Below are 104,327 nucleotides of genomic sequence, written 5' to 3'. Positions count from 1 at the left end.
GAAATCCTGGAGGAATGGAGGCTTTGATTATTCAGTTTTGTGTTTAATCTTATTAGACTTTCGTTTTAAACCTGAACAAAAAGGTTTTGTCAGCACCAGTTTTAAACCTGAACAAAAAGGTTTTGTCAGCACCTGTGAACAAAGCTGTCTGGACCCTGAACAGCATGATTTCCTCAGTATCCTCGTCAGTAGGTATGTACACATGTCTTAGTCTCATTATCTCTCTTTACTCCAATATATTCAGCTCTACTTGAGTATCTTACAAGGCTGAGAATTTGTGTCAGTAGGCTACAAATCAAACGTGCATGTTATATGAAGGACTATGCTCTGTCACTTCCCTGCTACAACTCATAAGCCATTCATAAGCCAGACCTTTTGTTTTTTTAGCAATGTTTTCTGTTTTTTTTTTTTTGGTTATTTAAAAATTGTTTTTACAGAAAATATGATGAATGTTTAATATTGCACTTTAATATAGTATCATTAGTATAAAACATTTTAAAACTTTATAATATGGCCACTGAGATTCAAATTTAACTCAATACTTTATACATACGCCACTCACACGTCCGCTGAAAGTTTGAAAGCAGACATGCATTACAACAGTATTTGAATCACTATACACTGGAGTTTTTAAACATCTTTAAATGTTTACTTCTCCGAGTGAACTACTAACTCATTAAGAACAAGCTTTGTTATTATGACTAACGTGGATGTGTTGGGAACAGGTCTGTTCCTTCTACCTCTAGTACCATGAATTATTGAATAACAAAAATAATAATCAAAGTTATGAAGCTGTAAGGAAGAATTCTGGTACATTTCTCAACATTGGTTAAGGCTTGAATGACCGGACATAGAACACAACAGTATTTTCATGTGACTGAGGTCAGAAAATGTGACTTTGCCATTACACAGGATGGAATGTCTTCTGTTGTTGGTTTGGTGCTTTCAATCAATCATTTTTAAATTGGTCCCTTGAAGATTGCTAGGCCCTAAGGCAGCAAATACGGTCCCAAGTTACATTTATCAAAAAACCCAGTTTCTCTTTGATCTGTCAAACTTTTGGGGTATTGCCATGAAACATCCAGGTGGTCTTTAGCAAACGTGAAGGTATTATTTATACACACCTGTAGAAGAGCTAACACTTCTGAAAACATCAAAGCCAATCGGTAGGAGCCAGGTGAGCTCAGCCTCACGTAAAAGTCTCCGTACACACATCAAACACACTCTAAGAACGCTGAAGCTGGATTTGATGAACAATGTGAGTGAAAGAGATGTTCAGAACAGCAGGGTGCACAGCTTTGCTTATTTTAAAACCCTTTTCTGTAGCACTGCCAGGTTCGTTAAACAAAAAAATTATTTCCTGTACCACTGCCAGATTCCTCAGGTGCTATATCATTACAAACCAAGTGCCAGGAGAATATGACAAGAGCTAAGTATATAATATTGTACAAATAAATTTGTCTGCATGGGTTCCCATGGTAACAAGTGGAGAACACTCTTGGAAGGTCTTAAAAATTGAAGAAGAAAATAACTCAGGCTACTCTGCAAGCACTGTTCAAAATCTGATCTGTTAAATCATGGAGAAGCATAAAAACTTGACAATTCTTTATGGTACATTTAGTCCTCAAAGATTGCAAACCCATATATCCAGTGAAAACAATAACAGGAATCTTACTGAATTCAACATATCTTCATTGTGGGGAAGTGAGTGGCCTCACGTATCCTTATTTCATATCCTTGTTTTTATTGACAGATTTAGACTGCTTTCAATAACTTGCCAATTTGCATTACATTCAGTAAACTGCTTAGGTTGACTAGAAGAACACAGAACTTTCATGAAGTAATAGTACTGGAACAGAGAGCTATTGTACTGCTTATACACACCTTAAACTGACAGACAGGGGTGAGTTTCCCGAAACGTTCTTAGCGATAAGTACTTCTTAACCTTGTACATTTCATACGAGGTTACGAAGTACTTAGCGCTACGAACGTTTCGGGAAACCTACCCCAGAACATTAATGGCTGGAAGTAAGAAGTGACTAAATCAAACAATAAATCTCAAAATGTATTTTAAGTCAAAATAAGACATTTTCCATCTGAAATTTGGTTTTATGTAGTTAAAGTAAATGCACCAAGTACTGGCAAAAATCTGCTCGAGTTTCACTTCACTGAGAGACTTTAGCGTGGAACCATTTTTATGCATGGCTTTCTTTTTCTCATGTTTCTTGTTCTGCTATAACAGGAAGTTTGAAACTTGTGCATTTATTTAAAGCATCATGATTCTCTATTTGTATGTTACTTCAGTACCCCAGGTTAGTAACAGATAAAACACCTATAAACTGCATAATAAATTCAGTTAGATTTTAGAAACTATGATAGAATGCATTTTTAAAAATCATTTCTATGCTCTTCCTCGGCCAGGAGAAAGCACATTCTGCATGGATTGTCAGTAGCATATATTCTTCACTTTTAGCTTAGACTTGAAAAACATTAATGCAGTTTTCTTACAGTAACTGCTCCAAGGAAGGTCATTATTTGTCTTATTAATTTGAATACTGCTGTGATCTGTCTCTGATGATTTAATTGGCTGATGGAAAGGTCAGAAGAAGCTCCCCAGATCTAGTGGCATATGGCTTGTAATCTGCTGTGAAATAAGCATCTTTGCTTTAATCGCAATTTAAAAAATGCACTTGTCTTTAAAACCAACATCAGACTCAGTTTCAGACCATCAGGCTTTGAAAATGCATAAAATCAGTACCTTGCACAATGCTTGATTTTGTTAACTTGGTACATAAATAACGTCCGCCCATTGGTGCAAAACATTCAGTAAAATAAAAGCATAGTAGCTATACAGTATAAGCAGAATGTTGGCTGGCTAATTCCAATTCCAGTAGAATGAAAACTAAGAACATGGGAGATGTTCATCTTTGTCTGACTGAAAGGCTTGACGAAAAAGGAGAACAGCACTACACCTTTAAGTGTGACATGCAGCCAACAACTAAATCTTTCAGTCAAGTTAGCTGAAACTAGGTAGAATTTTCACAGAGAACAAAAATCAATAGGATACTGTGTGTGGACTGAGGGTGAAAGAAGAGAGACAGAAAGCAGAGTTGGATTGACGTTGTTGACTTGTTGAGATCCAGTTAGTGGAACTGGATAACCAGCTGAATATTAGGTGTGTAGTTTGTGTGGCTTGAAAACTATAGAAATAAGATGCTACAGAACATATCTAACACATCATCCCTGTTCTTTTCTTTTACAATGAATGAGACATATTACAAATAAGAGGGTTCACATATGTGTGTGTGTGTGTGTTAATATGGCAAATGAGATATAGCATGGAAGATGCAGGATGTGTTCATGTGTTCTGTAGATGAATTAAGATTCAATGAAAAAAAACGAATCTAAAAGATAAATTAGGGTCTGTCCTGACCGCAGATCTATTTTTTAGTAGCAGGTGAGGTGAGAAAGAAGCCCACTTACTAGAGATCCACCGGCATTATAGCAGGTTTTTGCAGTTATGTAAAAGACTTCCGGAAGCTGAATGAGGTCTCGGTGTTAAATGACCAAATGGCTTTGAGCAGCCCCCAGGCTTCACCCACTTAATTTCCATACTTAACCACACAAAAGATTTCCAGTATCTGAGACAGAGGCTCTGCTTAAGACAGACTTCAGCTGGTAAATTGTGGCAGCACCATGCTCTGTCATTCTGTGCATATAAATATCCTACAATATTCTGATGTTTCATGGACATCATCCCCAGGCTGCACTAACGGTATCGAGCTGTGTACCCGGATGATGTCATAACGCATTGAAGAGAGTTGGGCTGAACACCTGGGAGTGAGGATCCTCGGGCACCGTCTGGGCAGCCGAAGGTCTATATTACCTAACCGGACGTTCCTTCACATTGATCAGGTACGTTCCGTGACTGGCCAGAGCAAAGGACACCAGTGCCACAATGAACATGAAGTTCATGCCACTTCAGGACTTACCAATACCAAGAAAAAAAAAAGATTGCTTGAGAGTTTTATGTGGTATCTAGCTCGCATTTCCTGTAGACAGGCTGACAGAGAAGTAGACAGAGGAGTTCTCAAACATGTAAGAGCTGCCATCAGATATGCTGCCTTACCTCCCTCTCTCTTCACCACTGTTTTCAGATTCTCCACATGACAGCGAAAGAGGACCCTGGCCAATCCTTCCCTCCGAACCGCCTTCCAGGTGCACTGTGGACTTCCCTTTCACATTTTCCCACTTGACTTCTATAAATAAAGAACCCCTCACTGTCGGCTGTGTGTTGTGTTCATGCTGTGTCTATAGTGGTGTCCCATCACATTGTGTACTGAGAACCTCCAGAGCAAATTTGATGGGTTTAGCTTGAAAGCTGTCAAAATAGGAGTGGTGTGAGAAATGCCCCATGTAAGTCTATGGGAAATGTTCAAAACAAACAATCTCTTTAAAAAGCATGAGCAGGTAGGATGGGAATCACAGGAGGAAGAAAAAGCTAAACGAGTGAGTTAGCTCCATCAAACCAAATGAAAAAAAATTATAAACAGCAAGATGGAGGATTCAACTTCACATTAATATTGATGAGATGAAGGTGAAATAAAAGACAAGCAAGCTGGTTTTGGCATGTCAACTTAATTAACACTTTGCTCTAATGAGGAAGGCTCTCCTCGAGCTGAACCATCACTCTGTGCAGGAGATATGACACATTTTCACCACTGAACTTTGGCTTTGTGATTTCTCACTTTTGCCGTGTATTTTTAGGCTTTTGGTTTTCACTTCAAAATGCTGTCCAAACAAACAATTCTGCAGAGTTACGTCATATTAGTGGGAGTTTGCAGTATGATACTGCAAACTACTTGCTTGTTTAATGTGTGGCCTTTGCCTAGACATAGGAATGTCTACAAATTTTAATCCCATTGTTGGTTCAGATGCTTGGAATGCATTGGGTAGATACGACTGAGCTAAATGAAGATCTAATATGTAAACCCCAAAAATTAGGTCACTATAAAGACATAGTAAGACCTTAATAATCATAACTTTTGACTGATTTTGTACATTATGGTCAGTGACAGAATATCTTCTTTGAACAGTGCATTGCAATAATCTTGTGAATTTCATGGTATAGAACGGTATGTTAAGGTTTAACACTTTCCTTTTTGGTTTGATTAAAAGGTAGTTGTTTATGTATGTTAATGAAAAAACATACAAATTGTGCTTGTTTTCAAAAAACCAAATTATTAGGGCAATGTATGGCAAATCTAATGACTGTACATCTACCAAGAATGCAATATATTCATCTTTACTAAGCATGCTTTCTGCCAGGGCTGTCACATTCCTCCTCAGAGACAGGCAAACAAGCTATTTATTAATTCACATATGGCGCATGGTACATCTAATCACTAGAAACCCTTTGGGGGAAAAGAGGTGATTTCCTTCTGCTGTTTGCTTTGATGGTGAAAATTTGGTGCGAGAGCATTGAAAATATAAAGTTGTATTGGTTGCAGTCTGGCAATGAGATTGATTTTTTTCACCACCCAAAAGCCCCCTCTGCCACTAGAGGTTTATCTTGATGTATTCATTTAGGGGAGCCACTTCATCAACACAGAGCACACACATCTTGCTTCACACCAATCCCCCACCCCACACCCCCACACACACACACACACACACACACACCCTTCCCTCCTTTTTTTAATCTGTCAATGTCATAGGGCCTTCTGAGCGATTACTCCTAACTGGGTCTCCAAATGTCTTCCTGGTGGTTCTTATCTCTGCTCCACTTTGGGAGCAGTTTGGCAGGCACAGGCTGGACCGCTCTGGACCACCACGCCCCACCCTCAACCCTCCAACCCCCATGACCACCCATCACCCCAACAATGGCTGAGGACAGTGCAAGAGAATGATGGAGCTGCCTGATTGTCGGGGCCATTATGACCCTGTAGCACTCGTCAAGGACTCCGCTGCACTCACGATTCACTTTATTAACAAGGACTTTTTTGGTTTTGGCTTTGGCCCTATTAGCCTATTAGCTGATATATGTGGGATTCTGCTGACGGTCAGAGTAGGGCCAGACATGCCAAACCATCACCTGCGTGTCCATTGGCAGTGAGATGGCTTTAAAGCCAGGTGGCCACCAGTGTGGGTATAATTGAAGCATGTGTGTGTCTCACACGGGTGAGAACTCAGGGAAGACAGTGGCTCACACGCTGCCCTGCTATTTCTGTCAGCTTGTGTCACTTCATGTTGCAATGAAAATTATTTACATGCCCATTAGTGAGGCAAAGGGGGGTGGTGTGGTGTGGGGTGGGGGGGGGGTGCATTTTTATATCCTCTGAAACGACCTCTTTTTTTCTTAATCCAAAGCAATGTCATGCAGTAGATCTTCCCTCACTACAGTGTACTGATGCCTGCTCACTCTCCCACAAAAAAAAACAAACAAAATTGACACTCATGATAAGCAGATACACAATCTGTATAAATCTATTATTGACATGGATATAGTAAAATTGTATCGCGGCCCGCAAATCAAAGACCTTGCTTCAGACCGAATGCTATTAGAAATCCGAGCCTGTTTCTGTCTTTGGCTGTAATGGGTGGTGACATTGAAGGTGCAGCAGGTGGGGCTTGGTGAGAGGAATTATGGAGGGAAGTTAATCAAACGTACCGCGGAAGTCACGTGGTGCAGAGGTTAACGACAAGAGCCCTAACAGAATAATGAGTAGTTTACACCCAGCCTCGGGCTGCTGAGCACCCTCTCCCCACCAGCAGGGCTTCTCATGTCCCAGTTAAGACTCTGATGCTAAATAGCTCTCCATTCAGCCTGAATATAGCAATGGAGTGTTTAACCTTTACATCATGCAAATCAATGAATGTTCCCTGAGCTCTCTCAGGACAGGTTATGAACAAACACAAGTGTTAAGAACCACTGCCTTGTCAGTTTTTCCTTTTGTTTCTTCCTACCTCTATGAATACAATCTACCTCTTATGTCTCCCAGTGCATGTTTAATAACTGAATATCTACAATATTTGTTTGATATATGATCCTTTTATCCTGTACTTTATCACTTTTTAGCTCCTGGTACATAATGTAATCATTCCAATTTTCATTCCAAATTACAAAAACCTTAGAAAAGTAAGTGTCCTATTAGCCACAGGCTAGAGGACAAAGAACTCTCTGGTGTTCTGTATGAATTCCCACATGTTTAGGATGACCTTTCTCGTGTTCAGGATGACCTTTCTCATGTTCTGCATGAACTCTCTGGTGTTCTGTATGTTCTTTTGCAATAACCGAAGAACTTCAAATACAGTACGTGTGGCCAGATATTCCTGAGCAAGCTTGAACATCAAACAACCGACAATGTCACTCTTTTCCCTTTTATCTTAAACCATGGTGTTCTATTTCCCTACAGCCCAAATTGATGTTTGAGCAGGGACACAGAAGAGCAGACATGTGGAACTTCTTTGTAAATTGCATGGTGAACAGGTCTGGAGCAGGAGCAGAAATCATATATAGAAGTCATAGAAAGAGATTGCAGTCTGGGTAATATCTAATAATTATCAGACCTTTCTATGCAAACACATACCTGAGACATTAGAATGTGTTGAGAAAGGTACTCCTGGAATTTCCTTACTTGCATTTAAATGTGTACTGATGCACCACTTCCGGAGTAAAAACAAGGAGGTAAAAAATCTCAAGTTAAAAAATTATTTTGGTAAATGAAACTAAATTGAGGCAGCAATGTTAATGAACAAGACACAGAAATAAAAAGAAAGTTTCAAAGGCTGAAGACTGAAGACTAAGTAAACCACACATCAATGCCAAACCAGAGACGTGCACAACATTGCTATGAAAATGACTAATGTGTTTTAAGAGCTACTTACAGCTTGACTACTTTAACTTCTCTAATGAGAGCCAGAATGACGGGGATCAGAAGCCACCGTCCTGCCCAAGGCAACCGGCCGTGTCTAAAACACATGAACACAGGCGGCGCCGAGAGCACATGAAGTTAACCTCTTACAGTGAGGGAAAGGTGAAGAGCATCTGATAAAAATAAAATGCATTTCTATTTTCATTTCAGCAGCTGCTCTCATGAGTATGCCCTTCCAAGGCCCACTCCATCCCCAGCCCGGCTGGCCTGCACTGGGGCACATGGGCATTGTGTGATGTTCGTTACCCCAGCACTTTAGAATAAATCAATGAATAAATGCCTGTATTGGTCTTTTTTGATTTCTACATCTGTACATGTTTTTTTTTTTTTTTTTTTTTTTTTTTGACTAGGGACCCAAGAAATATCCAATATCCTTTCTTGGCGCTCTGATGAATTAAGGTTTAACAGTCCCAGGAGAGAAGAACGAGTGACTGGGCGCGAAAAGACAGAGAGACGCAGAAAGAGAGCGAGACGGACAGAGAGAAAGAGAGAGAGAGAATAGTCCTGATGAATGAGGAAGCGTGGAGTGGCTCATTTGTTTTCCTGTTCCCTGCAGCCTCAGCGGGTCATGGCGAGGGGGACCGAGCTGCCTGGCAGCCGTCCTGTCCTCCCACTGCGTGCTCACCCAGTGACACGCCACATCCAACACAAATGTATCACAGTTATTTGAGCCATATAGACCTGGAATAAAAGATGCTGGCCTGCAAATCTGGGCCTGTAGAACAGCATCAATAAAAGGAGCTCAGGAGAGCACGGAGCTCACAAGCCGCCAGACGCACCGTGGGATTCTGGAGGTTGGAGTGAAACGAGAGATGCTTGGGTATTTGTCCTTTTGAGTACGAATACACCACGTGTGCTCTCAGCAGATGCTGTTTACAGACCAGCCCAGGTCAGTCTGCGAAGAGCTATAGAAAAAAAACTATTCTTGCTGTTGAAATCTTATGGCCATATTGTTTCCAAAGACCAACGTATTGTTTCTACCTGGCCTGCACTTCTGCAGATAAGGGTTTGTTTGGAATGGTTTTGAATTACTGCAAATTGAAATCACACGACAAAGGGATTTCTGGTGCCTGAGGATGACCAATGGATGCACACTAGAGGTAGGAAACTCATTGAAAAGAAGTTTGACATAATTGTCATTATTAAACGAATAACTACTTGTAATCAGCATTTTAAATGGCTATTTAATATCCCATGTGAACAGCCAATTTATAAAATTACTGAATTATTTATAGTCTAGACAATATTGCACTATAACCCAAAATGGCATATGATACAGTGATGCCCATATTCTGTTTGACTCATAAAATGTTGACTTAATCATTTCAGCCCTCCAGGATGCTGTGGAAAATTTGAATGGTGGGTACTTTTGCAATAGAACGATTAAGAATGCCCTGGATTGTGTGACATGTAAATATGAATCTATAATGTACTAAACTTTCAGCCAATAACATGCAGTTCTACTCCAGATAGAGTTGGGGAGTAAGACCTCGCCATTCACCTCACTGAGTACAGGAATGTGTTCTTCATAGTAATCGTTGCTCACCACAATGGTCTGTAATGTCACAGGTCCTCGCAGCTGCAACGTATCAGAGGCGTTCTACTCAAAATCAGAGGCTGGGGCACTTCTACAATGGAGACTTTCCATAATTTTAAAAGCATATTTTCACCTCTCTCAGTGTACTTTTTTCCTGAGTCACACTGAACCAGTGTAATTGGTTTGTTGATGCTACAGGCCACCTGTTCCTGTTTCACCTTAAGATATTAATTGGATCAGTCTGTTCATAGCAGATGCAGTTGGAGTGCTAGATTATTTTCCTTTTTGTTGGAGTAATGTTTTTTTCCTTCTTCTTTTTTGAGATGATATGGATGGATGAGTCAACACTGCAAAATAGAATATATCTAGTAAAGATAAATGAAGCAACCTACAGGATGGATCGCAATTATACTAGAATGATCACAATTATGGTTCGCTCTCAGTTGAGATTCTATTAACTAAACTCAGTTTTCTGCCATCTGCTTCTAATCTGTTTTAGCACCAGTAACACAGCCTTAAGGCCGATTACACAATTTCAAATCCTTCTTTCAATGAACACACAAAAGATGCAGTACATACAAACTGAATAACATCTCCATATTTGATATTACATGCCAAACATTCTCTGTATGTCATCGTTCAATATTCAATATTACTAGCCAGTTGCAAAATATATCTTGCAAATCAGTTGTCCTCAATGAAAAATACCATCCAACCCTTCTGTTCAACACCCTTACATTTTCACTCCTTTGTCATCAGTCAAGAGTGCCAAAAGTCTTAGGTGATAGGTGATATTGTGGAAATGTCCCATTTAAAAGTGATGAACCCGTTGTCCCAGATGTCATGAAAAATTGAGTGCGTTACTCCTGACTGCCATGTGGGATTGGAGTGAGACCGTAGCTCAGAGCTCTCCCATCAGACATTTAGGTGAGTCATTTACAGCAATGCAGGTAACCGGCACTCTCCTGTCCAAACCCCTACATTTATGTCCTCACAGGAAAAGGAGGGGATGGAGGATACAGACCGTTAATAACTTCCCAGTGTCCCAGTCCTCTCAAATTCATTTGCATTTCTGAGGAGAGTAAGAAACTTGTGATCTGACAGGACTCCGAAGTGCTATCGGGGGTCTCAACTCCCACTGGTGTTCTATTGTCAGGAAAATACGCTGGCCGCCATAATGCCCTACTTCCTCATCGCCAATCCAGCGGCTCCGGCAGCTCCAGAGCAGATGTGTGGTCGCCAGGCAAGAAATTCACTCTCCACTCGAACGGCAAAACATCTTTTCTGTATTTTTGCGTGAACCTCTAGCGTACTGGTCTTGTACGTCTGCTAGCTGGGCTTTGATCAGCCTGAAGCTCTACAAGGAGAGAAAAAACAATTACAGATGTGCTCAGTGCTCATAAACGCACTCAAGCGGAAATTTTAGGAGGAAGTGTGTGCTCATTTCTGTGACACTTCTGCCCAATTATTTATTTTTTTTCCTTCAATTCTCAAAGCAAAGACTTTGCGTCCATTTAATCTGCATGTAAATTACGTGTTTCTGAGTTACTTGGGTTGTAGATTGTGCTGGTGCTGTGGGGCCGTAGTGAATGGTTTGCAAAGCGTGAATGTAAAGTCAGATAGCGATGAGGCAGAGCGCAAACTTTATTAGCGTGTCGTTTTGCCCTTCTAAACAAACACGTAGCCCCCTTTCCTGGCAGCTGCTACAATAATCCATCAGTCCAGGCCTAGATTAAAAACGAAACCAGATGACAAGGTCAAAAACTAATTTTCAGACACAGTTGGGATCTAAATAGAGACCTAAGTCTGTGTGTAGCACAACTTCAGCTGCTGTTTGCTCGCAAAGCTCGAGTGGGATCTAGCAGGAGCAGGTCACGACGGCACAATTAATAAATTGGGCCGACCATAAAAGTCGAGCTCCTAACTCTTCAGGGATTTTGAACAGTCCATCCTGTGGGACCTAGCTACATTAGCACAGGCTAGCATGATTTATGGTGGAGGGCAGCCAATACTCTGTGGTTTTGAAAGACAGGCCCTCGAAAATGCACGGTTGTTGGGGGTGGGGGGGTGGGGATGGACGACGACTCACTTTAAACACATGACCTGCATTTCTCTACTTAATGGAATTTTGGAATGGGATCAAACATAACACTCACTGAAATGCAATATTCAAAAGGTGATAATGGAAAAACATGTCTGAGAGCAATCTGGCACAGCGAGGGCCGCAGTCCCTAAGCTCTTCCCGCATAAATTAAATTTATGAACAGTGTATTTCATTTCCTGCGTGCTACGCGATATGCAACACCTCCAGATCAAGAAAAGTGGACAGTCTCCGACCTGCAGGGAATCCTCTGCCATCAGTAACTGGTTAATAATTGTGATGCACTCCATATAATTTAGGATGTAGGGCTAGGATGTGTGGGGGAAAAACTTGCAGTATAGAGTTGTTCTATGGGCCAATGTATTGTAATCTCCTAAGAGGTCATTAAGAAAGCTCTTTTCAATTATGGGGAAGTTCATTGCACCTTCGTGATGAAGAAAGTCCTGTTTCTCCCACCAAGGACACTACCATCCTGAGGCTTGAGCTTACAGCGACAGTTCTCAGTCAAGGTGAGCAATTTGTTTAAGAAGAAATGGGTTGAGGTTGATGCTAAATATTTCTGTATTGATTCAAAGGTTATCCTTGGGTACACTGGTAATGAGGCTCGCTGGCTTCACACCTTTGTAACCAATCGTCTTCAAAGAATAGACCTCCGTACAACAGCTCAACAACGGCATTATGTTCCAACTAAAATTCACCCTGGAGATTATGCATCTCGAGGCCTTGGAGTTAATGACCTTTTAAAAACTAAGTGGTTTAGCGGCTCTGAAGATTGTTTTTGGAAGTGTTGTAGAGCTACCTTTAGGAGATCCTTTATGAAATTCTGAAGTGAAAGTTCAGGTATTTTACTCAAGGAACGTGGAGACGAGTTTAGCAGATCATTTGATCCATTTCTCATCCTGGGCCCGAACCCCTCGACGTGCTGCTCACTTTCTACATCCCTAAGAAGGGCAAATCAAGTCATACTATATTGATATAAAGGGAAATGGCAGTACTTGCTGCAATTACGGATTTGCAAGGACAAATGTGCATGTCAGTCTTTGTGTGAAAGAGGAATAAAGGATGCATAGATCATCAGTCGCCATCTATGATTCAACAGGAATGCTACATTCAGTGTGTCAGTGCCTGTGGGCAGTCGCCGTCAGCTGGATCACTGCGCTTTGGCCAATGCACTCAACCTCTTGCTTTTTGTTCACCAGTACCACCTGTGATCTACACACACGTGGGTGCACATTTTGTGCTTGAACGTTCTTTCTGTAATGCATCACATTTCTTTAGCTGTACTTTCCAAATAAATGGGCAGCTTTTCCTAAGCTGCATCATAATTCACACAAATAAGTAAGACTTGTAGAACACCTTCCACATACCTACGGTTTTACACAGACAAGACAAAAAAAACCCCCAAACATATAAATGCAAACACACACTGAGATACCAAACCAAAAACAAAGGACATTCTGGTTAAGCCTTAGCATACCTCATAAAACATCACCATATCTCATCTGTAGTTCCATCACCTCAGATGGAGAGCTTCCTCCTCCCAGGATACAACAGCAGCTGCTGCTAAGAGACAGGAAGAGGCTGACTGATTACCCCGAGAGGAAACAGCAGATTAGAGTAAAGCATGTAACACAGAACCCAGAGCGTGAAAGCTAAATTACTTCCTTGTCAGTCAAATGGGTTTAGAAGCATTTGGTGTTGTGAATTTCAGTGTAAAAAAAATAAATAAATAAAATAAAATTCACCTAAATACCAGTCCTGTCCAATCTGAAGCTGCTGTCTGGCTAGCCTGATGACCTCTCCCACAAACAAAAGTGTCATTGCCATTTACTTCCTTCTGTTGCTTAAGTTGACAGTTGGAGTATCAAATGATATAGATTTCCAGTCATGAATTTGCAGCTTGGTTTATAAGGAGTTCAAACAGTGTTTTTAATGAATTAGCAATGAGTAGGCCTTAGATTTAAGCACCTAAAAGACAGGCCTGAAATCCAATCCTGCTTGACTCTTTTACGTTAGCTGTTACTTGTGTGGGTGATGTGAGACAGCTGGTGACTCTCTCCAGCATTAGATTCATACGATCGGATTGACGAAGGAAGTGTGACACCAGCAGAACCTCCAGAGAAGCAGTGTCCTCCTCAGCCACGCACAGATCAAGCCCCCAGCTCTCCTGCTGAAGTGAGCAGGACCACTGGTGGGCTCTCCTGTCACATGCCCCTTCCCACCTAACAGTAGGATCGCTATACTGGCTGCTATTGCCACACAGCGCATGATCAACTGCACCCACGCACACGCGAACACACACTGGCTACCTGCCCCCAACTTTGACACGCAGAGGAACAAACTGTCAAAGAACCAAAGATTAGTCGATGTAGCTACTCAACTTTACTTGCATATTGTTACACATGGATTCAGAGCAAGAAAAAAGGGTGGAACGAGAACCTGAGAAAACCTGAAGGAAGAATAAGTGGGAGCAGGTGAGAGAATGACAGGTAGAGATGAGTGCAATCCTCTGCAGCCCAGCGAGTGCACGAGAGGCCCCGGCTAATTAGTCAATGTCTGGACAGATTAGGAGCAAGTTAGAGTGCAGAGGCAGAAGGAGATCGCAGTGTCTGCTGTGTCATTAAGTGCCAGGGAAGGCAAAGCCTATAGAGGAAGTGGAGACCTCCTAAGTGAGCGGACTGGCTGTGGCAAGAGACCTCACGCCCTGGGGCCTTCAGGGCAAAGACAACGTGGGAATAACAAAGACTTCTCAGAGCCATAAAAGGAAAGAGACAAGGAAAGGCAATACAGATTAACTGCAGAACCTGCATACAAACACCAAGCCAAATGCCTTCCAAGCTTCCTACCGCCAAATTCATGCTGTTTATTATCCATAGATGATTGTTTTTCTTCCAAGTAAAAACACACACATGGAGGTTACCACTGCACACTACTATTTGAGCTGATGAAACCCATGACAAGATCTATAAACAAATTAGCAAAGAAATGAACGCTAACAAAATACATCAATGCAGAACAATTTATATGTAAAGCCAGAGATGCTCAGATTAGAAGAGACAAGCATGACTCTCTTCAGAGGCATCTTCAACACCATTACAAGTTTAGAACACTGGGGATTCAACACTGTCCAGCGTTTTCCTAACACAATAAGATCTAGTAACTACTAAAGGTTACATTTTAAAAAAGCATTAAAACCTCAGCATTCCAGAGCATAGCCTTACAAACATTAGACCGAGCAAGAGGATTTCCGGATGCCCAAAAGCCCGAAAAAAAAGAAAGAAACAACCATTTAAGATTCAGGTTGAAGAGGAGACAAAAAAGTAGTTTTAACAAAAGCGTTGAGCAGAGTATCCAGAAGACATGGAGTGTCTCGGCGAGTCCAGCACCAGCACGGCCCTTCTCGCCCCGCCCCACCTGCTCACTAATAGCACCCTTATGAAAGAGGGTCAAATGGAACTAATTATCACACGGAGGTTTGACAGCACGCTGCGGCCGCAAGGGAGAACCGCAGAGCTCTAAGTGTGCTCTCACCAAGCCCCCATTTCATCTGCAGCGTGAGGTACACGCTGCTTTAAAGTGAATGTTCGCACGACTAGCAATTTCCAAGCTCCCCCCTGTCCACCTGAAGAGTGGAGTGAGCAGTAACAGGTCTGACGATGGACCCATGCGGTGTGTGGTACCTGAACCGTGATGAGAACCGGCAGCTTGTGTGTGCCGCAAACAGAACAACCCTACAGCACGGTATTCTATATTGTATAGCAAACACCAGTAAATAACGGACACCTATCTATCTCGCTTTCAGAAGATGAATGGAATGAAATTACCCACTCCGGCAGGTGGGAGAAAAGGCGTTACCAGTTCAAGACATGTTTGGATCAACTGACCACTCCCACCACCTTGACCACTCCTCCAAGAGGCCTCTGGTCTGCATAGTAATGAAAGAAATGACAAATCATAACAAGAGTCACCGTACTCTAGAATATTGGCAGCAAATCCATTCGTTAAGGTGAACACAGTACTGATTCAAAGATGCCAGCAGCCCGAGATAAAAGGAACAGCTTTGTCGGTTACAGTGAAGCACTAAAAAGTATTAAATATCAAATACCCTTTCTGACAACATCCGTGCTGTGCAGTTAATATTCAACTACCTTATTATTTAGTGCAAATCCCTCGTAAAGCTCCACACTCAGATTCAGAAAGCAAACGGCGTCTGAGCGGATCCGAGCGGAGCCAGCTGTTCTTGGTGCACTGCGTAACGGGTCCCGCTGCCGAGGCGTCCCGAGCACACCTGCTCCCATGTGGCCAGCATGCAAAGCTAACGAAAAACAGGGCTGAATCCTGGTACTCCCTGCCGATACAGCACCTCACTTAAGTTTAATGAAAAGAAATTCTTTCACTTCTTCAAGGAGAGAATTAACTATTTGGGTGAGGCTTGCAATCTCCAAAGAAGCTTTTTTTGTAGTTTTTTAAGTATATGATTGTTTGAAAATGATAAATGCTTCATATTCGGTTCTCTGACAAATAATGATTCCAGTGTACATGATTCCAAATGGAACGAATGACTACACTGAAATCTGGCTCTTTAAAAGAGGTAAATTCTTTTGAAAGCTAAGCAAAAGGCTCGAGTTTGGAGGCCAGTCAACATACGTGGACAATGAAACAGTAGGATCTTTTTGTTTTAACCAGAGAGAAAGCAATAGAGAAAACATGACCATGAACACGAATGTTTGCAAAAATACTAGCCACATTACATAAAACTGGGCTGAAAGCATATGCATATTCAAAGCTAGAAGCATTCATTAAATTTGTCCCTTAATGGCACCATTACTTGTCTTTTCCCTACTGGGGGGTCCCATTTGCATTCACAATGCAGGTCCAACACCGCAGTGCCTCTAATTGCCTCTAAATTTAGCAAGCCAAGCTTGTCCTGGGTGCGCAGTGAGAGGCGAACAAGACCATTAGAGGCGAGGGAAGGGGGGGGGGGGTGCTGCAGGGTTTGATCATGCTAAGGGCACATTTAAATGCACAGGGACGTGTTTTCAGCTGGAACACCTGAAATGTCACATTCACTCCACAACGGTGGGAAATCACGATAAGCACAAATGGCAACGAAAGAAAAAGTTTAAATACTTGGCATTCCTTTAAAAAAAAGCAAAAAGAAAACTGTCTATTACAAGCCCATTTATACACAGTGATCCTTCCCCTTTCTGTTTAGTCACAACAGATAACAGAGAAAGATTTAAAGGCTTAGATGTAAAAGCTTTAGAGGATTTAGCCACGAGACGTGCTTGCTGGAAGGAAGATGTGGCACAGCGGAGACCAAAATCAACACCATTTTCTACAGAATGTCCTTGAGCCGCATCACAAAGCAGAACTCACATGGCAAATATATTCTGCCACTATTTTGGGTAGGTTAGGACTTAGGAACTTACTTCCAGTCTGCATAATACTCTATTCTGAGAACATCTAGACCAGTTTTTTTCCCATTTCAAACCAAGTTTGGTAAACTGCTTACTTTAAATGATTCTGAGAAATATGGGGTATCAATACAAACACTAACTACTATAGTAATTGTATTGCCTATATAAACTTTCATGCTCAAATCAACTTAAAATGTTTCCAAAATACAAATCAATGTATTGCATGTCTCACATGCAATTCTATTTTAAAAATGTGACATTAACAAGAATAGACCAAACAAACAAGATCTGCTGAACAAAAATGCAGCAAAGGTTTGGGGAGATGAAACACGGCACAACGCTGGCACCACTCCATAACGAGCATGTACGAGAACCTCTCTAGGGACTCTGGGGAAACATTTCCGCTCAATGCTCAAGCCATCATCATTACCCCAGAGCCACGCCAATAGTCTTCCTCACTTCCAACAGGCAGAAGACCCGAACCTACAAAACGCTGCCCGACAGGGGGTTTGTGGAGGTGCATTAGAAAAACATGCTGTTGGGTCACTACGGAAACACGAAACAGGACAAGTCTTTGTTTTCCATGAAATTTTATTTGTTTTTTTTTTGTTGCCACAATATCAAGTGAACAAACTCAGTTCAGAAGTACTAGATCACCATTTCATGTAAATATTTATATTAAAAATATTTTTGTATTCAAAAATGACAAATTGGTAACAAACAAACTGTAATAAACAAGAGATGACCAAGAGATGACAAAATGACCAAAACATTGGTCATTTTGTCAGTACATCTATTCGTCAAGGAAGAAGGAATCCAAGTCTCCCATATCCTCCAGGGTCTGGGCACTGCTGGGCTGGGCTGTGCTCGGAGCACTACGGCCTGTGTTCTCCTGCGCTTTTTGGAAAAGCTCCACCTCTTTCTTAACCTCCTTACCTCCGCCAAGCAGTTTCTGACTCTCCGTGAAGTACTGGTTTGGGTGGTTCAGAGAAAATCCAGCATCTTCAACCTGTTCGGAGGCATCAGAAAGTTTAGACTGTTCCACAACCTTCGAGCACAGTGAGCCATTAAATGGACAGCTCAGAGCTGTGGGCTTGTTTATGGAAATGAAATTCCTTCGCAAGGCAAGAACAGGCAACCTCGTCTTCCTCACCTCGTCTTCCTCACTGTGCATGAGGCTGAACGTGGATGCGCTTTGAAGCTGCACCTGTGGTGTCTCCAGACCACAGTTGCGACCATTGTTTAAAGCAAATGGAAGCAGACTGTTCAACTGTACTTGAACCACCGGGACACCACCAGGGTCCTGCCCACCCCACAGCCCTCCAGAAATAAATCAAAGATCTGAGCCCTTCCTTATCTCCAAGGAGGGGGGGGCTTGGGCTTGGGTCACCAGCAGTGTTTAAGTGGCAAACTGAGCGATCCATTACACAGAGATCCATTTCAGGGTGTTACCGCATTACAGCAAACCCGCACTGAAGTGGCCGCTTGGTGACAAATGAAAAATGCATAAACATGAAAGCGTCTAAGCCGGGCCTCGGAAATGAATCAATCCAGAGGGGTTTTGGAGAGAGCTCATTTCTGAAAGCCTCTGCTTGCGAGCGAGGGACAGTGTCTGTCAGAACGCCTCCCGGCTGCCTTTTCATTACAGTCTCTAGCGCTTGATTTATTGCCCTTGTGTAAATATTTCATTGGTGAAGTATTACATTTGGACCTTTAATAAATGTTGCCAGGGAGGAAGAAACCAGGGCCGATCTGTCTGTTCTCACTCCTGGATGCGCAAGCGGGTGGGACACATGGCGGTGATTAAAATCCTGACTCTTAACCCATCCGCCATGCGCTCATGCCCATGATGACTCCTGCATTCCACATCACACAATGGGGCGGGGACACAGAACCCACTGATGCATCAAAAAGTATTTACTGTGTGCTTTAATGTCAGAGATGCCACTTCATACAACTGACTTAATATACGACTCATGAATTTCTGATATGTGGTTTTCATTGGAGCTGGAATTTAGGGGCAGTTCATCTTTCGAGTCTTGTTATCGTGGACCGTTCATCTGAATGGCCATCGCATTCGTTCTGGGGGGCTATAAGTTACTCACGTTGTCTTGCTTGTAGCTATTCGTTATCGGCAATATCCTCTGGCACTTTCTGCCCCAAGGCTAACTGCTAAATAGTGCCCATGGAGCACAGATACACTGCCATTTCCACCAATAGCCATTAATAGCTATTATATGCTGTCAATGCTAGTTTGAGAACACTAAGGGAAGGGTGGCCGGACACAAACCTGCACATAAAACATCGTTTTAATGGGGAGCAATTTGGCGCCAGGCATTTATGAACTCACTCAGAAATACTGGGCCTGTGTCTTTATAGACATTAAAATGTGAAACACAGCAGCAGTAACCTACAGGACAGAGACCAACGGTTCTGCCTTTAAATATTCCACTGATACCCATCCACATGTGACCACGCCCCACAACCCACTCGCCCCGCCCCCATCCATTACACTGACCAATTATATTACACATGGATAAAACTGTTTTTCCTATCTACTGGTATAGTATGGAGTGCAACTCGAATGTCCATATATAATTCATCCATCAAGTGGGTTTTTTAAAGCTTATATTGAAGTGCCTGGTGCTGACAAGTGGTTTAACTTTCCAGCACCATATATAGGGTTTTTCACTCCTTCATCTCTGAGCCTCAGACGCATCTTGAATCACTCTGATGACAAACATTTGAAAGGTTTACCTCTCACTTTCATATCAAAGACTCGCTCCTTTTCACTTTTCAAATTAACCTGTCAGCAAGCAGATAGTGGCTGTCTGCTCTGCACAGGTGTGCTCACACATTTTTAGCCCTAACCTGTCAACAGGGCCCGTCTCGTAGTCGAGGGACGGGACACGTGCCATAAAGCTAATCCGGACTGACACAGTTTGACAACATTAGTGCCCGTGCTTGCGCATGTGAGTTTGGGCGGATCGTGCAGCTCCAATGGCGTGTCCACAGCCTCCTGACTAAATACCAAACGCACAGCAGGGGCAGAAAACGCCAAACCAAACCAGCACACTCACCAACATGTGCACTCACTCTTCTGCTTTCCCACTGGCTCTGACCCACAAATCCAGAGCTTTTATGGCCTGGTTTATAGAACACAGCACTGAACTTAGGAATTCATGCTGGAGCAAACCAAACGTTTGGTTCCAACAGAACCTGGGAACTTATCTCCTGGTTCTAGCACACAACTCTGGACTGCTTGTTCCACACTTCTGCCTTTCCAAACATCTACGGAACAACAACGACCTTGAATGTGACCAAAACTGCTGATGCAAGGGTCTCCAAATAAAAAAAAAAAATCAAATATATTAAAAATTCATACAGGGGAAAATTAATCTTAAGTGCTATAATAAACCCATAAAAATTAAGCATGCCTGACAGGTAATGATGGATGTGATTACAGTGGCAGATCTGTGTGGAGCCTTTTGGGCTGAGCAGTGGAGCTGCCACAAACAGGCCCGATTAAACGATGGCAGAGCGAATAGCATGCCTTACATTGTGTGTCAGCTCAAAGTACTTCTGGCAGGCGAGCTGGTAGTGCATTCCCTTGACAAGGTCCAAAATCTGTAAAACAAACAGAGGAGAGAGAGAGGGAGAGAGAGAGAGAGAGAGAGGGAGAGAGAGAGAGAGAGAGAGAGAGAGAGAGGAGAGAGGGAGAGTGAGAGAGAGAGAGAGAGAGAGAGAGAGAGAGAGGGAGAGAGGGAGAGAGAGAGTGGATGAGAGAGAGAGAGAGAGAGAGGGGAGAGAGAGAGAGAGGGAGAGTGAGAGAGAGAGAGGGAGAGAGAGAGAGTGAGGGAGAGGGAGAGGGAGAGTGAGGGAGAGAGAGAGAGAGAGAGGAGCTGTTAGGTGATATACCGGCTGACCACTGCTCGTGGTGCTCTCTTGCCCTTTAGGGTTAGGGTCTTCCTTCTCCCTCTCCTTATATCATACGGTATCTTTACACATGCAAAGATGCTGTCAGCTGTTAAGATTGAACCCGTCTGTAAATGTGACTATCATGTTTCTCCTGACACATCAGATACATTTGCAAACAAAATACAGAATCGCTGGTTAATTCATTCTAAGCTCAAGTTCTGGTAGAGCTATGATTCCCAGAGGAGCTGTAATTTGGCCATAGAAACGTAGTTCATAAGCATAAGCTAAGGCTGGTCAACTTGCAAACCTTAACTCAAAATGTGTCTAGTGGGCCCTGTGCCCGCCTTGGATAACTGACAGTGGAAAAACAGAGTGGCTGGAAAAGCGAGACAGTTCAGCATGGAGGAGGACAGCTGGGTTCAGCCACGGTGCAGCAAGTCTGCAGAACCTTCTCCACCTGCTGCCTGCACACACACAGCTGTACGACACCGCAGATGTTTAGGCTTGAGAAATGATGATCGCCATCAAAGGGGGGTTACTTTTAGATTTATATTTAATGACTTCAAATTACAGAAACAGCACTAAAAGTGCACTAAAAAGACAAAAGTAATAATAATTATAAATTATTCATATTAGCAGTGATTAGCACACGCAAATTGATTTTTAGAGGGAATTAGCATATGAATGCCAGTAATTTGCCTGATTATCTCTAGGATATTTAGCATGAACATAAAGCATCATTACATTCTACATTCAACTTTGTGATTTCAGGGAGCTCATGGTTGTGTGGATAACTAGAAATCACCGCCTGCAACGAGGCGCAAGGTGAACAAACTGTAAAACGACACGAGAAGCCTCGTGCGTGTTCTCTTAACTTCTAGATGAAACTACTGCGCCGTAGTTTTAGCTTGCTGTCTTTTAAAGTAAGCTTCAGCTGGTTTAGAATATAGCAGCTCAAGTCCTAAACGGGAAAAGGAAGTCAGACGCTATTACTTCAGTCTTGTTCAATTTATGCTGACTCCTTTTAAGTTCTGCATTGACTACAAAGCCTTGCTTATGAAATGTAAAGCCCTTAATAGTCTGGCTGCAGCATATCTGGCTGATCTGCAGTATTGCAGCGTATCCCAACCACTTTGCTTAGTTGAGGGAGGCTTACTGCTAATTCCTAAGCCCACTCATGACTCAGCTGGTTGAAGACTTTCTTCTGTGTAGCTCCTGCACATTTTAAAATTAACAACTGTCTGTATTTTCTTGTATGCTTGTATCCTGTTGTATTTTAATGGGGCTACTGTTTTATTATACTATATTATACTATACTGTTTAATCTCTTATGTAAAATGTGTTGAAACTAAAAGAAACAATATATGAGTAAAGATTACTGCGGTTGTTGTAACGAATCAATTAACTGCAGCCTTCTGCCAATAATCAGCACGGGCCAAAAAACGATGGTGAGTGGAATGTGCAGCGGTGAGAGCAGACGACAGCTGTCTGTGGCCATGGTGGTTACACACAATCCTGCATTATCCTGCTCTCCCCTCCGCCGATGAACCGCACGCAGCACATGGGGTTCTCCGCTGCTCCAGCACCTCCAGAAGTGAAGGTCACGCAGCGCTGGGTGCACACCGGAGTGAGCGGACACTCCCGTCTCCTACGGAAGGTCCTAGCAGCCTCTCCCGCCTGCCCCTCCCGCCCGCGCCTCCCCACCTCCCGCCCGCGCCCTCCCTCCCGCGCCGCCCTCCGCCGTCACCCTGTCACCAGACGGCGTGGCTGAGGAGTCTGATGTTCTGCATTTTAATTGCACTCCCACGTGTGGATCCCACTCCTCTCGCGTTCGCTGGGTTTGTGAGATGACCTGGCGCACTAGTCCTGCTCTGTGGGGAGAGGAGGCGGTGTGTGTGTGTGTGTGTGTGTGTGTGTGTGTGTGTGTGTGTGTGTGTGTGTGCACGCGCGCGCCACTGCTCTGCGCCCAGCTGTCCAGGGCCCTCTGCGCAGCCCCACACTGTAAGGGCCCGCCTGGGGTCACAGTAGGAATTGGGAGTTTGACAGGAAACGCACAGGCCCTGGGCTGACACGTCAGGCTGTGTTAGCGAGCTGTCTGCCATTTCCCTCGTGCCGGACATGCCGGCCACCTCAGCACCCAGAGCAAAGCAAACAGATGGCAGGTCCTTAGTCAAGAACACCGCCAGCAGGTTTTTTAACATCACAGCAAGCTGCTCGGATCGCACTGGTCCAAGGGGATCGCGCTGTTTGGACCGCACTGGTCCAAGGGGACCGAGTTGCTCAGACCGGATTGGTCTGAGGGAACAGCGCTGCTTGGACCACACTGGTTGGAAGAGTCAGAGCTGCTCAGACCACAAAGGTCCAAGGGTCGTTCCAAGCAAACAGCTCTTCCCCACTTCTCTAAAGCATCTGCAGCCCAATCTCTACACGTAGTTACATTGACGGACATCCTGTGTCATGAGCTGGAGTCAGACACAGAACGCAGGACAAATATATTCACAATGCACAATCAAGCCGGTTTCTCCTAAGTCCACTAACAAAATGAAACAGATTGCAGGCCAGCGCTCACGTCTGGTCGAGAGCCTTGGAACAGGCCACTTTTAATTTTTTTTTTGGCTGTTAGGAAGACGGAATGAACGTCTCTGAAAAATAAATCAGAAAAAAAACCCTTCCAATCTAATACCCATCAAACTCCTAGACTATGACACAGTGAGCGTGTCAAAATGGACTGAAACTGAATACTTTTTAAGGTATTATGAATAAATATATTTAAGACTTAACTTTACAGTCTAATTACAAGTAGTCCATTATTCACATTGGCGTCTGAGGCTAATAACTCCATGAGCACATTACTGCAGTCCATGGCAATTTCACTTTATTGCCAGTTCTACTGAACATTATTTAACATCTTAAAAAGTATGTTTTAAAGGATTGGTTGTCAAATCCGAGGTCACAGACTTCACGTGGGTTACACAGAAAAAAAGACTGGTGGGTGAAATTTGTAGATGTGCTGTCATCTTCAATAAGGGGGGGTAGGGGAGGAGGGGGGGGGGGGGGGGGGGGGTTTACTGGGAGCCAAGGGAAGGGGTCCAGTTCCCTCCCAGTCCAACAGGACATTGGTGTTAACCTTTGGACTGGGCTGCACTGCAGTCATCTGTTATTCCTAGACGCTGTACAGTATTTATTTTTTGCATATTTGTTTCACGTTCGGCGAGTGCATGTATATGAAAGGTGCTAATGAATTGAACATGAAATATTATATTGTATTTTGGAAGCAGGCCCCACAGTCATGGCGGACTCTGACCGGATCATATCGGACAGATTTATTTGCTCTGCAACGTCGCTCTACACCGCCACACAGGCCGTTATCCAACAGAACGCCACATGAACGTCTGCTACACTACATTTACACTACACAGCCCAAAACTAATGGGTTCACCATCGTACCATCGATGTGGGAGGGATAACATTACTGTTGGCTGTCAGAGCGACACTAGCTAATCCTGTGTGTGTGTGTTCTGCTGTCCATATATCACAGAGTGCTAGTTAGCTAGAAGAAGCTGGGAGACTCTCACCCTAGAGTCCGAAAAACCTCGCTAGCAAACGAAAGTGGGGAAGCAAAAAAAAAAAAAAAAACTTAAAAGGCACCATGAATCAGAAACCACACTGTATTTTACTTCTAAAGAGATACATTTTAGAATCGAAACATGGAAAAATACATTTTATACATTGGTAAAAGGACTGCATCGTGACATTTTGGCAAGACTAAAATGGAATCACATTTGCATCCTAGGCTGAACTCTATGTACTACAGAGCATTCTGACTACAGAATACTTTTATCTGTAACTGTATTCTTGAAACAGTGTTGGGTAAAATGTCTCAATCAATCTGGTATTCTCCAATATTCCACCATCTTCAAAATGTAAAAATTCAAGCCACCGGGCACTAACCCTGGGATTCTAGGTAAAGGGAGCAACTGTATTTAAAGCAAATCACCAAATATACACCTAATAGTGTTGCTGCTGTCAGGCGAACTAGCTGGAAAAACAGCGCCAAGACACTGCATAATATTTATTGCCCATGATGACAAACCAAAAGAAGTAAGCAATAGTCACGGGACACTAACTAAACCAGAATTTGTTCCAGTTAATAAATAATTTAGCAATTAGGAAATAGTGCTCAATATGAAAAAGGAGTTAACCTTCAGGTTGCCTCTAAGTAAAAAGACTGTTCAGGACCAACACAGTGTCGAGACTGACAGAGTAACAGACTCCACACAGTACTTTTTCAGTGAGGTCTATGTAGTTTTACACGATCACCAAAAGTCAGGTGACATTCGTATCGCATGAAGCCCCGCGAGTGAGGCTTATCTGGTGTCTGAACGTCAGTGTGGTCATCAGAATGACCCTCGGTATTGTTGACAGACAATTGGTATGTGTACGGTCGTATTATTCTCATTCACTCTTGCAACATTTTATTCAGTTCTGTCCGAGTAATGTAACAGGCTGTGAATCTGACAGCGGGCTGTCAATCAAAGCACTCACTGGAACATTAGGACCAGGCCCAGACTTCTCTCAGCTAAAACTGATCAGCCAGTTGGGTGGGTTTTTGCAGCAGTGTTTTTTCATATTTCTGTTACTGTTTTCTGGTTTGTTTGTGTTCTTCAGTAAACTTGTTGAATGTTTATACAAGACTATTTAAAATCCACTAACACCTAAGATCAAGCAAATAGATTCAGATTTTTATTTAATTAAAATTTTTTTTTTTTTTTTTTTGGGGGGGGGGGGGGGGGGGGGGTAGTAGGGGGAACACACACTGGGATCAAGAAAAGGCAGATTTTGAGCCATTTGCCAGGATATTTAATCATTCTGACCACATAATCAAATGTCTTGAATACACTGGAACCTGAGGTTTGGAACGAAATAGCTACATGATCTATAAAAACAGGTCAGGGCCAGTATAAGTGGAACAGTATAATCAGGTCACATAAGCTTACATCTCAGTATAGATCAAATATTTGACTTGTGGTTTGGAAAGAAATGGATTAATACGTTCATTTAACACTATGAAGGTCAACTGAACAATCTATAGGACATAAGTGAGAACTGGAACTATATATAAACCTTGAGGTGCTTGTCCATCCCTGTTCACAAATACTTTTATTCAGATGCAAATCCATTGGCTTATTTTCAGGTAAACATACTCAATCTGGCTACAGCACACAACACTGAGCTCAGATTCAGGGCTCCTAAGTGCCCCTTTTAATCCTGCCTGGAAAGATGCGGAGTGTGAGAAGCCACCCCACGGTGTGTGTGTGTGCGTGTGCGTGTGTGTGTGTGAGACTCACCTCAACAATCCCACCGGGACCGACCTTGTATGCCTGCAGCTTCTGTTTCAGGAGCTCGGGGTCACTGTGTCGGAACGGACACCCTGGGAGGACGAGAGGGTGCGAGGAAGGAGGAGGGGGCGGATAAGAGTGCGCGAGTACTCGTAGCGTAATTAGCCCAGTAATTATTACCCCAGCCACCTCATTTAGAATATCTGCCACGATTAATTGTTAGTTTGTTTTGTGGTCATAACGTAAAAGACATGTTTGTTCATGAGTCATTATGTGCAATGATCCCGAGTCCTCGTTACAGAAGGACAAAGTGGACAGGTGACGTTGGCCGTGACTCACCGTGGTAGTCGCCTTGGCTGGGTGGGTTGGACAGCACCACCTTCATGCAGCTGTAGGGGGTGTAGTCTGTTCGCTTGCCTTCCTTCCCAAACATGTGGCGGATGCTGTAGGCATATGCTTTGTCAAACTGGGGAGTGAGACAGAGAGAGTGAGTGGGTGGAGGAGTGGGACGGCGAGAGAGAGAGGTGTGTGGTGTGTTGTGTGTGTGTCAAATCAAGGAACAGAACATAACAGAACAGCGAGAGCGATGAGGGGTAGGGGGAGTGGGTTGAGAGTGTTGCGGTTGTAGGCTGAAAAAGATGTTGTCATTCATCAAGAGGACCGTGGCAGCCCCCCCCCCCCCCAACCCCCCACCCCCCCAAATGAAATATAGAGCTATTAGTGCGGCCCTGCTGCAGAGGTGCTGCCAAACTACACATAGCTGTGCCTGGATTAGAGATAATGGGTCTACTCCCTGGATCTGTCTGCTTCCTCTGAACACACTCGTACCCTGTTAGACTACTGCATACTCTGGAAAATCATTAAAACAAAAAAAAAAGAGAGAAAACAAAGTAACCTATATACCCACAGAAGTCTCTAGACATTCAGATTACAGTCATCAGCATTAATTATGACAGTAATAATAATCTCCATGAATGGATAAACACAATTTTCATCATAAAAATGTCAAATATTCTACATTAAAAAGTATCTAAAAAAATATATATTTTCTTCAAGATGAGAAACTGGATTGCTAAAAGGAGATGGAAGAGATTACATCGACAGATTATTATCATACAAATCAAAACCCTGATGTGAATTCTACATCTAATCACTCTTAAAATCTTACTTTTGCTTTGCACAGCAATTTCCGGGTTGGGAAAGAACAACCCCAAAAACCTACTGCATGTACTCTCTGACTTGAGAAATATTGCATATGCTTAGGAAACCATTATAGTGTTAGCATTCGATGAGGGTCACTGCATTCAATCTCGGTGGTGAACTCAATACAACAATCATATACATTCTGGTATCCATTCGGAGTGAGTGCAGCCTCCCCTTAGCTGTTCGTCAGGCCCAGGAATAAGGAGGCGTTCATTATGCACTGCACTCTGAGGCCATTACTACTCTAATAAAAACTCCGAACTTGCCAAGGTGACTGCACACAATGTTGTCGTTAAAGAGGCAATAAAATTAACTTATCCACACTGATATCATGAGAATGGTGGATGGATTTAGTCAAAACGCACAAGGTCAGGCATATAGACGGGGGGGGGGGGGGGGGGCTCCTACTATGTTCTAACTGAACTTCAGTCAAAATCCTTCTCCTTTATAAATTTCATTTGAGTTGGGAAAAACAAGCTGAAAGCATGCGGCATCGTTGAGGTGACATTGCTGTGGTGTCAAGACACCGACAGAACGCAGAACGAAACCCCAGTGTCCACGCGGGCAGACCTTCTCCAGCCTAACGGGGAGACCTTCTCCAGCCTAGGGGCAGACCTTCTCCAGCCTAGCGGGCAGACCTTCTCCAGCCTCGTGGGCAGACCTTCTCCAGCCTAGCGGGCAGACCAACGCTGCCTCTGCCTCACGTACCGCATGCGCAGCTCATTCAAATGAAACTAATTACTGCACTAATGTCAACAGCCGCATGTTTAATGTATGCAAATAGCACATCATAGGCCTTTCAAACCTGCTCTGAGGGGAAGCTTGGGGGAGAAGTTCAGGACTGAAATAAACTGGCAGCAGTGTGTAAAAAGGCTTCCACCACCAGCTGCAACGAGGCAGTAGGGACACTACTGAACACACCGCACATTCAGGAGAAGATGAACACAGCCCGACTTCTGTTCTGAAAGCTGTTTACAAATGTCGGACACCTAAAAATGCACAACACAAATACGGACAACTGCGGCATGCACACCTGAAATCACTATTCATGGGATCAGCAGCGCGTTTAAAGCAATTGGTCTAGAAAAATAGATCACTAAAGCAGATGAGTGGATTCATGCCTTGCCCTGTGGGAACGCAGCTAACATTTTAACCACTGCAGGAAATCGCATTTGAGCACAACTCACGAGTCACATCAGGATTCCAGCAATTACTGCCTATAGCCAGCAGTGATGTCAATGATGGCACCAGCCATGGTGCATCTGAAATTGAACACTATTAAAATCTGCTCTGTTTAAACACCGTTGCAAGACCCTGTACAGAATAACTGAAGGAGGATACTTGACATACTGAGCGATACACCAGATTATCCAGACAACCCCCACCCCTCCCAAAAAAAATATTAACCTGCAAAACATGTAGCACTGAAACTAACACCAACCTCGTTCATTCAGGCATTTATTTCTCATAATAAATATTACAAAAGAAAAAAAAGAACGCATTCTCAGAGTGGGGACGAGCGCATTATGCATTAAGATCAATGGTAGTCTGTGCTATTGCAGTGCTGTGGAATAACTCCCAGAATCAGCCAGGTCCAGTGTCCCATTGGTAAGACAAGTGGCAATCCTGCTGTAAAATAAAGAATGAGGTGCTCACTGCTGTGTTAATTAAAGGGGAAGAAAATGGTTTCCCCTCATTCAAATTAAAAGAAACTGGTGGTAGATCCTCCATAACGTTAAGAGTTATATGTGCCGAAGGTCCTACAAGCTTTTAAAGGGGAAGAGCATATTTTCACTGATTGACTTCTGCTGGTGCTACCTGTCCATGCGGTCCTCCTGAAGGTGCTGACAGATAGGACGCCCCACCATAGTCTCTCCAACAGGTAGGACGCCCCACCATAGTCTCTCCAACAGGTAGGACGCCCCACCATAGTCTCTCCAACAGGTAGGACGCCCCACCATAGTCTCTCCAACAGGTAGGACGCCCCACCATAGTCTCTCCAACAGGTAGGACGCCCCATCATAGTCTCTCCAACAGGTAGGACACCTCACCATAGTCTCTCCAACAGGTAGGACGCCCCACCATAGTCTCTCCAACAGGTAGGACGCCCCATCATAGTCTCTCCAACATGTAGGACGCCCCACCATAGTCTCTCCAACAGGTAGGACGCCCCACCATAGTCTCTCCAACATGTAGGACGCCCCACCATAGTCTCTCCAACAGGTAGGACACCCCACCATAGTCTCTCCAACAGGTAGGACGCCCCACCATAGTCTCTCCAACAGGTAGGACGCCCCACCATAGTCTCTCCAACAGGTAGGACGCCCCACCATAGTCTCTCCAACAGGTAGGACGCCCCACCATAGTCTCTCCAACAGGTAGGACACCTCACCATAGTCTCTCCAACAGGTAGGACGCCCCACCATAGTCTCTCCAACAGGTAGGACGCCCCACCATAGTCTCTCCAACAGGTAGGACGCCCCACCATAGTCTCTCCAACAGGTAGGACACCTCACCATAGTCTCTCCAACAGGTAGGACGCCCCACCATAGTCTCTCCAACAGGTAGGACGCCCCACCATAGTCTCTCCAACAGGTAGGACGCCCCACCATAGTCTCTCCAACAGGTAGGACGCCCCACCATAGTCTCTCCAACAGGTAGGACATGCTGGAGCCTTCAGCATCCATTATTTAGTATCTCTGCCTTGTTTGCCATCTTGCCAAACTAACCTTAGTTGAGCATCTCACTATAAAATGTTAAAGCCACCAAAACAGGAGCGTGTGAAAGTGATAATGTTCTGGTTTCGTTCACTGTATCAAACATGGCTACAACAAAGACCCCCGCAAAACACACACAACCACTACAAAACCACCGGAAACCACCTCCGCTTCGTTATCTCTGGTTTAGACGCGTCTCCTGTGCGGTGTCACTTAGCGGCGGGATGTCACGGCGCCGCCTGTGGACCTGGCTGGGTAAACAGAGAGCAGGTAGAGCCCGAGTGATGGAGGAGTGCAGATTTACTCCTCACGGTGAGCGGGAGAAGCCACCAGTCCCCAGGGTGGGGGGGGTGTTCAGTGCTCTAATTAAACAGGCAGCTGGTGAGGGGGGTGGGGAGGAAGGAGCACAGGAGGCATCAGACACAGCGCCGCCTCCACGGTCACAGCCACAGCTCCTTGTACCCCACTTACCTCCCTGACACGGGGGAGAAGGGGCTAAGTTTTTGCCATAAATTACACCCACCGCTGTCTCACAGCGACAAGCAAGAGTCGCAGCTCCACAAGTTCTGCCGTACGAAGCCACAGCAAACAATCAAGCACAACTTCATCATCAGATTTTAAAACAAACAAAAAAAACAACATATCTCTAGAGGCTTAGGTTAGAGTTTCCAATACACATTAATCACATTACATGGCAAGCTTTCGTTTGCATTATTCAGAGAAGCTTGCTGGCTTCGTGCTGGATGCCTGGCAGACAACCATAAACAGACTGCATTTTATCGGACAAGAGTTGGAAAGAGTTGGAAAGTTGATGCCCTCTATGGTCTACAGGCCTGATTTACCCAGCTATGTTTTAAGGCCTGTTCCCTGCATGGGTGGAGAAGGCGACAGTAATGCATTCTTAAAGGTTACTGCTGGAACACTAAATTGCACTGTAATTGCTTTTGCCTTTCCATCCAATATTTTTCATGCAAATGTTCTTTGAGTTACAAAATTCCACCCCACCCCCGCAACCATGAATTGTGCATGATGACAATGGATATAGACAGAAATCCTCAAAGCCAATAGAATCATTAAAAAATGATCAAGATAAATTTCTCCTTTTCAATTCAGCATGCCAATCAGAACATTAATCCACCCATCATCCTTCCCCATATGTTTCCAAATGGGCTCTGAATCATCGAGGTCTGGACTCCACAAGAGCTCTGAAGGTGTCCGGTGGTATGAGGTACTTCAGCAGACCCTGGGGCCCCCCATGGATCACACCTGTTTTTGGTGCACATCTCTGGAGTTTGGAGGCCAAATCAACATCTTCAACTCTGTCATGTTCCTTTGAAACGTTCCATTTTCGTCTTCCGCAGGCAAGCGCTGCATGATGTAAAAGAAAATGTGATTCATCAGACCAGGCCATCTTCTTCCAGTGTTCCATGGTGCAGTTCTGATGGGTCAGCACAGCCACTCGGAGCAGTACGTGGCTACACAGCCCGATATCCAGCAGGGTGCGATGAACTGTGCTCCAATATCTATACGACGGTAGCTCTTCGGTGGAATCTGCCTGTGGCCTCTCATCAACAGGGCATGGGCACCTGTAACCCTGTCACCGGTTGGTTGCTAGTCACTTAGATACATATGCTTGTCCAAGTTTCCTGCTTCCAACACATCGACTTCAAGAACAACTCATGTTACCCAATATAACCCACCGATTGACAGGCACTGGTTTAACTAGATAATTAAATGTTATTAACTTCACCTGTGAGTGATTTTAGTGTTGTGGCTGATCTGTGTATATAAAATCCAATTTTTTTTTTAACACACACAATATAAATATATAACTCTCTCTCTCTCTCTCTCTCTCTCTCACACACACACACACACACACACACAATATGTGGGTTAAAAGAGCACTAGTACTCAAAAGAGCCAGTATTCAGAGAATAAGGACAGGGGCCTCTAAGATACAATAAACCTCATTGAAAATCTCATCAACTTTTCCTCTACATTTCCCTTCACATTCATTTATTTAATTTTGTTTCCACATAATCTATTTTTTATTGAATGAGAATGGGCTTCTGATTAAAATTCTCAGAAAATTAAAGATAAACATTTCATGCAAACTTACACAGTAGGTTTTAAATTAGGATAAAAGAAAAAAGAATTTTGGCAACATCTGAATGTCAACTATTTAATAACAGCCTTGGAGTGCCAAAAAGGTCTAAAGGTTGGTTTCTCAATCACAGACTATGCCTGAATGCTTCCAGTATGGTATATAAACTGTTTAGATATTATATCCCACAGCCCCAGCTGTCTATTTCTTGTAATTTTCATAAAAGTAAAAGTGTTGAATGAATCAATGCCTTTCTTTGAGTAGTTATAGCATGTACAGCGTTTTGAAAATACCCTCATGATAGCATCATAAACACTGAATGCATTTTCTGTTTCAATCTTTCCTTGTTTAACTGTGTGTTAAACAAATGACCTTCTCCCATTATTTCTTATATTTCACCTTTGACAACTGTGTTACAGGATGTGACATGAAGAAAACGGTACCGTGGCACTGAACATTTTAACCTAGAGGACTGATTCAGTGGTCAGCATATTCTTCTTGTGAAGCATCGGACAGTCACCCTTGCATTTTATCATACAACCAGGTAAACACAAAGCCTTTGAGAAATAATTCCAGAGCGGTTAGGTCTAGTGTCTTAAATGAACAACCTTCACCGGAATAAAGCCCAGTTTCATTTGCCATGTTTCCTCCTCATTCAATGTTAATAACTATATAACTGAGATACATCATTCAGGACAGAGTTCTTAATGACATCTTCCCATGGTTGTGTTACTGAAGTTCAGAAACAGAAAGTGGTTGTGCAGAGCAGCTCTCGTAAGTTATTGATCTTTCATTCTGCTATATTTTAGCCCTCACTAGTGGTCACTCCACAGAGCTTCAAAAGACCTGCCATTTTATGCTAAAAGGGATAAGACACCAGATACTCGGTGCCTTCTGCCTTCATCCACTGAAAGGCACGAATGAGAAACGCTAACCACACACACCACGGCACAAGATGATTCATCTCTGGGCAGCGGAGAGTGGCTCTCTGCAGCAAGTGTGAGCAGGTCTAATGAGTTTCACCCCGATGCACCTCACATTGTCTGCACTCAGTCCAAACGAGTGTTAACACTAGCCTTTTAGCAAGAGAGGAGTCCAGAGAGTCTCAGATCCCTGGCCTTTAGCACATATCGGGAGCCAACGAGGTACAGGTCATTGATATGGAACCCGGGAGTTCTGGGACCTCAGCTCAGTGCAGTATTTATGAGATGTCATAACCCTGTAGCTGAATAGGAGTCACTGAGCAGGTCATTATTCTTTCACACCAAATCAACTTCACGGTGAACCAGTAATGAAACACACATGGTAGGTTTATATTATAGCTCAATAGAAGCCAAACGTGCAAAAAAGGGAGATGTTTTCTTTGCGGAAATGACAAACCAGACAAACAACTTTGGTCTTCGGGGTGAATAAATCCTGCAGTCAACAAAGAGAAAAGAAAGCCTTAAGTGAACTGTTAGATTTCAATGGCATCTACACCAAGTCTTGAACATGTTAAGGAAGAACTCCAGGTAAAACGGGCAGAAGAAGAACCTCCTCACCCACCCCAAAAAAACAATTCGTGGAGACGAAGCGCGCAGCACCCAGTAAGGAGGGCACGCCCTCAAGCTCCACCCAGACCCCCACCACTTCTGCTACGGATGGGACCGGTGCCGTTGGGGCTGCTCCTCACCGGCGATGGAGGAATGCTAACGGGGCTCTTTGCGCGCTCGGCCGTCCCCGACACCCCGCATCCATCACTCACGGAGTCGCGGCCCACGCCCTGCCGCACATCGCTCCAACCGCTGGCACGGAACACGGGGGCCGTCTGGTGAGCAGGAGCTGGGCGAGCTACACCTGAGAGGGCACACTGAGGAGAGGCAGCCAGCCTGGAAATGGGGCACTTTTGAGAGTGGCGGTGCATGACCACCGGTGAATGTGTGTGTCTGGGGCTTTTCTCTCCACCCCCCCCCCCCCCCCAACCTCCCCCTCCACCTCTTTCTTTCTCCACCTCCTCCTGACTTGTGGAATGGGTGGGGGCTGAGAGAGGAAGTGGGGTAAACAGATATCCTCCGACTGCTCTCCAGTCTGTGAAAGTGGCTTAGCAGCAGTAAGAGGCAGAACAGCTCTTTGAACTCCAGCTCGGCTCTTGCCAACTGCAGAGCACGGCGAACATTTGGCGATTAAAGAGCCCAGAAAAGGCGAGATCATACAACTCCAGGACGCCCATATAAAAACAGGAAGATTTCACAAACGTATCGCTTTTAAAGTACCACTATTATAAACCAAGAGAAACAGACGAGTTCTCAACATATCAAAATATGATTTTGAATCGATCCATCAAATGGCTTCCATTTTTGTATTTTCAGCATCTTCAACCAGTTCAGACCTGCTAGAATTTAATGCAGACTGATTTTGCAACAGGGCATATAAGACATTAAAATCAGGAGGACCACAAAGCATCAGATCAGTGTAACCAAGGATTACATTTGATTTTTCCAGGCTGTTAGATCAGATGCTCTTACAGTGCAGGAGCTAACCATGAGAGATGATCCTGATGGACCCCTTTAGCCTCGCTCTGATATTCATATGTACACTCGGCACAACCATTTTTCAGACATGGCCTCTTCTTTAAGCATTACTGGGGTCTACATTGTGGTGGGGCAGAAAATCATTGACATGGGGTACTTAGCAAGCTTAAATCCTGACACGGCTCAAGGACGCCATTTCAAGAGAATCCGTGATTAGATTTCCACTTCACGGAAGCATGGACTTCATGTGGGAAGGCATAATTCCCCTCTCTCTCTCTCTGTACGGTCACTAATTTTAGCTTTGAACTAAATTCTATACTTAAGACATTTCATGATTTGCTAGCACATTAGCATTAATTTGTTTCTTTATGAACATTAGAACATCTCTTTATTTTTGAATGATCTGAATCGCTTTATTAAGCTACCAGGTACTCTATTCTATTCTATTGCCCATCCATCCATTAACATCAGCTTATCCGGGTCCGGGTCACGGGGGCAGTAGCCCAAACAAGACTTCATTGTCTGTGTTTTAATAGTTTTTCAATTTTATTTTATATAACATTTTAAAAATATTTTATTTTATTATATTTAATAACATATAATCTCATCATAAATGTTCAAGGCAAACAAACAGTTTTGATTTGGTGTTACAAAAGCAGTGGTCGTAGTTCTACAAAAACAACCCTAATTTCCACTATGTTACAAATGGAACACAAAGATTATTTTATTTATATTTTAAAAATTGCTACCATTCAGCTAAACATGGCGATGTGGTAGTCTTCCTGTTTGTGTCACTCCAAATTAGGAGGGAGAGGTTAAATCAGCCTTTGTTATTGTTGTTCTTTATTTTTGAATGAGGCATGGAAAAACATTTCCAAACTCGCCGTCCTCTTGATCCTCATTCATTGCTTTTGTCACACCAAGTGACATCTTATTTGCGCCAAAATGGAAATGCACTATTCTGTTGAAAATGAGCTTAATTTGTCTCCTTTTTGCCTTTACAATGTTGTCACACAAAATTGCATGCCATTTCATAGATGGGACCAGAAAGTGCAGCATGTGCAGAAATAGACAGATCTATTGTGCGCTTTATTGGTTTTAGATTACTTCAGGTGCAGACACTCACCTCCATTCACAGTGGAAAGCAACAACCCATCACAGCTTTACTAGCTCCGTATTGTTCTGCACACATGCAGCAGCGAGTGAGCTCTAAACCATGAATCTAGCTGAATATTACACTCGTTTATAAGATAAAACAGCTCAGGAGGAATAAAAGGCAAAAGGGAAAAAGAAGAAAAAAAACTGCGACTTGTTCCCGTTTTGTTTGATTTCTGCTATTAAAACCAGATCAAGATTCCTTAATCCACAAATTATACAAAATCAATAAAACTTTCAATTTCTCAGTTTCAAAACAGATTTGGCTTCTTATTTTATTTTTTTTAACATCAGTCTTAGCAGGTTTAGTACTTAAAGACCGTTTACTCCTCAGGCTTAAACGCTTAGCAGTGCTGTTATAGGTCAATCTGCCACTACTTCAACAATCTCTCAAACGTATCAAAGCTTTGTCAATGTATTTGTCCAATTCACAACTCAAAGGTACATTACGAATCTCTCACACATTGAAAGGGATGATGAATTTCAAGAGGGGAAAAAAATCCCTCATCAGCAGTTTTCTATTTTCCTCCAAAACTACAGAAAAAGGAAAACAGTGATTACATACTATGATTTATCATCACAGGGATAGTCGGCAAATAAGTGAATAAATAAATAACTACAATATAAAAAATAAAACAGCCACACGAGTCAGGAGGGAACAGGAAAAATAGGAACAGACAGGAAAAACCAACAGTTCAGTCAGCGGGCAGCTGGAGGCGGCAGTGAGGAGCAGTAGCCCAACAACGCTTCACTTCTGCACACACTGTGCACACACGCCTCTCGTGAGACACCGGGCCTCTGATTCTATTCTAATGTGTGCCCAACAGGACAGCCATTCTCAGGTAGGGATGTGAATTTCATTAGCGCCTCCCTGATTGAGAATCAATTGCGAATAAACATTGGTTGGCAGGGTGAGGGGAGGAGAGAGATGGAGGGCTGTGCTCAGGAGCGCAATTTTCTTGTTAAATGTACCATGGACACACACCCCACATTCCTCTGAATTTCATAATTAAAGACACACAAAAAAAGGTGGCAAATTATTCTGCGGCGTCGCCCCCGAGTATGAGAGCGCACGGCTGAGTGAGCCGCACTACTTGAGAATTACTGAAGGACAAAGGGAGGAGAGCCCGTCCGCACCACGGCAGAACGCCGCATACGTGAACTCATCGGAGCGGCGGGTCCGAGGGCGGGTAGGGGCCGCGCGCTCGGCGCCGGGCTGAAGTTACCTTCTCTGCGTCCACTTTGCCCTTGACGAACTCGGCCCTCCAGAACTGAAGCGCCTGTTCCAGCGTGAGGCCGACGCCCTTGAGGAAGAGGCCGTACTGCATACGCCCGCCGTGCCGCAGGTGGTGATGCTCCCGCAGGGCCCTGTGGAGCTGCCGCATGCACAGGGGGAAGGACGTGGCCGACAGCTGACGGAGGGAGGGAGGGAGAGAGAGAGGGAGCATCCTTAGAGCACGCGCGAGGAAGGACGGACCCCGGCACAGCGCACGCGGCTGCTGGGCACTGCTCACTAGCTCTGATTTCAAAAGGAGCAGCCAAACAGCAAGAAACATAACAAACCTCTACACGTGTGTAGAAGAGTAAAGAAATTATATACTTGTGTGTGTGTGCGCGTGTCTGCTTGAGATAAAATTACATAGCAGAGCTTAGCAGGCAGAGGCGTATCTATGCTAAATGTTGGAACTTTGCTTATAAAGATGCTACTTTCAAGAGATCTTGAAACTGGAGTAAAAACCGAAGGATAATAATATAATGGCTGACACACTTAACTGAAGCAGCACTGGCCCCACAAATTAGAGAATTATTACACACCATACCCCTCACCTCTGGATATTCTGTTACTTTGCAGGAAAGACATTAATTATACACATAATAATAATAACATATATAAATCACGCACACACATACATAATACATTTATATATATATATATATATATATATATATATATATATATATATATATATATATATATATATATATATATATATATATATATATAACACATTAATCTCTTGCTGAGATTACATTATATGGTGTACTCACTGGATCAATCTGTTCCAAGGAAACTTTCCCAATGTTCTTCTGGAAGCTGTAGTCCTGGCCCACATAGGCATGGCTGCAACACAGAGCAAACAAAGCAACCACTGGCAATCAGAGCAAATCACTGGGCACCAGTTTCAGAATTTCAGTTCCAGGATTAACGCATACACCCTAAATTCAGTGCCAGTAATAAAAACAGTACTTTTATAGCAGAACAGTAACTAATTTTTAACAGACTTAATACATGGTATCGTTTGTGTTCAGATGGATGGGCAGATGGACAGACAGACATGTCCCTCCAGAACTGCCAGCCAGCTAGCTAGGTAGCTGTAACAGGCATGCCAAAAACACAGTTGTCTCAGCAGAGATTCATTTAACATTTTGTGTTTCAACAGGCAATGCAGATTAGTCAATTACTACTCTATGTTATTTGGCACCGTAGTCATCTGATTATGAATAACACTGGCAGACTTTGGATCTCGTCAGGTGTGACCAAGCCTGGGTTACTGGCTCAAGTTTTCTTAATGTTTGCAAATTATAAAAAGTATGGTGTACATTTTGTGTGCGTATGGTGTAACAAATGTTCTAACACGTTTCAGTGGTCAGTAGTTCAGATGTGATTCAGTCTTTGGCTTAGAAGAAACTGAATTTCAAGAATAAAGGTTTAAGGCATATAAGCCTATAACTGTTGACCCATGAATGCGATGACCAGACCTGAGATCATTTAGGTCATAGTAAACCAACAGGGTTCTCTAACATAATACATTTTTTCTAAAAATTACATTGCTTTTAAATATTTGATCCAAATGTCACAGACATCTTGGAAGAAAATGCTTTTTGAACACTCACATAAACCCATGTTTAGACTCACTACATTTCAACAAGTCTTGCAATTTAAATAAACATTCCCTATTGTGATAAACAGTGTAGTTTAGAACACTATCTCCCTCTAAGATATTTCAGTGATGGTCAATCAATCCAAAAATGAAAATGTGGGATTTGGGGGCCCATTTGCTCTTAAACTGAACTGAAAATAATAAAAACAGAAAATAAATACATGTATTACATAAAGAAGTCCTCCCAAGCCCACACAAACCCAACTCAACAGTTGAATAAGAGACTATATCCTTAACCTTTGTCTTAGACAACTGTTAACAGCTTTCTGTAAACATTTCTGCTATCCAGGAGTGTGAAGCAAACTCCATCACTGTCTCACTAAAATCCCAATGTTCTGTAATGCTACGATCCAGACCTATTTTGCCTTCATGTGGAACAGGATTTTCCTCCTGAGTGACACAGCTCTTAAGCAATTGACCCCCTCAGACGATAACGTGAACGAGTGTGTCCTCGCCAGCCGCTGTTCTCAGAACAGCTGGGGTTGTCTCCATACTGCTCAGGGTTACAGAAGCGTCTTATCTAGCCCAGCCAGTGATGACACACGGCAAAACGACATTACAGAGGGAAATCACCGCCATGACCAATGTTTCTGTGCTACCTCAGACCTATCCAATTAAAGTGAGAGCTTTCAGGTCCCGTCTGAAGGCACGCGAAACAGCTGCTGGCTGCATCGCCGCTCAGGCACCCTGCCACGGTCTCTCTCATCAACGGAAAAGTCAGGTTTATATGAGGAGGTCCCAGGATAGATCACTGACACAGCACTCAGTGATTTTTTTTAACAGCATAAGAATGAACAAAAAAAAAACTAGCAAAAGCTCAAAGAAAACGATACGGAGACAAGACTGCAGCATGCGTGATGCACACCGAACAGTTTCCACACCAGCAGTCTCCAGGGCAGGAACCCTCAGAGAACACTCCCAATATAAACATAACACATACAGAAGGGCATCTGCATTCCCACTGGTTTAGAAACGGTACAAACTTGTTTTCCGCGAGCAAAGACTCGCATCTGTGGTGTCCACCATTCCACACCGATCAACGTTCTCCCCTTAGCATTCCGTACTTAAGGTTCTCCCCTTAGCTTTCCGTGCTTAAGGTTCTCCTCTTAGCTTTCCGTGCTTAAGGTTCTCCCCTTAGCATTCTGTGCTTAAGGTTCTCCCCTATGCGTTCCATACTCAAGGTTCTCCCCTTAGCGTTACGTACTCAAGGTTCTCCCCTATGCGTTCCATACTCAAGGTTCTCCCCTATGCGTTCCGTACTCAAGGTTCTCCCCTATGCGTTCCGTACTCAAGGTTCTCCCCTATGCGTTCCGTACTCAAGGTTCTCCCCTATGCGTTCTGTACTCAAGGTTCTCCCCTTAGCGTTCCGTACTTAAGGTTCTCCCCTTAGCGTTCCGTACTTAAGGTTCTCCCCTTAGCGTTCCGTACTTAAGGTTCTCCCCTTAACATTCCGTACTCAAGGTTCTTCCCTTAACATTCCGTACTCAAGGTTCTTCCCTTAACATTCCGTACTCAAGGTTCTCCCCTTAGCGTTCTGTACTTAAAGTTCTCCCCATAGCATTACGTAGTTAAGTTTCTCCCCTTAGCGTTCCGTGCTCAAGGTTCTCCCCTTAGCGTTCCGTACTTAAGGTTCTCCCCTTAGCGTTCCGTGCTTAAGGTTCTCCCCTTAGCATTCCGTGCTTAAGGTTCTCCCCTTAGCATTCCGTGCTTAAGGTTCTCCCCTTAGCGTTCCATGCTTAAGGTTCTCCCCTTAGCGTTCCGTGCTTAAGGTTCTCCCCTTAGCATTCCGTACTCAAGGTTCTCCCCTTAGCGTTGCGTACTCAAGGTTCTCCCCTTAGCGTTGCGTACTCAAGGTTCTCCCCTTAGCGTTCCGTACTCAAGGTTCTCCCCTTAGCGTTGCGTACTCAAGGTTCTCCCCTTAGCGTTACGTACTTAAGGTTCTCCCCTTAGCGTTACGTACTTAAGGTTCTCCCCTATGCGTTCCGTACTCAAGGTTCTCCCCTATGCGTTCAGTACTCAAGGTTCTCCCCTTAGCGTTCCGTACTCAAGGTTCTCCCCTTAACATTCCGTACTCAAGGTTCTCCCCTTAACATTCCGTACTCAAGGTTCTCCCCTTAACATTCCGTACTCAAGGTTCTCCCCTTAACATTCCGTAGTTAAGTTTCTCCCCTTAGCGTTCCGTACTTAAGGTTCTCCCCTTAGCATTCCGTGCTCAAGGTTCTCCCCTTAGCGTTCCGTGCTTAAGGTTCTCCCCTTAGCGTTCCATACTCAAGGTTCTCCCCTTAACATTCCGTACTCAAGGTTCTCCCCTTAACATTCCGTACTCAAGGTTCTCCCCTTAACATTCCGTACTCAAGGTTCTCCCCTTAGCATTCCGTACTTAAGGTTCTCCCCATAGCATTACGTAGTTAAGTTTCTCCCCTTAGCGTTCCGTACTTAAGGTTCTCCCCTTGGCATTATGTACTTAAGTTTCTCCCCTTAGCGTTCTGTACTTAAGGTTCTCCCCATAGCATTCTGTACTTAAGGTTCTTCTCCTCTCCTAACGTTCTGCTCCAAGCACACAGAACTGCTCAATGGGACAACGTGGCCCAGTGCACAAGAGATGCAACAACTAGGTTCAGCTGCTTTTCTAAAGGCCAAGAGTTATAATACTCCGTCAATATAATACAACACTCAGCCATCTGGGAGCAGGCTACAACCCACACTGAGAAAACCAGGAGGAAATTGAAAATGACAATAACCCAAGAGAAGCTGCCAAATGATTATGACGATAGTCACCATCCTCCCCCCCAATCCCCGAATTGTTCTTTGTCACATAATTCATCTCAAAATGAAAACACCTTGCGTAACCTTTTTTCTGGGTTGCTGATGAACCGTGACACCAGTGACCACACTGGGCTGGTAACCAGTGGAGGCCCCAGGAGCAGGCAGAGGAGGCTGGGAAGAAGCAGATTACCTGAGGTGGTTCAGCAGAGGCTGCAGGCGCTCGTCAGACTGCACGGCTGGCAGAGATCGCGCCGTCAGCTGCCAAGACAAAGAATCATGGGAGAGTGTCAAAGGTTAAGTACGTTTTTTTTTTTTTAAACAACATTCTGATACCAAATAAACATGGAGCTGTGCACACATCAATAATATGACACACAAAATAATAAGAAACAAACAAGAATGTCAGGGAGGAATGTTAAATCTTTTCTTTAATCTGTCATACCAAGCTGTGATTATATGTAAATAAATGCCGCTGGTTGTTTAGTTTTCGTTTTTTTGTTTATATTCCACAAACTCACAAAATATTTTATGTATAGTATAATATCAGGCAATGTCACAAATGTCAAAAAAGAGTGTTATGGTAGATGTGCTACACTGGCACCCAAACCATGCGAGTCACCCCAACTACCAAACACCAAAACCACATGAATCACCCCAGCTACCAAAGACCCAAACCACCTGAGTCACCCCAGCTACCAAAGACCCAAACCACCTGAGTCACCCCAGCTACCAAAGACCCAAACCACCTGAGTCACCCCAGCTACCAAACACCCAAACCACCCGAGCTACTTCAGCTACCCAAGACATCTCATCTACCCAAAGCACCCCAGTTACCCGAGACATCCCAGCAACCAAATACCGAAAGCAGCTGAGACACCCCAGACACTCAAGCTACCCGAGCCACCCTAGCTACCCGAGCCACACGAGCTACCCCAGCATCTGTGATGAACGGCGGGTGCTGATGTCCGTATTACACACAAAACAAATTCTAATGCATGAATATAGAGTCTGTCTTGTTTATGAGATCCAATTTTCCTCAGGTGTGGGGGTGGCACTATGATAGCATAACAGGGAGGAAGAGTAGTCACATCTCTGTTAACTGAAGCAAAACGAGGCCTGTAATGAAGAAAAGTGGTGGGTTGGACATGATCAAACTACTGAGGCGGTAACTGATTGCAACACATGCAGCAATGTTTCTAGTGCGAGACTATTTCATTCAAGTTCAGGAGTGGCCCAAGCACATTGAAAACGCCCACTGCAACAAAACATGCATTAAACATGAGCTACCAGCACAATTCTGACAGAATTGTTTGACAGAAAAACAAAGTAAGTATAAACCGGAACCTTGGGCCAATAAAGTAGACTATTGAATATTGTGATAATTTACATGTGTAATGATATTGTCACGGTGAGGCGGCCCCCTACCGGCCGCCTCCGTCCACAGCGGCTGTTGTTGTTGTTTTGTGACGTCATGTGCGTCCCTCAGGTGGGCGGAGCCTGTGATCAGTCTCACCTGAGGGTCGCTTGTTTGCCTATATATGTCTTGTCTTTGTACCAGTTGACCGCTGGGTCATTATATCCTTAATTTGGATCTTTTGCACGGGTTTTGGTTTGCACACTTTCTATTAAACCATCCTTTTTCCCTGAGACTTGGCGTGATCGCTTCCTTTTAGTTGCTCACCCCTGCCCGTCACAGATATATCAAGCAAAAATACTGATCAGTTGCTGTTTACACACTGTTACAACATCGCATTTGACTGTTTTTGCCTTTATTTAAGTAATCTAATATTTAGTTAGTGACAACACCCTGTTAAATTTTTGGCCATACAATAACATTTTTGGCCAACTAAAACTCTGAAACTTTAAAAATGAAAAAAATAAAATCACTTGAAAAGAACATATTTTTTAATGTCTGGTAAATGAAACAAAGACAACTGGTACCTCGTCTGCCCTCAAGTAGAAAGTGTTCAAAAAAAAGCTGTGCTTTAGTTTGGCAACATTTTGGATTCAAGCCAACCAAACAAGAAGAACTTGCTTAGATATTGCTCAAATATGTTGCAAATATAAAATATATAAAATATTGTATTGATATGTATGGCTGAAAAGTTTAATATACACACTAATCAAAAATAGTTTCCAACATAAATTAGAATTAATATTGCCTGTCTAATTCTCAGCCGGATACTTACTTGATGATGAAAAGCCCTGTAATGATCACATGGGGTGCATCTTCATTGAATTAGAGGGAAAAATTATTTGTAAATTGAGCAAAGTCTCAATTTATTTTACCCCCATTCTGTTAGTTTGATGGCACACTGAACAAAGATAGGAATAGGCTAGCGATCACGACCATGACAACAGCACAAGTGCGACACAAGACGCATGGTGACGTGAGGCCGTTAGAGCCACACCGACCGCTCACGACGGCTCAGTGAGGCAGAATGAGGACTTCACTCTTACCGTGCTGGTGATCAAGATAACGGTCGTGCCACAGAAGACAGATACAGCAAGCGCCACAGCGGATCAGCGCCGTGGGGGCGAGGAAGCAGCGGCGTATAGAGAGACAGGGAGCGGCAGTGCGGACAGATGTGGGGAGATACAGCGGACCCGGACGGGCTTCCTCAATTCATAACGCCAGTGGCCTTTCATTCCATACCCAGCCTTTTATTTGCAATGTATACTAGATGGATGAACCTGTATCCCACCTTCCACTTCACACCTGCAACCAGTGCATTACTTATGGGTGACTACATATCCCACACAGCAACAGCACAGCAAATACTTCCAAATGAACAATGAGCATGACGGTGGTCAGCCGGCTCCGAGTCTAGACCACGCCCAAGCGGTCAGCGTTCCTGAGTGAAGAGAAAGCACCCCGTAGCACGTATTATACAGACACAGCACTAGATCGTTGAGCAGAAGAATAAGCCATCGACCAAATATGGCATTACCATTTAGCAAACTAGTGCCAATATTTAAAAGAAGTCGGAAGGCCATCTGGCAGCAATAACATGATGCAAAGTACAGCAGACAAACACGGAACGTGAGCCTGTGGTCATTTTGTATTAAACCATATCAGGACTGGACAATAATTAAATCTGTTGAGAACATTATTTCTAAAAACATTTTCAGTGAATTATGAAAGTTTGGGCAAATTCCTGTTTTTGTTGTGCAAAGAGAGTTCCATCAATATTCATCATATTTCAAGGGCAGCCCAATTAAAACTGCCCCCTTGTGATGTGCCAGCAACTGAAGTCCTGGCACGGAACTAGTGGAGACAGTTAGTCATTGTTCCGGGTCATTCTGCTGACAGTTGTGCCACCCCCCCCCCCCCCCCCAAAAAAAAAACACGCGCCCATGCTATCTACAGCTACATGACATCTTAACAGTCACAGCAATACAGAAGAGCAAAACGTACAAACAAACAGAATAACAGTCTTTCATTTCAATCTACCGATTTCAGCAGGGAATGAGAGGGAATGTCTACAACCCCTAATATACAAGAACAAGAAACAAAATGCAGCCATTACACCAACTCACAGCACACACGCTGACACTTGCACACACCCATTATTTTATCTTCTTGCACTGTGTTTCTGGAGAGGTTAAAACACATTCAGTGACAAAGGAGTGCTTCAGCAGAAATGGGTCCTATTAGACAATGTGGTTTATTGATGAACAGATTGTCATCAATCCGCTTTTTAGATCATGAACAACTTTGGCTCTTTAGAGTCACTGGAAGGTAAAGAGCAAACACAGATGCTTCTGTTTCTGGGTAGAAACTAATCAATACTGAAAGGAAACATGGCAGTTTCCCTTCAGCTCTCCGTCTCTTCCTGATAATTAAACACTCTCCATTCCCAATGGACAATTACCACAGAATTGAAAAAGCATCTTAATACTTTAACAATGTCAGTGTCAAGAACCTAAAATATCAGCTGCATTATGACATTTGTAATTTTCTAAGTTGGAAATTTTATCCAGAAATATGCAAAAATAAAAACTTGCTTTGAACAAGGTTTTCATAATATTCAGTTTTTCAACTAATAATCATATTTTCCTGTGCCTAAAAATAAATAAATGAAAAGGGGTCTCGGTGCAAGTCACTCTCAGAAAAAACAAGCTTCAGTATGAAGAGACAGCTCCCCCATCAGGCTACAATAAGTACTACAAATCAAACCACCACAAAAGTAGGGGTTATAAAAAAGGAGTTACTTTAAAGATAAATATGCTATGAAAATATATCTATATGACCACTTCGCATCATTGAAAATTACATAAAAGTAAAGAATGCCCAACCCCCCCCCCCCCAATATAAATAAAATATATACAAAACTGATAAATGGAAGAAAAAAAAACCCTCAACCCCCTTCATATGTATTTTATCTTACACTGCCAATGGAAAGCAGGAAAAGAAGCCCAAAGAGGAAAAACTAATGAGTTCAGCCAACAGTGTTGTTGCTACATATGTGCTGCTACAACACAAAGTTCAACTTGTCAGGAACCTAAACATCTATGTTAGTCTTCACATCCAAAACACTAGTTTTTACCATGGGCTACACACGTCAGCACACGTGAGCTTTTACCATGGGCTATACATGTCAGCACACATGAGCTTTTACCATGGGCTATACATTTGCACTGGTTGGGCCCATATGTTGTAGCCATTAACATTGCATAGATCTTGAATATAAAACTTTGCATTTTGTAGTTAACAACGTTAAGCCATTTTACAAACATTGAGCATGAACTAACCAAAAATAACCGTAACAACTAAACAGAAGACAATTAAAAGGTGCCGTGTTTTTTGATCATATTTGCAAACCAGTATTACAATTTGTTTCTCCATTTGGGGTTAAGAATTGTTGGATAACTGCCATGTTGTGTAAAGTTATAAGTAGCTTACATTACTGTAGACTGAAGTTCTTTCAATATCAAAATAAAGGCTAAAATTATCCACTGAAATGAAACTTTTTTTTTCTTCCTCTTAATTTGCAGCTGCAAAGCCTCCAAATATTTCTCCAATGTAAAACACTAAGAAAAATGAATATGGGAATTTGACAATGATGGGTACAGACAGTATGTTTCACCAGAATACATTAATTTGAAAAGAGAGATTCTAAAATGTGTATATTTATATTTGGTATTGGTAACTTATGCTAAACCTAAATCTGATCACCTGCATTGAAGCGCAAGGTAAGTAACAAACTACATCAAACTAAGAAGAAAAAACAAGAGAAAGAACAAGCGCCCCACAAACATGATCTACTGTACCAAATCCTTAACTGCCCTTCTACATTTCCTGATAGCTTGAACAAAACCTTCTTCATGTCCAAAGATGGATACACAGATACAGATAAGAAGAACGACTGCTGTTCCTCTTCTCAATCCCGCGATAGGCGATGTTGAGTATTGGATTACCATGGTCTGAAAATAAGCAGCAATGTGACCTCGCGTTGTTGACAGACACACCGGTGTCTCGATAGGCAATCAGTAATACCAAAAATGACTTGACAAGATGAACTGTTTCAATCTATGAAGGGTATATGTACTAAGATATGGAAATGCAGGACCACAAGGCACACAGAGATGCTAAGGCCACCAGAATAATTAGCCAGAGCTTACATTAGCAATGACACATATTGATATGCACAGCATGACTGTTGTTGGACAATTCTGTAGAATGCACGGAAGTGGAATCCATTTTGTAGCTGTCTGTCCATAAATGCATGGAAATTGTATCACTGGTCTGTAACCCTGTAATTGAATCATTCTGTGTTATGATTTCTCAGCCTAGAGAAATATCAACCAAAATGCATTATGATCAGCCATTCAAGTGTTGGGACTTTTATTATAAGAAGGATTCTGGTTCTGCTCTGGTTTGTCACCACTGAACTAAAACTATTCGGACTCTCTACTTACTAAAAAAACCAAACATCTTTGCAAATTCAGCATGCAAAAAAAAATGTAACAAGTAAGCCAACAAGCTGATGGGATTACTGGGGAGGTTTGCTGGAACCTGCAGAGTGTCTCCTGTGGGATAAAAGTCCATTTGTGCACAATGCACACTGAGGCCTATAAATGTGGTAATAATATGGAGCTACATGAAGGTGCAATAACCACCAAGTGGATGTCCTCTTATAAGCCAAATTAAGCAAACCTAAGATAGTCTTTCAAAATATGATTTTCTAATATTTTTGGTAGGATAGTGTATTTTAGAAATGAGTTGGTGCATGGTCTCATTTTACTAAAACTAAAGGTGACTAAATCCATGACCTCCATGGAACAAAAAGTATCTCAAGTCCTAAAGTCAGAAAATTCCAGTTTTTTGAAAATTCCAGTTATAAAATCCAGTTATTGGTAAAGTAGATTTCTTGGCAAGTAATATGTGCGCTTTCAAAACCTCAAAAAAGTCTAACAAGGAGAAATATTCATAAAGTAATGAAGTGGAAATGAAAAAAAGAATCTCTTCACCAGAACATGACAATAATTAGGTGGAATAAGAACATCCCCAGATAACTCTTCTGAATGTTGTCACAACACTAAAAGTGGAAGCCTTCAATATTAACACCTTTACATTGAATAATTACAGCTCTAAAATACTCAAGAGGTTTATTCATTCAGGGTTTGTAAGGGGAACAAGAGGGGAAAATCTAAGGATATTGAATTGATTAACTGAGTTTCATTACTGGATGGATGATGGACAAAAATTCACAGAATTAGTCTCCTTGAAAACATTCAACCCCCACAAATAGTAGAAACATCCTCATTCAAGTATCATTACCACATTCTTGGCAGTTAATGAACCATCACTTCACATTCTGATCATCTACAGACACAAACATGCTACTAGGTTCAAAATATAAAAGAGGGAATTATCTGAGGCTAAAATGCATTAACATACTCTCTTGTTTCTCAAGTATACTGTGCAATAGCATGTGATAAGATTTGCTGTAGAAACCAATTTGATTGTATTTGTTAGGTTTGACTAATTGACATGCACAAACATTACACGGAAGTTTTAATTCTTCTGTTTTAATAGTCTAAGCATGTTTGCCTGTGTGTACCTGATTTACTTTAAATGCTTTATTCTAGGTGGCGATGCATTTCTCCCTGTAGTATACTGCAGAATGTGTATAATTCAAGCACTCCACTTAAGATCTAAGGCTACTATGCACAGATTACTTACAAACACTTTATTTCATTTTAAAGGTTACTAGTTTTTAAAGCAAACAAATATCAGATCTAGATCACTTAACACTCAAGGTTTCAGTATCTAACAAGCAAAATTAGTATGGTGCCAGTGATAATGTAGCATCTACGTATCCTAATGGGTATTACTGTAGCATCTACATATTTTAATGGGTATTATTGTAGTGTCTACACATCTTGAAAACCCTTTAGTCAATCTACATTCCTAAAGAACACTTTGTTCTGAATTTAGATGAGACAGGAGACACCACTGATAAAGCTTGAAAAATGAACCTTGTCTTCCAAATGCCAGTCAAGAGTTAAAAGGCATGGGATTCAAATCAACACTGTTATCTACAGCTCACAAGGAAGGTATATCCCTCCTGCACCATTCGTCAGACACGACAAAGCCAAGAGTGAAAACCTCCTACACCAGTAAGGCTCTATCAGAACAGTAAAGCCACTGGATGTGTTGAAAGGTTTGCTTGATTTATGGAACATTACAAACCAACAAATAGCTAGTAGAAGTGTGATTAGGCATATTCCTTCCGTCAATGGAGTAATAACTGTTCAGAATGGTTTTGTGATTCAATGTTTGGATTTTTGTCTTGTTTAAACACGTTCTTTCAGATGATGCCAACATCAAGTCCACCTTTAATGTCACCCCCCCCCCCCCCTCTCTGAATATGGCCTCTGCCAATCACAGGAACCTTAGCAATCTTGGAGGAAGAGCACTAATGCGTGCTTCCTCTGAGAGGCCTGACACAAGCTGCTACTCTTTCAAGGTTATGCTTCCCCTCAGAAACCAACATTTATGCTACTTTTGGTGAGCATAATTTTTTATTGACGTGTCACCATGTTTACTTATGTAAATATGGATTTCCTTTTAGTGTGGTGATGCTGAAAATGAGCATCTTGTGGGATGCTCTTTTGTTTGAAACGAAGGACCCATGTGAACAAAGCTTCTCACTGTCTACAGTGGGAGATGCAATTTTAGCCAAAGCCAAGCACCTAAAACTGAACCTTGACCTAACGACTGCTGGACCAACCGGCCAACACATGAGTGCTTGTGTGTTCCTTCACATTATGTTATGTTAGCTTTTGAAACTTTTTGAAACGTGTTATGCCAGGTAAGAGAAATACAGCCAGAAGTAAGAATATCTAAGGAAAAGGGGACAAAAAAAAACATTCTAGCACATTTTCTAGATGTTATTTCAACAAGATGACATATATATGAGAGAATAATGACAATATAAGCCAAACAGCCCCCATGATTCATCACTGGCTGGCAGCACTAACGAGCACATGCAACATTTAACAGGAAATGACAGCACAGCCCTGCTAGACATCAAGAGATGTGCGTATTAAAGGAAGGCTTATAGGTAACACTACACAAGCACATGCTTCGTAAGGGGAAAAAAGTGTACCTTACACCTTATGCAACTGACCTAAATGTGTTGATTCTCTATTAGATAAATAGAACCAAAATAATTAACTATTGCGATTCCAACAGTTAAAGCAAGAAGCACTATGGAGAAACGCTACTCCAGTGCAGATGCCATTAAAACAAAGATTAAATGCACAATGAAATCTACAAAAATAGGCTACGTGTTCACAATATATTAACATGAGAAGTGGGACAATGTTTCTCCAGATTATCAATCTGCTGAAATCTGCTGGTCAATACAGACACTGGCTCATCAACACATATAATGTGCTCACATTCCTTTTTAATATCAAATCCAAAATCCATCCAGACTATTTAGTAATGTATTAGCATGGTCGTGTTCAACACCAATGTAACCATGGCAATGTTAGTTTAGTGCACCACGATTCATTTACATGCAGTCTTGCCACTGCACCATTATAACTCTATAGCAACAGACTCATACTAATTGTCTCACCCATGTCAGGATCTTTTCCTGGAGCACTGAAAACTGAAATCTTTTAGGCAATCTTTAAAAAGAAAAACTTATAAGCAACTGCGGCTGTTTTTAACCCACTACCAACCCATTAGAAATCCACCCTTCAATGGATTGAAAAGTACTTTTACAATGGCTTTCCAAACAACTAATTTCCTGTCCCTGCCCCTTGTTTTCAAGCCTCTCCAAGCCCCATGGAATGAAATTAAATGGGACAACCCTTCAAGAACCTGATGGGTCCTCAGACATCCTCCACAGCTTTTATGTAAACAGACTTGAGGTTTTTGCCAGACATTTCCCATATGCCATCCTTGGCTGTGACGGTCTCTGCTGCATGGGCTATAGTCGTTCTTCTGTGCTTGTCTGCAGTTGTCATTCAAAACTTCAATTTCACGCATCAATTGGTAACCAAAAAAAAAAGGAACACTGCTTCATTACAAGGCTACGAGTGTTGCACTGCAGGCCAACCCTCCCAGGCTGCATTGATCTTAGAGGAACAGCAAAGTTCAGCAACCTCGAGCAGCAACCTCGCTGCAGGACTTCAGTTCAATTTTGGCGTCACGTGCCTTCAAAACGGGATGTGGAATACGGTAGTGTCATGCACAAAGCAGCAATAACAGGGTAACATTAGCTAGCTAGGTAACAAAACACAGGCATACTACGAGCAAATATCATATGCCTGCTATGAGGAAAAGGACCATAATACATCAAAACAACATTAAAATATAACAGAGGTTATCACAAATTTTATGTCTATATTAATGGAGTAAGCAGGTTTGTTTCTTTGCTTCCGCATCCACTTTCGCATGATTCGCAAGGCATTCTGAGAAATTTCTCACAAAACTACATTTGTATTGTGGCTCTGATAAGCCAATTTGGAGGATCATGTAACGCTAACACTATGCCCCCTGTAAACCAGGAACTGGGACACCCATCCCTTAGGTGCAAACACGCAAAAGCGGAGCAACTGGAAGTGTTGGGAGCAACGGGTGAAATGAAACCAGGATTTAATGTTTATATGGAAAAACCATCTTTGACACATCACATCATAAAAATGCTTACAAAATATTACCAACTGGAAAAGCCAAAAAAGTTTGGCTAATGTGAAAATAACCACCAGAGCAGAGTTCTCACTAAGGGATTAAATGACCAGAGACAGAGCTTGCTTTTTCAAGATGTGTGTGAGAAAGCCTATTAACCTACACAACACAAATACATAGAACTGGAAATGTAATCACAGGACAACTAAAAAATAAATAAGTGATAGTAAATATCTCAGCAGTAAGCAGTAATTGTTGATGCACTGCAAAAGGCAATAACGAAGGTATAGGACTGATGTGTTTAAAACAATTACAAGCAGTACCTTTTTAAAGTGTAAGATATATACTAACTGACTCTGAAAATGGCACCATGTAAATGTTTAGCCTAATAAGAGTGGAGGAATCTTACAATATCAACAATACAATATCTTTGGGTACAATTACTGCTTTATGGAGGTTCTGCATGGTTGGCCATGAGTGCATGCAACCCACTGAAGCTCCACTACAGCATGACACACCCAATCTTCTACCCTTACATAGACTAACAGTATATTACAAAATCATATAAAATACAAAACCACTAAAAGGCTAAAAGCCAATGTGTCTGTCTAACATGTTCAAGCAATCGCTAGGAACCCCTTAGCTAATCAAACTTGAGGTAAAAAGCAAGGATCTTGTGCTGGCTACTCAAGTGAATAAGAGATGTTCTGCACAGAGGGGTGGTCACCACTTCAACGTCATCAAAAGAACTTCATGGGGGAAGCAGCAAGCAGATATAAGGCTGGAATATGAACTATTTAGCCACAATAGACATTTTAAAATCAGGACTCAAATTTATGTTTAATCTAGCCGTTACTTCAGTTTTGTAACAAACAAGAACTGGAGTACCAGACTTGCTTTGCTTTTTAAATTGTGTAATTATTTGTGTTTTTTAAGCTGCAGAACTCACCGATGACTGATCATATAACTGATCGTGAGTACAAACGCTCATTCTTATCTAACTGTATCCAAACCAGCTAGGACTGGAGTTACTCATCTCTCACTGGGTTTTAATTAAAATGACTGGCAAATGCCAAGTGCATTTCCAAACAGTTCTCAGATACATGTCTGTGTGTTATCGCTTATTTGAGAAAAACCATTCCAATCAAACATTTTTTGCATTTGTCTTCATCAATAATCAACTTTATCAACACCTTCATCAACAATGTTTCCACCTCATCCAAACATAAAAACCTTTGACATTTTCTGGCTTTTCCATTCAAAATGTGAACAGGCATTTTTAAAAGAATGTCCATATCTCCTGACTTAATGAACAGTGCACCTATAAGAACATCCAGCTCTACAGCCCGTACGTCAGAAACGTGAGGAGAGGCTGCGATTGGGCTGGACACTGAGGGCTTGACCAGAAAACCATCGTTGAGGTTCCTGCCTTCTCCATCCATCCTCTGAGCAAGGAAAAAGACATCCAACAACCACAAACATTTACTCCACTTAAAGATCCTGATGTTTCTATATATGACCAGTTTTATTTCAACTATATTGCTTTCTAAGAACATTGTTTAAACCAGCTGTCCTTAATTCCTTCATTTGTAAAGTAACTTGAATTGCCTTGCGCATGAAATGGGCAATGTAATTAACCTTGCCAATGACATGTGATCATACCTATTAGAATAAAAAAATGTTGACAGTATTCATTATGCAATCCTTCCTATCACCTTTCTGACAAATACCTTAACATAATAGTGTATATGCCTTACGCAAACACATACAGTAACACTTTCAAAACCATATTTTTTTTTCCAAAGACTAAGTGTCAATACCATTTCTGCTTGCAGCTTTCTCCACTGAAGATCTATTTTAGTCTTTGCCAAGGTTTAAGTGGTGACCACCCCTTTGTGCAATACAAATCTCTCATTCACTCGAGTATACAGCACAAGATCCCTGCTTCCTCAGACTGTTTCTCCTGAATGACCACTCCATTAAAGCTCCCCTTCTTATGTGAGGGAATCAGGTTACCGTTGCGTCAAGCTGCGTGAATGTATAGGATACACCTAAACTTAGTTTGACGCCGTTAGCCACCGACGCCATGGCACTCTACCCAGCTACAGTCAGTCAGTTGCTGTAGACAGCCTATTAATCTACACTGTTCATGTTAGTTCCCCCTCACCTCTTTCAGTGTGTCGTTTCTGACCACAGGCCTGTTGAAGGTCTTTTGTGTGGTGAGCTATTTTAAAATACACAAAGGATGATGCTGAGCTTGAGAAATCCAGCAGGTTTTTACTGCACTGAACTCAGCATGCCAGGGTCAATCATCCCATATTCACAAGCACAAAGAGGCATATTGGTTTGAAGGCATTCTGCCTCACATAAGCCAGATCTGATTTGTTGGCGTTCTTCAAAGGTTTTCCTTGACCTGCTTAATTCCTTCCTTCTCTACTAACTGGAGTGGATTTAAGATCAATTAGGAAACACTTATTTCTCCTGGTCAGTCTGTTTTAAAACGCATGCATGCTCTTCGGGTTCTGTCTGAGTGTCAATTATTTTGATACAACAGAAAGTCTCCTTACATCAGGTCTTATTTTCACGAGACATGCAATACTGGCTGAGTGAATCTTTTCACACTAGGAGTAGCTAGAGCCAATAGAATCAGATTCTAGAGACCTGCACAACAAGAAAAATGAAGCGAAATAATCTACTCAACAAAAACTGAAATCAGTGTGAAATCAATGACATTCAAAGCAACAAGGGCTTGCTTCAATCAGGTAAAGGTTAAATGGAATGGTGATTAATATTTGCATATTACCCAAAATGCAAGATTGGGATTCTTGCTTTTGCTGTGTCAGACAGCCTCATTTCTGGTGTCCGTTTGTCAAAGCTGACATCTCACACCGTATGCCCACAACCTGCCAAATTATCACGCAATATGGTTTTGTTTCCATTCAGCAAACAAAGCAAACCCTGGAGTTGGATACCTCATGTCAAATGTCAGAATGGATTTGAAACCTGGCAACTGATGTCAGCTTTACTTGAAAACGTTTCAGAGCACCATAAATGTCTCATTCCAGGCCCGATTTATGACGGCATCTGACATATGAAGACTGACATATTTCATTTTTTATTCAGTGCCTATTATTCCAAACACCACAGACAAGAAACCCTGAAGGTGGCACGTGTTCTCATTTGCCAAGATACAATAATATATGTCTTCACACTGAGTGAGGTGCAATGTCTTTTCTACATCAGACAGAGGAAAGTTCACTGCGTCAAAGAAGCTGAACCAAACATATCCACCAGCAGCTGTCTAAAGGGGTCTACGGGCAGATGTGTGGTCAGAACACGAGTCATCTGCCCACTGAGATCTTCAAAACTGAAGAACATTTTCATTTGTCCTTCACGTGCCCGTTTCATGCAGCTGTAAAACTCTCCTGCCTTACAGCCAGAACCGCTGCTGAGCCTCAGCACATGTAAGCAAAAGTCAAAATGCAGGTCCAACTGCCAGGTACTTGGAAAACATGGCACAAGTCATGAATTCTGAAATTACAGACAGATAATACATGTAGGCAGAAATTATGTTGTAATTATGACACAATTAATGAGCAAGGGTTGCAGGGCAGGCATCACAAATCTAGGGTGGAAAAGACAGCCGTTCTGCAGTGTGTCTGTCTCAAAGCTGATCTTAGTCACTTCACTGAAACACTATGATTTGTCACTCGAGGCACTCAACATCCGGCCCACAAAGAACACCAATTCACCACTTTCAAGCATCGAAGGGAACAAATAGTTGCATAGAGGAAAACAGACTTGCTATTATTTATCTATCAAGACTAGAGAGCATCACAAGTGCCTTTGGTCGAGAGAGCGGAGGCAGACTGAGACGAGCACACATCACTCACCTGGCTGACCACAATGTCCAGAACTTTCTATCGCTTCCAGACCACCACTCTTATAACGACCTCATTTCCAAAGAAACATAATTCTAATGAGGGTGAAAGTGACCCATAAGCTGGAGTGTTCACCACTACCCGTTCCCAGCTAAACATGCCTAGCTAAGCACTCCCAGTTAAGCATGCCCAGTTAAGCCCCCTGAAACCAGTAGCCTTATTACCAATTATTAACAACACAAAAGGAAAATCTGCTCCATCTCAAACATCCAGTCCATCACTGGTCTCAAAGCTGTTGCAAGACCTCCCATGCAACTCCAAAAACACACACACACAGACACAGACAGACACACAGACAGACACAGACAGACACAGACAGACACAGACAGACACAGACAGACACAGACAGACACAGACAGACACAGACAGACACAGACAGACACACACACAGCATTTGTACCAAGCAGGGAATTGGTCCCCAACACTTGGAGAAGTTTTGAAGCTTTAAAAAATAAATATCAGTGTAGGGATGGCCACATTAAAAGGCCCTGAAAGAACTGTGTTCCTTAGACAACATGTTCCCTGTACAGTGCACTACGCTTCCTGCTGCCTTACCAAACGATGGCGTTCTACAGTAAATGTTGGTAGAACGAACATGGCCCTGTCTGGGCCCAGGAAGACATCACAGCAGTGGGGTTGCCTCTGGTTTATTTACAGCAGTTTGATCAACAAGAAAACTAAAAGGCCAGAGAAGGACTTTGAATAAGTTGCTTGATGGCTGGAATTCTCATCCACTGTGTTGATCCCCCCCCCAAACAGCCATTTAAAAATACTGTATAGCATCAACACTCTTTTTCTAGAATACATTTCCTGTAACCTGCAGATAATCAGAGCCGTGATTTGCACACATTCGTCTAGACTTCCTTCGGTTCAACTACCCAGCTGGGAAAAAGACATCGGAACAGGTTAATAAGCAACGAAGAAGCATTAGTGACAGAGAACCACAAAGTGAAGCAAATTCCATCCACTTAGATTAGTAGTCTGGCATCACACTGCAGTTAACACGGAACCTATAATGGAGACGGATCCCCATAATGCACACTTCACACACTTACATTTACTTTACACCGCCAGTTTCTATTTCACCTAATACCAACCCACAAATGGTTCCAAATGGAGTAACAATACAGTTGTTGTAAAAAAATAAAGAAGCAGATTAAAAAGGCTGAAACCATTGTGTGTGTGTGTGTGTGTGTGTGTGTGTGTGTGTGTTTGGGCTGAATCCTTTCTCTTCTACCACCAATAATTCTGCATTATATCTAGCTGGGGTGATTTGCATCTGGAATCAAATTGCAATTCACAGTATCATCAGTTAAAATAAAGAGTTAACACCATACAATTTTTCATGTCACATATCCAATGAATAAATGACAGGACGAAGAACAACAAATGCATCATTTCTGAAGCATATGCTGATTTGGCTAAACTTGAGGCACCTTCTTTACATTAAGATAAATGTCAGCCAAAGCTTTCTGTAGTTCCACATAAAAGAAAAATGTCTTTTCAAAATCAGATTTTTTTTTTTTTTTTGGGGGGGGGGGCACATTAAACAGATAAAAACAGGACTTACTGCAAGTGCCTTTGAGAGTGTTGTACGGAATTCATTCAGAACAATGGTGACAATATCCTGGTGGGGAATGTATGCATAGCCAGCCTGCAGAAAGACTTTCCTCAGCCGAACCAAATCCAGGGCATCTTGGAACGGGACCTGTGCCAAAATAAAAGTCTTAATACAGCTCCAAGTCAGGGTTTCCCCCTATCGCTGGAAGTTCTGTTTTATTTAATCTGATAACGCATGCCTTTTCTGCTAAACTCAGCCAGTAGCAGACATCTTAAGTCCTTAAATATACTGCTCCATTTAAAACAAAACCTACAGGCAATTTTGCCATTAAAAGCTAATCAAAACTGAGTGCAGTTTAATTTCAAAGAGATACATGCAAGTTGTGGCATTTAAATACACCATGGGAGGCTTTTCTGAATAAAACATTACTCTGAACACAAATGTAAAGCACGCCTCCGTAAGAACTCACAAATCAACAACATCTCTCGATTTTGTTAAGATGGTTGTCATCTTACTTTGTAGAAGTCTTGCTCTGATATAGTGGCTCCACTGAAACCGTAAGTGGAGTTAATGAGTCTGTCTTTTAGCAGCTTCTTCTCATCAGCGCTTATCTGCCCACAGGAGGAGAAACGGACACAGTCAGGGCTACTTTCAGCCAGCAGCAGGCTTCAGAAACTAGCAACGTCGAAAATGAAGTCAAGAACACTACAGTTTCAGTTTGGACGTAAAATCACTATTTAAAAATCAGGATACTGGTTTTTGGTATTTAAAGGTTTTTTTAATCCCATTTTTTACTAAAATTCCTAGATATTGGAAATGACATAAAAACAATATTGCTAGTTCACTCAAACAATACTCCATTTATTTCCATAAATGATTCTAATACAAATACAAAACACCTTCACAGTTCTCAATGCTCCTTCATCACCATCATTCCATGATGGGTACGCAATAGACACTTTAACTGATATTGTCTTATGTTTGTGTCCTGGATCACCACTGTAAATATATTATGATTTGTTCCCAATAGATATTACTGACTAAAACTTACAATATGCTCTTATTTCAATTAGAGTAACCAAGGTCTGTCAGCACTGACATGGACTCTGAAACGCAATAGTCTTTCTTTTTAGAGATTTTAGAAATGCATACGTATAATGACACTAAGCTTTTAGTGAGTCTATGAAACTGTACTGAACCAATACCTTTACAAGCAGTGTATCAAAGCATAGGCTAGTTCAAGCATCAGTCTGACAATTCAACGACAGACACACCCTTCATGACTAAATTTAGCTTGCAGAGGATGATTTTGAAAAACAAAACACACTACAAAACCATCATGAGGATCGACTGCTTATCCTGCTAATAACATGTACTCTTAAAAAAATGTCTGTGTTTTAGTACCAAAGTTGACATCACACATGTGGTATTGCAAAAAAAGTGCACCAGAGCACAATGAGAAACAGTGGCTCGGTGTAATCAGTCACTCTGCCTCAAACAGTCCATCGAGATCAGCCCGAAGCACATTTTAATGGGGCTGTCGTCATGGGCGCTCAGCCCTTACATCGAATAAGACGGTCAGGCTGCAGTGTTTACATGAGCAGAGCTTCATTTCACTAGCAGTCTTAGACCAATATCACACCACCGGTGGCCATGTCAATATGGTGACTGTTGTGTTGATTCACTGTATCTGTAGGGCACATTCTCAACGCTGGGACACTTACATTAACATGAAGATACATTTTTTAAATACTGAATCTATTGAAAAGTCTAATGTATTACTCAGACCTACAGGCCATAGATGAGAACTGCTTTTATCACAAAATCCTCAAGAGACCAGGGGGTGGTTGGGTTTAGACGGTTTCTTAGAAGTGCTCTCTTGAAAATGTGATAAACGTATTGGTCGTCCATAAATTAGCATGCAGCACCACCTGCTGTTCAAAATACATCCAGTGCACTTACAGTACTGGTCAGGACTGGTTACATTCAAACAGAGAAAACTTTTTTTTTTGTTTGTTTCTTCTTTAATGTAAATGTGCCATATTTTGTCAACTGTCCAATTTGTCCTCCACTTTTAAGCCATCTGTGCAGTTAGAACACACACACACACACACACACACACACACACACACACACACACACACACACAACTAGTGATTACTAGGGGGCTGTGGATCACACGTGCCCAGAGCGGTGGGCAGCCCTAGCCCGGCGCCCGGGGAGCAGTTGGGGTTAGGTGCCTTGCTCAAGGGCACCTCAGTCATGGCCTCAGGTCTGGGAATCGAACCCACAACCCTCCGGTCACAAGACCAGTTCCCTACCACCAGGCCATGACTGCCCTTTACTGATATAGCAAAATTTGTATTAATGACAGCACTAAAATGATGACTGACTATTCCCATAAATGTATATGATAAATGATTTATATGCCCATAAATAAGTTAATTTAATGTGTATGGGTTAAAATGGAAAGGTAACACCACTTTGTGATTTGACACATCAGTTAGTTATTCTGCAGGAGGAATAATAAATGCAGCGTGCTTTTGTTCTCTGTAAGGCAGTTTCATCTATACTTCCAACAGAAAGGTATTACTGTTGACCATCTCAAAGGAAACGCTCGCCCTCTCACTCAATCTTGGCTAACAGCCAAAAAACTACAACCTAGTGGTTCGAAAATTGCCACTGAATACCCACATGTAAAGGCATTATCTCTAGAGAAAAATTATATTTACTAGACACCTCAAGAATGTCTCAGGTTTAGCATTCCACTCCTCCTTGGTGAGAAAACACTTCTGGAAACCACACAGCACGAGGCGGTCTAGGACATGTTCTGGTTTCTATTGATGCTTTTCTTTCTTTCTTTTTTCAGTCCAAAGTAGTACAATAAAGCTCAAGACAAATAGCCTTACCGGGTCATATCTTAGATTATTTCTATGCAGGAATTCGGTCTTGTACGTTGAGATGAGGTCATCAAAGCGGTAGCGGAACAGATCCATCTCCTGCTGGATAAACCAGCGCCTCAGATCCTCCCTGAAATAAGATTTAAGCCACCTTATTCTCCATCTCAATAACAACAAAACCTGTTGTATCACAGCCAACACCAATGAGAAAATGTCAAATGATACATTTAAAATAAAACATTGGTAAGAATAACAATTTCTCCATTACCAAGCCATTAAAGTGTGGATCTCTACAGCTAGAAAATCTCAGATCTCGCACAACCTGTCTCAAAAACATCTTTCCCCCATAAACATCTAAACCTCCCCAAGTGTCCTGAGCCACCTTAAGATTTGTTTTTGTGGTACATTTCTCTCTTGGATTTTGTACACAATAGTTGCACAGCTGAAATTCTCTCATACACGTACTACTACGAAGAACAATTTTTTTTGACTCACTGTATATTGCACAAAAATTTCGACACCAACGTAAAATAAATTGTTTTGCATATATTCCAGAGCCGATTCATTTGCACAGTTTACAATGCATAATATTTCAATATAAACCTGTGTTGTCTTAGCACTGTTGTTACCATTTTATATTTCCTTCATTTCGTTTTCTGTGTAAATTGTAGACCACATGTGTCTTAGTCACACCCTCTTTATGACAATAAATTAAACTGAATGCAGACACAAGTGCACATTAGCCATATAAAAACCCAAACTAGATTAACTTGAGGATTAAAAACAGCTTACACTTACGTTTGGCAATAGGCGAGCCGTAGAATAAAATGGGAGATGTGGTCTTTCCTTCGCTTCTCATATTCAGTTGGTCCAGATTGATTTTTGTCATCCTTATTCAGCACAGTAGAATGTAATAAACACCATCACTAAACCACTGGTACAATGTGAGTTACATCAGTGTTCCTCGACCTAGTCCTTGGGACCCACTAGAGGATGGACACATTTAGCTGCTCCAATCCTAACTTCCAAAATGTTTAATCCAAATCATTAAGAACCCTGAATTGGCCACCTAGTACAGGTGTATTGGGAATTTGTTAGACTTGACTACCTGGTACAGATGTACAAAAAATGTGTGATCTGGTAGATCCCAAAGCGTAAATTGAGAAGAAGAGGTTTACATGTATCTAAAAATGATTGTGTTAAAGGATAATCGTACATGTTTCCCTTACCATTTCTGTTTTGAGGGGGAAATTGAGATTGTGGCATTCAGTGTATAGTTTCTTCTTGTAATCGTCCGACATTTTCACGCAGCTGACTCCAAGGTTTTCCACGGTCTTCAACACTTGAAGAAATAACACAGACGATGGAGGTTTGGTGTGTGGGACATTACACTGATCATTTAAGGACCCGATAGTCTAAGAAAGCACGGGGAAGTGTTAACGTAGCGGCAGAGTAGTGAGAACTTACACTTCAGCCTTTCCACGGCGAAGGTTTCAAACTGGACGAGTGAGATGTTCTCCAGGGGAGGATGGACGTAGAACTGGAGACAGTGGCCGTACAGCTCACTCTGGGGGCTGAGGGTCACCTTCTTCCTCCTGCCTGTGAACTGCATGCTGGCTTTCTGCTCCAACAGGGATATATATATATATATATATATATATATATATATATATATATATATATATATATATATATATATAATACATCTAGCTATCCAAACTAGATAACGTGAGAACAATAGCCTGCTTTTCTATTGTCTTTCGGAAAGGTTTACTTTATAGCATGTCGCAACGTAGTTAGCTAAATAACACGAAGCAGCCCGAGGTATAGCTAGCTGGCTTATTTGATGCATAAAGTTGCAAGCAGGTATTTATCTAATCAGCCATCCTAGTTAACTCCTCTGATCCTAGTAATAGAGTTATCCTAGATCATAGAACGGCTAGTTGCTACTACTAAGTAATAAATACATGGGTGTCAATGTTGAACATCGGCACTGCTCATCAACCACAAAAGCTCGTTTACACGAAATAATACACAGAAAGCTTACACAATTCTTAAAGAAAATTATTTTAATGTTAAGAAATAATAAATATACAAACCCGTAAGTGTACAACGTCCTAACGCCAGAAGCCCGCCAACAAGCTGGTACAAACTAAGCGCGGGTAAATGACGTAACGCACTCGTCACGCCCATCGGCTCTGCTGTGTAAATATCACAGCGCCCCTGTGTGTACAGAGATCGCAATGCCGTGCGCTGCATGCACTAGTTACTTTATTAGTGGCATGTACCTTACAGGTGTTTTTTTGATTCAGAGTGCTGTATGTGCTGTTGTATTTATGAAACTGGTCTCCACAGTTTCTGACTACTGATCACCAGATACTTTGATATGGTAGTGACACGCACGGACGTAGTTTTTTTTTTTCAAAAGCCGGTTTTGGTCCCCCCCAGTTTTTACAGTTAAAACCAAATATTTAAGTAGCGACGAAGTCATGTCCCCCCCACTTTTTAACGGTTAAAAAAACAATATCCAAATAGCGACAAATCTAGCACTAGGATCATGCAGCTCCGAGCTCCCCCCCCCCCCCCCCCCCCCCGCTCAACAATTTTTGTTCACAGCGCTCAACAATTTTCATTCAACCCCCCCCCCCCGCTCAACAGTTCGCCACCCCAGATTGTGTCCCCCCCACTTATGAAATCAAAACTACGTCCATGGTGACACGTATGAATGTAGGCAATTAATCACAGTAATGTTTCTTCTGGGCCTTTACATGTGTCAGTGTCTCTGCTGGGATGAGAGTTCTTAGGCACCCAAACGTTCCCACCGATTTATGCGGAAAGGAAAAGAAAATATTCCAAAGCAAAAATGTAGGCTTGTTTTTATTTTTTAGACTCAACTTCTCAAGGATTATACACAATAACCTTTTTTTTACTCAGCTCCACTTGAAACTACAATTCAGGTCAAATTACTCATTTCCCTGTTTACACTGTTTGTTTACACCTAAAGTGTACTTATATGACAGAATGTCATCCAAAGTAATATTATTCAGAGCTACATGGGGGTGTGGAGGGTGGGAGGCTCTCTGCAAGTGCAGATGGAATAAACTTCGCCATCTGTCATCCTCTGGCTAATACTGGATAGTTGCCTGATTGCATGTGGTGAGTACAATGCGTTTAACACACAAGCTTGATGTATTATATATACGCACATATCTGCACATTGCGTTCCAGTCTTCATAATAATCAGTCACATGGGGGAACTTCCTGAACCTACACTTCAGAATCAAGGGCTTTGAAAGGGGGAAGGGAAGTTGGTGTTCCTGCAAACGCACACATGAAATCTGATCATGTCAGACACCAACTCATGTAAGGGAGGTGTAGATCTGTGGGGTGCTGGGGTCGTCGCAGGGGTCGTCGCAGGGTCGTCGCAGCCCTAGAGGTTATCCTGCTCCTGCCGTGACGTGCTCCCCGTCCTCTGCTTAAAACACCGCTTGCAAAACATTTGCGACTAAATGGCCTTTATTTATCACATGCGGCTTAGTTGCAAGACAAGACATGTTTTGTCAGCAAAAGGGAACATTTCTCCTAGGGCTTTTCAGCATGAAGCTGTGTGTTTGGAGAACAGCGCCAAGCACTTTAAGAAAGCATGCCAAGGGGAAGAGTCCCTCTCCACCACTACCCCCAACGTCTCACCAGCGAGGGCAGTAAATCAGGGGCAGCAGAATGAGACGCTGAGAAGCAACGTGAGGATGCCAAGGCAGCTGCTGGGGAACAGGAAAACCATGGCAACAAAAGCAGCTGAAGCCCGATCAATAACTGCACAGTGTAACTGCACTCAATGAGACGGATCCATGGAATGCTTCTGTATCTCAGAACAGAAGTCCAGATGGGCCTTACCTGGGGCTTAAGACAAAACCAATTCTTGAGATTGGAGAAGCTATTCTGTTCCATATCTTATGTACATTATGAACTGTTTTGCTCATTCAGTATTATTGCAATTCAGTTGTTTACTGTTTGTTACTGGCTATTCATTAGCTAATGTTGTAAAGATGGAGACTCAGAACATACCTTTGACAATTTACACACAAATGGCATAATACCAACATGTCTCATAGCAGTGGGGGGTTGGCCTATGTTCTATAACACCATTACACACTGGGTTGCAGTACAAAATCCACTTGTTAGATTTCATTTAAAGCAATGCATGGGGTCTGAAATTTGGGGGATTGTCTAGGTGTATGTGTAAATTTATTAGTACATTTATTTTGATATTCATTAATTCATGTCTCTCAAACCCGGTCTGACATATTTCTATATTGCTTGCTCTAACACACTTAGTTAAGGTGATGACACTAACTTGTATCCTACTGTGTAGAATTAACACTTTTAAGGCACTTTATTGCTTTTATATGCACACCTGAGTTGTGGTTGCGACATTTGATTGTTCACATGTGAACAATGCCCATCAGTAAACAGGACTCTGACTTTTTTATGTTGAATAAGGCAGTTACATAAATGCCATGGTAACAGTAAAGGTGAACTGAGAGCTTGGTAAACCAAAGGCCAAGGAACAAAAGAAAAGGTCATTTGTATTTTAATACAGAACGTGACACATTTCAGACCACACACCTTTAAGGGAGGAAATTCGGCTTTGTATGTTCCTGGATTCATGAGGCTTTCTCTGTAATTTTTCCTTAGTCCACACTGTAGAGAGGAGTCATCATTTAACAGAAAAGGGAAACCAGTAAGATAAGTGTTATAGACAGCAATTGTTCACAAATTTACAAATAATATAATTGAAAGCAATAAAGCAAAAAGAGGTGTAGATAGATATCACACAACAGGACATGAACCCAGGAATGAGTCAGCAGTAGAGTGTCACGTATCACGTAACATTTTCCCCTCAGTCAGATGACTCTGCATGCAAAATGTAAGAACGAAATCCTATTGTATTTCCAAAATGCAGTTGCTTCTGCTCTTCTGGGAAGGCTTGCCTCACAGCTTCAGAGTAGGTTTGTGAGAATTTGTGCCCATTCAGTCAATAGTACATTTGTGAGTTCAGGCACTGACATTAGACAAGATGGCCTAGATTCTTCCCAAAGGTGTTGAGTTGGGTTAAGCCCTGGATTGGTGTGCAGACCAGTGGAGTCTATTCACACCAGACTTATCACCACCTTGACCTTATTATCATCTTGAACTTATCACCATGTTTTTATGGACCTGGCTTGGTACATGGGACACAGGCATGCTGGGACAGGAAAGTGCCTTATCCAAAGCGTTGCCAAAGAGTAAGAAGCATATAATTAACTAAAATGTCTTGGTACCCTTGACTGGAACTCAGTAGCACCTGAGTATTATCCTTCCTCCACTAATCATTAGCACTGTGCACAACTGTTGGCGCTCTGCTTTCACATAGGTACAGCTTTCCTTGCATATGTCAAACCTGTATTTGTCCATCAGACCACCACATAGTGAAAGATCAGGCAACACACCAGGGAAACGGTGTTCCACCACCAACACTTGGCATTGTGCGTAGAGGTCTTGGCTCCAGCTGCCTGCCGTGGAGATCTGTTTGGAACTCTGACTGAGGCAGAGGTTAGGAGTTTGCTACGTCCTACAAGCTTCAGCGTTTGGTTATTTGAGCTTTTGCTGTTCCTAGACGCTCCAGTTTCACAGTAATAGCACTTTGAATTGGTAAACCTACTCTATAATACACTGTGTTTAGCTGTTCAAGGCAAATACCTTGCCTTGAGGCTTCGTTTAATTCATGTCACCAAAGTCCATCTATTTTAAATGTCTCTGCTATCGTATCACTCCCACTTTGTAGACCACTGGGCAGCTCCGGTATCGTTTCACATGGACTGTTGTAACTTGGTTGGTAAAGTTAGTTGGTAAACATGGCATCCTATGACAGTGCCGGATTTTAAGTCACTGACCTCTTTAGTACAACCCATTCTACTGCTCACGTCTGTCCCATAGAGAGTGCATGATAATGTGCTTGTTTTTATATCCCTTTTAAAAATGATTGTGGCTGAAACACCTGCACTCAGTAATTAGGAAGGAGGTCAAAATATGTTTGGTCAAATAGTGTGTGTGTATATAGTATATGTATATGCAGTGTCAGATGACCAGACTACCCCTTTCCATATTAGGAAGTTGGGGAGGGTAGATGGAAAGAGGAATTAACGAGGCCTAGAAGAGGTTCGGCGGACGTAAACATTTCAGCAGGAAAGATGTCCAGTCTGACTCCGCTCCTGCTGCTGTGGCGTGGTCTGCTCTTGTGCTGGGCAAGCGGTAAGTTACGTTCGCCTCCTCTTTGGTTATTCTAGTCCCGCGGGTGTCCAGGGAGTTCATGTTCATTTCTGACAAGATAACTACCCTTTCACTGATATGTTTTTAAGGTGGTCTGGCTGAGCGGGAGGACATGGCGCCCCTCGAGGTGAAATTCCATTCACTGGACTTCAGAAATGTCCTCCACTGGAAGTGCCAGCCCAGAGCTCCAAACAGCATGCGGTATTTTGTGCAGTATAAAGTGTAAGCTGACCTTTATCTGCCAGGTGTTTGTGCATCCTACTAAACTGTGTTTACAGTTCACCTGAAATTCGAACACCTAAAATTGGAAACAGAGAAAATGCTATGCTGAGTAATTTAGGGGATTAAACTAAATGAGAAAAACTACTAAACTCTGGAAAGGTTTATGCCAGTCTGTTTATGTGTCTGGGACTCAGATATGGAGACAAGCAATGGACCGCCTGTGAGCGATGCCAGGGGATCCGTAAGCACCAGTGTGATTTGAGCCAGGAAACATCGGATCCCAAACAGTGGTATTATGCCAGGGTCCACTCTGTTTCCTCCAAGGAGCGTTCACCATGGGTTATCACCCCCAGGTTTCACCCCCAGTGGGAGAGTAAGTTGCAGTTACCCTCAATATTCTGTTTTCTCTTCAGCATGCGCTGCTTACATATTTAGCTAAGTTTCATTTGATCAATGTTTTGCTGTGTATGTATGTATGTAGTGAACAATATTTCTTGAAAAGCAGAAAACAAAATATTCCTTTTGTATCTGAAAGTTGTAATGTAGTTACTGTAAATTATCATTATAAGTCATAAATCATAAAGAGGTCCAAAAGATGTCAAACCACTCCCAAGGCATCAAATGTCCTTTAGAACTCAGTACCATCTGAATCTATAAGTATATACAAATAACAAATAAAACATTAACTGAAACGACTCCTTCTGTATCACAGCCACTTTCAGCCCACCACAAATGAGGCTGAATGTGACGGAGAAAGGCATCGTGGTCCAGCTCAGACCTCCAAGGTCTCCTTTTCGGGGACAGAAGAATACCAGAATCTCAGCTACAGAACAACAACTGAGATTCAGGATATACCTCATGAAAAATGGGGTGGAAGAGGTACAGACGGAGAACCTCTTCATATTTATATAACCAGATTGTATTAGAATAAAGCAGGAAAGGTTTAAAAGGTCAGGTTTGACATTCACATGACATTCACTCTGCGGTTCTAGTTCTAAGAGTGTACAACATATTATTCCTTTGAGTTTCCTAACTTCAAACAGATGTCATTAATTCAATCTCCTTTAGTTTTAAAACGCCTTGCCACAAGAAACAACAAATCCTTAATTCTTATGGTCTGAAGGTTCAACATAGCAGTCAGCAAACAATCTCTTGACTCTACAATGTGTAGCAGTAGTGCATGAGACGGAATGGGTGATGAGAATTGATCCATGTGTGAAGTTACTTTTGTTAATACATTTACATGCAACATGTAGAGTGGTTGCAGGCTACAGTGGCATTTATTGAATGGTCATTTGTCTCACTCTTGACGAGCATGTCTTGTATGCTTGTAGATTAGTGGAGATCGTTCAAAAAAAGAGCATCATCCTAACGGAAAGTATATATTAGCGACTGCTTTATTTGTAGGATAAGGCAGCACAAAGGGACTTTTAGTCTTAATAGTAGATAGTTTATAGGTTAGCATGTTCACTTTCATCAGCAAAGGCATCATATATGACTTTCTAAGGAAACTCAGTTATGACGACTTTACAGGCATTGGGGTGTGAAGTTGTACTGTAATAGGAATAAGAGGATATGCACACCTATCCACGACTATAAATAGAATCCAGACATCCATTTTCTGTGTGATTCATGACACAACTGTGCATAGTACAAAACAAGGAACCACCTCTCAAGTACTGTCTGTGCACACTACACCAAAATCGACATCTACAGTGTAGACATCCCTAATCATGAAATGTAGTTGGTGATTACTGACTTTGCCAGCAGGGGATCCATGAAACAGAGGGTTACTTCAAGAACATGGTGATCCCGGATTTAAGGGCCAGGACCACCTACTGCTTGCATGCAGTCACCATCATGCCCCTCTCAGGCCGTTTGAGTAGAAAGAGCCCCAGCAGGTGCCTCACCATGCCATGACGCCACAGCTGCAGGTAGACCGCACCCTTGAAACAGTCTCACCTTAACGACCCCTATACAGCCTAGGTGCAAAATACCATAGACTGAGAGCTGGGATATTTGCCTGCATCAGTCTCAAATATCACTTACCTTTGGGTATTTGTTTGATACTTTTAAAGATATGTGTGTTGTCTTCTCTTTATCTATAACCTTCTTCTCTTTATCAACCTACAGGGAGAAGCTGTCCAGTGAAGAACATTTTGTGCCCTGTTGTCACAATAATTGAACTCGTATATCGTCATTATTATTTACGTATAATGTAAACCTTTCCAGGAAGGTAAAAAGTTTGTTATAATGTAAAATAATCAATATAAGAAAAAAAAAATTTCTTACATATCATTTGAAATTATTCATTATAAGCAACTGTTAATTTAATGCAACACATTGCTGTTAAAAGCAAATAAAAGGACATTTTTAATAGTAACAATTTTATAAAACCCTTTTGCATAAAAAAAACAAACAAAAAAAAAAAACAAAAACAACCTTGACGTACCATAAAAAGATCAAATGATGAATAAAGGCTTTATTGGTCACTTGTGTACATTATAATAGCAATGATGGTGATTCCAGGGTAGATAGCACCACCACAAAATTTACCGCTGACTGGTCACATGGGAAAACGGACACTGAGAGAATACTTTCCCAAACAAACAAACAACAAACAAAACAACAAAACCAAAACAAAGCCATACATAAAACTAAATACAGTATGCGTATACTACTTAATGTTACATTTGCTTTTTCATATTTTCAAACATGCTCCTCAAATTAGAAAGGGCAATTAACTTTGGTGAAAATTTAAGAGAAAGAGGAAAAAAAATCTAACATTTGGTCACTAAACCCATTGAAGTTAATTTATGCATTTCAGTGTCCTTTTAAAAAGAGCGTACCTAGATACAACAGAATGTTGAACTAGAAAGAAATCACTGTGCTTAAATACAGTATCTACCACGAGACTTTCCACACAGACCTCTGTATTGTTACTTCATTTTAGTTAAAAAAACAATAAAAATCACTGTATGCCATGACACAAAGCAATGTTTCTAGTCTTGTTCTCATGTAATCAAATGTGCAACTGTAGTTCCAGGATTGCTGAGTTCATGGCCAGCCCTGTCTATAAAACACCTTCAAATAATCACATTGATTTCACATAAAACATAAATTTGTAAATAGTCATTACATGATTTAAAAATCACATCATTATATCAAAAACAGTGCTACATAAGAGATCACCACATTAAATGTGCAGTTATGCAGGGATGTTTCAACATTGTGACATTTACTCAGTCATGGGATGATACATGGGTCCACCTTTTCCAAACTTTAACCCTATGTAAACAGAAGGGAGTGCCACAAAGACATCCATACAATGTCTTATTAGAGTATCACTATAATCTTTTAGCTTAGTGTTCTATTGTAAGTTGACTGTGAACACTCTCTTGCTCCCAGTCAGTGTATTTGCAGGTCTTAGGAGCGATCGGTGCTCCATAGCAGACAGTTTTACAAGACCTGTTCAATGAACTTGTGTCAAAGACTGAATGTCCAAAGCTCTGGACCTTTTCTAAGGTAACAGTTTGCACGTGTTTGTCTTTATAGATGTATAACCTACCTCACCTCGGTTCCTTTTCTGATCCAGCTAATTGGTGTTAGCCAACAGGCACAAAGGAAGTAGGTAAAGTAATAAATAATGAATAACTCTACCCGAATTTGAAGTCCTTAGAAACACTTTAGCACAGTAGTATAGAAAACACAAGGGAAAAAAATTGCAACATAATTGAAATGATTTTCAGGCCGCAGACAATTCCAAGTCTTCCAAAAGGCTTCAGCTGAGGCTCTGATGCTCGGAGCTCGGAGCCGAGCCTTGTCCAACCCATTCTACACGCCATTTTGTGACCTTAGACGACCTTCATGTGGTACAGGGATACCAAGGCGGCAACTTAATGCACCTTTCATGCCAACAATTACCAGAGAATCAGACAGCAAATCATATTTAAGGAATTAAGTTTCGGTAAAAAATAAATAAAAGTAACAAATGAATGCTGATGTTGAATTTAGAAACAGGCCAAAACGTTGCATTAGAATCTTCCGTCAACATTGATGCTTAGCACAACAGGCAGCCTAGCATTATGTCATTAATGTCAGACGGGTCTATTCATGGAGACACTATGGTCCAAAATGGCATGAAATCATTGGTTACTACTTTGTGATGATTTCACAATAACATTTAATAGCCAAGGGCTATTGGCACAGGACGTGCAGTTCCCACAGCTAACCCTCTGAAGTCATTACACACCTTTAAGGCAATAGTGCCCTATAACCATATGCTGGGGATATCAGTGATGTATGGATCAGAAAAACCCATATGCAATATATTTGTCTATAATCAGATATTTAGGTAAGCTAAATTACATTAGCTTCAACACAGCTAAAGTCCAACATCAGGGCATGTTTAGTTGCAGGGTGATGATCCTCACTGTGGATAATATTTAACAATGCTTCCTTTGCTAGGACTACATATGTCATTGAGGGAGAACACTGAAAAGTTAGAAATCAACCCCCCCCCCCCCCTTTTTTTTATCAGTTTATGTGGATCCAACAATTATCCAACAGTTTAAAGCGGCACATTTAAAGTGCACTGAAATACTTGTTTGACTCTGTAGGGGAGGCGGAGGTGCCAACACCTGCCAAATACCAAACGATTCTCTACAGCAATTTCCCATACACAATGAAAGATTCACCTGGAATCAATAGCAACAGCATTGTTCTAGCTCAGCGATGGAGAACTTAAACAAGGCAGTGACACCACCTCCAGCAAACATCTAAATGAGTAGTGTCGATTAGCTTAATACTGACCGTACAGTAATTAACTACGCTAATTTCATGAGATTAGATCAGGCTCGCCCGGAGAACACTAAAACGCTTCCATTAACTGCACTTCAACTGTTGTCGGGAACAATGCCACAAGCTGCCCAACTGGTGGCAGGACAATTAAGGACAATCAGAAAAATGACACAGTCGTTCTGACACTGTGGTCACATGACCTATGCAACTTCCTCTGGGACCTAATGCATTTTCTGATTTGCTATGTATGAGAAATACAGAACTTCATACAGATCATGTGTCTCATAGGGGGGAAACAAAACTAAGAACGCCTACAAAATCCATAAAACAGTAGTTTTCCATCATCTCGCTCCTCGATATGGACTGTGCACAAGTCAAGTGGTAGGGTAAAAACGAACACACTGGCAACCTTTCAGTAAAATGGAACGTTAATCCATCTGTTTCAGTGTCCTTTCATCTTAAATTACTTATCAAAATAAACTGAATATAAATAAAATGGTACAAGATAACTCCAGCAGCAATATCTTAAAATTAGGCATAAAAGCCACAGTGTGAACTGAATCCTGAAACAAGGATTTTATTTTTATAGAACTGGATTCAAGTGGAAAGAGGGGTCGTGCTCCAGAGGGAGAGGCAGCTTATTTCAGGACAAAAACTCCTTTTCCAGTTCAAATACAGAGGGGCGACCTGGAGTGCTCTGGATTCGACAGAGCGGCACGGTGCAGTCGCGCTTCTGTCCCTCGGTGTCCACGTCCAGCAGAGAGCCACCCATTTTGACCTCTGGGGGGAGCACGATCCCCAGGCTGTGGGCACTCTTCTCGCCCGAGTGGTGCCCCAGGGAGTAGCTCTTGTTCCGGCTCCTCAGAAGGCCCCAGGAGTGAGGTTTGCCTCGGAGAGACAGGGGTCTGGGCCTGGAGACTATTTCCAGCAGGGTCTGCTTGTCCTGGTTGGTCCCTCTCTGAGGTTTCTTCCTCTGCGACGATGAGGAGATGGTGGGTGGGTCAGCAGCACAGCCGGTGACAGGCACTAAGACAAAAGAAGGTGTTCTTATGTTTCACTTAAATACAAAATTAAATATGTTTAATTCGTGGTAAGTATGCAACAGACATTTGGCTCAAAACCCTCAGAGCTTTATTTGAAATACAGCAGGGATCAGAGGCACTCACTGCTCTGACAGGAGGCCGGGCTGGACTTGTTCCTGCGGAGGCGAGACCCAGGGCCCGGGTCTGCTGCCGGGGGCTGCCACGGTGCTCCTGCCCGGCCTTCGGCTTTGCCTCCCAGAACGGGCGGCGCCACTCGGACAGTTTGACACAACCCCGAGCCGTCCGGCAGAGCCTCCAGCACGGGGCTGTGCTCGGGCCCGTCCGAGTCGGACTGGAGGAGGCACTTGGTGGAGTTGCACTCGGAGATGGAGGACATGGCCAGCAGGTTGACGGGGCCCGGCGAGGCGTCGTCTCTGCCCGGCCGGCCCGCAGGGGGGCTGGTACTGCGACGGAAACGCGCTGCCCTCTGGAAAAGCCCCTCGCGCTTCTTCTTCTCCTCGCGCGGCTCGGGCTCGTCTCCGGGCGCCGCTCGGTTCAGCTCGCGCAAGTCCGCGCCCAGCGCCACCGCCGCCAGCAAGGAGGCGCACACGCACAGGGCGGAGTCGCTGCGCAGGCGCGAGCCTGCCCTCTTCAGGCTGTTGGTGGGCGTGTGCTGTGGGGTGGTGCTGGTGGAGCTGGTGGAGGTGGACGGGTCGTCCTGGCTTTCGGACCCACCCGCCCCGCCCCCTCCGCCCGGCCCAGGGCCCTCCGCCTGCTCGTCCTTCCACAGAGGTAGATCGATATAAACCTGATTAGGGAACTTGAGTTGCTTTGGTTTGTTGTCTGGTCCTTCGGTAGAGCTCGCGTCATCTTTAGCCATACCTGGGTGAAAAGAGTTTTGTGTTATTCCAGATGGGGCAAACACAGTGACCGGCTGGGGGCGGGCCGCACTTACCCTGCTCTGTAAACAATGCAGCGAGTGGAACCGACTTCTGGGCCTTCATCAGACTAGTAGACCATGGATTGTTTCCATCAGAGAGTGGTCGAACTCTGCAAGCCAAACCATTACATCAGCGCTGAAGGCCTTAAAAGGATGCGATGCTACAGTAAGGGTGACTTCAGCTAAATTAAAACCCCCTTGACAGGTGCTCACCATCTATAAATCAGTCAAAATATGTGGGATTCCACACACACACACACGCACACGCACACGCACACACGCAGAGACACACTTTCAAAAGAGTCATGAAACTTCCAGAAAATTACACATATACTTAGTGTTGGTCTGCTAAGCTATGGCCATGTGCTTCCGTGAAGGACAAATGCTTCACAGGCAATAAGGTCCCAAACACCCCCCCACACCCCCTGCCTGCTTAAGGAGCATGTGAGTGGAGGAAGACCTTTCCGCGCAGTTGCCCCTCTCCTTGGTCTGGATGGAGCTCGGCCCCCACGTGCGAACCTTCTTCTTGATGCCCTTCTTTGCATCCTCGAACTCCTCTGGTTTGTAAATGGTGCTCCTGCCCCACGTCCTGTTGCTCTCATCCAGAGTGACTGTGGTGGAGAAGAGGGCGTGGTCAGAGCTTTGCCCACAGTGGCAGGTGGACGCCAAGCAGGCTAACGTCAAACGGTTTTGGGCCTTCACAGCAGCACAAGCATTTTAGCCAGCAGACAATTACGGGCAACCATCACCAACCACAGCAATACACACGTGAAATGATCAGAGCTGAAAACAGGTCAGCACAATAGGTGGACTTTTGGTGCTCCGGTTGACCTGATCTCGACAAACGTCCTCCATAAGTATTTGGACGTTTGCAGATGTGAATTTTATTCACTGAATTCACCATCTAAACTGCCTGCTTCAGCCAGGTCATTTTGATTCATGATGGCGTCTCAACCAAACACACAAGCAATGACTTCGCTGTCCCAATACTTGTGGAAGACACCATATAGAAAGTTAGTAATGCTCTGTGAAAGTAAGTACTTTTGAAACTTTCTGAAAAGTAAGTACTTTTGAGATTAGATACTGATTAGAAAAAAAAGTTGTTTCAACATCCACCCAAACCGCTCATCACACCCATGGCTGGTGAAGCATGAATTGACACAGTGCACAAAGTAAACGACAAAGCTATTTAGTCTTGACTCTCTGTTAGCTATAATTGTTAACACGAATAAAATGCAACACATCCGCAGATAAATCCCCAGGAAGCAGAGGGCTGGTGTTGGGGCGTGGCCTCCCAGGAGCCCCGCCTCCTCCTGCCTTGCCTTTCCTCCCCATCCAAGGTCGACGCTCGCATGTGATGTCCACGTCTTGGTGATACGCAAACATAGTGTCCCTTCTGTCACTCAGACAGCTCACTGAAGAGAAAAAACAATACTGCCAAACCAGGAAATGAAACAGTCATGGACACTGGCTTAGACATGACGCCACATCTGGGGTGCAAATCTTCTGGCCAAGAGAAGTAGATTCAATGCACTAGGATTGTATGAGAAGACAACTATAGTGCTATTTTGGGCTGTCTAATTTGTTGAAGTTTGCTCTTAATGACTCATTCCACATGACACTGAAAAAAAAATTCATTTATATTCATATATTCACATAATATTTCATATTCACAGATCTTAAAATTCAGACAGTAAAAAAAAAAATGTTTCAAAGAGTCTTAAAAATAAAAGAAGGTGGTGAACGTGAGGTAGGCCGTACGTACGCTGGATGGCGCGGAGGCGGGGGATGAGGGCGGGGCTACTGGGGGGGCTGGAACTGTTCAGACTCCTCCTCTTCTCCAAGGAAGGTGAGGCCTGCACTGTGATTTTATGCTGAAAATCTAACACACAAACACACACACCAACGAGTTCACGACTGCAACGACTCAGAGAATCAGAGAAGCGGCGGCGGGCAGGTGCGACGTTGCCGGGGGCGGCGTTGCCGGGGGCGCCCACCTGAGGGCAGGCTGATGCGGTTGCCGTCCTTCAGCTTGAGACGGCTGCGGCGGAATTTGCCCTTGCGCTTCTTCACGTTGGGCTTGTCCCGGTTCAGCTGCAGGATGAGGATGTTCAGCTCGCGCTCCAGCACGTTGATCTCCCGCTCGGCCAACTGCTGCTCTCTGCGCTTCAGGAGCTCCTCGTGGGACTTCTGCTGGAGGGCAGCGCGCGACAGCTCCTCCTCGCGCGAGCGCAGCTCCTGCAGGAGATTGGCCGGGGGTCAGGGGTCAGGGCCTGTAGCTGCTGCTTTACTCCACGCAGATGTTACACCACAAGAGCTCATCCACTGCAGCACAGCCCGCCGTAACACACGACAAACTGCACGGCCCTACGTTGCGTTACCACACGTAGATTCCTCCATTTTCTTTCTCAGCTATTATCCACAAAAAAAGGTTTCTAAAAATGAATAAATTAGAAGACACTACACTGCAGGTTGGCACAGTGATGAGAGGTTCTCCTCAATAAAAATATTAATAATTATTTTTAGAATATAATTATAATATACAGGGCCTGAATTTCAGTGCGAGATTTCAATAGCTCGGTTTGTATTTTGAGATGGACAGATAGTCGGACAGACCGACTTCCGTACTGGACGCTGCACTCGGCACGCTCACTCTTCCTCTCTCTACAGATCTACGAGAACCTTCTGCTTTAGAGGCATTTCTCCCAGTCAAATCAGAACCAACACAGTCACTGATACCAACTAGAGGCAAACATGGAGCGCTGGCTAAAACGCAAATCTCCATCATCTGAAATTGAACCCGCTCAGAAAATATCACCGGGACCCGAGCAGACTAGCACAAACAGCAGCGGCGGTGACGTTGACTAAACTAATCCTCAGGATTCACAGACAGGTGACGGTAAAATTAAGTTATAACAAGCCTAACCACTCTATGCTCATTTCAGAGCTTGTCCCTCCAAGAGAGCAGTTGGAATGTTTCACTTTTTTTTTAGATGGAGTACAAGAAAAAAGAAAACGACAAAAGAAAGACCAAGGAGAGGACCAATCAGGGAAGGGAAGAACCAAGAGACAAGTTACAGTGTATATAGTTCAATGTATATCTTGTTGAAGCACAGCAAGACCTGTATTTAAGCTCACCAGTAGTATCCCCCCCAAAATGTAGAAATCCCCCTTATGTGACACATTTAAGGGGGGAATTCTGAATTTTGAAAAATTAATTTCAGGCCCTGAATATAATTGATTCCCCACATTTTTGCTTCTGCATACTCCACTCTATTGCTTTTGTCAGTGTGTTGCTTTGAAAGAATTGTTTACACCCCAAGTTTTTTTTTTTTTAAGAAATGAAAACCTATACTAACAATTGTCAGACACCCTTATGATATTATGATAGCTACTGATCTATTTACAAAAGAAAATGCCAGCTAGAGAAAGCCACAGTATTAATTTTAAACAAACCAGACTTGGAATGTCTTAAATGTCAAGGAAAAGAAAATATGTCCACGGACTACCTAAGTGCTTAAGGGAACTGGAGATTGTCTTGGCAGCCACAACATCTGGACAAGTGCCCGACATACGAGCCTCACACTTCATCCACACTCACACATGCCAAACTGAGAAGTAGCTCAGATACTGAAATGACCAGACATGAATGTTTTCCTCAGTAAGAACCAAGGGGCAGAGAGGCCATACCTTCTCTTTAGTTCGAAGTTCATCAAACATCTCCTGGATCTCCACCCTCCAGTCCTCCTGCATCGAGTGGAAGGAGTCCTGGGGCATGGTGGCCATCACTGCCTCCTCGATGGCCGTCAACTGCTCCAGGATGGCAGCGAATGTTGGCCGGATGTGGGGATCTTGCTCCCAGCACTCTGTACGTGAAGAAGTCACGTATACTTTATGTCAGGTATACATTAACTGATGGACCTCATTTGAATTCCTGGACAAATTTTAATTCTTTTAAAATTTTGAATATTTTGCCATAGCTAAGAGAAGGATGCATGATTTAACAATGCTGATGACAACCCAAATCAGCTGGACAAGCACTAGCCAAACAACATTTATGGAGGATACACATTACTGCATTTCTTTAAGATTTGGTAGAAACACCAGCCACACATCAGTGCACAAGTGACACATCAGACCTACCCTCCATGAGCTTGGCAAATGGCTCCGGACAGGTGGAAGGGATGGGAAGAGTTAGCTTGTTGACCGCCACCCCGTAGGCCACGGCCAGTCCGTCTATGCCACGGTACGGAACCTCCCCTGTCAGCAGCTCCCAGAGAAGGACCCCGTAACTAGAAGGAGGAAGACGCATTTACTTGGTGACATTAATATCAACGTATTCCATCAGAAACATGCATGCTTGCAAAATAAGCGTGCCTAATTCCAGACCTGAAAGGCGAGTGCAGAACAGAACGTTCAATCCTCTGACTGCTGAACTCAGCACTACTGATCTCGCTGCTCACTTGCATAGCACAACTAAACGCATGAGAACTTAACTTTTGAATGATAATTTTAGTAGGTTCTGGTTTGTTTTTGGAACAGACGGTGGATATGCACTGAAAGTGTCTGACACACAGGTTTGCATAGGAAATGCAGCCTTAACTCACCTGGGTGTCTGGAACAAGTCAAAAGTAGCTTGGGTAAAGGATGGAGCGTTATTACTACTACTGTTGTTACTACAACTACTGTTGTTACTACTACTGTTGTTACTACTACTGTTGTTACTATTATTATATTATTGCACATTGTTATTATTTTGTTTGTGAAGGGGTGTGGCTTTACCTCCATACATCACTTCCTTTCGAGAACAGGGAGGACTTGATGACCTCCGGAGCCATCCAGGAGTAGGTGCCCGCGGTGCTCATCTTGGTGGTTTTGTGCCACTCCCTGGCCAGGCCAAAGTCAGTGATCTTCAGGGTCTTCCTACCAATGTCATTGTTCTCAATCCTTTCAAGTATTAGAACTGTAGAAAGTCAGATGCACATCAGAGGTCAAGGTCACTCAAAAATGTTCACCAAAGCAAAACCCAAGACCCATATCAATTACATACCGTTTCAAACCAAAATAGGCCTACGTTCATTTAGCACCTTTTCATAGATCTGCCAATTACCACTGCAGATTACCACTAGTAATCCAGTATCAAGTCCTGCTAAAAAAAGGTCAGTTCTATAGTAAACAGTGGAACGCACCAAATGAGATGTTGAGCATTATTCATGATGGAGAAGAATATCAATCTGCTTGACCAGGTCAAATGTGTTAAGAAATGAATAATGAACAACAAGGGCCAAAAAAGGCTCCCGCGTAAACAAGCTGAACGACCCCACCCGATGACACACCAGCGTTGCCAGGCAACACCTGACTGGAAGTAGCAAGGTCAAGCTGGCTAATGAGCAAGCAACAGCGTTTCCTAACAAAAGCTTGGGCAGTGCCATACTCAGCAATATACAGAAATGATCTCAGCTCAGGTCATATTCATAGAACTTTTATGCTATCGTGTTCTTTGTCTGTTTTTGTTTTACTATGATATTCTCCACTTATTCCTAATCACAAATTTACAATAGGGATTTGCTGACTTAAACAGGCACTAATGATTAAAAAAATGATTTTCAATCACAAGTTCTCTAATACTCAAGCAGCACACCCTCTCCTTCCCAAGTAAATGGGAGGAAGACCAGCAGTGGATGGCCGTCCTTATCAGCACACAAGTAATGAGACACAAAGCCCACAGTCAGAGTAATAAGAGAAGTCCACAGTTGAAAGTACACAAAGATCCTATTCAACCTGACCTTGAGGCTCTGAGCATGGAGATATGTGATGGAATCTCAGCAAAAGGACTTATGGACACACATTTCAAAAGAAGGCGTTTGGACTTTGGGTGACAATAAGCCATAACACAATCTATGAGGTAAATAAACATTTAGAAAACTAGAAAAAGCTAATAAGCCATTTACTGGTCAAACAAATTGTATGTCACATGGTTAATATATAGGAATGTAAAGACTCTTTAAAACAAACAAGTTAATAATTTACTTTTTTACTTACATTTATTTTTACAGAAATGTCTAATCATTAATAATTGTTGAGCAATACATTCTGTATGTTTTATACATGACTTGGTCTTCGCGGTTGATGTTCAAACTGGCTACAATAATTACAAGGTACAGGGACACTCCCAAAAATAAATTACTATATTCAAAATTGCAACCTTTTATCTTCAGAGTTTCAGAAGCTCTGACAAACTGAAATGTGTAAATATTCACATATTTGACCAGCTCTACCCTCTCTATAGATTTCCAAAGGAAAGAGCCTGAAACAGCATCATGGCGATCTCAGGGTTGGCCCACCCTCAACACCTTTTCAGAATAAGCTGAAGATTAACCAGCTGCCTTCAAAATTGCATGGCATGTTGATTCACCGCCAGGTCACCGATACTCAAAGGATATCAAAACGGCTAACCAATCTCCTGTGCTGGGAATCTAGCCTATCTGAAAGCAAACAGCGCCAAAAGCACCACGGTTCTAGGACAGATCTGGAGAAGTGCCAATCAGGCCACTAGTTTTACACAGGTTATCCTGGAAGTGCTTAGAAATGTTTACATAAGAATAATAGATATTTAGATTTCATTAGGTTTGAAGGACACACAACACAACAACAACAGATTAGATGCAATTCATTTTTAAGAGCATATCTACAAGCACTTTTGTTCCAGTTTCAAACTTCCTGGGTGACACATTACATGTAATATTCTGGGCACTTAATGCCTTGATTTAGGTATGTTGGGATCTGGGATAGTGGAAACAGTGGCTTGTGGGAAAATGAAGACTGGGTGAGAAACAACGCTCCAGTCAATCAGTGGTCTGGGTGGGCACCCGTGACAACTTCACCCAGTAGTGACACTAATGTGTGTGTTTCTTGTTTCAAAAAGTTTTTTGTTTATGCCCTGTACACTTTTCCACACCTACCATGCCACAGTGATACCAGTAACAGTACAGTGTTTAGAATGGCCATCACTCAAGACATAAACAGTCAGAGATGCTGTGATCAGGAACTAACAAATAAAAACAGGGTATAGGCAGTAGCCTGTAACTGCATGCTTAAAACACACTTTTTAAATATTATATACACATATAGATACATAACACACACGTAAGTGCATATAGATACATATGCCTACACATACATGCATGCTTTGATTTCAGAAACTTTCATTTTAGGTAAGGTATGCATTTTGAGATTCCATTTCAGACAGGTTTGGGCAGTTTGTTGGTGAATCTCAGATGTCTCTCTGTATCACAGAGACTGCTTCACTGGTCACTGTGAGCTAGGCACCTGCTAAACAGATGTCATGAACACATATCTACAGTTTCTCTGAGACAGAAATGAAAGAACATTTATGTTCTAAAACTTTTATATTCCTTAATTTTTTACAGTACATCTAAACCATTTAGAAAAAGTGCTGAAATTAAATCAGGTTTATATATATGTATAGGTTTATATGTGTGTGTATAAATATATAAACAGAATTATTAATTCTTCTTCCAAGCTATGTGCCTTCTTGAAAGTACACATTCTTAAAATTCTTGAAACACTCATCTCAAACACCTGAAACTAAATATTAGTGTGTGTGCTCTCAAGTCTGGCAACAGGCCAAGTTTCACTAGAGCTGCTGGCTACAGTTCTGCATCACATATGCTTCCACTCGGAGGAAGCTGCCCGTCTCGGAGAGAAAGCAGCTGCCATTGACCAGATTAAATATAATGGAAAATAAGCCTTTCAGACAGGGGAGTTGGGGCATTCTTGTGACAGCAGTCACCTAGCAACCAGTGCTTGACCACTCCATTGTACAAACTTGTGTTAAGCTTTTGCCCCCTCATTAGTGACATTCCTTCGAGTAAGGTATTAAAAGATTAGGGTGCACAGACACTTTCATGCTGACTTTTTGCTGTGCCTCCAGGGTAATCGCTGATAAAATTTGGCCACCAAGACAAATGCAGGTTTAAAATTCTGTTTCCTTATGTTTTTTTTTCCTTTAAGGTAAATGCGAAAATTTTCACCAATGCTACATATTCCTGTCCAACAAAGTATCTTTCACCTTCAACCTGCCCAGCGGTCCCACAGCTCAATGACCAGTGGGCTGCCTTATTCACCGCGGTGCTCCTTACGAGCCGGTTGAAAGCGTGGTCTGACAGAAAGGCTCTGGAGCACAGTGGGTGAGGTCCTGATCGCTACGCTGAGCAAACACACACCACTTTTCAATTAAGGTCAGCAAGCTTCCAGTGTTGTTTGTCACAATGCCGCAGAGCGACAAACAGACTGACTTACTGTGTTAACAGCAGAGTCACAGGGAATGAAGTAAATCTTCTTTTCTGATGACTGAATGAAGTTATAAAAGAAATAAATTGTTGCATGAAACTTTCAAATGTACTTCAAACATTTTGTTAGGAGCGAACATTTCCCACCTACAACAAAAAAAACAGCCCTAAAAAGTTTAAAAGATTACTTTATGTAGAACAATCATATCTATTCAAATGTTTTTGGAATGAAAGCTTATTAGGCTTTGGAACACGCATGTTTAAAATATACTTTTTTAAAATATTCATGCATATTTATATTACAGACAATAAAAACTTGTAATGCAAATGTAGGATCTCTGCCTCTCTCAGCCCAAAATGTCTGATAAAACTCAGAGTCAGCATTCTCCTCCTCTTTTCAGAGAAGAAGGATTAGCAGCACTGTGCTGTTGCTCTGAGGCAGCCTGAGTGCTCACGTTCACAGGACACTGGTGCTGTGACGTTAGCCAGGAGAAAAAGGCTATGATGATACCCATCATGTTTACCCAACTGCTTACTTTTCAGACATGTCAGGACTATAGGATCAAACGTCAGCTAGAGTTGAGTTAATCGACTCCTTTAGACTTTGGGTTTAGTACTTATCCCTTTTTACATCAAAGTGTCTATTCTCATGAGAAACTATGTTTAGAACTATAACTTTCCAATGGTTTGCTTTAGTCATATTATGTATCTTTTAGAAGAATGTTAACTTGTTGAAGATCTGTCCCACTTCACAAAGTGAAAGAAATTCAGACAAGATCATTACTTGTAAACCTCCACTAAGAAACACTGGAATATTCTTCAATACCTGATTTCACAGGGTCTTTAGCCACAGTCTACGTTTGTGGTCTTTGCGGTCTTTCACAAAAGTCACTACAGCACTAGAAGGCGGCTTAGTGGACAAAGTAACATTTGCAATGCCCTGATTCTCATGCACCCACAGTTCAAGTGGAAAGACTTAGCCAAGGACGATGCCCACTTTTATACGCAGAGTTCAGTAGAACATGGCATGAAGAAGAAAGTTCAACAACCAATAACAATGAAGTTAATCAAGCAATAAGCAGAGTAATTATGAAAAACAGGGTAAGGACATCAATTCTGATCACTCTTAGCACTTAAGTATTCTTAAAACAAGAATGTGTATTTGAGAAGGAAGATCAAATGTTTGTTACAAGTACTTTTTCTCCCCCAAGTTCTGATTAATTCACAACTTTTGATTCTGTCTTGCCAAAAGGCAACACTTGAAACGTGGTAAATCCACATGTTGTATGTACATCTAACTGAAATTGTCTGTAAGAAAGGAGGCCACATTTGATTTAGTTCAAAGTGAAAGATGCAGATGGACTAGTTTGATGTATGTGGTACCAGGAAGCAGATTTGCTTTTCACTTCTACTTTAATGTGACATTTTACCACATTAAAACAAATTTGTCACAGAAATAAAATAAAACCCATTTCCAAGTACTTTCCAGTGTCACCTTAAAATGATCAATTGGCAAAACTGTGCTTTGGGTACGAGATACTACAGGCTAATTCTATTTAACTTAGAAGATAGTAGTACAGTTTCAGTCAGTTGTTTGTAAGTGAAAACGGATCGCCTCCAACATAGCCAGCTGTTTAAACTCTTACCTCATTTCACATACACTTTAGACCAGGGCTAATCAACAAGAAATTCTACCCAAGCCTCCCCCCTGTCCCAGCCTTCTGCATCTGAGGACAGGACCAAAGAGGTTACCAAAGTGAACAAAAAGATGTAGTGTATATATGAACATCTGCACCATCGTACATATCATCATAAAAGCATGCATTTATTTTGTATCAAGTCTGGTGATATAGCACTTCAATAGTTCATTTAATTAGAATTAATGATTAATGTGAAACTGCACATGTTTTTCCTGAAATCAACTGCCAACATATTTAGATGAAGAGATAAATTAACAAAACAAATAATACAACTGGCCATGATGTGAAACAGTTTGCTTACTGTTACTGGACTTCAGATCTCGGTGGATGATGGGCACAACTGCCTCTTCATGGAGATACAGCATGCCTCTGGCAATCTGGACGGCCCAGTTCACAAGAATATGAGGAGGTATCCTTCTGCCCGTCAAAGCACGATTAAGGGTCCCTCCTTGAGCATATTCCATAACCAAACACAGGTTCGGCTCCTCTAAACACACACCCTGCAGTTTTATTATGTTAGGGTGCTGCAGCATGGAGAAAAGTTTGGCTTCTTGCTTCACGCTTGCAGCGGTAGCAGTGATGTCTTCATCAGGGTCCTGTCGAGCCGCCTTCACTGCCACCTCCTGTTCTCCCCAAGTTCCCCGGTAAACTTTGCCGAAACCTCCAACACCGATAATTTCTTCTAAAAAAAGTTCACTAAAGGTGATTTGCACAGGAGAAGATGGAACCGTCTCCCCCACTGTACCACCACCTGGAAGTCTATAAATGGCCGGTTGGTAAGTGACATAGTTCGAGGGAAAGATCCCCACTCGATGATTAATCTTGCCTGTCCACCAACCTTCGTCTCCTGAAATCGCTGCATCTTTAGACAGCACTTCCACTACATCTCCACGACGAAGGCTGAGCTCGTCCTCACCGGTTGCCTCATAGTCATATGCTGCAGTCCAGAGTGAACGTGAGCACACAGGGGCAGAATGGGCCCATGCTTTTGCAGCAGAAGTTTCCGTCCACACATAGTCTCCTAGGACGGCCTGAGGAACATCCATGTCTCAGTGCCTGCAGCAGCACCATAAGGTGCGCCGAGGTCAGAGCAGATATAAAACCAGAACAGGGATTGTAATACCTTGACACATGCAATAGCTATTGTGAGAACTAGTAGGTTCTTCATAGGTTAGGTGCCTGGACAAGTTTACTTCTTATCCACTTCTTTACTTCTTATTTCGATGTGTCTCCAATCTCAATTAATATTGGCATTAGTATGATATAACTTTATCTTTTAAGTCTTATTAAGCACCATATGTTCAACTACAAAACTGTACCATAGCTGGCCAACATGTTCAGCTTTAGTTGAAGGTGAAGCCAGGCTGCCCCATCTGAACAGGCCATTGCTGGGTGAGGACCAGCTTGAGCCCAGTTGAGTTAGCTTCCAGCAACGAGGTTACAGGTGCACCGTGGCGTACCTGCACCCGTCTACTCGAACCGAACAAACCGAGTAAACAGCGTTTAAGTCACTTAAAGGGCGTAATTCAATCAAACGCCTTAATTTAGTACGACTTTACACGCGTTTCCAGTTTTAGACTCCACCGCTGGCATTCGCTCAACAACGTACGCTAGCACGTCGCGCTAACAGCACTAGCCAGCTCATCGCTCCCCACAAAGTTTACAACCACTAGTTCACGGGCTCCCAAAACATACCGACACGTCCGATAACGGAGCAGAAAAGTCTCCCAAGGTCCACCCCACGATAATAATAGCACTCCGACCGTGGAATTCACAAAGTTTATCATTTCACCAAAGCGTACGGACTTGAAGAAAGTCCCCGAAAGTCCCGTAAGTTGGCAGAAGAGAGTCGACAGCGCAGCGCCATCGCGTCGCCGCGTCTCCACAGCCCACCGCAGCGGGAGAGGCGCCGCCGGATTGGCTGCGTTTCATCACGTGACAGCTGTTCCCTCTTCGTCAAAACAAGACTCGGGCAACTGGAAACGCGCGTCCTGCCCACGCGCCAATTAAAGCAGCTTTGGTTCTGCTTTGAAAAGATGGATTGTCGTGCATTTGTAGCTGTAGATCAGTCATTTGTACGAGACGCAGAAAAAGTGCAGACAATCGTGTGCAGCGCGAAGGTCTCGGAATTTAGTTGATTTGGTAATTGTGTAAGAGCAGGACAGGACAGACGGGGCTCGCGTGGTCCTTCAGAACAGGTTTTGAAATGCTGGACGTATGTGGTCAGACCAAGTGACCATGCAACCAAAATTCTACAGCCAAATTCCCTTAGAGCTAAATTTTTAGACCTAAATGACATTGCTACCTCAGAATTTTAATATCACATGCTTTTACATAGAAAACAAATTTAATTACTACGGGACCCAACATTTATATTTAATGCTAACCGACGGCCTACTACAAAGAGTAGCCTAACTAATTTCGTTATTTCGTTTACTTTTATCCAATAAGATGAAAATATTACCACAGTTCCACTTACTGCTACACCCTTATGATGAAATTTAGCCTCGTTTAACCTGAATACATAACTTTAGCAAATATTACAAGCAAAAAATAGAATTACTTTTACACTCTTAGGGTGGATCATGTTTTATTCGTGCAGAATATTAACTTGATTTGCGATTTCTGGGATACTGGCATTACACAGCTCACTAAAGTGAATAGCAAATTTCTGATGGTATCACTTGCTTTCCAGAATGGGAATTTGACCAGGCCTTTTAAAACTTTTTGTCAGATTCTAACTGGACCTCTTCCATTCTTTCATTCATCTTTGAAATATAGAACAGAGCAACATGCATGCTTTCACTGCGTTCATGATAAAACAAATCCACTCATAACTCAGCGATCCATTAAATGTATTTTTTAGCAGAGCATCAGCTTTGAGAGGGACTGATTCATGGCACCGATGCGAAGTGCAATAATGACAATTATGTCTGTGTCCAACGTGCTCCCAGAGCAATCATCAGCGGGCTTTCTAGCTCTTTTGTGCAAACGCTGACTCGTGAGCGCACTTCAGTAATAATCATCGTACCAAATTACCTCGGTGTCATTACATCCACACGCTCTGGTGAGACTGGCTGTGGCTGCACCGGGCAGGGAGGAGGCGGGGCGCGTGCTTCATTGAGCGCGTGAGACGCGCACCTCCCCGAACACTCTGGCCGGGCTGCTGTGCGTGATGCTTCTCGCGAGCAGCGCATACCGCACAACGTCATTCGGTGCATAATGGACACTGGGACGATGAGACAATGAAGGACGAACTCGAAGGGATTTCGAGGCCCTGCGTCGTGCCAACAACCCGCAAGATGTAATGTACCTGGGAAACAAGCGAGAGTGGGCGGTGGGGTGATTTTATACAGGATATGTTTGTAGCCTGTTTGCTGCTGCAAGGATGGGTTCACAGGTTGTGCAAACGCTACGCCAAGGGGTCTGGGCTTCACTGACCGGTGGATGGTATCATGACCCAGACCAGAATAAATTCAACAACTCGTGCCATCTCTATTTATGGCTGTTTTTGCTAATGTTGCCTCTTTCTCTACATTTGGTAAGTAGCCCTGCGTGTCGCAGGCCGACCGTCCTGTACTCACCAATGAGATGCATCATGAATATGAGTCGGCTGTTAAACAATCGTTCAGATTAAGCGAAATATGTCTAAAATATGGACACGCACCGGACCACAGTGTGCTTGCGGTCTACACATTATTCGGAAACATAAGTCCCGTCTCCTATATGGCCACCTGGTGTTGTCGCATTTTCTCCGCATACTGTACAGGTGATGGACGCATGTTACAATCTAGGTACCGCTGCAGTTAGCCATCGGGTCATGCTTTATGACAGTGAAAGGCATATGTTTTTGAACAGTTTTCCACGATGCGAATGCAATTACATGTAAAAACGACACATCTATATAGATTTTAATTGACACACATTTCACAGTCCTTGAGTGAAAACTGACGGCGCCATACAGACCTGTCCTGCTCACTAACTGGCAGCTTCAAAGGGCCCATATAGAGAAGAGCCGCCCTTAATAGTCCACTGCACTTAAAAAAAGTCTAACATAATAATATTATTCTCACCATTTATAAAACAAATCCGGTATTGAATTTATAATTAGAATTAAAATATATATATATTATTTAATATATTCTTAAAACTACTGTATAGCCAGTCTGCAACAGTGTATTGATTATAACCCAGCATTTTTTATTGTTGTTTCTACATGTTCTCTTTCTAAACTAAAATCACATTTTCTTTATGGAGTATGTATTTATATATCAAAGTATTTAAATCTCTGACCCACTTTGAAGAAAGGCTTGGACCATTTTTTTCTGATGGTGCCATTGAGAGGTCCTTTTTGTGTGTGTGTGTGTGTGTGTGTGTGTGTGTGTGTGCCTGCATGTCTTCTCTATTACTGTCCAGGCTCTTCCACCCACTACCCTGGTCCTCAGTATATACTGCACCTCAGTGACAGTTATCTTCATCCTCATAAAGATGGTCAATTATCGCCTTCACTTGATGTTTGATGAAGGTGACATTGTAGCCCAAAATAGTGTGTCTGACATCAGCAAAGATGCAGACAAGAAAAGTGATGCCTCTGATTCCTGTCTTCCAGCCACTTTGAGGTAAAACTTTATAGTGTCATAACATTGTCATAACTTTCCTTTCTCAATTATGGAATAAAATTCATATCCTGTGTTTAAAAACTGCGATGATCATGTACCACTGAGATGTTTTCAACAAAAACTAATGCTGCTAGCAGCTCTTTTTGTCCTTTGCACAACTTCAGTTTTTTGTGTTTTGTCTCTGTGTGTCAGACTGCTCTAAGACGTTTAATGCTCTGCAGTAACATTTCATTTACCTTCAGGAAAAGCAGCACAGCCCCTGATAGTGTTGCTATGACAGTGCTGACTAGAAACAGGCCAAGTCCAGTTATCCAAGTCACTGTAAAACAGACTGAAACAGAGCCTGGTCTGATTGGGGTGAGTTATTGTTCTTTAATTAACAAAGTGACCACTAAGTATACTGTTCAACAAGTAAGATGCAACTGGAAATCCATCAAGTGGAGCTCAATGCTATTATTTTTTATTTTATCTCGATAAACTGTTCAGGAGTACACAAAGGAGGATTTCAAGAACACAGACGGTATGTAATATTCATAAAACTACATTAAACATGGCACTAGAGCTCCTCACAATTCTCAATGGGTCTTTTGCATTTTCAGCACAATGCAATGCGGCTTTGCTTTTATCTTTGAGATCTACTAGAGCGTGACAACTTTCTGGTGATTTTGACCGGTTCTAAATCTGGTGGTTTGAGTTGGCATGCATGACTAAAACATTCTTTTGACATGGTAATAAATTAGAAACTATCCAATCCTGGATGATTTTATTTTTATAACACCCCTCATTTTATAATCATGGTCCAAATGGCTTCCTGAAACAGTAGTTTTGGTGAGAATCTTTAATGCAATAGAGCATAACAAAAATCAAGCAGTATGATTCATGATTCATTTTCAACTTAATTCAAGTGTATAAACTTATGTATTATTATGGATGTTATGTGATATATAGCTAGTACCATATCCTGTAAGGTTAAGGATCATTAAATTAGATGGTTTGAAAATTGGTGCCATGTGTAACTTTTGTAGGCCAAGATGACATTCCCTCTCAAAAGACCTCAAAGGAAAGAACTGAGCCCGAGGAGAGAATTACCCCTGAAGACAGATTCAGCCCCTGTACTGACCAGTCAGCCCCACTCTTACAAGGAGAGCAAAGACAGCCAACCCATGGGGACATGGCTGATGAAGGCCTGCCCCCATCTACTGGCAGTGAGGAGAGCGAAGAAGAACCAGAGGAGGAGAAACCACCGTATCCTGACCCTAACAACAACAACAACAACAGCCCCTCCCCAGAGTTCACTCAAGAAGATCAGGAGGAACAGAAGCCAGAGCAGGTTTACTGCTCGGATGAAATTTCTGTGGTGCAGGTTGACAACTCAAGTTCATCAGCACCCCTGGATGGGAGTGACACAGTGAAGATCATCATCACAATGAGCTGTGACCCACAGATGGCAGCTGAGCTGGAGGAGTCAGTCAAGTTGAGCATCCGGGAATCGACCCAGTGTCACCTGGCTCAGAGAGATACGGTGGCAGCAGGAGACGGCCCCATCAAAGTCCCCATCATCACTTTTGATTTGCCCCATGATGACAGAGAAGTGTGCGACAAAGACCAAAAAAGCGAGTCACCCATCTTTACAGAGAAGTCTGCTCAGCAAGAGTCTCCGGATCACGAAATGCTTGTTGCTGATGAGACAGTTAACTCCACCTCCCCTCAAAACCTCCAGGAAGAACAGACCAATGAGGATAAGGAGGAGAATCCTAGTCCACATTTGACTAATAACAGTTCTTCTAGAATCGATGTTAACTCCCATCCTGATGAAAATTACCCCTCCCTGCAGAGGTCAGACAATGATGGATTCTTGCAGATCCCTTCAGGGTTCAGGAGGGTTGGAGCAGGTGGAAGGACACATGTAAGGGGGCTCAGCATTGACAGTGGGAGGGATGCTGTCCTGATTGGCCATCGGGCCAAAGACAGGTTCCATACCATGACCTCCTCCAAGTCGGATTTAGAGGCCAAAGAGGGCCAACTGCCCAATGATTCTAACTTTGTGGAGTTTGTATCACTCTTGGAGTCTCTCAGTGGTACCAGAGGTAGTGGAGAGAAGCAGACAGAAGATGTATTGAAAGAGGAGAAAGCTGAAAAAGAGGGTCAGTATATACTCTGAATTTTTTTTTTGTTTTGGTGTATAGAACCAAATCATGTGGTCTGAACATGTCAGCAGATGACTGCATTGTTTGATATTTCCTTTGGAATTATGTTAATAGCTTATTCTGATCAGAAGCTCTGGGTGGTAGTTAATGGATAAGTAGTTTATCAGTGTGCTATCTAGAGATTTAATTTTAGTATCACAAATATTCACTGTCTAATAATTTTATAGATATATTGTTTCTTACAAAGTTGTTAGTACTGTGTTCTTTTGATGTCTATGACTTTTTCTGGTTGTGTTTTCAGCAAGCAGCTGATTTGTAGCTCTGCCTTTGGGGTTCCTTTAGTACCTTTAGGGTTGTATTGAAAAGGCGGCAAGACTCCTGTTTTATACGTTACTTATAACTTTGCAGAAAACGTGTTGATGACGGACATCAATTTTACATTTACAGCGACATTTAGGGGCTTTAGCACATGCTCTTATCGACTTACAAAGTCATCTAGTGCAGCTGTTTCGTGTTATATAATCTAATTAAGATTATATACAGTTGATTTGAACTATAATCTAACTGTCAATACCCAAGAGTGCAGAATATTACTCAGCCTGCAAGTTTGACCACAACCTTAATCGTCTATTGTGCAGCCTAGTTTTGGTGTGATTTGAGACTATTACTGTTGTTGTTGATCCTGTTGTTCCCTAAAGAGTCCACAGTGGCCACGAAGAACTTAGAAAACAAAGAAATGCTGGGACAGCAAGGGCGTCCAAACCCTCCACACACTTTGACTACAGACACACTGCGCACTTTTCCAGAGAAACTGATCCCTATAGTGTCTCCTGATAGGTAGGAACTACTTTTCTGATGGATTTTTAAACTATACATGTATAGAGCTTTGGAACGATCATCTCAGTGGCAAACTAGTAAGATACCATTTTTATACAGATTCTTCCAATTTAGTCATAATCTCGGGAATTCCAGGAATACTGGCTGTTGTTCCCATATGAATCCTAGCAGCTGGACTGTGCTTTCACCGCTCTCTGGGCTGTAGGGCTTAATATTGAGGCTTACATTGTAATTCCAATTCCAATAACACAGCAGTGCAACTCTGAGAACCCTGTCCACTGTGTGCCTTTGCAGCCCCCAGACGGATAAAGATAGGGACCCGGACTATGACTCACTGCCCTCTCAGACATCGCAGTCCGAGAGCTCCATGCTGCAGGTCATCTGTAGACCAGAGGCAACATCCAAGGAGGAAGCGTACACCTTTCACACAGTCCACAGTGAGTGAAAAACGAACAAAAATACCAATGCCCGAATGAAGACAAGCTGCAGAAAGTCATTTCTCTTTTCATTTCACTCCTAAATGAGGAACTGGCCTAAAAGAAAATGGGACGATGTTTTTCAGGAGACAGGCCTCGAAGGCTGTATAATGAAAGAGCATTAAATTTACCTCTTGGAGCCGAACTCATCACGGGCAACATATGGTATGATGACAAGCCTTGGGACGTGGTGCCAACTTTCATTTCATTTCATTCATACTAAAATGTTAATGCTAGTTGTAATCGTTCATCAGAATCACCATTACTTGTATGTTAATTGTAAAATGTGAGTCACTGCTCCTAGTTAAACCACTGAGCCATCATTTCTAGTTAAACAATTTAAATTCCATTCTTCTCTTTGGTGTGCCAGTGATCTTCTTTCCACGTCCTCGAACTCCGAGTGCCAGGATGGTTTAGTGGGTGGTCACTCGGACTGCCCGTTCCAGCGCCGGATCACTCCAGCTCACCGTCTCCGCCCCCGGAGGACCCACCCAGAGATCTTTCAGGCAAGACAGAACCTTCAAAAGATCATGCCTTTTAAGAACTTCTATAGTTCTTAGTAGGACTTCTATATTTCTAAGAATGTCAATGTGTTTTTAGAAGGGTTCACATTGTTTCATGCAATATAATGCAAAAGTAAAAAACAACCGACACGATAAATAAAAGATCTGTTAGCTACAGAGCAGCTCTAATACTAAACTAGAATTTTTACAACCTGAGCAGTTTTAGAGAAGTAACATTTGAATAACTGACATTAGCATGATACATTTTAGTGTGGCTTCACTGTTTTGCTGCAGGAGGAAGACTCTCTCAATGAATCCTCTGACACATCTACTCAGGAAAAGCCCTCCCGGAAGCTGTACTACAAGCTCAAAATTTTTCCCGGGAAATGGGTCAACATCTTGTATGATCGGCTGACCTTGATGTCACTGTTTGACAGGTCAGAAATTCACTGTTTTGATGTTAATTTGCACATACAGCATTTGTAAGGGAGATAAACATGAATGATTTTTGCAGGAATCAGGACGTGATTGAAAACATGGTGGCAGTGTTCCTAGCCTTCCTGGTCGCTTTTCTGGGCTTTGTGCTCCTTAACCATGGCTGCTTCAAAGACTTTTGGGTTTTCCAGTTTTGCCTTGTCATCGCAAGCTGTCAGTACTCCTTACTGAAGGTAATGTAGCAATCAGTGTTTTATGTATGTAAATTGCAATACTGCCGGGAAATAAACTTGTTCATGTTTTGCAGAGTGTTCAACCAGATGCAGCGTCACCTACACATGTGAGTTTCACAGGAATGAACAGAAAAGCACTGCATTTAGTGGGGTTTTAGTGGGTATTTAATATAAATTTAGTGGGTATTTAGTGGGTTTCACTGTGTACTCATGACCCTGTGTTGGCTGTTCTTTACAGGGACATAATCAAGTCATTGCCTACAGTCGAGCTGCCTATTTCTGTCTGTTCTGTGGCCTTATTTGGATCCTGGAGTCATTGCTGAAAAGATCAGACCTTCCTGTGTCCACCATGTACGGTGTTACAATTGTAATGTCAGACGCCCTTCAGTTTGTTCAGGATGTTTTAATCGGTAAGTGTAGGGTTTAATGGAGCAAAAGTTAATGTATGCACTTTATGGTACATCTGGAAGCTAATGACATGAAAGTGCAGTACGTAATATGACTCTGCTAAGCAAAATGTAAAAAATGATACTTGCTCGTTTAGGAGAGGATGAAGAGGGTATTACAAATGATGAAGCATGAGTGTACGTGTGTGTTGAGTGTTGTCAATGTCTAATTTACCTTTTTATTTTGTTAAGGGTTTACGTACTGCTTCCCGATAAGCTTTCTTCTTGGTCTTCTCCCACAAATCAACACCTTCATAATTTACTTCTTAGAACAAATTGACATGCACTTTTTTGGCGGGACAGGTTTGTATCATTTATCATCATTTATCATGACTTAGCGAATTTGTTATACAGTTTAAGGAAATGAAAACAGTTGCTTAAAATTGATTGTGCTTTTTTGTGCTTAGCTGCAACCGGACTCTGTTCAGCCTTCTTCTCTATAATGAGGAGTCTAATGGCATTAACTTTACTATATGGATTCTGCTTCGGTGCTCTGAAGGTATTGTAAGATTAAATCAAAAGCATATTATTATTTTAAAAGAGTTGTAACTGTATGCAGCATGTATTTCCGTTTCTCCCCATTTGGAGACATCACAGGTAAAAACGAAATTCTAAAACATAACCATAAATCAAATAGGTCCCATAGGCCTTTATGGGATCTCAGAGGGATCTCTCTCTGGGATCTCAGAGGGAAATTGTAAGTTAATGTGGATGCCTGCATGTTTCATGCATGCAGAAAGTGTCCAAAGATGGAGTAGAATTGCCAATGTTGAAAAATACCTGACCCACCAAGTTCAGATCGTATTGTTATCGAACATACTTGACCCCGCAAGTTCAGATTGTACTCTTATCGAACATACTTGACCCCGCAAGTTCAGTTGGTGCTCTTATCGAACACACCTGACTCTTCAAGTTCACATCAAGCCCTTATCGAACACACCAGATCAAAAAGCAGTTTTGGTAATTACTCAGTTGTCATGGTTCATGCGTCCATGGTCTCATGTTGTCTGAACCACAGGAACCGTGGGACGAGCAACATATCCCGGCCCTGTTCTCAGGGTTTTGTGCCCTGCTGGTGGTTCTGTCTTACCATCTCAGTCGACAAAGCAGTGACCCCTCTGTGCTGGTGTAAGAATTCACAATTGATTTGCAGTCATTTTGCTATAATATTACATCATCATATGCAGACAGTACACAAATTGAACATTGCGCACCTTCTGATGAATACATATGACTGTGTTTTGTCACTCAGCTCTTTGATTAAGTCCAAACTGATGCCAGCTCTAGTGAATGGTGTGATGGAGGAGGAGGGTGCGGAGAGCACAGATCCTCTTCCGGACAAGCTCGGCCGCTCGGTGGTGAGGGCTGGTATTGTTTATGCTCATCTATGAGGGCTGGAATAATTATAAAATCAACAAATAAAATGTGTTTCCTCGTGGAGCGGTCCCCCCACTTCTTCCTCTTCTTCTGTTACAGAGGGAGATTTTGCTCTCGGATCTGTTTATCTGCTCCATTGCTTCAGTCTTAACGTTTGCAGTCACGGCCAGTACAGTCTTCCTGTCCTTAAGGGTGAGTTTTACAGAAAAACCGAGACAATAAACAAAACAAAAAATAATTAATAAAGCATTTTAGAACATGTCAGGGTCATGCAGTAGCAGTGGACAAAGAGGAAACATTGTCAGGGCTACAGTTGCGTCTTTGTGACTGGATGCTACCAAACTTCCAACGAACCTGTCTGTGCTTCAACCACAGCCCTTTGTCAACATAGTGCTGTATGCCCTGGCGGCGACTGTGGGGTTTGTCACCCACTACCTCCTCCCTCAGCTGCGGAAGCACCACCCCTGGCTGTGGATCTCCCACCCTGTGCTTAAGAGTAAGGAGTACTCCCAGTTTGAACCCAGCGGTGAGTGTCACCCTTTCCTGCATCTTCCACGCTTAAACGTGTTTTACAACCCATGACATAATTTAGCTGCATTACAAGGTCATGATTTAGGAATTGATTTAGCTACATTATGCTTAACCATACCTGACCACTTCTCTCTCTAGACCACAGGTGGCATGCAAAAAAATTTAATTTTATTGTTAGCTTTTAGTAATACATTTATATGCAAAAATATGTATGCGTCTCAAATTTGGCACCATTACCTCAGCAATGCAGTGTCTGATTGTACATATCCGCTCTTCAGAGGACGCTCAGTTGATGTGGTTCGAGAGGCTGTATGTGGGGCTCGTGAGCTTTGAGAAGTATATCGTCTACCCTGCCATTGTCCTCAGCGCCCTCACCACTGACGGCTTCGCCCTGAGCCGCAGGACAAAGCTGGGCACCCAGTAAGTATCTGAGCAGTGGTGGACTATAAAGCGCCGTAGATTGCACTCATGTTTTATGCAGTTTACCATAGTTAAGAGCAAAGACTTGCAAAATGGAGCTAGTTATGTGATTTCAGCTAGCTATGTGATTTCAGCTAGCTACATGATTTCTGCTAGCTATGTGATTTCAGCTAGTTATGTGATAGTCATGTAATTCAGAGGCCGGAAATGATTGTCCTGCTCCTGTAGTTGTTGTTAGCGCTGATGTTAGCGCTGCTAGTCGTGTCAGAGGCTTCCCGGCCTTGCTGACGCCTCTGTGCTTTGCTTGTGTGTGTCTGGCGCCCCTATACCTGAGTGGCTCAGGCGTCTGTGTCTCGCTCCAGCTGTGATGTCTTGTTGATGACAGTTGCTGGGATGAAGCTCTTGCGATCCTCCTTCTGCAATCCCAGTTACCACTTCCTCACGCTCATCTTCACCATCGTCTTCTTCGAGTTTGATTACAGCAGGGCATCTGAGACCTTACTACTCAACTTCTTCATAATGTCCATAGTCTTCCACAAGGTAAATGAAGCCACTCTACAGGGTATACATATAAAACAGTGTATAATTACGGCGTGTGTGTGTGTGTGTCTGTAAGAGAGAGAGAGAGAGAGAGTGTTGTACAGTTTATCTTGCTGTCCCATCAGCGACATGGTGCAAAATGTTCAATGCTGTGTTTTAGGAGTGAGACCATTAGGCCTCTTAAACAAAAGGTCAATCAAACTTTTCAGAACTTCCCCATGCAGCATGAAGTCCTGCTGCTGTTGACGCTACACCACTTCTTTGCTAAGTGATGAAGTGCTGCTGGTCTCGTTTCAGTACTGGCATTGAAAGCGCTAAGATAATAGCCTCTGTTGTACCGCGATTGTGAGTCCCAACAGGCCTTTGTTTTGTATCCAGCTCTGGGAACTCCTCCATAAACTGCACTTCATTCTGGTCTACATCGCTCCGTGGCAGATAGCATGGGGGAGTGCCTTTCATGCCTTCGCACAGCCCTTCGCTTTACCGCGTATCCTTACAACCCTGCCCTTCAAAACCGAGCTGAAAAAAAAACACGTACCTCAGGAAAATACATCGCCTCTGTTACTGTTACTGGTAGTGTTTTGGTTTAATGCCTCACGGCCTTCTTTAGCGGAAAGGTTTGAGGCAGCGTCCTTAACGGGACGGGCACAGATTCGGCCATGCTGCTGCTGCAGACCCTGGTCACCACGCTCTTTTACACACCGCTCAGCCCCTTCCTGGGCAGCGCCATCTTCATCACCTCCTACCCACGGCCCGTCAAGTTCTGGGAGAGGAACTACAAGTAAGACCCCCCCTGTTTTAGATAGACACAGACTTAATGGATGGTTACGCCCAGTTACATGTTTGTGGTTAATAATTAAATTGAACTTGAAACCATGGCTTGAGCTGGACTGATGCTGGTTTGATGCTGGTGTAGCATATGTCTTTATAGGAAACATTGCTGCTTAAATCTGAACACTGATTTGTAAAGGTTCATATCACCACCTTTCCATTCACTCCTCTGCTCTCTTCATTTGCAGCACGAAACGCATCGATAACTCCAACAGCAGACTGGTGTCTCAGGTCAACAAGGAGATTGGTGATTAACATCTTAATGTTTCATCAGATACTTGCATTGTATTGATAAAATGAGGCCCCTGTTTAGTAATCAGCATGAATATCCCTTTCTGATGTTGTTTCAGCATTAAACTGATTCATATTCAATCCATTATGGCTAAAAAATGCATTCAATATAAATAATAATGAGTTGTACACCCTCCAGGCTGCGATGACAACAACCTGAACTCCATCTTCTATGAGTACCTGACACGTTCGCTGCAACACACCCTGTGTGGAGATCTGCTGCTGGGCCGGTGGGGCAACTACAGTGCGGGCGACTGCTTCATCCTGGCCTCAGACTACCTCAACGCCCTCGTGCACCTCATTGAGGTTGGCAACGGCCTTGTCACCTTCCAGCTGAGAGGCCTGGAGTTCAGGGGTAAGACCGCCCTGCAAAGCTGTAAAATCACCCTGTACTACACTGCAAAGCTGTAAGATTACCCTGTACTACACTCCAACTGTAAGATCACCCTGTACTACACTCTAAAGCTGTAAGATTACCCTGTACTACATTCCAAAGCTGTAAGATCACCCTGTACTACACTCTAAAGCTGTAAGATCACCCTGTACTACACTGCAAAGCTGTATGACCACCCTGTACTACACTCTAAAGCTGTAAGATCACCCTGTACTACACTCCAACTGTAAGATCACCCTGTACTACACTCTAAAGCTGTAAGATTACCCTGTACTACACTCCAACTGTAAGATCACCCTGTACTACACTCTAAAGCTGTAAGATTACCTGTACTACATTCCAAAGCTGTAAGATCACCCTGTACTACACTCTAAAGCTGTAAAATCACCCTGTACTACACTGCAAAGCTGTAAGATCACCCTGCACTACACTCTAAAGCTGTAAGATCACCTTGTACTACACTCTAAAGCTGTAACCTGGACTTTCAGTCCCATTATTTTTAAAAACTTCTTTTTAAATTCTTATTATTCACTTTAAATATTTCTTTAGAAAGTCTAGTATAACACTGATTTCATTCCTAATATTTGGCACTGGCGTGTTAATTCAAAACGTAATCCTGGCCATTTTGACCTCTTTGGTTCCACTGAGCCAGACCGGTCCGGTAACATCCTGTCCGCCCCCCCCGTCAGGCACCTACTGTCAGCAGCGGGAGGTGGAGGCGATCACGGAGGGGGTGGAGGAGGACGAGGGCTGCTGCTGCTGTGAGCCGGGCCACCTGCCCCACGTGCTCTCCTGCAACGCCGCCTTCAACCTGCGCTGGCTGGCCTGGGAGCTCACCACCACCAAGTACGTGCTGGAGGGCTACAGCATTAGCGAGAACAACGCGGCCACCATGCTGCAGGTGTACGACCTGCGCAAGCTCCTCGTCACCTACTACCTGAAGGTACCACGGCATCATCGCTGCGGCTTTATTTCAATTCTGTTTGCGTATCTGTTTGTATGTTTATGTTAGTGTAGTGACTGAACTGGTGCCATACCCAGACTTTTGGCTTGTGGTGCAGTACTAACTGCTTCCTTTAGTTGCTTCGTGACGTTTCCGCCAGCCGTCCTGCAGCACAGCATCTGTTCCTCTGTCATGCTCTTCTTACCTTCAGAGTATCATCTACTACGTGGTGATCAGCCCCAGGCTGCAGGCGTGGCTTAGGGAGCAGGCCATGGAGGAGGCCCTGCAGCCCTACAGCAAATGGCACCACATCGAGAGGGACCCGGCGGTGTTCAGCGTCAAGATCGACGAGGATTACGTCCACTGCCTCCAAGGGGTGACCAGGGCCAGCTACTGCAACGTCTACCTGGAGTGGATCCAGCACTGCGTCGGCAAAATGGAGGAAGTGAGACGGTGTTATTTTTTTGCACTCAGTGTTCATTATGGTATTGATTATTGACTGATTGATTAATCAGTCAGTTACCAGAATATTGCACTGTGTTTATATCAGTGTGTCATCTTCAGGAATGTTTCAAACTATGGCTTTAATATTGGCCCTAGCAAGCCACTGCAACAAAAAGTCTGTTATATGCTTCAAGAATGGAAAATGATTTCTCATAAATCATAAATTGTAAGGTCAATACAAAAATGTGTAAACCTTTACAGCAGTGTAATTTACTGCTCTTAAGAAACCAATCAATGAAATGTTGGCTTGCAGCCTCTGATGTAGTTTGTTCTGATTGTTCTGAGTCTGATTAGTGTTTTAAGGCCTAGAAACATTTTGGCATTCATTTGTGGCATCAATGTTGTTGTGTGTGCCCAGCCAGTGGAGTGCGATGAGGATTCTGCCCTGGTCACACTGTGTTTTGCTCTGTCTGTGCTGGGCAGGAGGTCACTAGGCACAGCCTCCCATAACATGTCTAACAGGTAGACTCTTCAAGCTGGGAAATTGTAATGTTCATCTCTGGTAGCTTTTATATTGTACATTGCCTAGTTTCTTTGATTGCATGATAAACAAACAAAGTTATACCTCAAAGTGACCTCAAGGTGGAAACATTAACCTTTTGACACCCTTAAAATGGTTTCCTTTGTAGCTTGGAGTCCTTCTTGTATGGCTTTAACACCTTATTTAAGGGAGACTTCCGCATTGCGACCAAGGACGAGTGGGTCTTCTCCGACATGGATTTGCTGCAGAAGGTGGTGGCACCTGCTGTGCGGATGAGCTTGAAGCTTCACCAGGTAGGAACAAGAACACTGGAGGAACGTGGCACCTCTGCTGGGAAGGCAGATGAGGGGGAAGTGAAACCAGGTCAGCAGCCAATCAAAACGTTATACACACAGACATATATGGTCTCATAATTTTTGGTTTGGCACCACTAGACTGTCTGGATTGTTGGCATGACAGTTAGTAGACAGAAAGTTGGCACTTCAGGGGCAAATTTACTTCATGTTAGTATCTATAAATCCGACAAATTTAAGGTGATTATCATATTCGACAGACAAGCTGAATGGACAAGAAAACAGGTTTGGAAATAGCATATAACGTAATTCCTGCTTACCGTAACTTACCATGCGGATTTTGAAATGTGAATGTAGTGGCATCTGGTCATATAATCTCTGTGAACATTGGTAGGACCACTTCACAAGCCTGGAGGAGACCGAGGAGCCGGCCGTGCTTTACGAGGCCATCACAACGTACAGGAGCAGCCTGGTGATCTGTGACGAGAGTGACCCCGCCTGGCGCAAAGCGGTACTGTCAAGCCGGGACACGCTTCTTACCCTGCGTCACATGGTGGACGATGGCACTGACGAATACAAGATCATCATGCTCTACAAACGCTACCTCAGCTTCAAAGTCATCAAGGCAAGAGCCCCGAGCTCCATTTCCCTGATCTTCTTTTTCTGATTCATCATAACCACACAGTGTGAGGAGTACATATGTATGTTTGCTGACAGGAGTCCCATAGAGAATGACCTGCTGCTCTCATTAGAGTACAAATGGTAGTTTTCCTTCACGTCCCTTGTTAGCGACCGTACTCTGAGAGAAAGGAAACACCAAGCGCTAGCGCTCCATGTCCCTGACGTCGCCCTGTTCCCGCTGTTTCTCACGCAGATCAATAAGGAGTGTGTGCGGGGGCTGTGGGCGGGCCAGCAGCAGGAGCTGATCTTCCTGCGGAACCGCAACCCCGAGCGCGGCAGCATCCAGAACTCCAAGCAGGCCCTGCGCAACATGATCAACTCGTCGTGCGACCAGCCGCTGGGCTACCCCATGTTCGTGTCCCCCCTCACCACCTCCTACATGGGCACGCACACGCAGATGAGGAGCATCTGGGGCAGCGCGCTCAGCGTGGAGAGCATCCGCGCCTGGTTCTTCTCCAGGTGGCTCCGGTGGGTGTGGCCCAGGTCCGGCTCGCCCGGCGTCCCGCCGCGCCCTCCTTTCGCTGATCCTCCCGTTTGTGCCTTCTCCTCCTCTTCTCCTCAGGGTGAGGAAGGACAACCTGACCAGCTGTAACAGTGGCGTGAACATGGAAGACGTGGACTGTGCTGGTTCGTCCATGAGCCAGACGCACAACTCCATGACGTCCCAGAGTCTGAGTCTGCCCCCCACGCGGCCGCGAAGCTCTCACTCCAGACACCACAGCACAGGTTTGACCTCCCGGCCCGGCCAAAATGGCAGTCGGACATCTCTAAATACACATGCACACACAACCTTTAAAAAAGACAGCACAGAAAAATCTTTTGTGTCTGTTGTGCTCCCCCTGCAGGTAGACGGGAGTACCGCAGCCGGTCAGTGCAGCCTCAGGGCCAGCGGCCACCTGTTACCAGCCGCTCGGGGCCGATCCTGGACGGCCAGCAGGGCTCGCGCGGGCAGGGCCTGGCACGGGGCCTGTCCAACAGCCAGCTGTCCTTCAACACGTCCTCCATCGCCTCCGTCTTTTCGCAGGCACCCCAGCTGACGGGGACCGCACCTGCGCCCGCCAGCCAGCAGCGTTCGGGCCACGCCTCCTCCTCCAGCTCCACCCTCAGCCTGCTGTTCGGCAAACGCAGCTTCTCCAGCGGCCTCGTCATCTCCGGACTGTCCGCCGCCGAGGGGGGCAACACCAGCGACACGCAGTCGTCCAGCTCGGTCAACATCGCCCTGGGGCCGTCCGTGCGATCTGCCAGCCGCGCTACACAGGTACGCCAGTACGGCACCATGGAAGGGCTTGGAATTAGTCAACCGCGAAGAATTGCATGATGACTTACTATATGCCTTGGGCATGCAAAGAAAAACTTTGTTTCTGCCCTATTTAATTTTTATGTTATATATATATATATATATATATATATATATATATATATATATATATATATATATATATATATATATATATATATATATATATGTTTTTTTTTTTCTTATTGTGAGGTCTTGGAACAATTGGAAAAATTAAATAAAACAGGCCACTGTCTGTTCTTTGCTAAGAACTCTTTTGACAGCTCAGTACACAGTTAACAGGGCACGAAGGTTAGGCCCTTAGGTCTTCAGAAACCTCAACCTACATTAACACACAGGAAAAGGGTCATTCACATGGAGACGTCATCAAAATGACGTCAGCATTCTTATAACAACCTGATATCTACAGTATAGGAAAATGTGAGTTACATGTACAATGAATTCAAGGAAGAATATATTTTTTTATAATTATTTATTTATTGTAAATTGTATTTATATCATTCAAGAAGTGCAAAAATTTTATCTACAGATTCAAACAATTTTTTTTTAGCATTTATTAACACTCAAGTACTCTCAATCAACTGATGTCACCTTTTACTATCAAATAAACTATTGCATAATATACGAGTGCTATCCGACTCCATCTGCTTATAGGCCTTGGAATGAGACACATGACTTGTAAAGGGACTTTATTAGAGTAGCCAGTGTTTATAAACTTAAAGTCTTCTTTGTTCTTACCAGTGGACCTCAGAGGCCTATGAGAGTATAGATGCGTCCTCCACGGCAGCCACAGGGCCCAAGGAGAACGTGGGGTCAGGCAGCCCTGCCTGCGGCCACAGCACGGACGGAAGCCAGGAGGACTCGGCTTTCCTCGAGGCACCGGAGCAGAAGGTCCCCTGAGCCATGCCACGCCCCCCCTGAGTCAGGCCATGCCCCCCTGAGCCATGCCACGCCCCCGAGCCACACCCCACCTCCTGCCTCCCGTCAGCATGCCCTCGCACCCCGCAAGACATTTTTAAAACCAAAACAAAGATTTTCCATTCAAGGGGACAGAAGTCCTGGAGCGGTCAAGACTGAAGCTGTGGGGCAAAATCTTGTACTGCCATTTCCACATTTGTCTTTTATTTTTACTGTACACCATTTCAGATTCTTGGTTAGAAACTTGATGCTCACTGTGTTGTGTGTTATGTGTTTTTTTTAAGCTATTAGCATAAAGCAGGGGTACTCAACTGGCGGACCGCGGTCCGGATCCGGACCCGAACACAGTCCTGTCCGGACCCAATCTCATTCCTGATTAACTGGATGCGGACCAAAACAAAACCGTAGCATTTATTTCAGGGCTATTGAAAAAACACTCCGTCACGAGTGTTACGTTTGTCACCCCCGCTCAACAACTTACGTTTCGTGCGGCGAAAATGACGTAATCGCTGTGGCTCCGCGTGTGCGCGAGTGCCTCGCGCGCTGTCGGTTCGAGAGGTCGTGCACCTCTCGAATTTTGTAACTTCGCGCCGCGCTTCAGCGCAATGAACAAAGTCATGTTTGCTGGGTTCATACACCTTTATAAGGTGGAATTAAAGCACTTGTACGTCACTTTCAAGGTCCATTTCAATATTTCCCAGCATGTTAAACATAATTAAGTTAAATATTTATACATATACTCGAAATAATTCGCTTTTTATCACATTATTTAATGGTTGTTTATTTAAAAAACGCCCAATCTTCACGTCTTCACGTTCTCTCATGTTTCGTCCTGGAATTACAAGAGGCTCGTATTTGTTAACCTAATACAAGAGAACTATTCAGTCAGACAGCTATTTGTTTTGAAACCAAGTAGTTACAATTTCAAGCATTTTAAAGTACTTTAACCTAAATTCCAGCACTTTTCAAACCTGAAACATATAGCAACATTAAAATTGGTCAGGTAAATGTTCATTCCCCTGTTTTGAGGGGTGTTTCTACCACATATCGTTTCGGACAAAACGCCTATCGTTTCGGAGAACACTGCAGTGACGCTCGCGAAAGTATAAACGCCTCCACCGTTCGCGCACCGACCCGACCCGACCCCCCCCCCCCCCCCCCCCGCGCTCAACAACTTTTTTTTTTTTTTTTTTTACGTTCGCCACCCCCGCCGCACCGGACCTCTGGTCACAGGTATCTGCCAAAATTGGACCGCGGACAAATTTAGTTGAGTACGCCTGGCATAAAGGAATAGTTTGAGTAAAATATTTAATTTATACAAATCGCAGTTTGCATGATGTTTACTGTTGGTCATAAGCTTCCAATGCTTGTTAGCCATGTTAGCCTCAGTGCTAAACATGCAAACTTTGAACACCATATTTTTAGCTAGTCATCTACTTTTGTGCTAAGAAGAAAATCTAAATATATTTAGACTTTCCACCAACCGTTCTTTTGGGTGCCAGAATGGATTGCCCATATGAGCCCATTACTGTTTAGGAGCAGGTGTAGACTCCAGAGCACATGTGGGTCGACCATTCTACACTTCCAACATTCTGACCACAGTTGAAAGTGTTGGTTTTACCTA

General features: G+C 42.9%; 4 protein-coding genes across 7 annotated transcripts; 2 read left to right on the top strand and 2 right to left on the bottom strand.

Annotated features, from left to right (window-relative positions):
* Positions 1-17,593: 17,593 nt before the first annotated feature.
* prim2 (DNA primase subunit 2) lies at positions 17,594-62,373 on the bottom strand. Its single transcript, XM_076975387.1, has 14 exons — positions 62,301-62,373; positions 61,669-61,822; positions 61,431-61,543; positions 61,000-61,091; positions 60,211-60,331; positions 57,817-57,912; positions 57,311-57,448; positions 41,837-41,904; positions 37,988-38,060; positions 37,165-37,350; positions 26,589-26,715; positions 26,259-26,341; positions 20,551-20,619; positions 17,594-18,001 (listed from the first exon to the last, which is right to left on the bottom strand). The coding sequence occupies exons 2-14, from the start codon at positions 61,811-61,813 to the stop codon at positions 17,786-17,788; spliced, it is 1,527 nt and encodes a 508-aa protein (XP_076831502.1). The 5' UTR covers positions 61,814-61,822; positions 62,301-62,373; the 3' UTR covers positions 17,594-17,785.
* Positions 62,374-66,336: 3,963 nt separating this feature from the next.
* Positions 66,337-69,200, top strand: il22ra2 (interleukin 22 receptor, alpha 2). Of its 2 annotated transcripts, none has more exons than XM_076973920.1 (6): positions 66,337-66,492; positions 66,600-66,732; positions 66,927-67,105; positions 67,445-67,611; positions 68,500-68,666; positions 68,866-69,200. In XM_076973920.1, the coding sequence occupies exons 1-5, from the start codon at positions 66,432-66,434 to the stop codon at positions 68,650-68,652; spliced, it is 693 nt and encodes a 230-aa protein (XP_076830035.1). In that variant the 5' UTR covers positions 66,337-66,431; the 3' UTR covers positions 68,653-68,666; positions 68,866-69,200. The 2 variants fall into 2 exon arrangements, with proteins under 2 accessions (XP_076830035.1, XP_076830036.1); XM_076973921.1 differs by having other exon boundaries at positions 66,351-66,492; positions 68,503-68,666.
* Positions 69,195-85,427, bottom strand: map3k21 (mitogen-activated protein kinase kinase kinase 21). Of its 2 annotated transcripts, XM_076973918.1 has the most exons (11): positions 83,808-85,427; positions 78,277-78,457; positions 77,638-77,786; positions 77,185-77,360; positions 75,492-75,732; positions 75,260-75,376; positions 74,817-74,909; positions 73,955-74,105; positions 73,510-73,604; positions 72,699-73,436; positions 69,195-72,558 (listed from the first exon to the last, which is right to left on the bottom strand). In XM_076973918.1, exons 1-11 carry the CDS (start codon positions 84,550-84,552, stop codon positions 72,176-72,178), a joined length of 3,069 nt encoding a protein of 1,022 aa, XP_076830033.1. In that variant the 5' UTR covers positions 84,553-85,427; the 3' UTR covers positions 69,195-72,175. The 2 variants fall into 2 exon arrangements, with proteins under 2 accessions (XP_076830033.1, XP_076830034.1); XM_076973919.1 differs by lacking the exon at positions 74,817-74,909.
* A 1,221-nt stretch (positions 85,428-86,648) lies between these two features.
* pcnx2 (pecanex 2) lies at positions 86,649-103,860 on the top strand. 2 transcript variants are annotated; one of them, XM_076975649.1, is made up of 34 exons: positions 86,649-87,047; positions 87,923-88,125; positions 88,368-88,482; positions 88,612-88,645; positions 89,151-90,269; positions 90,971-91,109; positions 91,404-91,546; positions 91,672-91,750; positions 91,956-92,091; positions 92,383-92,525; positions 92,603-92,756; positions 92,831-92,863; positions 92,995-93,166; positions 93,395-93,505; positions 93,610-93,701; positions 94,221-94,330; positions 94,455-94,560; positions 94,679-94,771; positions 95,027-95,105; positions 95,389-95,530; positions 95,893-96,070; positions 96,449-96,557; positions 96,722-96,851; positions 97,090-97,148; positions 97,332-97,547; positions 98,276-98,529; positions 98,741-98,974; positions 99,392-99,495; positions 99,663-99,807; positions 100,202-100,432; positions 100,682-100,956; positions 101,051-101,214; positions 101,334-101,746; positions 102,527-103,860. In XM_076975649.1, exons 1-34 carry the CDS (start codon positions 86,895-86,897, stop codon positions 102,683-102,685), a joined length of 6,027 nt encoding a protein of 2,008 aa, XP_076831764.1. In that variant the 5' UTR covers positions 86,649-86,894; the 3' UTR covers positions 102,686-103,860. The 2 variants fall into 2 exon arrangements, with proteins under 2 accessions (XP_076831764.1, XP_076831763.1); XM_076975648.1 differs by having other exon boundaries at positions 94,955-95,105.
* The last annotated feature ends 467 nt before the right edge of the window (positions 103,861-104,327 follow it).

This window comes from Brachyhypopomus gauderio, chromosome 15, assembly GCF_052324685.1.
Source record: "Brachyhypopomus gauderio isolate BG-103 chromosome 15, BGAUD_0.2, whole genome shotgun sequence".
NCBI classification, from domain to species: Eukaryota; Metazoa; Chordata; class Actinopteri; order Gymnotiformes; family Hypopomidae; genus Brachyhypopomus; species Brachyhypopomus gauderio.
This window is presented reverse-complemented; position numbering and strand designations above follow the sequence as displayed.

What these genes read in the sequence shown, in the direction of transcription:
- prim2 (XM_076975387.1), bottom strand. Translation starts at nt 61,813, where the DNA reads ATGCAGTTCACAGGCAGGAGGAAGAAGGTGACCCTCAGCCCCCAGAGT. An exon ending in CGCCGTGGAAAGGCTGAAGT is followed by an intron (nt 61,544 to 61,668) that starts GTAAGTTCTCAC and finishes TATTTCTTCAAG; the next exon opens with TGTTGAAGACCGTGGAAAAC. An exon ending in GTCCCGGTGGGATTGTTGAG is followed by an intron (nt 20,620 to 26,258) that starts GTGAGTCTCACA and finishes TTTGTTTTACAG; the next exon opens with ATTTTGGACCTTGTCAAGGG.
- il22ra2 (XM_076973920.1), top strand. Translation starts at nt 66,432, where the DNA reads ATGTCCAGTCTGACTCCGCTCCTGCTGCTGTGGCGTGGTCTGCTCTTG. An exon ending in GTTTCACCCCCAGTGGGAGA is followed by an intron (nt 67,106 to 67,444) that starts GTAAGTTGCAGT and finishes TCTGTATCACAG; the next exon opens with CCACTTTCAGCCCACCACAA. An exon ending in TGAAAAATGGGGTGGAAGAG is followed by an intron (nt 67,612 to 68,499) that starts GTACAGACGGAG and finishes TGACTTTGCCAG; the next exon opens with CAGGGGATCCATGAAACAGA.
- map3k21 (XM_076973918.1), bottom strand. Translation starts at nt 84,552, where the DNA reads ATGGATGTTCCTCAGGCCGTCCTAGGAGACTATGTGTGGACGGAAACT. An exon ending in TGCATTGTTTACAGAGCAGG is followed by an intron (nt 73,437 to 73,509) that starts GTAAGTGCGGCC and finishes CTTTTCACCCAG; the next exon opens with GTATGGCTAAAGATGACGCG. An exon ending in CCCGGCCTCCTGTCAGAGCA is followed by an intron (nt 72,559 to 72,698) that starts GTGAGTGCCTCT and finishes CTTTTGTCTTAG; the next exon opens with TGCCTGTCACCGGCTGTGCT.
- pcnx2 (XM_076975648.1), top strand. Translation starts at nt 86,895, where the DNA reads ATGGGTTCACAGGTTGTGCAAACGCTACGCCAAGGGGTCTGGGCTTCA. An exon ending in ACAAGCTCGGCCGCTCGGTG is followed by an intron (nt 94,561 to 94,678) that starts GTGAGGGCTGGT and finishes CTTCTGTTACAG; the next exon opens with AGGGAGATTTTGCTCTCGGA. An exon ending in ACAGCCCTTCGCTTTACCGC is followed by an intron (nt 96,558 to 96,721) that starts GTATCCTTACAA and finishes GGACGGGCACAG; the next exon opens with ATTCGGCCATGCTGCTGCTG.